Source organism: Elgaria multicarinata, chromosome 16, assembly GCF_023053635.1.
Source record: "Elgaria multicarinata webbii isolate HBS135686 ecotype San Diego chromosome 16, rElgMul1.1.pri, whole genome shotgun sequence".
NCBI classification, from domain to species: Eukaryota; Metazoa; Chordata; class Lepidosauria; order Squamata; family Anguidae; genus Elgaria; species Elgaria multicarinata.
Window position 1 is genome coordinate 27,341,865 of NC_086186.1, and position 130,550 is coordinate 27,472,414.

The following is a 130,550-nucleotide window of genomic DNA, read 5'->3' on the forward strand; positions in this document are numbered from 1 at the left end:
AGATCCGGCCTAGGCTTAACTGCTTTAAAGCGCTATAAAACTGTTATAAAGCGCTTTAAAGCAACCCAGCTCTTGGTCCAGGTGTGGTGCTTGTCCTTTGAGGACTGGGAACCAAGAAGCAGAGGATGAAGTCTGCCAGGAGAAGGACAGAAAATTCTCCACCTCAAGAGACGGGCGAGGGTTGGGGGGGAGCTCGTAAATGAGCTGGACGTTTCCTTTTTATGCCTGCCAGCCTTGATTCACCACCACCACCAAATTCCCTCTTATTCTCCCCTTACTTGCAGAAAGGAGTTTCTTCGGCTGGAGGCAGGGGGGTCATTTGAAAGAGAATGGAAAGTGGCTTAGGGAGGCTTTGCATTCTGGATGGACCCGCGTCTCCCTTTTGTCCTGCTCTTGCAGGAGTGTTGGATCTCTTTCGGGTTGAGGGCTGAGTTCAATTGTGGAGAAGCTCTTAAGGGCCACATTCCAGTGACTCCATGGGCCAAGGGAGTGCGACCAAAATTACGAGCATATTTAAATTTAAAGCAGAGCCCGGGGTGAGGTGGAGAGGCAAGTGGGGGAGTGACCCTCCACCTGTCCCCAGCGAACTTGCAGAAGATAGATTCCCCCTCCCCACAACCAGGTCCATGTGCAGCTGCCAAGTACCCTGCCAGAACTTCTGCAGAATATAGAACATCTTCCCCGTCCTCTGCTCTACCAACCCCAGTCCTCTTTCAAACCGCATGTCACCTTTCTGCAGAAACGGTTGCCTTCTTTGAATGTGCTCCTGTGCTGGATTTAGGAACAAGCCAAGCAAGTCATGGCTTGGGGCCTCATATTATGAGGGGCCTCTAAATACGTTGGAGAGAACTAAGACGAAATTGCTCGGGCTTAAATATGTTGGAAAGTCTGGTGTGACTTAGAGCAGAGTTGTCTTATATAGGGAAAGCGTGGCAACGCAGCATTTAGAATTGGAGGCAGTAAGTGCAAACTGGGGTCTGTTTAAAAGAAGTTCAAATCAACTTCATCTCTTTATACACATCTTCAGAGAAGGGTATCTAACACTGTTTAACTGCAAGCAGCCCCTAATTCTATGTGGTACTTGCATGGCCCTTCCTATTATAATGTAATATACTTCTCCCCTCTATTTTTATGGTATGAGACCTCTGAATCTTAATATGGCTTAGGGTCTCAGCATGCCTTAATCCAGCCCTAGCGTGCCCATCAGGGTCTTTCGTAGGCGTGAACAGCTGAGTACGTTCATGATATCAGGGGGAAATAGCGGTGCCGTAGCAACAGTTAATCACGCAATCGTATCCACCCAGTCAGTGAAAAATCCTTGTGTTTATGGCAATGAGCTGCCTTATCATGTGGCCATTTCTATTGCTGACATTTTATGGTTTTAATCAGTGTTTCTCTGGCTGCCGTTTGCCCCTGTCCTGAGGGGACGGGTTGGAAACGAAAGGAAGAGAGGCATGACTAATGATGAATCCTGTTCCCAAGACTGTTTCTTGTTTACCTAGTTGGAGGATGTCGTCCATGTTTGGCAAACCTCGATCTGCCCCCGGGGCAAATGAGCGCCATCCCCACGGCCTTCTCCAAGAATGCAACGTGGCCATCTTGGGATGCCCAGGATCTGGGAAATCCGGTGAGGAGGAATAGTTGTGACCTATGGAGGGGAGGGTTCAGCCCAGCCCCTGACTTTTCTCTCCAAAGGCCGTTTCTCAACATGGTCCCCTCAGCCCAACTATGATGCGCCCCCCTGGCCTTACTCATGAATAGAACTGCTCCCAGGCAAACACCAAAGTCTACCACTTCCAGGCTGGGGTGGGGGATTACTTGTGAGTAGGCCTGCTTACGGACGATGCACTTATACATGAGCATACGTCTACTCAGAGAATGGTCTGAGAACACAAACGGACAGGACTTGTATCAGCCTGCTGCTTGAATCAATAGTAGGGTGACCATATTTGGGAAACCAAAAAAGAGGACACTAGTGTGTGTGTGGGGAAGCATCTTTCTGAGTCCTGCAGAAAGTACGTTATTCCCCCACCACCTTAAAGAACCCGATTGGAGTGGAGGAGGGGAAAGGATTTCATTCTGCACCACCACCATCCACTCCAATGGGGGCCTTTTCTATAATGTCCACGAATGACCCACTTTCCCCTTTAAGACCTCAATTGGAGCTCAGGGTGGGGGATTGATGTGCCTCAAGAAAGCATGTCATTCCCTCCTGCCATGCTAATGGCAGCCTTAAAGAGGAAGGTGTGTCATTCCAGGACATTATTGAAAATTATAGAAAATCCCCCGACACCATGGAAAGAACAAAAACCAGGACAAATCCAGGGAAATCCTGACAGTTGGTCACCCTAATCAATAGGCTTGGGCACTTCCTCGTGATGACATCTGTTCGCTAATTCTCTGGGCACCAACAGACGACTTTACTTAGGGTGACCCTATGAAAAGGAGGACGGGGCTCCTGTATCCTTAACAGGGGTGGGGTGGAGAACCTGGGCCCTTGAGGCCAAATCTGTCTCTCTAGGTTTCCCCAAGTGGCCATTCCTTTCCCCTGGTCGAGGGTGACCATATGGAACAGAGGACAGGGCTCCTGTATCCTTAACAGTTGTATTGAAAGGGGAGTTTCAGCAGGTGTCATTTGTATACATGGAGAACCTGGTGAAATTCCCTCTTCATTACAATAGTTAAAGCTGCAGGCGCTATGCTAGTGTGACCAGATTTAAAAGAGGGCACGGCACCTGCAGCTTTAATTGTTGTGATGAAGAGGGAATTTCACCAGGTTCTCCATATATACAAATGACACCTGTAGAAATGCCCTTTTCAATGCAACTGCTAAAGATACAGGAGCCCTGTCCTCCTTTCCATATGGTCACTCTAACGTTACTGGAGGTTATTATTGCAAGGAGCAGTTGCGACTGCAGTGTTCTTGCAAAGTTGCACGTGTAGCTTCATCCCACTTAACTGTTTCCTTCGAATTATCCCCTACAGCACTAAGCTATCGGCGTTGTTGTTGTTGCTACCGGGCGGCAAGGTCCTTTGGATACCAGGAAATCGGTTTAAGGGGGGAAATGTAAAAAAATCATAAAAAATCAACGGATGACCCAATCCAATTCAAATTTGGTATGCCTAAAGCTCTCCTTAATACCTATTACTGTGCCAATTTTGATGTCTTTATCTTTAAAGCTTACGCAGATGTAAGCGTTCGTTTAATTTTTCTTCAAATCCTGCTCCTGTGCCCCAGTGGCCGCTCGGATGAGATGCTTGAAAACTAGTATCAAAATACGGCGAGTCTTTTGCTTTTACAGCACAATTAAAGCAGGCTGCATGGGAGTACTTCACAATAAAAGCAGATTATAAGCTGGAAAACTTCGGAGTCCTTTGCATGCAATTCGCAGTGATTGCACAGTATAACGCCGGTGTGATAAAGCTCATATTCTGCCTAAAACGCGGTGCAACGTTGCACAGATTCTGAATGCATTCTTGTGCTTCCCATCTAATGACATTGAACCCACCAATCTCCATTGGGCATTGGTGCATCAGGAGCCTTGATCCTGTAGCACCAGCCAAAAGTTCTCCTTTATGCTGTTGGGTTTGCTGGGGCTGCTGCAGCGACCCAGGCCGACTCCAGAGTCAGGGAGCCCCTTTAGAAAGTGCCATCTGGTTGGGCCTTCCTCCTGCATAAGAACATCAGAAGAGCCCTGATGCTGGATCAGACCAAGGGTCCATCTAGTCCAGCACTCTGTTCACACAGGGGCCAACCAGCTATCAGCCAGGGACCAACAAGCAGGACATGGTGCAACAGCACCTTCCCACCCATGTTCCCCAGCAACTGGTGTACACAGGCTTTCTGCCTTGAATACTGGAGATAGCACTCAACCATCAGGGCTAGTAGCCATGGAGAGCCTTCGCCTCCAGGAATTTATCCAACCCCCTTTTAAAGCCATCCAAATGGGTGCCCATCACTACATCCTGTGTTAGTGAGTTCCATAATTTAACTATGCGCTGTGTGAAGAAGTCCTTCCTCGTATTTGTCCTGGGTCTCCCACCAATCAGTTTCATGGGATGACCCCAAGTTCTAGTATTTTGAGAGAGGGAGAAAAATGCCTCCCTATCCACACTTTCCATGCCACGCATAATTTTGTACCCCTCTATCATGTCTCCCCTTAGCCTCCTTAGAGTGAGCATATCCTGACTGTTAGAGCAGTATGACAATGGAACCAGTTACCTAGGAAGGCTCTGGGCTCTCCCACACTAGAGTCCTTCAAGAGGCAGCTGGACAACCATCTCTCAGGGATGCTTTAGGGTGGATTCCTGCATTGAGCAGGGGGTTGGACTCAATGGCCTTGTAGGCCCCTTCCAACTCTGCTATTCTATGACTCTATATGGAAAGGAGGACAGGGCTCCTGCATCTCTTTAACAGTTGCATAGAAAAGGGAATTTCAGCAGGTGTCATTTGTATGCATGCAGCACCTGCTGGAATTCCCTCTTCATCACAACAGTTAAAGCTTCAGGAGATAAATTAGTCTAACCAGATATAAAAGAGGGCAGGGCTCCTGCAGTTTTAACTGTTGTGATGAAGAGGAAATTTCACCAGGTGTGGCATGCATACAAATGATACCTGCTGAAATTCCCTTTTCTATGCAACTGTTAAAGAGATGCAGGAGCCCTGTCCTCCTTTCCATATGGTCACCCTAAATTAGATGAATTCATTGAGAACAAACTCATCCAAGGGCATAGAAGACGTACAGATGACCAAACTAACCTGGGGTGAACCTCTTCATTCTGGGGTCTCTTGATCATCGTGAAATCACGTGAGGTACTGGTTCCTCTCTATTCGGCCCTGGTTAGGCCTCATCTAGAGTATTGTGTCTAGTTCTGGGCTCCACAATTCAAGAAGGATGCAGACAAGCTGGAGCGTGTTCAGAGGAGGGCAACCAGGATGATCAGGGGTCTGGAAACAAAGCCCTATGAAGAGAGACTGAAAGAATTGGGCATGTTTAGCCTGGAGAAGAGAAGATTGAGGGGAGACGTGATAGCAGTCTTCAAATACTTAAAACGTTGTCATACAGAGGAGGGCCAGGATCTCTTCTCGATCCTCCCAGAGTGCAGGACACGGAATAACGGGCTCAAGTTAAAGGAAGCCAGATTCCAGCTGGACATCAGGAAAAACTTCCTGACTGTTAGAGCAGTACGACAATGGAACCAGTTACCTAGGGAGGTTGTGGGCTCTCCCACCCTAGAGGCCTTCAAGAGGCAGCTGGACAACCCTCTGTCAGGGATGCTTTAGGGTGGATTCCTGCATGGAGCAGGGGGTTGGACTCGATGGCCTTGTAGGCCCCTTCCAACTCTGCTATTCTATGATTCTATCTGTATTGTCCTGCCTAATGCAAAAAAAGGGGAGATTTTTCTATGTGTCAGATAAGACAGAGCTGTAAAGCAGCCTCCTCCCATGTGGCTTCCTCCAGGGAATGATGGAAATTACAGTCTAAGCCATCTGGAGGAAGCCACATAGGGGGAGGCTGTTGTAGTAGTAGGACTGGGGATGTCGACAGACAGGGCCGACGTCCCCAAGGTGTGGATGGACTTGCAGCAACCAGCCCCATAGAGTTTTTGCAGGATGAGGTCCCAAGCAGGCTGAAAGTTTATTCCACGTGTGCAAAACTGGGGTCTTTTGGATCAGCCCTAGAAAGAACCTCTCATAGGTACTAAGCAACGCTCTCTTGCTTCTTGCAGCACTGACGGTGAAGTTTCTAACCAAGAGGTTTATAAGCGAATATGATCCGAACCTAGGTAAGGCATCATTGCTCTACTGCGCTTTGTCTTCCTTCAAAATAAGCCATCCTTCTCTGGGACATGGACCAGTCTTGAGGCTTGGAACTAGCCTAGTGTTCTACTGTGGACAGTGGGTGTTCAGACCCCGGGTGTCCTGTCTGGGAATTATGGCAGTTGTAGGGTGACTCTATGGAAAGGAGGACTGGGCTCCTGTATCTTTAACAATTGGATGGAAAGGGGGATTTCAGCAGGTGTCGTTTGTATGCGTGTAGCACCTGGTGGAATTCCCTCTTCATCACAACAGTTAAAGCTGCAGGAGCCCTGCCCTCTTTTGTATTTGGTAAAGCAGGCAGGTCTCTTGCAGCTTTAACTGTTATGATGATGAGGGAATTTCACCAGGTGCTGTATGCATACAAACGACACCTCCTGAAATTACCCTTTTCAGTACAACTGTTAAAGATGCAGGAGACCAGTCCTCCTTTTCATATGGTCACCGAAGGCAGTGGCTGTCCAACACATCTGGAGAGTACTAGCTTGGGGAAGGGTGCTCTGCATTAGCCAGGCCTGGTGGAAATAATAACCCTTTCCATAGAACAGGATCTCTTGACTGCTGCACTGTAGGTCCCCATCTGAGAGCCCCTGAATTGGGGGAGGGGGCACCCAGAGTCCCAACATCATCCCGATAGTACTTTTATGCAATTCTGAGGATAACTCAGAGCTCAAATACGCACTGGGAGGTTTTCAACATGAGGCTGTTAATCTGCTGTATCTCCTTTTGGGTGTGTCGCAGAATTGAGATCCAAGCACTAGATGAGGAGTGTTTCTTTTCCAGCTTTTCCGCTACATAACCTCTAGGTGGCACTGCAGTATAGAGAAATAGCTCAAATACACAAGGGAAATTGCACTTTCTTTCGCCTTTACAATTAAATGCTGTATTTGCCCTATTCTTAAAAAAAAAAAAAAAACTTACTGAGAACACTGGTTAGACACAGAAGTGAACTTGGAGGGTCACAATATCATCTGAAGAACTCATAAACAACCATGAATTGGGAGTAATGAGCACCTGTTTAATGCCTCCTGTAGAAAAGTCCTAGGTTACATGTATAGGCTGCAGCTGAGCCTCATTTTCTTTCTTTAACTCCAGCTAAGCACCCAGGGACCCTGATCCAAACCTTACTTGTCACTAAAAAGGAAAAGAAAATAAAGGCTCCTCTGGCTCTTGCACATGGCATGTAGTTTAGCCCAATAAACAGAAACTGGAGTTTGGAACACCCTAGCAAAGCTCCTCAATTAGCAGCATGCAATTAACACCCGAGGCCGAAGGGCCAGGAGGGGAGGCGTTGTGTGCAACCATCTTAAAGGAGTTTGGTAAGAAGGGGGCGGGGAAGGTGGGCCCAATCTTTGGGCCTCTGGTGGACATTAGCAAGCGTCCCGACTGCCTTCTAGGGAAGAGGCAGGGTTCGTCCGGAAATGTTCCAGAGTATTTTAAGTTGCTGGAGTTCTGCTTGCAGTGTTGTTTTGCCGCTGTTTCAAAACAAACTGCCAAATTTAGAGCACATACCAAGGAAAGCAGAGATGGAAAATGCAGATTGTATTGAAGGGAAAGGGGAGCCTGTTGGGATTTTAAAACCCTCCAGACTTTTCATTTACAGTGCTCTCTTTTAACTTTTGTGGGCTGTGAGATTGCTGCATTTTGAACCAATGCAGATATGTTTAAAAGAAGCACAGCCAATGAGGTGGTGTCCCGGTTTGGATGCAACGGCCGCACCGTATTTTGGCTCTTGGATCTCAGCCTCTCCTTCCCTCTCTCGTGTCATGGCCTTATTTTTTCCCTGATTTACTGGTTCATGGAAAACTAAAGTTTGCCGTTGCATCTGAACTGGGACAGCCATGGTTTGCACAAGCCAAAATTGGAAACCATGTTCAACCATCCTTCTCAATTCTGGTTTTGCACGACCAGGTTCCCCTCTTCCCTTGCAATGGCAAACTATGCAAGAAAGAAAGCTGGCTTGCTTCAGGTTGTACCATCTAGTCCAACGTTGATGATACGACTGGCAACAACCTCCCAGGGCTTCTTCCCAGCCCTTCCTGGATATGTTGGGATTTGAAGCTGGGACCTTCCGTATGCAAATCATGTGCTCTACTATTGAGCTACGGTCCTACCCTGCTATTAACATCCTAATCCAGACCAGCAAAGATAAAATGTGGGGCAATCACAGTTTTAAAACAATTCCAGACCTGTATCTGCTATGGAAAGTGGAATGGAATTCGGAGGGTTTTAAGGTCTGTTTTGTTGTTTATTCGTTCAGTCGTTTCCGACTCTTCGTGACTTCATGGACCAGCCCACGCCAGAGCTTTCTGTCGGCCGTTGCCACCCCCAGCTCCCCCAAGGTCAAGTCTGTCACCTCCAGAATATCATCCATCCATCTTGCCCTTGGTCGGCCCCTCTTCCTTTTGCCTTCCACTTTTCCTAGCATCAGCCTCTTCTCCAGGGTATCCTGTCTTCTCATTATGTGGCCAAAGTACTTCAGTTTTGCCTTTAATACCATTCCCTCAAGCGAGCAGTCTGGCTTTATTTCCTGGAGTATGGACTGGTTTGATCTTCTTGCAGTCCAAGGCACTAAAGACCTGACCAAATGCAGATCCCGTGGGAAGGAGGTCCACAAAGATGGGGCCATCACCAAAAAGGCCCCGTCTCTTGTGCCCGCCAACCTAAGTGGCCTCAGGGACAGGCATCTCTGGAACCAACCTTAGGGCCCAGGCACGTTCATACAGGTAGGAAGTTTGAGAACCATTGTTCCAAGACAAACGTCCCCAACCTGGTGCCCTCCAGGTGAACAACAACTCCCATCATCCCCAACCTGCAGGGTCATTGGTACTGAAATACATCTGTGATGGGAGTTGTTGTCCAGCACATCTGTAAGGTGCCAGCTTGGGGGAAGGCTGGCCGAGGGCATCTGCCCATGGTGTCCAGTTCAATGGGTGAGGAATTAGGGCTATCTTGTGGTTTGTTTGTGAAGGGACAGTTCTCCCATCCCATCCCAATATGGAGGGAGGTCTTCTCCCTCCCTCCCACTCACACCCCATACCCTTTTACTAACCCTCCCCTCTCCTCCCAGCCTGAAGAACTTTTCCCAATAACCTTTGAGACTCTGTTCCTGGCATTCATGACACCTTTGACAAGATGGCTCCCTTCAGGGTCAATGGACTACCTGGCTACCTCCTGAGATCAACAGCAGCATGCCAACGGCTCAGCTTTATAACCCCCCTGTGCCTTTCACAGTTGGGTGAAGGAGTGAAGTTTGGCGAGTGCAGCTTCTCTGCCTGTTGCAGACATGCAGCGTGACAAGCTGCACCCATTCCCTCTTCTACGCAACTTTTAGAGATGCAAAGCAAGGCCTGTCTATCCATGAATTTTCATGGATTCCCTCCAGAAAGCAGCATAAATTTAGGGTGACCGTATGGAAAGGAGAACCGGGCTCCTGTACCTTTAACAGTTGTATTGAAAGGGGAATTTCAGCAGGTGTCATCTGTATGCATGCAGCACCTGGTGAAATTCCCTTTTTATCACATCAGTTACAGCTGCAGGAGCCCTGCCCTCTTTTGTACCTGGTCACTCTAGTATAGCTCCTGTAGCTTTAACTGTTGTGATGAAGAGAGAATTTCACCAGGTGCTGCATGCAGGGGGTTGGACTCAATGGCCTTGTAGACCCCTTCCAACTCTGCTATTCTATGATTCTAGGAAATGACACCTGCTGAAATTCCATTTTCAATACAACTGTTAAAGATACAGGAGCCCAGTCCTCCTTTCCATATGGTCACCCTTACACCTTCTGAACAAAGTCCATAGGATTTTATTTATTTATTTAATTTATTTATTGCATTTTTACACCGCCCAATAGCTGAAGCTCTTTGTCTCTTCTTCTTCTTCTTCTTCTTCTTCTTCTTCTTCTTCTTCTTCTTCTTCTTCTTCTTCTTCTTTTTCTCCTCCTCCTCTTCCTCCCAAAATGCCTTACACCATCTGGACGGTACACCGTTCCATTTAAACCCACAAACCTGCAATTTGTGAAATGTGTTAGCTTTGGCAAGGGTCTTTCTAAAATGGTTATTTTTTTAAAAAAAAAAGAACCAGGCTGGGACCAAACCTTCATGCTCACTTTATCTTGTGCTGCCAATGCTAAATATTCTCAGCATATTTTTCCACTGATTGTGTTCAAGAAGTTGGAACTATTTTTATAAGCCAACATAACAGGAGACAACAAAGATCCGTGAATGATTTGTCGCAAAAGCGAGACGAGATATGAACGGAAGCAACACATAAACTTGTCCAAAGGCATATTAATATTAAAGGGTGAAGTTCACAAATAATATCCTTCCTTCGGGCTCTCAGGTACTGGCTGCTTCCAGATGGAGGACTCTGAGATCCCAGTGATATAGGGTGGGATACAAATGTTTTAAATAAAGAAATAGTGCTAGTAATCCACAGGCATTGTGCAGTTGTTTTCTCTTTTTCTCTTTAATGGGTTTTCCGCATAAGGTAAAAAACAGAAACCACTTTAAGAGGGTCACAAGTAGAAGGGTTACATCTGGACGCCTTGTCGACTTCCAAGAACAAGGCCGGGCAATTGTACCGTAAAAGGCTTATCTGGAAGCACCCATTGTTTCTTCGGATCTTGGCCATGAAGTAGGAAGGCTTTTACCGCCCTGCTTCATTCACAAAAGTTTACAGTGGGTCCAGATGTTGTCGTCTTCCGTTTGCAGCCCTGGGGGGAACAATCCATTGAAGAAGAGAAGCAGGAATGGGTGTGCCACCATGCCTTTGGACTGGCAGTGCTAGGAGCCCTCCGCCTGGAATCCACCACCACCCCATTTTCAAAGAAAGGGAAAGAGTGCTGAAGGGGGGGGGGGCTTGTTTCTGAAGTCTCCGTGAAAAGATTGGCCTGAAAAATATCCCGTTGGGCTGAATCACAGAGCTGTCGCTTAGCAAACAGAAAAGGAAGGGAGGCCAGGAGATGTTCTCAGCTGGCCTGAGAGAGACCTCCCTCTGTTTTGAAGGTCGTCATTGTTACGGCGGCCTCCTGCAGTCCAGACAGGGGGCGGGTGGGGTGGAATTTCCAGCGCGAAGCATGTTGACAGTGGCATGTGTGTGTAGGTAGACCAGCGATTCTGCACTGTGGGGTGCTTCTCCCCCGGGAGGAGCAGGACTCCCTGGGAGGGCCTGGGGCAGGTGGAGCCTGGGGCTTCCTCCTCCTCCTCCTCCTCCTCCTCCTCCTCCTCCAGGCCAAAGAAGCTTCCGCGTTGCAGCTACAGAAATGGCTCTGCTAGGGTGACCCTATGAAAAGGAGGACAGGGCTCCTGTATCTTTAACAGTTGCAAAGAAAAGGGAATTTCACCAGGTGTCATTTGTATATATGGAGAACCTGTGAAAATTCCCTCTTCATCACAGCAGTTAAAGCTGCAGGTGCCACGCCCTCTTCTAAATCTGGTCACAGTATAGCTGCAGTATAGCTTTAACTGTGGTGAATTCCCTTTTCTATGCAACTGTTAAAGATACAGGAGCCCGGTCCTCCTTTTCATATGGTCACCCTAGGCTCTGCTTAACCATAGATGCAGAGGATGTGATGGCAGCTTCTGGGCCACTTGGTCCTGTCTCCTTTTCTAGCTCCCTAGTTTGGCCAATGCCTGAGATCCCCAGCTGTAGCCCCCTCCTAATGCCAGCATTGGATCACTCCTCACAGCCTCATGTGCAGAGCTGTAGGGTGCACATGCCTGGATGCTTATGGCCAGTGGGAGTAGAAAGCAAAGGGCCCGAGTTATGGAAGGATCGTAGCACAGTGGTAGAGCCCCTGCTTTGCACGTAGAAGGTCTCGGGTTCAATCCCCAGCACCTCCAGGTAGGGCTGGAAGTATTCTTGCCTGAAACCCTGGAGAGCCGTTGCTGCCAGTCAGTGTTAGAGAGACGAAGGACCACCTGATTTGGCCGCTCTCTTTGTTTTCTGTTTATCCATGCATCTGGGGAAAGCGATGAGCTGCCAGAGGCTCCATCCGTGTGTCAGGGACAAGAAAGCCGAGATATAATCTTGCAGAAATTCTTGGCAGGTGGCTATTTTGTGTCACGTCCAGAGCCTGAGGATGGGGAGAAGAGGGTTTTCGAGGAGGCAGGAGAGAAAGACTTTGGGAGGAGGCACAAAACTCTGAATTTGGCGTTTGCATTGAAAGGGGCAAGAGCTTAAACTACCTTGACCCAAGAGAAAACATGCAGGCAGTATGTCCAGCCACTTTCTGAATAAGAAGCAAGAGTCCAGTTTTGATGAAGGCCCTTAGAGTCCAGTGGTCTGGGGCCAATCCGTGCAAAGCGCTGGGGCGATCGGCAACCACGTTGCAGTTAGTTTTGCATTGCACTTTTAATGTGACAGAGCCAGTTTGACGTTCGGAGTAGAGCCGTTGGGCCAGTTCAGACAACACGCTAAGCCATGCTTAGGACGCTAACCCTTTTGCAGCGAATGGTTGGTGGATGTGTTTAAAGCGTGGTTATGTGGCCATCATGGTTAGGAATGGTTCACATGACACGCTCAGCCATAATGTTTAACTCCAAGTGCTTAACCACTGTGGCTTAGTGTGTCATCTGAACAGGGTCAGTGTGGTGTAGTGGCTAGAGTGTCAGACAGGGAGTTGGGAGATCCGGGTTCTAGTCCACACTCAGCCATAAACGTTCACTGGGTGACTTTGGGCCAGTCACAGGATCTCAGCCTAACCTACCTCACAAGATTGTTGCTGTGAGGATAAAATGGAGAGGGTGAAGTAGATTACAGCGGCCCCCAACCTTTTTGGCACAAGGGACCAGTTTCGTAGAAGACAATTTTTCCACGGACGGGGGTGGGGGTTTGAGGGGATGGTTTTGGGAAGCCCCCCCCCCCCCAGCATCCTGGCTTCGCTTCGGTTGGGTGGGCGCCTAGCCGAAGCGAAGCCAGGATGCTGGGGCGCGCGGCTTCGGAACGACGCGCCCGGAAGTCGCTCTCTTCTGGCCGGGCGCACCATTCCGAAGCCGCCCCATCCCACCCCAGCATCGTGGCTTCACTTTGGCTGGGCAGGCGAGATGGCGCCCCGCACCCAGGTACGCTGGGGTGGGGGTGTGTGTGAAGGCAGCTCACCTGCACGGCCCGGTTCCTAACAGGCTACGGACCGGGACCGGTCCATGGCCTGGGGGTTGGGGACCCCTGACATATGCCATCTTGGGTTCCTTGAAGGAAAAAAAGTGGGATATAAATGTAATAATAAATACATAATAGAGGAATGGGGCCAGTCAACTTTCTACCTCCACCCCACCAATGTGGGCTGAGTGTGATCTCCAGGGAAGCACTCTGCCTTTCCATGTGGCTGGAGACAACAGATGCTTCTGGCCGATGCTTTTATGGTGCCATTGCCCTGCCTTGTTCACAGGGGTGGGATGGGATCCAGAGAATGTCATCTTCTACTCGAAACCCTCGCGTGTTTCCCCACTGTCATTTTCTTAGCACGGAAAATCTGTTAAGAAGAAAAAAAGATGGAAGAGCTGCATGGTGCCTTCAAGCTGGTACCGCTGGAAGTCTTCCACCTGGAAGCACCCAGAGACATCTCAAGGGCTTCTGGTGGCCACTAAATGCCCTTTTAACTTTCTTTCCACCAGCTGGCTGGACAAAAGGCAGTTTGCAGGATTCCAGTCTGATTTAGCAAGAACCTTAGTCCCTGCTTGCATGTCCCATGAGGGAAACTGCTCAGACTCTGGGAGCATCATCAGGCGAGTGTTTTATCGCACGCTCGTCACTGGGCACTCACGGTTTTTCACAGGTCCTTTTGGCAATACTGTCCATCTCCCATGCGTTTCCCTCCCCTTCCACCCATTTTCCCATTGCAAAAAAAGGCACGGAAAATCCGATTCTTTTTGGCTGTAGCGAAACATACCGCCATTTCCCGCTGTGTGCAGGAAAAGCAGCGGGATAAAAATGCCCATGGAATGGGCCACGTGGTCATTGTTTACTTCCTCTTTCTTCCCTGTGTAAAGAAAGAGGAAGTATTGTGGGACAGAAGTGGGGGGAAAGTGACGGTAGGGAAACTTTCACTTTTCCACATTAATGCTTACCCACTTGAATTATTATTATTATTATTATTATTATTATTATTATTATTATTATTATTAAAATAATAATAATAACTTTTCTCTTGCAGAGGATACTTATGCTTCAGAAGAGGTTGTGGACCAGCAGCCAGTTCTGTTGAAGGTGATGGATACGGCTGACCAGGTAACGGAAGCTGGAGTTGCAGTCCCAAGAGAGATGCACTTTTCCCTTGGAAATAATGCAAAATACCATCGATCACGCACTGGGTTGCTGTGAAATTCATGCATTCCCAACTAGTTTCATACCGGCAATGGGCGTTGCATGCATATGCAAGTTTGCAAATCTCCCGAGAGACACTTGTACCTCAGATGGAGCAAACAAAACTCATTGAGGCCAATGGGACTACTTATGAGTAAATCTCTATCAGTGCATCTGTATTATAAAAGGTTAATGAAACAGCTCCCCCACCCCCCCACAAACACACCACACCAATTTGCTGCATAGGGTAAAAAGACCCCCATCAGTGATGGGACTTTTTATCACAGACATTGTGTACAGCACATAAGGCATCCTCTTCATAGAGAAGCACAAGCTCTAGGCCAACATGAAGACCCGGGATGAATGCATGAGCAGATTTGGACTAATACTGAATATTGGTATTCCACTTCTCACAGAAGTTGTATTTGGTGACATCCACTGAACCAGGGCCTTGCTAGACAAGGCTTTAGCCCGGTGCGAGCCCCTATGCAGGGTATCCCGGACTCAGGCAGGGGTGAACCCTCCCTGGGCCCGGGGTAACCGGCACGGCTTCTGGCCCGGTTTTTCCTGCAGTCTCAGGCTGAGCCCAAGACCACAAGCGTGTAGCCAGGTCTGCCGCTTTTCCCGGCTACCGCATTTACTCCCGAGTAGCTGGGAAAAGTGGTGGATGGGCCGCAGTGCTCCACAGGAGAGCTGCGGCCATCAGGGCTACGGTGGGGACATGGGGGGGGGGGGGCGGGAAACGGAGGCCAGGGGAGATAGGGGGGAATCGCGGCCCAGGGGCGATGGAGGGGATCGGACATGGTGGGCAGGCTGGCGGCAGGGGATCGGACATGGCGGGCAGGCAGGAAGGATCAGGCATAGTGGGTGGCGGGATCGGGGGCATGGGGAGCAGGGAACCCTTTTTTTTAAAAAAAGAACACCTACCTTTCTCGTTGATGCGCTCCTGCGCACATGGCCCCTTTAAACAAACAAAAAAGTGGCCAACACGATGGGGCTTTCCTTTACCCTGTCGGATGTTACGTCTAGCTAGGAGCGACAGCCCGTGCTACTTCTAGCATGGGCTGGCCCCTCTACAGGCCTGGATTCCCAGGTAGGTCTAGCAAAGCCCGCAGTGTAAAAGAACGTCTGCGTTCATCCCGGGTGTTCATTCTGGTAGATAGGTTATGCTTACTTTTGAAGGGGATCCATGTCCTCAATGCCATACATAATGCCCATGAAATGAATGCCATCAGTGACAGAATCTGTCAGGCCTGTGCAGCAATGGATTTGATGCAACTTTTACCTCTATGCAAATTTACTCATGAGCAGCCCCACTGGCCTCTGTGAGCTTACCTACTCCATCTGGGCTGAGTGTACAATTATCTCCCAGGTGATTTGCAATCTTCCATATTCATGCAATATGAAACTTGCAACACCCAGATGATAGGCAGAAATGCATGGTTTTGCATCCCAAATACATCTAGAGGTTCTCTACATGAGCTGTTTATTGCTCGCTTGTGACTGGCCACTCATGGAAGTTTGTAGGTCTTTTACATGGCACCATCAACCTCCAGCACGTCTCCCACACCTTCCCCAGGGATGTCTCCCACATTTCCCCCCAGTAATTTGACTTTTTTAAAAAAAATCAGAGATAATGCATTATTTAAAATGATCGTGGGATATTCCCCGTGTGTAAAGCCAGCATAGTACTATAATTCCACCAATAGATGGCACTGTTTCATTGAACGGCATTGCTGAGAGGGGAAGTTTCCAATTCAATTTCACATGATCACTGTCTAAAGAAGCCAGCCGTAAATGTGGAAAGACTCCAGAAGAAGAAACCCCGGTAAGGATGCAGGCTTTTCCTCTTAATGTAGAGATACCCATAGACTCCTACAAGGGACAGTGGGGAACGGAGAAGGGTGAGGTACTACGCCTCTGAGCTCTAGTATCTCCTAGTTTTGGCTTGCCCACGTGCACATAACATATAAAGCAAATGTATTCTACTTTGGACACTGGAGGTATTGTGCTTCTTTTTTCATGCATTTCTTGAAATATTTCTCTGTGTATCTTGAAGAAAAAAAAAGGTTTTATAATATAAGCTGCATGGGCCAGCCTGGTTTGCCAAATTTGGATGGACGTTTGCCATCCCTGTTATAGAAACAGTTCAGGTAAACAGATACAGAATAAGGTTTCTTTTAAAGTTGAAAACAGAGCTTCTTTTAATTAAAAAAAAATGGAGGGAATAAAAGCGGAGTTGCAGATTAAATGGATAAATGCCAGAGTCCGTTTGCAAGCCTACCTTATTGGAGGAACACAACGCGCTGATCTTGTACAGCTCTGAGAGTTTCTTGGCCCGAGGAAGGCCTCTTCACGTCCTCAGTCAAGCCATACAATGAGCTTTTTTTTTAATGTAGTGCCAACTACAGTGTCTGATTGCTTTTGGTCCACAATGGACAAAAGCTGGAGGAGGAGGCAGTGGCAGGCCGCTGAGATTGGGGCACTTTCCTTAGGAGGAAATGTTAAGGCAGTTTCCCAGAGGTCCTTCGATGGCCACGCTGAGAAACACAAGGCCCAACTAGACTTCAATTTAATCCAGAAGTGTTTTCCTTGTGTTCTTAGGGTGACCATATGACCGGATTTGCCCGGATTTGCCCGGGTTTTTGATGGCAAATCCGGGAGGGGGAGCGGAAATCCGGATTTTTTTTCAAAGAGCAGCTCTAATGGGAATGAACAAAAATGCTTATAACTCCGTCATTTTTTAAGATAAAGACATGAAACCTGGCACAATGGTAGCTCCTAGGAAGGGCTTTAGTCATACCAAATTTGAAACAGATCCGTTCATCCATTGATTTTATAGGAATTTTTTAAAAATTGAAGTTTTAAAATTATTATTTTTAAAATCATCATTTTTAAAGATAAAGAGCTGAAAGTTGGCACCATGATAGCTTTTAGGTAGAGCTTTAGCCATACCAAATTTGAAATAGATCTGGGGCCAGTAGCAAACCCTGTTAACAACAACAGCAGCTTGCAATGAGTGAAGACACAGTCAGAAAAGATATTTGCGGGAAGGGGAGAATGTAACACACAGAGTATAGCAAAAGCTTCAAAGTACAGCAAAACCTACAAAAGTAGGAGTGAGTGAAGTTAATTTCAGATACATTGAATCTCTCACTTGTTCTTTATTTCAGTGGTTTTAACATTAAGATGTTATGTAGAACAGATTTGTCTTAAATGTGTGCTGTAAAATCAGACATGTGACCAAGGCTATGTTCGGGTGGGCACGCCCCCTTGGTACTGGACACGCCCCCTTGGGAGGCGACCATGTTGTCCTCCTTTTTGGTTTCCAAAATATGGTCACCCTAGCATATCCAGCAGTGGCTGATGGCTCTGATGTCCATGGGGCAGTGAATCTGGTCTGGGTTTCAGTCAGAACTCTAAAGGAGCTATCCAAGGTAGCTCCTTTATTGCCTTGGCTGCTTCTGACTGAAACCCGGACCGGATTCACCGCCCCATGGTCATGGGAAGCCACCAGCCACCACCGGATATACGTTGTACGATTTTCTTTCACCTTCATCTCCTAACAAAAGTCAGACATGCCTTCCTCCCAGATAACTTTATTTATCTACTTATTACATTTTTATATTGCCCAATAGCCAAGGTTCTTTGGGCACTACATAATTAAAACATATAAAATTCAACAAGTATCCAAATAAATTTAAAATGTTAAAAGATTTTTTTTTTAAATGCAATATAAAATCAGGTAAGTTACAGTCCAGGGAAAGCCAGTGTGAAAAGGTATGTTTTCAGGAGGCATTTAAAGGATGTTACATTTTCTGCCTCTGGAGGTTTTTCTAGAGGGTTGGGTGGGGCCGCTACAGAGAAGGCCCCGCCGTCAAGGTTCTTCAAGGCGACATTCTGTTCACGAAGACATTCCATAAGCTGATAGGGACTCAAGCAAGCTAATTTGCTCTCCCCCCTTGGTTTCACTTTTTAAAGCATTTATTTTATTTGGCATCCCTGCCTTTATTTCCTCTTTCAAGTAACCCAAAGCACCTTACATGGTTCGTCTCTTCTCCAATTTATGCTCACAAAACCCCATGAGGTAGGTGAGGCTGAGAGTCAGTGATCTGGTTCCATTGTAACAACGACCCAGAGTACGGGCTGTTGTTGAATCGTGGGTTGTCGTTACATGAGAACCCTGCGCTATGGTTTATCTATGGATTTTTAACTACATGCAATCCAGGAAGAGAATCCATGGTTTGTTATTGGGTCATGAACTCTAGATTGTTCCTGGTTAACAATGCATAGTTAAACCCAAGCGCCGCGTTCACACATAATGACAACCCACAATTCAAAACAACCCATGATTCAGTGACAAACCATAATCAAGCCATACTCTGGATTGTTGTTGCATGCGAACCAGGTCAGTGACTGGCCTAAAGTCAACCAGTGAGCTTCATGACTCAATGGGGACTAAAACCCAGGTCTCTCCAGTACACTGTAACTACTGCACAACACTGGCACTGGCTTTCTTTTACAACAGGCTGTATTCTGTAGCTTGTTGGTGTCCACAGAACATGCTCAGTCCTCACTGAGCTGCCCCCACCTCGAAGGGTATTTGCTTTTTTGCTATTTGGTGTGTGTGTGTGTGTAGTATTTTGATCCTACTCTTCATCCAAAAAGGCTCCCACAGCAATTTACCAAAATCAGAAATAAGATTTACAGAAATAAGACTTACAGTCTAAAAGACACAGCACAAAAGGAAAAGGAACAGGGAGGGAGGAGGAAAAACAAAAACAAATTTGGGCACTAGATTCTTAGTTACAAAGTTTAGCAGGTTATGGAGCTTGATCTAAGCACAACGGAAGGGCTGATGCTTCCTCTCCCTCCAGGGACTCCATCAGTGGTACTTAGGAGCTGGAGGGAAAGAGGATCTCAGCCAGAGCTCTATCCAGGCACGATGAAGAGTGCTTCACTGCTGCTTCTGCTTCCTCTGATGGCCAGAGATTTTTAAAGATGTTGTTGTACTTCTGCCAAGACTGGGGGTCTCCCAGGGATGGTGATATAAGTTCCTCTTATTTCTCAGTGACCCTATTTTGGTTCCGTGTCTGCTGGCACAGGGGCACGGAATTTGCTCTCAGAGGGAGGCAGGGATGCTGGTGGCAGGCAACACCGACTGACCATCCCTGCATGGTTTTCTGCTAGGACGCACCTGTGAGCTGCGAGCGATACCTGAACTGGGCCAGCGCCTTCATGGTTGTCTACAGCATTGACAACCGAAAGAGCTTCGAGGGATGCCGGCAGTACTTGGACATCATTACGCTCCACTTGAAAAACGCACAGCACGACGCCCCAGTGCTTCTGGTGGGGAACAAACTGGACATGGAACAGTATAGGTAATTAGAAGCCAAAGAACTGGCTGGCTAGTTCAAATCAAGGGTGTGTAATGGAGCATCCCCTGACACTGCCTGCCTCTCTCTCTCTTGATAAAATAAGTCATCATAAAACCATTAAACGACGATAATCCACACTGCACTACACTCACCATCACTATCAAATCGGCATTACTAATCCAAGCAAATAAATCAAACTGAGCTACAGCCGGTGAGACCCAAAGGCTTGAGCCTTAACTTGGTGATGGAATAAGTTCAAAGATGGCGGCAGCCAGGCCTCCGACGGGTGGGCGTCCCCTCACCAGGGTGCCACAGGTAACAACTCCTTCTCACATCTCCGTGTAATAGACCGGAGCGGTTGCTGGGATGCAGAGACAGCACCTTTAGCAGATGGGTAAATACTTCTTCACACAGTGCATGGTGAAACTGTGGAATTTGCTACCACAAGATGTAGTGATGGCCTCCAAAATTCACCCTCCAATGGCACCGGTGGAGGCATTTTAAAAGCCTAATTGCAGAGTGGGGGGCATTTATTTTCAGGAGGGGTGTGTGTGTGTGTGTGTGTGTGTGTGTGTGTGTGTGTGTGTGAGAGAGAGAGAGAGAGAGAGAGAGAGAGAGAGAGAAAACACATTGCCACAGAACATTGGGGAGGTGTCATTGTATGACACAGAGAGTGTCTTGACGCCGCTTTGCCGCTTGTTCCCTCAAAACCCTGCGGCATCGCAGCTGCGGGGTGGGAATGTCGGATTTCAACGACGGGAAGAAGTCCAGGCTTTCCGGCTGAAAAAGCCACGGCACCAGCAGCCTTTTGACTTGTCAAGACCGCCCTCTGCCCGGCCTTCCTGCACCTCCCACGACCTACTCCGGGCCTACTCCACAGCGAGGTCACCACTGACAGATGGAGCAAAGAAGGCAGTGGCCTCGGAGCGTAGAGAGAAGGTCGCGGTAAATCAGCGACTTTTAAAAAACACCGTTTCAGCGGTGGTGGTGGTGGTGAGACGGTGGTGGATGCAAGTTGGCAGCTGCGTCATGTAAACAACGCCGCACCGACTTGCAGCCACCGTGGGCTAAACAGGGCACATAGACAAGCCCATAACGAGCCAGTGTGGTGTAGTGGCTAAAGTGTGGGACTGGGAGGCAGGAGATCCGGGTTCTAGTCCCCACTCAGGCATGGAAACCCACTGGGTGGCTTTGGGCCAGTCACAGACTCTCAGCCCAGCCTACCTCACAAGGTTGTTGTGAGGATAAAACAGAGAGGACGAGGAGGATTAAGTATGCCACCTTGGGTTCCTTGGAGGAAAATGGTGGGATATAAACGTAATAAATAAATAAATAAATGTTAACGGTAGAGGCTAGTGGCTCCGATGTCAGTGGGGTGGAGAATCGAATGATTAGGAAATAGAAACCAAAGGCACAGTTACAAGATGGGGGATACTTGGCTCAGCAATACTACAAACGAGAAGGATCTTGGAATTGTTGTAGATCGCAAGCTGAATATGAGCCAACAGTGCGATATGGCTGCACGAAAGGCAAATGCTATTTTGGGCTGCATTGATAGAAGTATAGCTTCCAAATAATGTGAGGTACTAGTTCCTCTCTATTCGGCCCTGGTTAGGCCTCATCTAGAGTATTGTGTCCAGCTCTGGGCTCCACAATTCAGGAAGGACGCAGACAAGCTGGAGCGTGTTCAGAGGGCAACCAGGATGATCAGGGGTCTGGAAACAAAGCCCTGTGAAGAGAGACTGAAAGAACTGGGCATGTTGAGCCTGGAGAAGAGAAGATTGAGGGAAGACATGATAGCACTCTTCAAAAACTTAAAAGGCTGTTACACAGAGGAGGGCCAGGATCTCTTCTCGATCCTCCCAGAGTGCAGGACACGGAATAACGGGCTCAAGTTAAAGGAAGCCAGATTCCAGCTGGACATCAGGAAAAACTTCCTGACTGTTAGAGCAGTACGACAATGGAATCAGTTACCTAGGGAGGTTGTGGGCTCTCCCACACTAGAGGCCTTCAAGAGGCAGCTGGACAACCACCTGTCAGGGATGCTTTAGGGTGGATTCCTGCATTGAGCAGGGGGTTGGACTCAATGGCCTTGTAGGCCCCTTCCAACTCTGCTATTCTATGATTCTATCTGCTCCAGGTTTCGGTCAGAACCAGAGACAACTCTAAAGGAGCTCTCCCACGTGTGGAGCTCCATTAGAGTTCTGGCTGAAACCCAGAGCAGATTCTCCACCCCACTGACATCGGAGCCACCAGCCGCTGAACACCAGTTTTCAGTGTTCCCAGCAAGGTTCCCAGCCCTGTGCAGCAGGGTCGAACTTTGGAGCTAGATTTAGGCAGGGACGATGAGCTTCATCCCACATACCTGCTTCCCTCGAATTATCCCCATAGCGCTAAGCTTTCACCGTTGTTGTTTTTGCTACCAGGCGACAGCGATCCTTTGCATACCAGGAAATGAGTTTAAGGGGGGGGATGTAAAAAAATCATTAAAAATCAACGGATGACCCAATTCAATTCAAATTTGGTATGCTTAAAGCTCTCCCTAATATCTATTACTGTGCCAATTTTGGTGTCTTTATCTTTAAAGCTTACACAGATGTAAGCATTTCTTTAAAATCCTGCTCCTGCACCCCAGCGGCGGCTCGGAAGATACGCTCAAAAAGTAGGGGCTAAATACGGCGAATCTTTTGGCTTTATAGCACAATTAAGGCAGGCTGCATGGGCGTACTTCACAATCAAAGCAGATTATAAGGTGGAGAACTTCTGAGTCCTTCGCATGCAATTCGCAGTGATTGCACAGTATAACGCTGGTGTGATGAATCTGTAGAGTAAGGATTTTTTTAAAGTCTTGCCCCTAGCCTAGGGGGTACGGCGGCACCATTTGGTGCTCTGCATCCGATGGCAAAAGGTCTGCACTGCTTTCAGAACTGTTAGGACTACAACCCGAATATATCAGACATGCGTTACAGCACATCAGTTATGCGCTGAACCTGCGCAGTCCTGTAGGCAAGGAGCTAGGCTTATGTATGTGTCACAGTATGGGAGAGTGCATTAATTTCTGGCTACCTTTCCCAGACAGGTCACCAAAGCCGAGGGCATTTCTCTCGCCACCAAGTACGGCTCCTTCTTCTACGAAGTCTCGGCCTGCCTGGACTTCGCATCTGTGCAGCACATTTTCCACGAGGCCGTCCGGGAAGTGAGGCGCGAGACGGAGAGGCACATGGCGGTGCGCCCCTTGTTCATCATTGAGGAGAAGCCCTCCTTGCACCTCATCCCGCCGTCTGCCGTAGCCTCCAAGCACGGCCTGGCCAGCTGTACCTATAACACCCTCTCTACCGTGAACTACAAAGAAATCCCTTCCGTAGCCCAAGCCAAGCTGGTCACGGTGAAATCCTCCCGGGCTCAGAGCAAGAGGAAGGCCCCCACGTTGACTTTGCTGAAGGGCTTTAAGATATTTTAAGGGGCAGCGGCAAGAGGAAACGACCCACTGCCGGACTGCGTTGAACCCCTCGGCCGCCATTTTAAATACCGATGCTCCAGCCTTCTTGGCAGTCCACATGGCCCCTCGTATCACAGCAAAGCATGCTGGGAGAAACAGTAAACGAGGGGGCCAGCAGAGACCCTCTGTGACAAACCATCCAACTGTCCGTTTTCTCGTATCTCTCCACTGGAGCGGCATTTCTACGGTTTTGTTCCTGTGGGTGGCACCACCTGGATGTTGCAGCAGCAGGGCAAAAACCACACACACAGCTGGCTTTGTTCACTGGGGCTAAGTGTTTGGGGGTGCAGTTGTCCCAGGTGCATAGAGGAACGGTGCTGTGGCGTGTACTCTTAGTATACTTTCCTGCTGCCTAGATGAACGATGTTCACCCAAGACAGAAGGTGCCAAAGCTAACACTGGGTATCTTGGAGAAGGAAGACATTAGAGAACAATTTTAAATACCGATGCTCCAGCCTTCTTGGCAGTCCGCATGGCCCCTCGTATCACAGCAAAGCATGCTGGGAGAACAATTTGCAGTTCCACGCTGCGCTTAATAGAGCATCCTCTCTTCATGGGCATCCTGTAACGCAGGGCCCCACAGCAGAGGCAGAAGCAGGTGGTCCTCCTAACCCACCATTTGTCAACATGGTGCCCTCCGGAGGGGTTGCACCACAACCTCCAGCATCCCCAGCCAGCCCGGCCAATTCTGGCTGGATGCGGTAGGGCTTGTAGCGCAACCCACCTGGAGAGCGCCAGGTTGGGGGAAGGCTGTGCTCAGCTGAATTTACAGCCCTGCTCTGAGATCGTAACAACGTCTTTCAGAGATGAGTCTCCACTCAATGGGACAAACTCCGGGGAAAGTGTGCTTAGGGGTTGCTGCTTTTTCTTGCCGCTGGTTTGCAGCTGCAGAGGACAAGTGCTGTTGGAGACCCGTGGCTGCCACACACACCCCATCTCCCATGGCTGGACTGGCCACCGAGCCTAGGAGAAGCACTGGGAGAAAGCAAAAGAGGGTGAAGAGCTTCTGGCGTGCATTCCTGCTCTACTTCCCCCTCCTCAGAAGGGCTGAGGCTGGAGGGAGGGAGGCAGGGAAGGAGGGGGACCTCACTCTGCTCTGATCTCACACTCCCATAAGGGGCCTCACAGTCCCTGGCTCTGCTAGGTCCGGATTGCAGATCGCAGGTCCAGGACCAGCTATCTAGGAGGGGCCCCAAATGGCTCCCTAACAGGTACCTGTCGGCAGAGCAAGGAAGGGCAACGAGTCCCAGGCCGTTGCTAGGCTTACCTGGTGATCCGTGTGGGAAGAGGGGAGAGCCCGCGGTATAAGTAGCGCCAGTCTGCACGTCAGACGCGACGGGCTACAGGAAAGCCCCATCGCGTCCGCCATTTTTTTTTTTACTTAAAGGGCCGGGTGCGCAGGAGCGCACCAGTGACAAAGGTAAGTGTTGTTTTTTTAAAAAAATTAAGGGTTCCTCGCTCCCCCCACGCCCGATTCCCCCCGATTTCCAATCCCCCCAATCTCCCCCCCCCACGATCTCTCCCCCTGCCCTGATGGGCCCAGCGCTCCACCGCTTTTCCCAGCTATTCGCGAGTAATTGCGGTAGCCGGGAAAAGCGGCGGACCGGTCTACATGCCCACGGTCTCAGGCGGCTGAGCTCTCCGACCTGGGTGGCTCTTAGCCCGTCAGCAGGAGGCCGGCAGGGAGGCGGCGGCAAGGACGCGGCCAGTTCCCCAGCCTCCTCCTCCTCCGCCTCTTCCTCCGCCTCTTCTTTCTCGGTCTACACAGTCGTTGTGGGGGCGCACTGGGGGCGCATGTAAGCACCCTCACAACGACGTGTAGATACCCTCTGGCTCAATACTTCACTACACTGGCTGGCTGCAGCTCTTCTGGGTCTCAGGCCTAGCAAAGGTCTTTCCCCAGCTAGCCAAGCCCTGGAGGAGCTGGGAACTGGGCTTGGGATCTTTTGCATGCAAAGCAGGTGCTACCTACATCTCTGGGAAGGATCTGAGAGAGTTCTTGGTTTGCACCAGGGTAAGCGGAGCCACTGAGGGTGCTTTGCTTGGAGGCCTCCCAAATTCTGGAGCTGGTACTGATGATTTCACATGTTCTAGCCCGCTAGGCTTTCCACATGTACAGTTAAACATTCGTCAATTCAGCCTTCTTTGGTGTTGATTCAGGGGGATCCAAATGAGGCTTTTATTGTGCAACCGCCCTGCCTCGTTCACAGAATTTTACAGACAGTCCAATGATGATGTCTTCCATTTTGCAACCCTCCCCATGCTTTCCCAGTGCTTCTTCCACCTTTTCCTTTCCACGAAATTTCTGTTAAGGAGGAGAAGATAGAACAGCTCTTTTGACGGATTGCGCTAAGAGCTGTCTGCCTGGAAATACCCTTGCTCTTCAGGATGTCTGTCTGAATTTTCCCCACGGCCCAAGTTTCCCTATGCAAAGATGGAGAAACAGCCTTTTTGCCCTTTTTCTAGGGCATAAATATGTGTTCGACTGTGCCATTAAATAATGGGAGAGGGCTTTGGGTTGTGTCCAGCGGTGTCATTCCAATGACAGAACTGGTTCCGTCAACGGAACTGGGAGGAGTGGGGTGATTCCCCCTCTCAAATGCAGCCCCCCCACCTCAAAATCTGTTCCAGAGGCCTGGGGAACCCTTCCGATTTTCAGATGACATGGAGGGTTGCGGGAGGGGGGCGGGAGAGAAGGAGAACATCCCATTGCATTAGCGGGATGTTGGATTTTACCCTTAGTCTGTACTCTGCTTTAGAAAAGATATATCTGCACCTAAAATCAGAATAAAATGTGTGTAACTGCAGAATGTCTCTACAGTGACGAGGGGCGTTTTGTAATAACTAGGCAGGGGGGTGGAAGGAATGAAAGGCAGCAGATGGGAACAGAGGGAATGTGTCAGGGTGCGTGGGCATGAACGCATGGGGCGTTCAGAAGGAACAGAAAGGTCTTCCTGCTTTGGGGGTTCACCATGCCTCCATCCCACCCGATGGAAGGGACACAGAGCCCCCTGGTGGTAGAAGAATGGCACCTGCATTTGTCATCTGTGTTCCTGGAGAGATGCCATTTGCCCTTTTGCGCGACGCTTGTGCAATCTCGCAGCAACATGCCATCCCTATCAGGGCCGGCCCTGCCATTAGGCAGAAAGAGGAAAACTGCCTCAGGAAGCGGATTTTGGTGTCATGAAGGTGTTCGTTATTTAACTAACTGTTGTTTTTGATGCCAGGGAGTGGGGGAGAGTGTCACTTGTGCAATATTCTGCTTCAGGTGCCCAAACAATTTGGGCCGGCCTTTAGTATTATTCAGCTTGACTTGAGGATGTGTAGTTGCTAACTGCTCTGGCACAAGCAACGGAATACCTTAAGCTAGCCCCAGTCCTTATGTTAATGAAAGGGACAGTAGCCATGTTGCAGAGTAGCTAGCCTTGCTTTAAGGCATGGGTACAGAAGCATAGGCGTGTGCAAGGGGTGTGCCTGGTGTGTCCAGGCACACTCTAAAGTCTCAAGAAATAAGCACCAAATTGGAGCATTGAGTGGGGATCCGGAGGGGGATCCAGATGCAGTGGGAATGGTCTTCTGACTGCTCCACCACCACGCCGAAGTGTCACCACGAAGTCCCACCAATGCTGGGGTTTAAGGAGCGTCTCTGCATTCCCACACCAACACCTGTAATGGCCCTCCCATGGTCAGGGAACCCGAACACGGAGAAGGGCATCAGCGTCTACGGTGTTTAATAAATAAATGAATAAAAATGATGTCCTTTATGACTGAGTATTCATTAAATGTTCACCTTTAAAAATAATCCTTGGGTGCAGACCCTAAGAAAATGTGCCGTGCATGCTTATGTAACAGAAGTATATTTGCATTGCCCGTCATTATGAATAAAAACAATTGATTTATTTTCATTTCCCATTTTTGGCAGGCCAGACAGTGGGTGAAATAGGGGTGGGTGGCCTTATCTTCTATCTTCAGTTGCACTTCTTCTTAAGAAATTATCTTTAGATACAGTGTTGTGGTTTTGCTCAACTGTTGTGGGAAATATTTTAATAAAGGAAACTTTGGGAAAGCCAAGCGTGGGATCGTCTCTTGCGTTCTGCTTATTGGCACCATAGTCAATTTTCCTTCATTGTTAAGGGTTTGATTTATTCAACCCCTAGGATCCTGAAATAACTTAACACCATATACACAGGCTCATAGTCTCGTACATTCGTTGGGATAACTACCATTTTGGGTTTCATTCTCACAATTACTTGCACAGACTGGAACTCCCAGTTTAACTGAGATATGAACTTTAAGAAAAGATCCACCTTTGAATCAACCAGATTGTAAGTATGCCAAGGTGGTTAAAAGGTGTTAAAGGGTTGCTAATCTGCCTTAACTAATTTGGGTAAGTGCAGGACTTCTGACTTCTGAGGTTGCTTTCACACAAGCCGGCTAACCTAACAGGAAGTACCTCCTTAGTATCTCATAGGAAGCAGTTTTTCCCTGCAGGCTTCAGGTGGGCTGGCATTGGACAATGACCTGGGGGGAATCCGCACGTCGTTCTGAGATTGCTTCTAAGCGACCCCAGTGCGGCGTGAAAGCAATCGTGTACCTGGCCTTTGGAAGAGCCGACGAAGAGACGTCCTTCCCGCCACCGCCGCCGCCACCCGCAGACCTCCTCGCCGGCTGGGACGGAGAGCTCGGGGGAAGAAGGCGGGGTGGAGAGCTTCTGCACCTGCACCCCTTTTTTTAAATTTAAAGATCCTAATCTGCGGAGCTCTGCATATTCAGATGGTGGCTGACCGGTCCCTACCATTTATATTTTATATTTGTTTCTGCAGAGCTCCGCAGATTTAGATGATAAAAATAAAAAGGGAGGGAGACGGACGACACTTTTTTTTAGTTTTTAAGAGCCTAAGATCTGCCTCCGCTGCAAAAAAGTTGGGGAAATGCCCAAATTCTTTGGAGCAGATTTTCCAGGGTTTGTCCCTGGATGGCTTCGCATTTGCGGCTGCGTCATCTGTCCGAAAATGGAAATATGCGCATTTACGGCGGTGTAAACAGCCGTACGGACAAGCCCCTGATTTCCAAACATGTAAACACTCCTGTAATTCTTACAGGTTTCCACTGAAACAAAAACTCTTGTGTGCGCTGCTATACATCCTCTTCAGACGCAGCTGCATACAGGGGCGTAACGTTCCCATCTTTCCACTGGATCATCACCTGTCCCGCATTCTGTGCATTTGGAAGCAGGTTTTCGGCAGGATTGTCTGAGTTGTTACTCTCCTTCAAAGCCATAAAACCTTGCTTCGTTTCTGTCTCATCAGGCTGTTTGTCTTCATACTCGTCCTTATGCAGACATGTGACCTTCCGGTTTCTAAATGGATGGGAAAGAAAGAAAGAAAGATTAGATTAGATTAGATTAGATTAGATTAATTTTGAGGCTGCAGAGATCAACTTGAAAATACATGGGCACTGCCTGGTGAAATTTTGGAAGCCAGTGTGGGCCTAAACAGGGCTTACATAAGCATATGTACACTTCAAGTCTTTCCCCAAAGAACACTGTAGTACAGTGAAGAACATATTGAGAATTCTAGCACTAAATAACTTTAGCCTGCTCCTCCTTCATTCAAAGGAATAGTTTAAGGTTTTGGTACTAGTGTACAAAGCGCTAAATAACTTGGGACCAGGATACCTGGGAGACCGCCTTCTCCCTTACCAACCTGCCCGGTCACTGAGGTCATCCGAGGGCCTGTTCCTGGTGGTCCACATGGACCTATCGCCCAGCTGGAGTCCACCAAGAGAAGAGGTGACCCCCTTTTCTTTGGAATTCCCTGCCCCTGGAGGTCAGGCAGGCGCCCACACTGTGCTGCTTCCAGCGCCTCCTGAAAACAATCTTATTCCAGGAAGCATTCCTTAACTGCTGGGATGCGACTTGGAGCCACTGTTTTACAGTGGCTCCATTCCTTCCTGGATGGATGGACCTAGAAGGTGGTACTGGGGAACTCCTGTTCGACTCCTTGGCCGTTGGCCTGTGGAGTCCCTCAGGGCTCTGTTTTGTCTCCCACGCTATTTAACATATACATGAAACCGTTGGGAGAGGTTATCTGGAGTTCTGGGGTGCGGTTCCACCAGTACACTGATGACAGCCAACTCCACTACTCCTTTCCACCCAATTCCAAGGAAGCGGTTTCTGTGCTAAACCGGTGTTTGTTGGCAATAATGGATTGGATGAGGGCGAACAAATTGAAGCTTAATCCAGATAAGACAGAGGTGCTCCTGGTCAGTCAAAAGGCAGATCAGGGAAAAGGGATTCAGCTTGTGCTGGATGGGGTTACACTCCCCCTGAAGACACAGGTCTGCATCTTGGGTGTACTTCTGGATTCAGCCCTGAGCCTGGATGCCCAGGTTTCAGCAGTGGCCAGGAGTGCATTTGCACAGTCAAAGCTGTGCCCGTTCCTAGAGATGTTGGACCTGGCCACGGTGACACATGCCTTAGTTACATCCCGATTGGATTACTGTAACGTGCTCTACGTGGGGCTGCCTTTGAAGAGTGTTCGGAAACGCCAGCTGGTTCAAAGAGCTGCAGCCTGATTGTTGACCGGGGCTGGTTACAGGGAGCACACAACTCCCCTGTTAAAACACCTCCACTGGCTTCCATTCTGTTTCCGGGCACAATTCAAAGTAATGGTTATGACCTATAAAGCCCTATATGGCTCGGGTCCAGGTTATTTGAAAGACCGTATTCTCCCTTATGAGCCTGCCCGTGCTTTGAGATCTTCTGGAGAAGCCCTTCTTTCAGTCCCACCATCTTCACAGGCACGCTTGGTGGGAACATGGGAGAGGGCCTTCTCGGTGGCTGCTCCGGTGCTCTGGAACTCTCTTCCTGGGGAAGCTAGGCTGGCTCCCTCATTGATGGGCTTACGGAAACAGGCTAAAACTTTTTTGTTCCAGCAGGCCTTTGGAGAATAATCTGGCCCTCCATCTATGTTAATGTCTTATAATTTTGTTGTGTATTTTAAACGTTTATGGTTTTGTTCCCCCCCCCCCCAATGTATGTTTTAAACTTTGTAAGACCGCCTTGAGGCCCAGCATTGGGCAAAAGGCGGGATACTAATAATAATAATAATAATAATAATAATAATAATAATAATAATAATAAGAAGCCAGTTACGATCTTTATTGGTATTGTGTTTTAAAATGAACAATTATAATATGCTGTTTTAATCCCTTTTTTATATTTTTAGTGTTTGGTTTCTTATGTTCACCATTCTGGAATCTATTTTAGATATGGAACAATATATACATATTGTAAATAAATAAGTAAATAAATAAATAGTTCTTGGTGATCTTGGGGAGAGAGAATGGCTTAGAGCTTTATCACACCAGGGTTATACTGTGCAATCACTGCGAATTGTGTGCAAAGGACTCTGAAGTTTTCCAGTTTATAGTCTGCTTTGACTGTGAAGCACTCCCATGCATCCTGCTTTAATTGTGCTATAAAGCCAAAAGACCTGCACTATTTTGCTACTAGTTTTGGAGCGAATCATTTGTTGTTTTCCGAGCGGCCACTGGGGGTGCAGGAGCAGGATTTGATATGTTTAAAGAAAAAATAATATAACGCTTACGTCTGCGTAAATTTTAAAGATAAAGACATCAAAATTGGCACAGTAATAGATATTAAGGAGAGCTTTAAGCATACCAAATTTGAATCAGATTGGGTTATCCGTTGTTTTTTAATGATTTTTTTTTACATTTCCCCCCTTAAACCCATTTCCTGGTATGCAAAGGATCTTAGGAGTGCTGCCGCCCGGGGTGTGATTTAGCTAGCAACAACAACGCCGACAGCTTAGCGCTGTAGGGGATAATTTGAGGGAAGCAGGTACATGGGATGAAGTTACCTAGTCTGTAGTGTAGATAGAGCCACAGAATTCAGGGGTGCTGGTGCACCTGCATAGTTCTAGCTATGTCCACTGATGTGTTGGAATGTACAGCCAAGCCGCCCCTTGCTGCAAAGACCCTCCCTCCCTCCCTGCCCTGAAGTCTGACCATTTCCTTACTTGTTTGCCTTGATACTGGTCCCCAAGAGAACGATGCCAATGAGCAGAACCATAACCGAAAGGGAAAGGATGCTGTAATTCCATGCAGGCACTGGGGAAAATGGCATCATTATTATTATTATTATTATTATTATTATTATTATTATTATTATTATTATTATTATCATCATCATTGCTATATCACCCAACTGCCGAAGCTCTCTGGGCGGTTCACAAAAGATGAAAAATGATAAAGAATCAGCTATACAGAATTTAAAAACATAAAAACAGACAGCATACATAGAGACAACTTACATCTAAAAACAACTTTGAGCTGCCAGCCAACGCTAAAAATAGATTTGGGATTGAATAAAAACTCAACGTATGCTGCTAAATGCCTGGGGAAAGAGGAAAGTCTTGACCAACGCCGGAAAAATAGCAATGCTGGCGCCAGGCGGGCCTCATTGGGGAGATTGTTCCAGAATTCGGGGGGCCACCACTAAGAAGGCCCTCTCCCTTGTTGCCATCCTCTGAGCTTCCCTTGGAGTAGGCACCCAGCAGAGGACCTTAGATGTTGAACATAGTATGGGTAAATACTGGCTGCCTGTATGTTTCCGAGCCCAATTCAAGGTGCTGGTTTTGACCTATAAAGCCTTACACGGCTTGGGACCACAATACCTGACGGAACGCCTCTCCCAACATGAATATACCCGGTCACTACGTTCAACATCTAAGGTCCTCCTCAAGGTGCCTACTCCGAGAGAGGCCAGAGTGTGGCAATGAGGGACAAGGCCTTTTCGGTGGTGGCCCCCAGACTATGGAACGATCTCCCTGACGAGGCTCGCCTGGTGCCAACGCTGCTATCTTTCCGACGCCAGGTTAAGACTTTCCTCTTTGCCCAGGCATATGGCGGCACATCTTAATCACCCACATGTTTAGTTTTTTAATGGTTTTTAATGCTTTCTGTGTTTTAGAATTTTAAATTTTGTATACTTGTTTTTATCTCAATTTTAGAATTTCTGTAAACCACCCAGAGAACTCTGGCTATGGGGGCGGTATATAAGTGTAATAAATAAATAAATAAATAAAATAAATAACTCAGGGAGGCCTTGCTCAGCCCTGCCTCCCACGCCTTAACAGCACATCTCATCCTTTTCTGCTCAGAAGGAGATGCACCTGTTGGATACCTGCCTGTCACACACTGAAGCTTTGTGGTCACCCTTGATTTGCCTGCATAGGAACCTCAGCAGCAGCCAATTTTCACAAAATCTTCCCCTCCCCTTTGTAATATCACAAGGAGTCTCCCCCAAGGTACATATAGTGTCACAGCTACAGACGTGCGTACAAGCAACACACGAAGTTTGCCAAATTCCACTCAAAGCTTCTTCTGCCTTGTGTCTATATTAGACAGTGAACGCGGGGTGTGTTTTTCTTTTTGCATGAAAATTCATGCATACTTTTGTGCACGTTTTCTCCAAGTGTAGGGATCAATTTTGCACATCTTTGAAACGTATGCACCTTCTCCCATTTTTTAATGTACGTCCGTGCTCATTTTCCAAAAGTACACCTTTTCTCACACACATTTTTTTTTCAAATGCATACATGCTGTGGATCACTTTTTGGTCTGCAAATCACATTGGACATATCTACAGACTTCAATCACAGATTGCGTTCTAGTCGGTGCTCAGTCTGGGCAGTGCAAAGTGGGTAAATCCTGATTAAAAAATGAACCGAATGTAATTTCTCATACATTCCAGGCCAGCTGTTCTGTTTCTGGCCTAGATGACGAAGGCCAGCAGCAAAGCTGTGCTCAGATACAAGCTCCAACGTGACGTGAGACACCCCCAAATTGTGATCCTCAGAGACTGCAACTCCTGAGCTAATGGCCACCTCCTCACCAGCAACCCCATCAGATCAGCTGGACAGCCATCTGTCAGGGATGCTTTAGGGTGGATTCCTGCACTGAGCAGGGGGTTGAACTTGATGGCCTTATGGGCCCCTTCCAATTCTACTATTCTGTGATTCTATCCCCAGTGTAGGCAACAAAGATGGAGAGGAGATGGTCCAGGCCAGCAGCCTGGCCCTCTAAATTCACTGTTCTCTAGAAAAAAACACAAAAACTGCTTTTCTACACAAGGCCGTCAATCGTCCATATCTACTTTTAGTTTCATCGCAGAACTTAGATCTGAGAATTCAGATCCAAACAAAGAGCATTTCCTTTCATGCTTTCCCACTACATAACCTCCAGGTGGTCAGGTGATAAAGCAGAATAGCACAAACACAGAAGAGGAAATCACGATTTCTTTCACTTCCATAATTAAATGCTACATTTCCTCTGCTGTAAAAAAAAGTTGCTGAAAGTGCTGGTTAGACGTAGGAGGATCATGTCATAGAGAACCTGCAAACAACCGTGAGGAGGGCAACGCTGAGCATGCCCTAAAGGCCTCGTGTAGAAAAGCCCAGAACCTTATTTGGATTGTAGACCTTTTCAGAGCAGGTTGTGGCTCCGTCAGAACTCTCCAAGGTTCTGCAACTCTGGGCTTACCTGCTAGGCTAGGCTATTGTTGAGCTCGCACTCAAGGCCAGGACAAAATAGATGGTGTAACCGGTGCTTAGGCCCTCACAGGCTACAACTTATGACTACCAGCAGGGGATGGCCAGGTGGTTCAGGGTCCACCTGAAGTGTTTGAATTCGAGCATCCTCCTTAGATAGTCCAGGGAAAGGAATTAAGGGGGAGGACCTAGAAGCAGGTGATGGTGCTATTTTCACGGGGTGCATTTCCAGCCTTTTTTCTAAAGTTTAAACCAAACCCTTCCCCTGGCAGGGTTGTTTCCCCCAGATTTAGTCAGCCTCCCCCCTCCCACCATTGAACCAATACAAGCATAATAAATCTATTTTAGGGAAGAGCCTTCGGCGTGGTGCCCCCCCCTCCTGTGGAACTCCCTGCCTCTGGAGGTCAGGCAGGCGCCAACTTTGTATTCCTTTCGGCGCCTCCCGAAAACATCATTATTCCAGAAAGCCTTTCCTTAATGACCAGCCACGGTTCACTTTACACTTTGCTGCTTTTAAAATCTATTTTAAAGTGTTTTATTCTCTTTTTATTTGATCCTCTACACCGCTCTGAAATTTTGAAAGGGGAGCGGTATATAAATATTGTAAATGGATAAATAAATAAATTTTGGAAACACAGAGGAAAAGAGGACCATTATTTAAGATCAGCTTGGAAAGAGACCGGAGTCTTGTATAATATCTTTTTAAAGCAACAAGAAGTTGCCTCTGAGCTCCGGGCCTGAGTCTCGGGGTCTGTGCCTTGTGAGAAACCGCAATGCTAAGGTCCATTTCCTGGCACTGCTGGGCGTCTCCTGGGGAGAACTTACTGTCATCTGTCCGAAAAAGCCACAGTAGCCCCTGCAGAGCCTCTGCAGGCATCGCAGCGCCTCCATCAAAGTTTGAGATACTTTCCGCGTCATCCTGTGCGGGTACGTTGGTCAGAGCCAGTACAGAGTGTCCGCCTAGGTCTGTGTTCACTGTTGGGATAGAAAATAGCAGAAATGGAGCTTCCCGATCCAGCTTTAACTTTGAGCTACAATGATTATCGGGCGCTAATAATCGGTTCTTTAGCTCCGCATTTAAGGCTGGATCCAGACTTAGTCATGCTTAGTGATTTTAGATTGTAAGCCATATGACAGATGGTCTTGTTTTGTTTTATTCTGTACAGAGCCATGAAAATTGATGGCGCTTTATAAATAAATGAATAAAATAAATAAATAATAATAATTAGAGCAGGCCCCTCTCTAAGCATGACTAAGTACCATTAATTTCAGGGGCCTACCCTAAGTGTGACTACATCCAGATCCAACCCATAGTCTTTAAAACAATTAACGGCGCAATCCTATGCAGCTTTAGACAGGGGGAAAAAGTCCTACAATTTCCAGCATGTGCCAGCCAGCGTTTGTATTTCATTCGTTCGTTCATGCATTCCCTGCCTATATCTACAGAAATACCCCAAGCGGCATACAAAGTTAAAACAATTTAAACAAGATAAAAATAATCAATCATATTTATACTGTTAGTTTTACCCTACCCAGTGCCTGTTTACCCTACCCTGTGCCTGTTTGCATTCTCTTCCCCTCCTTATTGTTTTATTATGATTTTATTAGAATGTAAGACTATGCGGCAGGGTCTTGCTATTTACTGTTTTACTCTGTACAGCACCATGTACACTGATGGTGCTATATAAATAAATTATCATCATCATCATCATCATCAAATACCGTAGGTAGCATAAAAAAAATGTTGAAAACAATTTAAAAAGTTAAAATAATCAATAAAGCCACCCAGCTGCCAGACTACTCTATGTGCAATACTGGAAAAATGCTAGGGTGACCATATGACCGGATTTGCCTGGGTTTTTGATGACAAATCCGGGAGTGGGGAGGGGAAATCCGGATTTTTCCCCCCCAAAGAGCAGCTCTAATGGGAATTAACAAAAATACTTATAACGCTGTCATTTTTTAAGATAAAGTTATGAAACTTGGCACGATGGTAGCTCTTAGGAAGGGCTTTAGTCATACCAAATTTGAAACAGATATGTTCTTCCATTGATTTTTTAGGAATTTTTAAAAATTATTTTTTAAAAATAAGTTTAACATGGCGACCATGTTGTCCTCCATTTTGGTTTCCAAAATATGGTCACCCTAAAAAACGCACAAGTACCATCAATGGAGGAATGGCTGCTGAAGGTTTTGGAGTTGGTGGAGATGGCCAAACTTTCGGCGCTGGTAAGAGAAAAATCGACAGCGTCGTTCGTATTGGACTGGAAACCTCTGATAGAATATTTGCAAGAGTTGCAAAAGAATGATTTATATGTTTGTGGTTTTTACATATAATCTGTGGTCTTAATACATAACACTGGGCTGTCTAAAGTGAAGTAACTGACAACCTGACATGAAGATTGCCTCAAATGGAACGTGACCTTACATGTTTTGCATATGTGTTTTTAGTAGATGTATTGTATTGTATTGTTAGTTAAGTGTGTGATGTTCTGTTATTCTTTCTTTCTTTGCTTGGCTTTTTTTCTATTCCTTTGTAGAAAACAATAAAATTGTTAAAATCCAAAAAAAAACACCACATCACACATCAAAAAACCATCCAGCATAACCACAATATATAACGGTCAGCACTAAGGTCTGAAAAGGGAAGGCCGGCCAAAATAACGCCTGTTTTAAAAACATTCAAAGGAGTCAGCGGGCACATTCCAACCAGCAGGCCATTCAACAGGACTTGTAGGACTTTTTTCTGATCTAATCACACCCAGGAGTGCACCCTAAGTACCTGGACGCCTGCCACTGCTGCCCTACTGCTTTATCTCCTGATAAATGGCTGGACAGTCCATCCTTTGCCTAGTTGGGAGCGCACGATGAGAACATATGAAGCTGCCCATTTCTTGTTCTGTACTGTTTGCTCTGACTTTGCAGCAACTCCCCAGAGTCTCGGGGTCTGTCTATATGTGCCCAAAGCCCCCGCGGTGGCTGAGAAACTGCGCTGCATTAGCTATATGACACAGCCTCAGATCTGCAGCCACCCCGAGGCATTCCCCCGAAGCTAGGCAGGGAAAAAAGTCGGGGACTTACCCCCAACTTTTTCAGTGGGAATGAGGCCACCCCGTCTCTTTCACCATCTGACCTCATTCTGGGGCTGATCAAGGGGGTGATCCTGACAGAAGGCAACCGGGAATTGGTTGCTGGAAACCAGGGATGGAGGGCAGGCACTGGGGGGGGGGGGGAAGGGGGTCTGTGGGAGGGGGGCAGGATCCATTCTGCGTTTGTTTGTTTTGTTCTACAGTAATAAAGGCAAAAAAGCAAAGCACAGCAGCAGGTGACGTTACAGAGCCTGGATCTAATGCAGGTTGCTGCCTCCTGCCTGGGCTTTAAATTTGTCTGCTAAACATCCTCTCAACCTGATCCTCAAAGCTGTGTAACCAGGAAGAGGGTGGGGGTGGCAGCTCCAGTTCCTGGATGACCGCTGGACAGCCCGCGCTCACTATCTGAAACTGCAGGGTTTAGGGAAAGTCAGTGCCAACTTGGCGCTGTGAAGACAGCCCTTCAGGAGGAGATGTGCCCTCTAACTGTACCTGAGGTCCTTTAGCCCCGAACTAAAGATCTGAACCCGGCTGGTGAATAACACCTGTTCTGCTACTGAGTTGTTGCCCATCCCTTCTGTCAGCCATGCCCACCCTGTGCCCTCCAGATGTGTTGGACTGCAAGTCCCATCATTCCATGCCAGCATGGCCATTGCCTGAAAATGCTTTTGCGCAGCTCCCATTTATTCCAATGGGTTTTTGCACCACAGAACTTCCCATCAGAGCGTGCCTGGATAGTACAATTCTATATATGTCAACTCGAAGGTTGCTCCTATTGAGTTCAGTGGTACTTACTCCCAGGGTATAGGATTGCTGCCTAAGTCACTCTGGGTAGTATCCAATGTACGTCCTATGTAGAGTAGACCCATTGGAATGAATGGGGTTTCAGCTAGTCATTACTAACTTCAGTCTCATTCATTCCAATGTGTCTACTCTATGTAGGACTAACATTGGAGTAACTATCCTCTGTGTCTTACAGGGTGCTAAGCTAAGAGTAAAAGAAGGCACTCTTTTAAGAGGGCATTGAGTATTTCACAGGGTCCCTCTATCATTATGCAGAGCAATGAACTTACCATACACCATGAAACACAGGATGGCCCAGACTGTCTTCATGGTGGCTGCAGGGACCCTTTAGACAAGGAGTATAGGCTTCTTTCCAAGGATCTTCAGAAAGAAACTACAGGAGGGAAACCAAGATGCTAACTGACAAATTCCTGATATTTTGAAGATAACCAAAATCATAAGAGGCTGTAGGCTCCTCTAAATGAGTGATTTATTTATTGCACATTCATCACTGGCTGTGCACAAAAGTTTGTGGGTCTTTTACACCATGCCATGAATGACCAGGACACCTCCTGCAGTATCCCTTGGAAATTCCGCCATGAAAAGAACCAATTTTAAAGTGGTAACATCCTGAAAAAGCAGGATCTTCTTCCACTAGATGGCGCAGTCTCAATAGAAGTGAACAGAACACACTTAGAGGGGACATATTCAATTCTAACCATGTGGTCATCCCTCTCTGCTCGTGTAATGCAGTCCATAACTATCATGCCCAAAAGCAGGAAGCACAAATGGCCCGGGTAAGCAACGTGATTTCCCCTTAATGTAAAGACACCCTATATTTGTGTTTTTAGACTATTGGTTGTTTTATTATGGTTTTAATTTCTGTGAACCGCCCAGAGAGCTTCGGCTATTGGGCGGTATAAAAATGTAATAAATAAATAAATGTATCATTCATTTCCCAGCCCCTTCCTCTCAAAACAGCCCAGAGCAACAATCTCCATAAAAAAAACAAAAAAACCCATAAAATTTGAACTAAATTCACAAATCACCTAGCAGCAGAACTAGATAACTACCACCAAGTTTCACTGTAGTCCAAAACGCCTGCCAAAACAGGTATGTTTTTAACTGATGTCAAACTGCAAATAGTATGGGAGCCAGTTGATTCTCTATAAGGAGGGAGTTCCATAAACGGGGAGGCGCCAGCAAGAAGACCCAGTGTGTTAAAAAAAAATACGTGGCTAAGATTGCGCAAACTAGAAATGCAATAGTGAAGGTACGCGTGATGACCAATGCTAGGCTCACCTGCCTAATTCTGTACATATATAAAATGACGTCTCTTTAAAAGATGGAAGAGCAGTGCTAATGTAATCCATAAATGCAGCGATTGCTGTTGTTCCATTCTTTAAAAAGTTAAGATTTTCTGCAGTCTAAAAAAGACACAGCAAAGAACGAGGAGGACTTGGGGGAATCCGCACGTCGTTCCGAGATCGCTTCTAAGCAACCCCAGTGCGGCGTGAAAGCGAGCGTGTAACTGGGCTTTGGAAGAGCCGATGAAGAGACATCCGTCCTGCCGCCGCCGCCGCCGCCACCCAACTCCCTCCTCGCCGGCTGGAACGGAGAGCTCGGGGGAAGAAGGCGGGGTGGAGAGCTTCTTCCGCTCTCAACCCCACCTTCTTCAGCCGAGCTCTCCTTGCCCGTCTGTGGGTGGCGGCGGCGGGAAGGACGTCTCTTCGTCGGCTCTTCCAAAGGCCAGTTACACGCTCGCTTTCACACCGCACTGGGGTCGCTTAGAAGCGATCTCGGAACGACGTGCGGATTCCCCCTTGATGATGATGTCACAGAGAAGCAGCGTGGGTATTCCACTAAATGTGTCCGGGTGAGGCTTTTACGGCAGCGTCTCCCTGTTTCATTCACATAAACTCCATGTTAGGCATTATAAGAAAAGGAATTGAGAATAAAATTGCCAGTATCATACTGCCTTTTTACAAATCTACGGTGCGGCCACACTTGCTGTGTGCAGTTCTGGTCACTACACCTAAAAAGGGATATTATAGAGCTGGAAAAAGGGCAGAAAAGGGCAACTAAAATGATCAAGGGGCTGGAGCATCTCCACTAGGAGGGAAGGTTACATCAACTGGGATCGTATAGGTTGTAAAAAAGGAGGCTAAGGGGAGACATGATAGAGGTGTCTGAAATTATGCATGGTGTGGAGAATGTGGATAGGGAGAACTTTTTCTCCATCTCTTATAATACTGGAACCCAGTGGGGACATCCCATGAAGCTGATGGTTGGGAGATTCGGGACAGATAAAAGGAAGGACTTCTTCACACAGCGCATAGTGAAAATATGGAATTCGCTACCACAAAAAGCACTGATGGCCACCAATTTGGATGGCTTTAAAAGGGGGTTGGATCAATTCCTAGAGGAGAAGGCTATCAAAGGCTACTGGCCCTGATGGTTGTGTGCTATCTCCAGTATTCGAGGCAGAAAGCCTGTATGCACCAGTTGCTAGGGAACATGGGTGGGAGGGTGCTGTTGCACCATGTCCTGCTTGTTCATCCCTGGCTGATGGCTGGTGGGCCACTGTGTGAACAGAGTGCTGGACTAGACGGATCCTTGGTCTGATCCAGCAGGGCTCTTCTTATGTTCTTACATTCTTACTTGTACAGGGGGGTCCAGACAAGGATGTCTTCCAACTGTCTCTCTCCCACATTTCCCCACCAATTCTTTCCATCTTTCTCCTTTCGACAGAAAATCCATTACGGGGGAAAAGATGGAATTGGCTGCACAATGCTTTCTGATTGTTAATGGACATCTGCCATTTGTGAGAACTGAAGGTAGTAATTTGGGGACTTTTGAAGCTGCTGTCAGTAAATGCTGTGCATACTTATCTGAGATAAGCATGAGTCATCATCAACATCAAATTTTGCTGCCAAAACCTCTCGGTTAGTGACCTTCTTAATCAGTTTCCCTCTTGCTACATTCTTCTGGCTTCAGTCTTGTAAGAATACAAAGTTCATGTTTCATAACCAAAAGAGATTGTCCCCGTGATCAGGACAGAAAGAGTTAAAGGCTGTGCATAACTTTACGCGTATGCATATGTGTGACTCCGTTTTCAGAATGCATTTCTGGAATTGGGCAACACTGACCATGCCAGTTCACCCTCAGTGCACAAGAAGACAAACTCAAAAGCTACCTGACTTAGAATCATAGAATAGCAGAGTTGGAAGGGGCCTACAAGGCCATCGAGTCCAACACCTTCCGCTCAATGCAGGAATCCACCCTAAAGCATCCCTGACAGATGGTTGTCCAGCTGCCTCTTGAAGGCCTCTAGTGTGAGAGAGCCCACAACCTCCCTCCTTATTTATTTATTGCATTTATATCCCACCTTTTTTCCTCCAAGAAACCCAAGGCGGCGTAGATAACCCGGATCTCCCGACTCCCAGTCTGACACCTTAGCTAAATATATACTACACCACACTTCCAACTTTTCCCTTTTTGACAGATCCCACTTTTGTATCTAAAACTGGTCTCTGTCTCTCATCAATGGTGAGCAGCAGTTGGCACAGATTGCTGTCTCATTCCTCATTCCCTTGCCTATCTATGCATACATGCATGCAGGGGCTAAATTTGGGACTGGGGAGAGGCAGAATTCCTAGGTCTCAGACCCAGGACCTTTCCACAATGACTCAGAACAGGTTAAGGAACAGTACACAGAAGTGCCTCTGAGCATTAGTAGAGTGCATGATTACCCCAAGGCTAGGGTGACCATATGGAAAGGAGGGTTCCTGTATCTCTAACTGTTGTATAGAAAAGGGAATTTCAGCAGGGGTCATTTGTATGCATGCAGCACCCAGTGAAATGCCCTCTTCATCACAACAGGCACCTCAAAGAGGCAGGATTGCTGCAGCTTTAACTGTTGTGATGAAGAGGGAATTTCACCAGGTGTAGGGTGACCATATGGAAAGGAGGGCAGGGCTCCTGTATCTTTAACATGCATAGAAAACATGCATAGAAAAGGGAATTTCAGCCGGTGCCATTTGTATATGTGGAGAACCTGGTGACATTCCCTCTTCATCACAACAGTTAAAGCTGTAGGAGCTATACTAGAGTGAGCAGATTTAAAAGAGGGCAGGGCACCTGCAGCTGTAACTGGTGTGATGAAGACGAAATTTCACCAGGTTCTCCATATATACAAATGACACCTGCTGAAATTCCCTTTTCAATACAACTGTTAAAGATGCAGGAGCCCTGTCCTCCTTTTCATACAGTCACCCTAACCAGGCGCTGCATGCCTACAAATGACCCCTGCTGAAATTTCCTTTTCTGTACAACTGTTAAAGATGCAGGAGCCCTTTCCATATGGTCACCCTACCCAAGGCACCACACCCATTTTTCACACACATGGGACTGGGGGCAAAAGTTCCAGGCTTGAGCTCCAGCACCTCTCCTTTTAGAAACCAGCCACTGATCCAAAGCACTGACAAACCTCCTCAGTTTCATCCCCCCCCCCACTTTCTAAATGTTTAAGAATTAACTTACCAGAAAGTCTGCCCTTTGTGCTCAGATGAATGGAAGACAGTGTTATGTCAATGTAGCTGTCAGGAGAGGGTGCCCTCAGGTTGTGAGAACCTGAGCACTTACTCTGTTGTTTGTAGCTGCTGGCTTGGCTCACATGCAGTCATTCATTTCCCCTCCCCTGCTGCTGAGAAAAGCTGTATTGTAGAGGGAGGGCATTTTTAAAGTCCTTGAACCTTCACACCCACAGCTCTCAAACAAAGATGAATGAACTCTTCCTCAGCCTGAACCCTGCAGCCTCATCGTTTATTGATTCTGAGAGTTCACAATGATACAAAAAGCCTCTCCTTCCCCTGGAATTAAAAGAGCGACATCTCCGTGGCCACGAAATGAAAACACACCACAAACTTCTCACCACGTAGGTGAGAAGTTAACTTTTCGTCACCGCCGATAACGGTTGTACTTATTTGTAGCACAATTTCCTTCACCGGGTGTGAACAGTTTTCAATGAATGAACAATTTATCTCTTTTGCCAATGGCCATGACGATAAGAAACTGTCAAAATAGAAGATCAGTCCGGTTAAACAACAGCAAAAACACATTAAAAGGGTGGGACTAGAATCTTTTGAAGACAAACGATCTTAAGAAAGATGCAACGATAGAGCAAACGTCTAGGGGGCTGTCTAAAAATGGGGAAAGCCCCTCGGTGGCTGTGGATCTGCGCTGCGTCAGTTAGACAACGCAGGTGCAGCTTCACAGCCACCACAGGGCTTTCTTGCAATGCTGTGTTTTAAAAATGGAGGGACGTCAACACAGCGCTCCTGCCATGTAATGTCACTCCTTGGCAAATCCAAGGTCAACCCGGGGGTGGAGCATGGTGGAAGGTGAACAGCAATTGGTCGCCTTCCACCACGAAGAGGGCAGGGTGGCTCCAGGACCCGGATGGCTGCCCAGAAATCCCATGCTCCCTCCTCGGTGTTGGGATTACCCCCTGCTGCCCCAGGAGAGGGAAAGCGTGGGGTTGAAGAGGGAGGTGAAGCCAATCCAGCACCACGAAGACAGCCCCTTGCACATAGCACATCTATGATTCAGACCTTGGCCTCTCCAGTTAAAAGGATCAAAAAGCAGGTGATAGGAAAGACTTAGAATAGACAATATTAAGAACGTAAGAAGTGCCATGCTGGATCAGACCCAGGGTCCATCTAGTCCAGCACTCTGTTCACACAGTGGCCAACCAGCCATTGGCCAGGGACCCACAAAGCAGGACATGGTGCAGCAACACCCTCCTACCCATGTTCCCCAGCAACTGGTGTACATAAACTTACTGCCTCAGATACTGGAGACAGCACACAACCATCAGGGCTAGTAGCCATGGATAGCCTTCTCCTCCAGGAATTTATCCAACCCCCATTTTAAAGCCATCACTACATCTTGTGGTAGTGAGTTCCATAATTTAACTCTACGTTGTGTGAAGAAGTACTTTTTTATTTATTTATTTTATATCCTGCCTTTTTTCCTCCAAGGAACCCGAGGCGGCGTACATAATCCTCCTCTCCATGTTATCCTCACAACAACAACCCTGTGAGGTAGGTTGGGCTGAGAGTCTGTGACTGGTCCAAAGTCACCCAGTGGGTTTCCATGGCCGAGTGGGGACTAGAACTCAGATCTCCCAACTCCCAGGCCAACACCTAAGCCACTACACCACACTTCCTCTTATTTGTCCTGGATCTCCCACCAATCAGCTTCGTGGGATGACCCCACTGGGTTCTAGTGTTATGGGAGAGGGAGAAAAATGTCTCCCTATCCACATTTTCCACCCCATGCCTAATTTTGTACCCCTCTATCATGTCCCCCCGAGCCTCCTTTTTTCGAAGCTAAACAATCCCAGTTGTTGTAACCTTCCCTCTTTGGGGTGATGCTCCAGCATAAGATTGTATAAGATGTGCTTATGGTCTCTTAATACAGGGGAGTCAAAGAGCTATGTGGGCCAGCCCTGCCCCGTGACAGGCCTAGCAGCCACTCCCCTGCTACACGCCTGTTTGGCACACATGTGAATTGGTGCATCGGAAGTGGAGCCCGCAGTACTCTGCAACTGCCTTCACACATTTCTTGAACACTTGATAGCTTCATCCCACATACCTGCATCCCTCGGATTATCCCCGTAGCGCTAAGCTTTCGCGATTGTTGTTGTTTTTGCTACCAAGCGACAGCGATCCTTTGCATACCAGGAAGTGAGTTTAAGGGGGGAAATGTAAAAAATGATTTAAAAAAATCAACAGATGTCCCAATTTAGTATGCTTAAAGCTCTCCCTAATATCTATTACTGTGCCAATTTTGGTGTCTTTATCTTTACATCTTACGCAGATTTAAGCATTTCTTTAAAATCCTGCTCCTGCGCCCCAGCGGCGGCTCGGAAGATACGCTCAAAAAGTAGGGGCTAAATACGGCAAATCTTTTTTGCTTTATTGCACAATTAAGGCAGGATGCCTGGGAGTACTTCACAATCAAAGCAGATTATAAGGCGGAAAACTTCTGTGTCCTTTGCATGCAATTCGCAGTGATTGCACAGTATAACGCTGGTGTGATAAAGCTCCGAGAGGCTTCATCTGAACTTTAGGCTAATCTGATCTCCAGAACAAGAGATTGAATTTGGTTGCACAAAATGATCTCCAGTTTTTGAGCTATAGACACTTACAAAACTACTCTATTTTCTCTGTACCTCATAAGAGATGACATTTTTTTTAACAGGAGAATAACAAATCTTCTCGGGATATATGAAATCTTTCCCCAACCTAGTTCTCCTCCATAGTGCATGGAAGCTGGGCCAGAGAACCTCCCTGCAGTGCCTCATGTGAATTTTTAGGAAGGGTCCCATTTGGATTTTCTTCTCCATGCACCCTCCTGTGTGTCTCCTGATCCATTTTCCAGTTTTAGTGCTAAAAAATAAATCTCAGAAAAATGGATATGTATCAATATTTGTCAGGTTTTCCTGCTGTGTGCAGGCAAAGTTGCGCTATAAAATGACCACTAGATGGCACTGTCCCATTCAACTGCATTGAGCTGTACAAGCCATGTGGTCAGTGCTCTCTTGCTCGTGTAATTACAGCTCTTTGTAAATGCAGAAGAGAAGCAGGAAGCAGAGCTACAGTAAGAGAACGCGATTTCCCGCCATCTAAAAAAGCTCCAAGACCATGAAACCTAGACACCTGAAACTTGGCATGGATACAAAGGAGCCTTAGTGGTGTGAACCTCAGAATTTTGTTTTTAAAACACATTAATTTTAATGCATTTGAAGCGTGTGATACCGTCTTTGGTCATTTAGGTGGCAGACCTCCCTGCCCAGTCCATAACTTTGCAGACAGCTGTGTATGTTTGCTTGAAGTCTTTACTGTATCAAACTAAGGGCTATTCCAACCCATGTGAAGCCAGGTCCATTCACTAATATGTAATAATGAAGTGTGCATGGGATCATTGGCACACGTTTCCCCAGTGACCATTTTGTTCTCTACTTGTGCTACCGAGCCTATTAAAAAGCCATAGGCAGAGGACCATTTCTAAAAATCAAGCTCTATAGATCCACTCCTCCTTCAAAAATCCCTTTCCCAGTCCAGTAGTTAGAATTTGGTGCAATCAAAGAGCCGTGTAGTCTTGCTTGAAGGATTAAGCCATAGGAATACAGCTAGGAATGCCATTGGTGATATTCTTTTTTCTACCCAGTTTCCGCCGCTCATACTTCTAGAAAGAAGCTGCAATCTGGATTTAGTATATTTATTCTTCTTTATCTGTTCTCATAACTGTTATCTTTACTCTTCAGTGTCTTTGACCTACACTGCCTAGTTACAGAATAACTAGGGCTGTAATCCTACACCCACTTACTTGGAAGTAAGCCCAACTGAACTCAATAAGGCTTACTTTTGAGTAGACATGTATAGGATTGTGATGCAAGCATTATTTAAAAATAACATTGATTTTAGTAGTTCCATCATACACTGTCAGCAAATATGTTTAAAACTTCTTGTAGAAAGCAGTACAAAGGGCAAGCTCTTAAAAAAAGAAAACTGAACTAAGAGTAACAGTGCAATCCTATCCATGTCTACTCAGAAGTAAACCCCACTGAATTCAGCGGAATTTAGTCCTAGGAAAGTGTGTACAGCATTGCAGTTTTAGCATAATTTCAAAATAATCTTGTCTTTGCCCTCTCCTGCGTGAGATCCTTTCAGGTATTTATTTATTTATTATTGCATTTATATCCTGCCTTTTTTTTCCTCCAAGAAGCCCAAGGCGGCATATATAATTCTCCTCCTCCTCTCCATTTTATCCTCACAACAACAACCCTGTGAGGTAGGCTGGGCTGAGAGTCTGTGAAAATCACCCAGTGAGCTTCCATGGCTGAGTGGAGACTAGAACCCAGATCTCCCAACTCCCAGTCCAACACTCTAGCCACTACACCACACTGGTAGTTGAAGAATGCATGCACCATGTCTCCACTCTGTCTTCTCTTCCCCAAGCTAAACATACCCAGTTCCTTCAGCTTTTCCTTATTGGACTTTGTTTCCAGACCCATGACCATCTTTGATGCCCTCATCTGAACCCATTCTTCTTAAAGTGCAGTGCCCAGAACTGGATAGAGTACACCACATGACTGACTCGTGTGGAATAAAGTGGAAAGATTAATTTAGGTGACTAGCAAACTATGGTTCTATTAATGCAGTGCTCTACGATTTCGCTCCTTATCTTCCTCTTACGATCTTAAGCTCTGCTCTGAAGCACCCACACATTCCCTTGGACACTGTCTGGATCTTGTCCTCACTCGGAACTGCTCTGTCCTGGACTTTTCTATTGCTGACTTTCCTCTGTCAGATCATCATCTAGTCTCTTTCAATATCACTCACAATCCCCCTCCTTCACGTCCCGCTTCACGCCCTTGTCGTGACCTGCATTCTATCAACTACGAGGCTTTTTCTCAGTCTTTAGCCTCCTCTCTTCCTTCTGTCTACACAGCCATCTCCTTGGACTCAGCCGTCTCCTCCTTTAACTCCTCCTTATCTTCAACTCTTGATAATCTTGCTCCATCTACAACTCGGATAGTTCGCCCCTCTCAACCCCAACCGTGGCTCACCTCTTTCCTCCGCTACCTTCGCTCTTGTTCCCGGGCAGCCGAACACCTGTGGCGTAAGACCAAGGACCGGGCGGACTTTGTCCACTACAAATTTGTTCTCTCCTCTTTCTCTTCTGCCATTTCACTGGCCAAACAGCAGCACTACTCAACGTTGATCCAGTCAAATGCTAAGCACCCTCAGCGGCTCTTCGCGTCCTTCAATTCTCTTCTGAAGCCTAATCCGCCATCTCTCCCCGCCTCTCTGTCTGCCAACGACTTTGCCTCTTTCTTCAATGCTAAAATCCAAACTATACGCTCAGATCTAGCCAACTCTGCTCCACTTCCAGCTCCTGTCCCTCACCTGTCAGTTCCTCCTTCAACTCTCTCGGCGTTCCCTTCGGTCTCAGCTGATGAATTGTCTAAAATACTGCGCTCATCGAAGCCTTCCACTTGTTCCCGTGATCCGATTCCCTCTCGCGTCTTTATTAATCTTATCCCCGCTATCCTCCCGTCCTTGCTTCACATCATTAATTCTTCTCTGTCCTCTGGTTCATTTCCTTCTGCTTTTAAACATGCTACAGTCTCTCCCATTCTCAAAAAACCCACTCTTGATCGACTATCCCTGTCTAACTACCGACCTGTCTCCCTCTTGCCCTTTGTCTCAAAGATCCTGGAACGTCTGGTCTACTCTCGTTGTCTTGACTTTCTCTCTAATAACTCTGCTCTGGATCCCTTTCAATCTGGCTTCCGTCCTTTGCATTCCACTGAAACAGCCCTTACCAAGATCACCAATGATCTTCTTACTGCCAAGTCTAAAGGCCATTATTCCGTTCTTATTCTCCTTGATCTAACCGCAGCCTTTGACACGGTTGATCACGATGTTCTCTTAGATTCCCTCCATGACCTTGGACTCTGTGGCTGTCTATAACTGGTTCGCCTCCTATCTAGAGGGTCGCTCTTTCAGCGTGTTGGCTAACGGCAGCTCGTCCTCCTCTTTTCCCCTTTCAGTTGGGGTTCCGCAAGGCTCGGTGCTTGGCCCGTTGTTGTTCTCTCTATACATGCTGCCCTTGGGCAAGCTTATTCAATCTCACGGCCTCCAATATCACCTGTATGCCGATGATACACAATTATATCTTTCATCTCCGGAACTTTCTCCAGATGTTCACGATCGTATCTCGGCATGTCTTTCAGATATCTCAGCCTGGCTGCTTCATCGTCGTTTGAAACTTAACATGGCAAAGACTGAATTGCTTGTTTTTCCTCCTAAACCTTCTCCTCACCTCTCATTCTCTCTTACTGTCAACGATGTCACGCTTACTCCGGTCAAGGAAGCTCGTAGTCTTGGCTTTATATTTGACTCCTCGCTCTCCTTTACTCCTCACATCGAGGCAGTAGCTAAATCCTGTCGTTTCTTCCAATATAATATTGCCAGGATTCGACCATTTTTGTCTGTCTCTTCTGCCAAGACTCTCGTTCACGCACTGGTTATCTCTCGGCTGGACTACTGCAACCTTCTTCTCTCTGGCCTTCCTTCGTCTCACTTCAGTCCGCTGGTCTCTGTCCACCACTCTGCCGCTAAGATCATCTTCCTGGCCCGCCGCTCTGACCATGTCACTCCACTTCTGAAATCTCTTCATTGGCTTCCAATTCACTCCAGAATCCAATATAAACTTCTCCTGCTGACCTTCAAAGCTCTTCACGGTCTAGCTCCTGCCTATCTCTCCTCTCTCATCTCACACTATCGCCCCGCTCGGGCTCTCCGCTCCTCTGATGCCATGCTTCTCGCCTGCCCAAGGACCTCCACTTCCCTTACTCGGCTTCGTCCTTTTTCTTCTGCTGCCCCTTACGCCTGGAACGCTCTTCCAGAGCACTTGAGAACTACAAACTCAATCACTGCTTTTAAAACTCAGCTAAAAACTTTTCTTTTCCCTATAGCCTTCAAATATTGAGTTTGTTCTGACTCTATACTGTTAGCTTCACCCTACCCGGTGCCTGTTTACACTTCCCTGTGCCTGTTTGCATTCTCCTTCCCTCTTTATTGTTTACTACAACTTATTAGATTGTAAGCCTATGCGGCAGGGTCTTGCTATTTACTGTGTTATCTGTACAGCACCATGTACATTGATGGTGCTATATAAATAAATAAATAATAATAATAATAATAAAACTCATTCACTTTTTTTGCAGCTGCATTACACTGCTGAATGTTCAGCCCATGACTGACTACAATGTTGAGATCCTTTCCACACGTACTACTACAAAGCCAGGTTGCCTCCATCCCAGCCTCACATGCATGGCAAAATGGTACAGTCCAAAACATCTGGAAGCTGTACATATACCTGTGCGTTTCCCCCTAAATGCAGAACTTTGCATTTGTCTCTGTTACATCATCAATGTTACATACATACAGGGTCTTGCTATTTACTGTGTTATCTGTACAGCACCATGTACATCGATGGTGCTATATAAATAAATAATAATAATAATAATAATCAAAAAACGAGGAAATGCAAGAGCACAAAAGAAGATACAAATCTGCAAAAGAATTGCAAAGGGTGATTTGTGTACATTTAGAAATAATAATTAATTTAAACATAAACACAATCCATCTCACCACAGTGGGGAAGGCTATGTCAAGCTGTCCAGTGTACTTTCCGTCCAGGTGCTCACTATTGATTGGGAACTTCAGGACCCTACTCTCTTTTCTTATGGTTATCTTTAAAACAGATGTGTACTGGTTTAAATACTGATCTTTGTAAACGGGCCAGGTGGCCACCCATCTTCTGGGATGTTAGTTATCCCACATAGTTTTAGTATCATCCACCTTCGGTTTCTTCCAACCCTTCATGTGAGTATGGTTTTCCCACCATCTCTAGATCCACCTGAGTATTGTCATTTAGCCCACAATCTATGAACCAGCCTGTGGACTGCGATAATAAATTGTTACTCTTTTAAGGTGCCACAAGACTGTTGCTTTTGCTGCAACAGATTGCTACCCTCTGCAAAATATCATGGGAGCCTTCCAAATGTTTGCTGAAATAAAAAATAAATCACATACACTAGGGTGACCATATGAAAAGGAGGACAGGGCTCCTGTATCTTTATTGCATAGAAAAAGGAATTTCAGCAGGTGTCGTTTGTATATATGGAGAACCTGGGGAAATCTCCTCTTCATCACAACAGTTAAAGGTGCAGGAGCTATATTAGAGTGACCAGATTTAAAAGAGGGCAGGGCTCCTGCAGCTCTAACTATTGTGATGAAGAGGAAATTCCACCAGGTTCTCCATATATACAAATGACACCTGCTGAAATTTTCTTTTCAGTACAACTTTTAAAGATACAGGAGCCACGTCCTCCTTTTCATAGGGTCACCCTAACATACACAGCAATGCCCACAACCCACTAAGCTGTGGCAATGATATTTTTCAAGAGCTGAGCCTCAAAAGCAGCCACTATTCCACCACCTGTCCGGGAAGGCCCTTTGGAGGAGCAGCAGTGCAGAGGTGCAACAGGTGACACTTCCCCTACCACTAGCATGCCAGTGCTGGGGAAAGCTCGACCTGTTGAACTTCAGCCTGCAGCATGGCTACTGACAGCACAGGAGCAGTGTGCGAGGAGGCGGTGATATAACCCTCCTCCTCCTCCTCCTCCTCCTCCTCCTGCAAATGGGGAGGGAAAACTCCAGGCCCAGGTGGCCTGAGTGGGCCCAGGTGGGTTGCCATGGATACGGCCGCCTGCTGGTTGCCAGGGTTTCTCGGCGAACACCGCCCAGCAATCCCAGAGCACCCCGCGGCGAGCCAAACTCCGCGGCCGCCTATTTAGGGCCCCGCCTCACTGAACCTTAGCTCCGCCCACAGCCGTGCGAGAGGGAGGCGTTGCCGCCACTGCGTCATCACGTCAAGGCGCTGACGCGTGAGAGAGAGAGAGAGGCTTCGTTCCCGGAAGCGGCGGGCCTGAGATGAGGGGAGGGATCCTGCGCGCTTGGCGGGGCGGCTGGAGCTGGGCCCGGTCTCGGTCCCACGCGACGGCCGCCGGGAAGGCTCCGAGGCGGGAGAAGCCCCCCTGGCGGGTCCTGTTCTTTGGCACCGACGGCTTCTCTGCCGAGACCCTCCGAGCGCTTCAGGCGGCCCGGTGGGTCCCTTTGTGGGGGGGGGGGGGAGAAGGAGGGCCTAGAGGTCAAAGGGCAAGCGGAAGTGGGGGGTTTCAAAGTTTTTTTCGTGGCTGGGATGGGAGGGGGGAAAAGACAAGGAGAAGTCAGGGTCCGTGGAAGGGGGTTGTTTGGGCGGTGGGGGGCTTGAGGGAGAAGCAGTGGGGAGAAGTTGGGCAGGCGAAGAGGCATCATAGAACAGCAGAGTTGGAAGGGGCCTACAAGGCCATCGAGTCCAACCCCCTGCTCCATGCAGGAATCCACCCTAAAGCATCCCTGACAGATGGTGGTGCAGCTGCCTCTTGAATGCATTGAGCAGGGGGTTGAACTAAATGGCCTTGTAGGCCCCTTCCAACTCTGCTATTCTATGATTATGAATGGAGGAGGAGGGTGAAAGAAAGAGCCCAGGAGCCTTCCCTCTGCCCTCGAAGGCCAGCATTTCCTGCTCTGACTGGCAGGGGCTGTTTGGCAGGAGCCCTTCCCTTCTCCCGCCACCCATCCTGGAGATGCCGGAGATTGAACCTGGGGCCTTCTGCATGCAAAGCCAGCTTTCAGCCCCAGAGAGAGTCCCCGTCCCCCACACCCCACGTGCCCAAGGAGCTTTCAACAGTGGCCTTGCAAGCACCATGTGCATTGATGGTGCTATATAAATAAATAATAATAATAATAATAATATGCACAGAAGGCAGAGCTGCTGAGGGCCGGCAGGAACATGGGAGGCTGTGGAGAGTCAAGGGCGGTAGAGAGGGGCTGTAGGACAGCACAGCGGCGTGTCTGCTCTGCATCCCAGGTTCAATTCCTGACGTCTCTTGTTCTACGGATCTGGTAATAGCTGATGGGGAAAGACCGCTTCTTGCCTGCGACACCTGGAGAGCTGCTGCGAGTCAGAGTAGGCAATTAGGGTGGCCGGGCCTCTATTTGAAGGGCTGTCAAGTCCAAGGCCAGCCAAAAGATAGCCTTAAAAAGGGGGAGTTGATGGTCCTTGAAGTTACTTATCAACAGCGCTTTGAGAACAGGCCAAGCAAGCACACAGGTCACCTGAACACACACTGCCCGACTATAGATTCCTTCTCAAATTATAGCCATTAGCACATGTAAAATTTATGTGCCTATAAAACACTGGACACCCCCTATGAAACCATCTAGCAAATCTGGTATAAGGCGGCTTCTTGTGTTTCTATGGCAGTGCAGGCATTGGGGGTGATGGCAGCTTGGCAGTGTCCTCAGACTTTCTCTATGGATTCTTTTTTAATTATTATTTCTTGCTGTGGCAGAGAGCCCAGACCAGGTCTGCTTGTAGACCACCTGGAGGTGGTGACTCTGCAGTCCCAGCTGCCGAAGGGACTCCCTGTCAAGAACTGTGCAGAGCAGCTTCACCTGCCTATCCACCTCTGGCCAGATGTAGGTCCATGTGAGCACTTTGATGTTGGTGTGGTGGCATCGTTTGGGCGTCTCCTCAGTGAGGACCTCATCTTGAAGTTCCCATAGTAAGGCTGTGATCACAGAAAGCATTGAGTGTGATATAAAAAGTTAAACCAATCTGAGTTGTATGTTATAGGAAAACCACCTTTTCTCAGTAAGTGTGTGCAGCCTTAGTGTCTGAAACAGGGTCATGTGAGATCCGAAAGCTTACATACTGTCACTCAACAATATCATCAAGTATTTCCAAAGGGGGTAAAATCTTAACAAAATCCTTTCTGGTACTATCTTAACTTCCAGTGCAGGGCTTTCAACATAGAGTGATGCCACTGTACATCCATAGAGAATAGTGGCCTTTTACCAGAAATTTGGGTTATATGTAACTCTTAATCTCTTTCTATCTCTATGGTATTGGCTTCTCCACTTTCAGTAACTGTACTGTACTCAAACCGTTTTGTACAATGTGGTTAAATACAGCTAAGGCTCCAATCTTTTTTAAAAACACTTGTTTGTAAGCTCCATTATATTTGGTTGGATTTGCTTCTGAGTAAGTATGTATGGGACTGTACTGGAAGTTAGATTAAAATGCAGTCAAAACACAATCCAAGCTATTGCAGCATGCTACATCATTGTACTTGTACAGGTTGGAAAACAGCATTTATAAAAAGGCTTGTATTTATTATTCTAAGTACATGGCAGATGATGGAGCAGGCAGCTGCCATGGTTATTCTCTATAAAATGTCTCTGGAGGGCAGATCTGTTCAGATTTTGTTAGATTTGTGGAGGGGTGGCTGACTAGATTAGCCAAACTTCACATTTAAAATTAATTGTTGGAACAAAATTGGAGTTCTTTATTCTCCTTTCAAAGCATTTTCATCATAAACCTAGTTCCAAATAACAATACAAGTCACTAAAAAGGCTACATGAAAGACTTCCTTCTCCCGTACAAGCCTTCCTGGGCCTTAGGATCTTCGGGAGATGCCCCACTTTCAATATCGCTGCCTTCAGCGATATTGTCTTTTAGTGATGACATGAGAGTCTCCTTGGTGGCCACTCCCAGGCTGTGGAACTCCCTGCCAAGGGAAGCTGGCTTTGCTCCCTCCCTCCCTCTCTGGCAGGCAAAGAGCTTTTTATTCAAGCAGGCCTTTGGCATGTCATCAGATGCTATTTTTATTATGTTACTGTTGTGTATTTATTTGTGTTTTAATGCATTTTATTGTTTTTATCAAGTTTTATGATTGTAATTAGCCTTGGCTGCCATTTTTCTTGGTGGAAAGAGGCTACATATCAAATAAAACCATATTGCCACACGCTCCCACATTTTTTCCTTTATCCTCCACGCCTATTTCTGTGACCCTACATTTCCGACTGTTTATTATTAGGTAAATTAACTTATGGAAAAGAGCAAAACACTAGTATAACATGTTTATGCATAAGAAATTATATAGTAGATTAGGTGTTCCTGTTCCATTTTCGTACTGTTTGGCAGTTCTCCTGCATGTTAAGATACCATTTAAATAATAATTTCTGAAATGGTCACTATCCACTTATGTATGTTACAGAGTTACTGGTCCTATTCTAATTTCCAAATGTTCTGATTCAGTGGTGTGCTGAATGTCCATCCCAGCTATCTTCCGAGGTGGCGTGGCCCTGCACCGATAATCCACACAGTGCTTCACGGAGATACAGTTACTGGTGTGACAATTATGCAGATTAGGCCCAAGAGGTACAACACCTATTTCACACAACAGAGTATTAGCGCGAATATCTCCTTTCTAGAAACTCTAATTACATGGATGCTGGGTAATCTTCCCAGTGTTTTAAGTTGCATTGTGTTTCTATTAATGCACATTCAGAGTTTAGGATGATTTCATTTTAAAATCTGGGGTTCTCCAAAACTTGAGACAAACTTTGCTAAGGAGCTACAAACAGTTGCCAAGTAATCATATATAGTCATATATGATTATCTGAGCGCCAGTGCTTTTGTAGCCAAAATAGAACCATCCAGAGCGTGATAAAAGCAAGCGTAGAGGCTTACAGAAGTGCAAAACATCTTTCGGGGGGGGGGGGGGAGAACTGAAGTGGGGAGAAGGACCCAAAACAGCCCAGTAAGTAGTGTGCATGGTCTGGGTACAGAATGCTGGCTGAAGAGAAGCGCTCGACCCTGGTCCCACTTTTTCCTCTTTTAAATCCGTTCAGCAATATGCTTCCCACCCCCAAACCATTATAGCGGTCTTTAGCCTCAACTGTCTTAGTTTAGTAAAACACATGCTTGCAATGATATGTCTGTGTTGCCTTTTTTAAACAACTAGATAAGGTATTTGTTATGTTGCAAAAAGTTCAGTAATACAGCTGTTGTCTACTGCCTCTTAAATAACATGTGTAGCACTCTTGACTGATGGTGGATCTGCAAAACTTCAGATCTAACTCTGAAAGTCTGTTGTCCTCTAGTGTGTAAATATACTTCAACTCTCCTCTGCTCTGTGCTCTCCCATCCCCTCCTCTCATTGATTTGTGAACCCTGCTAGCTTTTCGCATTCTGTTTTTTAACCATGTTTAGGTCCAGGATAAAAAGAGAAGCTTACTGTTATCTATTATGTTCCTAGATTTGATGTAGGTCCAATTATTAAACAGGAAACGTTTGCTGTCCCTGGCCATTGCTCAGCGAAAGAATTGGAGTCACTGTTATCCAAACTGGGTGCAAATATGGTACGTTAATATAGCCTTTTTTTTCTGCGGGGTTTTTGCAGTGGGAATTGTTGAAGATTTTTAAGTTGGTAAACCAAGTGATAGAAAACATATCAACTTTGCGGTACTAGGTCACTGTTAGGCAAAAATATGACAATAGAGAAATAGAGTTCCCTGTACCAGGAATGTGAATGCGGGCTATTGCATTGGTGAGAGTCTCTCTTTCATTTTGTATAGTGTGTGTTTTGGGTTTTCTTCTCTCTCAGCTCATTGATGTTCTGCAAAATTTGCCTGAAAGCTTAAAGAACAAGAGAGAGCAACAAAAGGAAGGAATAACGTTTGGTATGTACTGGGTGTTTTGTGCATGATGGAGTTATTGGTAGTTTGCCTAATATTTCCTGCAGTTTCATTTTACAAATGGGCGAGGGTCTGCTTCTTTTTCCCTCTCATTCTTGGAAATTCCAGGAGCAGCGGCTGATTTTCTTCTGATGGCCCACCTTATGGCCTCAACATTTGGTTGGGGAGGGTACCAAGAGGTAACTCTGTAGTAAAAATGCCTTCATTTGTTGTGGGGGGCAGGGGAGCTACAGTGCACTGCAGTGAATGAATATTAGTTGTGCAGTTGGGTTTAGGTACAAAAAGAAGTTAGAAAGTTTCAAGATGCAAGGCACAACCGTGGACTTTTTCTCTTTATCTGAAAGCTCCAAAAGTCACCGTTGCAATGAGCTGCATCAATTGGGAAGAGCAGCACCCAGAGCAGATACTGAGGATGCACCGTGCCTTGGGATCAATGGTGAGGCCAGTCTTGCAAATAAATTCACAAAAGTTACTAGCCTACAAAATTGAGTGGCCTGCCTATCAACTATATATGCATAAATTTTAAAAACCAGTTTTTTTGGAGTGCAGGGCGGGGGGAACCCTCAGACCTTGGAATAGCAGCCTCAACCCGTCTTCAGGTGCAACAGTCCGTGACGTTATTCTGCTGATATATGAATCAGGGGGGGAAAGTGGGAATTAGCCCAGATTCTTGTCTATATTAGTATCTGAGCACGGAATTGAGAAGCAGGATTATTCTGGAATTATTTAGCTGAAATAAGTGTGAACTTCTCTGCTTATATATCCATTTATCTCGTATATTTATATATTTTGCTGCATTTTTCAGATGCCCCTGCAAACATTGTGGATGGATACGACTGTGAAACTATTAGATTTTGTGGAAGTGGAGACATTACCTGACCTTACTGGTATTTTACGTGAATCTCTTAACGTTCTTATTTGTAAAATGTTGCACAAAGCAACACTGAAAGAACTTCTGTGAAACTAGGGGTTATATTTCCTTCTTTGCCTATTTCTTGCAAATGCTGCAACCATTTCTTACTGCTGTGCAGCCATACAGCTTTGCTCCTCTCTAGTCGCACTGCTTTTGACCTTGAAAGCCTTTAATGACCAGGAGTGAACAAACCAACATACTTAAGAAATCACTATTTGTAATGTATCCCATCACGGGTACCTTGTCTGGGTCGCCCTCTGTCAGTGTAACTGTGAATTCCAAAATCTAAGCTTGAGTGCTTGGAAGCATTGTAAGAATTTATTTAATCTGATTTTAGGTGACTGGGGATAAATGAGGGCATCATGGAGGCAAGCATAACCTAACAATTGCCTGTTGTGGAAAAGCAAAGCGTAAAACATGTATTTTGTGTTCAGATAGGTTAGTGGCTGAAAGTTGGACCATCCCAGGATCGGTGTTCTATCATAAGCAGCGGCAGACACTCGTGATCCGTTGCAAGGTATGTTCCTGCGTGTGTCTTGTATGGCAATTCCCTTCATTTTTCTTAGGTGGATATAACCAGATCGTTCTTAAATTGCTGCGCTGTTTGAAGGGTCGAGAGGATGGTTTGAAAATCAAATTTATATTGAACTGACTTGCCAGTCACCAGGGCTTGGAAGCGCAGACTAGGCGGGGATTTCTTGCTGAAATCCCTGCCTACCCCAACTTCTGAGATTTCGCCAGGCACCACCCACATATTTTTGAGCTTACCTCTGCAGTCTAGAAACATTGTTTGTTTTTTAAACTGAAAATGGAGAATGACAGGCTGCTGAATTCTGTGTTGGAGCCCATCTGTGTGCAGTATGACTGCAGAGTTGCCAGATGTGCTGTTGAGCCCTCCAAGCCTTAAGCCACACCTGGGTATGTTCCCTTTCCCCTTCTAGGAAGGCTGCATTGGAGTCAAAGCCGTTCTGCTTAAGAAGAAGCTGACAGCTGCTGACTTCTACAATGGATACTTGCATCCTTGGTTTCAGCAAAATTCCAAAATGCCACCTGGGATGTGCAGGTTTCAAACGCTCAAGCTGGCCACAGCAAAGAAGACTCCTAGAGGAACAGTGTTGCAGGCGCACAATGCACAGTAGCAAGGAGGCCCAGCTGGACATCCAAAACAACCAGGTGCTTATATAAGCTTGGCTGGGTTGGAAACATCTCAGCATTGTATCAAATGCAGTCTTGATATCACCCTACACAGACATCATTCGGAAGGAGTGGAAATATGGCCAAGAGGGTATAGTTTGGTCACTGCTCCTGTATGAGTCTCCCAAAGGACTTCAGGCTACCTGGTAACCCTGAACGGCGTGCTCATCTTCAGTACTCGGAACTGTTGAAACAAGTTTTCAACCCTGCGAAAGGGATTTCCTGGCAACCTTATCCTGATGGCATGCTGTTCTGGACACAGTATGCATTTTTGTTTTTAAAGTCAGAGTTTGTGGAGTTAACCCAGACAACAGTGGCACTCTTACTGTATTATTGAACAATAAATTATTTTTGTACATATGTTTCTCTGAATGAAAAAGTGATGTGTAATCTGCAAATCCAAAGCATTGCTGTGGCCCACGCTATAGCTGTGACAGGTTAGCATAATGATATCCATGCAAAACCACGTCCCTCACACACTAGAATGGGGATGATTTTGTGGCTATCCAGATGGACGACTCCAGCTCCTGTTATCTCTAACCTACCCACCCCCAGATTGATGGGAGTGGTAGTCTACAACATCTAGAGGGTCACAGATTCCTTATCCCTTCTCTAGAATAACCAAGAAGAGGGTTATGTAGAGAGGAGCAGGCTTGATTTTTCCATGGCTGGGTTTGTAACAAGGAGTGCTTTGAGTTTCAACTCTAGTGGAATCCCAGAGTATACCCATTTATTTTCCTAAAAGTCAGTGGTAATTGCTATCTTATCTGGATGAAAGTAAAGTGCTGCTCTTGCAGACAATGCTGCAAAGAGGCAAAAGCTTCCCTCTGTCTCTGACACTGGCTGCCTTGGGCGTTACTGTCAGGACCCCCATGTGTGTTAAATAGGAATCTCCCATAGTCCAGGACAGACCGTTTGTCGGCCTAGCTCAGTGTTGTCTCTTACGTTCGGCACCAGCTCTTCGGGATCTTGGTCTTCCTCAACTGATCTTGGAGATCCCACATATCAGCCTTGGGTACATTCTGCATGCCATGCATGTGCTCCACAACTCCACTATGGCCTCTGCATGTTGTGCACACATAACATACGGTATACCCCTCCCAGGCTCTTACAATATACAAGTCTAGACACAACCAATCTGCCATAAAGATGAATCTTTTACGAGTTAGGGTTTATAAAATAAGAAGCCAACCCTCCAAATTGTTGGGTTATACCTCCCAGAATCCCCCAAGCAGCTATGTTAGCTAAGGGATTCTGGGAATGGTAGTCCAACACATCTGAAAGGCATCAGGTTGAGGAGGGCTGTACTAGGTGTACTGTATCACCAATAAGCCAGCAGGTGGCACTCTGTGCTTCTGAACCTGACACATGGTTGGGCAGTATTATTTACTACTTGGGTACAATTTTGACTTTTCAGGGAAGTAAAGGACACAATTGAGCTACACTCAAGCTTTTTACAACAAATTTGGAATGATACTGGATGGTGAGCAGCCTTTGCTTATAAAACCATCTCACAATCAACTCCCCAGTCACAGGAGTGATGAATTGTGTGTCTATTTAAGGCCTCCCATTTGGGGGGGGGGGTGTATGGTGTGAGCCACTGCTGTTGTACCATTAAAACTGCATAGTCCCACCTTACAATTCTGCTTCAAAAGCCAGAGTTAAGGGATGCACATGGCCCTTCCGCTGTCCATTTCTAACTGTATGGTCCATGGGCCAAACTCAGCCGTGTCCTACGGAGTCAAACCGATGCTCCATCTAGTTACGGACAGTCTGCCATCAATGGCTCTCCAAGCAGCTGGAGTGAAGCCGGTTCAAACTCCTCATCCGCAAAGCTGAGTGATCTGGAGCTAGGGGGCTTCCACACACAGTCTTCGGGGCGCCCTGAAAGCACTTCAGGGCGCCCTGAAAGTCCTAGCGTAGCTACCTGGTCAGAAGAGACAGAGGAAGAGGCGGCGGTGGCGAAAAGTTCCCAGAAAAGTTCTCTTCCGCCGAGCTCTCCAACCCGGGTGGCTCTTTTGCCGGCAGCAGGAGGCCGGCGGGGAGTTGGGATCGGCGGCAAGGAAGCCGCTGAGCCCTGGGAACTTTTCGCCGCCGCTGCCGCCTCTTCCTCCGTCTCTTCTGACCAGGTAGCTACACTAGGACTTTCGGGGGGCCCTGAAGCGCTTTCAGGGTGCCCCGAAGACTGTGTGTGGAAGCCCCCCCAGTAACTGTCTCAGCTTAACTTTGTGGAGCTAAAACTGGGTGTCAAATAGCCATATAAGCTACCTTGAACTTCTCGGAGCAACAGTGAGATAAAAATGTAATTCATGCATAAATTTTTAAACGTGTTTCTGTGTGCTACAAATAAGTGAATAAATCTGCAATCAGTACTTTGGGAATGAACACACACCACAGTTGCACAGCAAATATGGAAATAAATATCATTGTTCACATTTCAAGTACAAATTCTTACAGTTAAACTCAGTACAAAGGAATCGCTTCCTTTTTATTGGTTACCCTTTACTAACAGGGCTCGCAAAGCCGGACTTATCAGAAAAAGAGTTTATGTACATTACTTTACATCTGATATTCCTTCTCCTGCCCCTTATATGCTAACTTTTTTTTTTTACAGTATTTAATGTTCTACAGAAATGCAAGCTCATAGTTATGTAGATAGGTGTTCGCTCTTTAACTGTATTTGGTCAACTCATATTTGAAACGTGGTCTTCAAAGAGGCAATGTGGGATGCCTGAGATTGGTTAAGAACTGCAGGTTTTAAAGGAGTGGTGGGCAAACTCATCCCACCCACGCTGTCACGAGCCCTGTTTCTTTGTGGGCGAACCCTCAGGGGCCTGCATGGCAGGCAAGACCAGAGCCAAGAGTGGATCGGTCACCCCTCTTCACTTTATGCCTACCTTCTTCATTCCCACCCACTGGGCTGCTGGCGAAGCTGCAGATCTCAGCAGGTGGATTGGGGCCAGCTTAGTGCACGCGCTAAGTAACTTCAAGCCTCGATTTCTGCAATGCGCTCTACATAGGCCTAGTCCAGAAACGTCAACTAGTTCAAAATATGCCAGCCCGGCTGGTCACCTAAGGGTGACCACATTACACCAGTTTTAAAGTCTCTTCACTGGCTGCCAATTAGTTTCTGAGCAAAGTATAAAGTGTTGGTTATCACCTTTAAAGCCCTCCATGGTTTGGGTCCAGGTTACCTGCCAGGTCACCTTCTCCCATACAATCCGCCCCGCACACTCCGCTCCTCTGGGAAAAATCTACTTCAGCTAGCAAAAACTAGATTAACAACTGTTACCCAGAGGACCTTCTCTTCTGCTGCTCCCAGACTGTGGAATGGCCTGCTGGAGGAGATTCGTCAACTTAGCGGTCTACTAGCATTCAAGAAAGCTATAAAGACTGATCTCTTCCGGCAGCCTATCCAGTGGAATTTTAAGATGTTTTTAAAATGTTTTTAGGATGTTTTTAACAATGTATATTATGTTTTAATTGAGTATTATGTATTTTATCGTTTACTGTTGTTCCCTGCCTCGATCAGAATGGAGAGGCGGGTAAGAAATAAAATTATTATTATTATTATTATTATTATTATTATTAGGTAGGTGTTCATTTTAATAGCGATGCATAGCAAGCCAGATTGAAGAAAGGAAGAAGAGGGAACTTGAGCACACATACTAGGGAGTCGGTCTTGTTTTTATTGGTGCGTTCTGGCCGTCTTCCCCACATACACTACCCTGTTCCGGCGTTCAGCCAGAACAGGTAAGCTAAACACACGAGTAAGGCGCAGGGCAGCTCAGACCTTGCTTGTGATGTGTAGCAAGGCCTGAATGCCAGTTCTATTGCATGTTTGCTTGACCTCACCAGTGCAATCAAGGACCCTGTTTTATTGGCGTCCTCAAATGCCTGTAGCAATCTGTTCCCATTCAGTTCTTGGCACGCAAGACAGCAAAGTCTGAACTGAGAGCGACGATGCACACTGGGACATAAAGGCAGGGCATACATACACAGCTCCATGCCCTGCCTGGGCATTTAACCTATTCTGTTCAAGCTGAATGCCTCAAGAGCCAAGCTGCTGTCTTCTTTTCTGGCAGGACTTCACTGAGAGGTGCCACTCCTTAAATTTACCCAGAAATCACAGCCTTCAGCAACCCAGGTTCAGTTTTTAAAGACACCATTGGGTGCCTGGTTTTTCACTGCTATCATTAAAGCTGTCGTGTCTAATCAAAGACGGCTGCTTACAAGTGTTCCATTACGTTCCCAGGATGAGATCTGAATGTCAGCAAAAGCCACTGAAGGACATAAGGAACATCACATGGATCGAGGCTTCCCATGCACATCAGTGCTGAGAAAGATCCTGCACATGGTTATGTGGAGCTATCCCCTGCATTGATGTGCATGCATTGGCACGGACTCTGGCATCCTTACAGAACCGCTGTGTGGGGAGGGGCCTATATAAGAGCTTATTGGGCTTTTTGCGGCGTTCTGACGAAGGGAACGCCCCTTCCCCTGATCAGACCCCCACGGCTTTCGCTTGGCCTTCTCACGCCTATTCTCTCCCTAAGAGGACTTCCCGGATACCGGCTAGGCGCGTTCCGCAGGGACTGGAATAAGCTTTGTTGTTGCGCGTCTCTCTCTTCGCAGTTAAAAGTTAACGCTATGCCCACATTGTTCTTCATAATCCTCGAGGAACCGTCTGATGTTCCATCGAAACATCTGCCCAGAGCGATTTCCTTGGCTGACCTAGGGTCCTGGTCTGTAACGGTGTAGATCCCGTAGTTGTGACCCAGAGGGTCGAGAGGAGCCAACATGGTATACTGGCTGGAGTCGTTATTAACTGCAACTGGAAGGTGGTTGATGAGATACTCGTGTAGCATGCTGTTGACACTCGCTCTGTAGCAGTTTCCCTGTGGGATAATTTTCACTAGCGTCCGGTCAACACGTTCTTGGTCATACAACATGCCGCTGCACTTGAATTCCAGGCATGCTGTTGACAGGTTGGGTTGGACCAGGTCACGGATGCTGCGCACGTCTCTGATGCCGTACAGCTTGCCAACGGTCCGCGGATGCGTGCCCCCTGTGTTGCGGGACCTCACATTCACCTCGAGGGGCCCGTTAATTTTCACCTTAACGTAACATGCCCTGAATTCCATCGGCTTAGGCCACCAGGCCAAGTAGTCTTCAGTCCAGTTGATGGGGTCGTCCTCGTTAAAAGGGACGGTGTTGTAGTCATACCTGTCTCCCTCGACCCTATAAAACCTGAAGTGAGCTGCAATATGTGGGGCTGCTTCACATTCTCGCTGCTTCTCGTAAGGGTATATGGGCCCGTTGCTCTCCTCCGCAGCGTTGGGGGTGGGTTTGGCCACACTGATCCTGAAAGCGGTCTTCTTCACATTCCGATCCTCATGGTCCGTCCGCCTGTACTTCAGCTTGTTGAGATAGGGCTGTGGGACTCCAACGGCAGCAGGGCTGAGCCTTGGAGAGGAGGGGACAGCTTCAAGTTCTTCCGCCCCGAGACTTGCCATGATGTAAGCGCTGTAGGCATCGGGGTTTTGGTCATCGCAGAACGCTGGCACACATGCTCCGTTGGAGGCCGTGACGGCACTGTCAAAGCGGCCCCAAGCTCTGGGATTGGACGAATAGCCTGGTGTTGGTTCCAAGTTGATCACCGAAACCACGACGCCTACGACTTGTTCGCTGGGCAGGTACCTCTCGCTCCTATAAGCACGCACCTTGATGTAGCATCGCCTGCTCTCCGGGACATCTAGGTTGAAGAGCCTCCGTTCTCTTATCTCCATGTTGCCCACCAGAAACGTCCTCTCCTCTCGCTTGCCGCGTCTGCTCTGGCCCACTTGGAAGTCCCCTTCTTCCTCCCACAAGCCTGTCTGTGGGTTGAGAGACCAAAGCTTCATCCCCTTCAGATGTTCCGGCATCCTGACCTGAGCAGAGTCGAGATGGACTTTCACTTTCCCCGCATTGAGGGACTCTGTGGCTGCTTCGTCGGTGAAATCCATAGAGAACATGCCGTACGTCCGAAGCGGGAGCATGTCGCCTTCATCATCGACGAAACTCAGGTCGCTTTGCGCTGTGGATGCGCTGGAGACATTCCTCGGGTCCAGGAAAGTCACACTGGCTTTTACTTTTCCCACATAGGGTTCTCCATTCTGTCTGTAAAAGGTATTGGGAGGGATTTCCAGTTCAGCTATTGGGTCCTCTCCCTCCATATCTCCCAAGGAAATCACATTGCTCTCCATCGATTCTAGCGTGACGGGCGGTTTCTTCCTTAACATCTTGATCTCGTGGAAGACGGCCCCGCCGTTTTTGTTGAAAGGAAGCACTTTGGTGGTGTTCACAAACTTCTGCAGGCGATCCACGAAGGTGAGAACCAGCCTCTCTGTGCTGGGTGGCACTTGAATGGAAAAGGTTCCCTTATAACCTGTCCTGCTGACCCGGTTGTTGCCCATATATATATGCCCAAATCTCATGGGCTCTTGGGTATCTGAAGCCAGGGCTCTTCCTCTAACCGTGACTTTGGCTTCCGTGCATTTCTGACAGCCACACTCGACCGTCACTTTGACGGGGAGCGTGTATCCAGCACACGTTATTTCTCGTGTTTCCAAACTGGAGACCCCACAGCAGTAAGCGACGGTGTCCTTGCACTGGAGCCCTTTGTGCGACATTCCAGGGCATGCGTTGGACGGGCACCTACCAACATCATAGTAGAAGGAGCTCGTTGAGTTTTGGAAGCAATCATGCGGCAGTCGGATGAGGTAGCTCTCAGGCCTTGGGTCGCAGGGAGCTTCGTTCTTGGCTGTTGGAGTAGATTTCATAGGTTAGTATCTAGCGTGGGCATTAGGCCTGTGCAAGCCTCGGGCCTCGGATTTGGAAATCTGAATCATGGAGGCCATTTTATGGCGGATCAGCTATTTTCTTGCACAGGACTAGGCCTCCATACAGCCTACAATTCCCAGCATGCAGTGCCTAGGAGGGCTGTACTTACCAGGGTTGAAGAATAGATGAATTTGCTGGCACCATCGCTGGCTCCTCCACGTCATCGCCAGCTTCCCAGGATGATCGGCCACTGCCCAGGATGATCAGCTGCTGCCGCCACAATCCAAAAGACTCCATTGACTCTGGATGAGTCCACGTGACTTCCACAGGCCACGGAAGTCACGTGGACCCCTCCAGACTCAATGGAGTCTTCCGGATTGCGGCGGCGGCAGCAGCTGATCAACTTGGGCAGCCGGCGATCGCATGGAGGAGCCGGCGATGGAGGCAGCGAATTCATCTTTTCCTTCTGTTCTTCAGCCCTGGTAAGTACAACCCTCCCAGGCACTGCATGTTGGGAGTTGTAGGCTGCATGGGGGCCTAGGCCTGTGCAAGACAATGGCGGATCCGCCATAAAACGGCCTCCGTGATTCGGATTTCCAAATCCCGAGGCTTGCACAGGCCTAGCGGGCATTTCCCTGCGAGAGCTCAGGCTTGTCGCTTGATGCAGGGCTCTTGTTCAAGGCAAAAAAAGTTTTGGACCAAGATCATTCACTCAGCTTTCCGCGGTGCAGAATGTGAATCCTATCAGCTATGCACTTTGAGCAATTCGATGGAGTATGCGGTAAAGTCTGTTTAAAACACTAAACTAGTTCCTGTAATACCGGGCTGGGCAACTTGTGACGCTCCAGATATTTTGGCTTCTATCTTCCATCATCCTGTGGCAAAGGGCTGATGGGAGTTCTACTACTACAGATGAAGACCCATCATGAAATCAAAAGAGTGCAGCACTGTGGCCAGAAGGGACCTCTCCTGATCTGGAAATGAGTGTTTTCGCTCATTGAGGGGTTATTTTTAGATGTGCGAAAGCCCCGTTGCATGAGAGGGTGATCCTGCGAGCACAATGGAACCAGCAGAGGTGGAGGTCAAAAGCGTGCCCCACCTGATAGCAGCGGCCAGAGAAGTCTGCAGAGAAAGGTGGGGCTGGGCTCACTGACCGGCATCTTCCACCAACAGTAGCCAATGCATGGTGGAGCACTGGCACCTTGGCTATGTGGTTGCCAAGAAGCAACCTCCAAAGCTTGGAGCTGGGGGCCAGGATCATTGGGCAATGCCAGGCGATCCTTGCCTTGCAATGCAGCTCCAAGTTAAGGGGGGGGGAAGCCTGTTGTTTGTCATACTCGCAAGCAGGTCATGGCCCCCTAGCCAGAGCCGGAGTGGTACAGTCTTCTCTGCCATCCCATTCCCATCTTGTTTGGCTCTATGCACACTTAAAAGGTTGTCACACAGAGGAGGGCCAGGATCTCTTCTCGATCCTCCCAGAGTGCAGGACACGGAATAACGGGCTGAAGTTACAGGAAGTCAGATTCCGCCTGGACATCAGGAAAAACTTCCTGATTGTTAGAGCAGTACGACAATGGAACCAGTTACTGAGGGAGGTTGTGGGCTCTCCCACACTAGAGGCCTTCAAGAGGCAGCTGGACAACCATCTGTCAGGGCTGCTTTAGGGTGGATCCCTGCATTGAGCAGGGGGTTGGACTCGATGGCCTTATGGGCCCCTTCCAACTCTACTATTCTATGATTCTATGTGCAGTGGGTCCACTCTAATTCCATGCCCTGTAGAAATGCATTGGAAAGCCCTGCAACTTCCCCTCCACCTGAGTCCATGGACCAAAGTTTCTCACCTTTTAGGGAAAGTGTGGCGGCTTGTGACTTCACTGAACCTGCATCGTTGCTGGTCTTGCAGGAATATTGCCCGGCCTGTTCCTTTTTCAAGTTCTTTAACACCAGGTTGCCTCTGTATTTATAGAGTGCGGGGTCCAGCAAAGTTTCATTGTGGAACCTGTAGGAATTTGGGAGAGATCAGTCACACAAGCTTCAGGATCAAACCCCTCTCGTTTTCTTCTACTCTCTTGTCTATCTGGCTTTTCCAGTTCTGTTCTACTGTCTCTGGTTTTAGTTTAGGGGGAATAAACCCACTAAAGATGTATAATATTGGTTTTCAACATTATAAACAGGGTGGAAAAATTGGATATAGAGAACATTTTCTTCCGCTCTCAATGCTAGTGTTTTGAGTTCCCTAATACAATTGAGTGACAATGGATGTAGGATGTGGAGGCCGATGGAGGGATACTTCATCATATAACACAAAAATAATGTATGGAATAGCCTTCCCAGAGAGGCCTGCCTGGCACCATTATGGTGTTTGTAGTAGGGATGTGCTCCGCTTCTAATCGGACCGGCGAATTAGAAGCGGAGCAGGGGGCTTCGCCTGCCCTTAAGGCGGAGGCAAAGAGGATTGGGGGGCCGGCGGAGCGTGGCGAAGAGGATCGAGGTGAAGGCGGATCCTTCGCCTCGATCCGGAACTCTGCCGGAAAGGTAAGTGGGGTTTACCGGGATGCAGAGACAGCGGCAGGGCCCGGTAACCCCCCCCTCCTCTCCCTTACCTGTGTCCATCCACGGTCCGTCAGCTTCTTCAATTGAGCCTGCGGTTCAACCAGGAAGTCTGGGCCATGCGGCCTAGACTTCCTGGTTGAACCGCGGGCTCAATTGAAGAAGCCGACGGACCGCGGACAGAGGCAGGTAAGGCCCCCCTCCCCCTTGGTCCCTTACCGGGCTCTGCCGCCGTCGCCGCACGGGCGGCGACGGCGACAGGGCCCGGTAACCCACCCCCCGCCCTCCTCTCATGGCCTTACCTGGCGCCACTCCCCTCCACTGCGGAGCTCCGATTCGGAGCCGGAGCTCCGCAGCGAAGAGGAGCGGAGTATGGGCGGAGCGGAGCAGGCCGATCCGAAATTTTCGGATCGGCCCGCATGGCGGAGCGGGGGGTCCGTGCACACCCCTAGTTTTTAGGCACTAGGGGAAGACCTTTTTATTCAGCCAAGCCTTTCAAATGACACATGTCTTTGAGAGCATCATCAGACGAGTGTTTTATCGCACGCTTGTTACCGCCCACTCACGGCTTTTCGTGGGTCCTTTTGATGACGCCGTCCACCTCCTGCCCCTTTTGTTCATATTTGCATCGCAAAAAAAGACCCGGAAAATTCGACTTTGTTCAGCTGTTGTGAAACATGCCGCCTTTTCCTGCTGTGCAGGAAAAGCAGCGGGATAAAAATGCCCACTGAATGGGCCATGTGGTCATTGTTTACTTCCTCTTTCTTCTCCATGTAAAGAAAGAGGAAATATTGTAGGACAGAAGCAGGGGGGAAGCAACAGTTAGGAAATGCAATGTCCGTCCGTCCGTCCATCCCCCCGTCTGATCATGCTCTGTCTGGGCCTTTCAGTTCAAAATTTGTTTTAATGTGTGTTTGAATTTGTGTTTTCACATTAATGGTTTTATAGTTCGATTGTGCATTTTATTGTCTTATCTGTTTGTGAGTTCTCCCAAACCATTTCTGATATGGAGCAGCTATACTAAAAAAGCAAATAAACAAACAGAATTTGCTCCCACAAGTTAAGGCCATGGCCGCTAGCTTCAGTGACTTTAAAAAGGGATTAGACAACATTCATGAAGGATAACACTCCAATCCTAGACAGGTCTACTCAGACATAGATCTCATTGAGTTCAATAGGACACTCACAGTGAAGCGAGGGTATAAGAATGCAGCCTAGTCTATAATGTTTAGATAGGAAAAGTCCAACAAATCCAAGCATTTTCCAGCAAGTATAATAGTGCTTTTGTGTGTGTGTGTTTAGCATTGTTAGTACGCAAAGTTGCGTTGCACAATTTATAACCCCTTAAGAGTCAAATAACACCCACGTCCTTTGTGATCCTGATGTCTTACCAAAGATAACGATCGGGATTGGGATCTCCAACAGCGTGGCAACAGAAAGACACACTCTGCCCTTCTCTTCTGGCTCTGTTCTCTGGATGCGTCACCATATATGGTTTTTCTGAAGGAAGGATAATATTCCTTGCTTTATTGAGTTAAATGGTTATTTCTATGTTGAATATCTACCAAATTAGAACATTGGCATGGTTTTAATGAATGGGCCATTATAATTGCTTGTTTGTACGTTATTTGTAAATTGCTTCAGGGCTCCTTTTGCTAGGCTGAAGCAATATATCAATTTAATAAACTAAACCACCCTTCCCCAACCTGGTGCCCTCCAGAGGTTTTGGATTTATTTATTTATTTATTACATTTATATACGTTAAATGCCTGGGAGAAGAGAAAAGTCTTGACCTGGTGCCGAAAACATAACAATGTTGGCGCCAGGCGAGCCTCATCGGGGAGATCATTCCATAATTGGGGGGCCACCACTGAAAAGGCCCTCTGGATGACAACTCCAAGCATTCTTGACCATTAGCCATACTGGCTGGGGCTGATGGGTGTTGAAGTCCAAAACACCCGGAGGGCACCAGGCTGGGGAAGACTGAAAATGAATCCAGCACTATCTCTGTTGGATTATACAAACTAATTAAGTATGAGTTCTGACTTCCTTCATAATAACATCAGAAGAGCCCTGCTGGATCAAACCAAGGCTCCATCTAGTCCAGCACTCTGTTCACACAGTGGCCAACCAGCTTTCGATCAGAAACTCACAAGCAGGACAAGATTGCAACACCACCCTCCCTCCCATGTTCCCCAGCAACTGGAGTATACAGGCTTACTGCCTCTGAGACTGGAGGTAGAACATAGCCGTCAGGACTAGTAGCCATTGAGAGTCGTCTCCTCCAGGAATTTATCCAACCCCCTTTTAAAGCCATCTAAATTGGGGGCCATCAGTACATCTTGTGGTAGTGAGTTCCATAGTTTAACCTCTGTGTGAAGAAGTCCTTTTTATCCATCCTGAAGCTCCAACCAATCAGCTTCACCAATCATGCACTGCAGACACGACTTGATCCAAAGAAAAGTTCCTGTCACACCTGCGGTGTGTTTTTGCATTAGGTGCACAGGACCAAAGTTACTAGTTTTAGCTAAATAGAGGGCCAAAGCTAGGGTGACCATATGGAAAGGAGGACAGGGATGCTGTATCTTTAACAGTTGTATTGAAAAGGGAGTTTCAGCAGGTGTCATTTGTATATATGGAGAACCTGGTGAAATTTCCTTTTCATCACAACAGTTAAAGCTGCCCTCTTTTAAATCTGTTCACAGTATAGCTCCTGCAGCTTTAACTGATGTGATGAAGAGGAAATTTCACCAGGTGCGACATGCATACAAATGACACCTGCTGAAATTCCCTTTTTTATGCAACTCTTAAAGATACAGGAGCCCTGTCCTCCTTTTCATAGGGTCACCCTAGCCAAAGCGCTTGACTGGAGTAGTTTACAATCTGTGAAGAAGAAAGGCAAATTCCACATCAGGCCAAATTCTGTAACTGCATATGGCACAGCTTACATCAGGGTGCAGAAGCTCAAGTCCAGAGGTCAAATCTAAGGTGACCATATGGAAAGAAAAACAGGGCTCCTGTATCTTTAACAGTTGTATAGAAAAGGGAGTTTCAGCAGGTGACATTTGTATGCATCCAGAGAAAGACCAGAGCTTATGGAAGGAGCAGAAAGAAGCAGCTAAGGTAGGGTGACCATATGAAAAGGAGGACAGGGCTCCTGTATAAAAATACAGGAGTTTCAGCAGGTGTTGTTTGTATGCATTTTCATCACCACAGTTAACACTGCAGGAGCCCTGTCTTCTCGACCAGATACAAAAGAGGGCAGGGCTCCTGCAGCTTTAATTGTTGTGATGAAGCAAGAATTTCACCAGGGGCTGCACACCTACAAATGACACCTGCTAAAATTCCCTTTTCTATACAACTGTTAAAGATACAGGGGCCCGGTCCTCCTTTCATGTGGCCATCTAAGTCAAATCCAGCCTGCCGAGGGTCCCCGCAAGGCCATCCCCTGGTTGTTTGATGGTTTTTCAGCTTTTGTGCAGTTTTCTCCCCATTCTAAAATGTTGAAATGCCTCTCCTAAGGATGAGGTACTGATGGTAAGAGCTTTAAGCTTAAAATATGCTGATATTTTTGGTTTTTTGCCCCGCCGCCTTTGCGGGCACCACTAGAATGAAGGCCCCAAGTGCTTCTTTTGCCCTCTGGCCAAAAGAGGTTCAACACCCCTGCCTTCCACCATTGTAGACCACCACATTATGCAATAGACCTTGACTGCTTTTCATGGCACCACAGACCACAGAACCAGGCTGCCCGTGTGGTGCATTGTGGGAGCTGTATTTCCAGCTACACTGCGTAGCGTAACGGACAGACTTCAAAAGACCCCCTGAATCCATCCATTGGGGGCAAAATACGCTGATTGACCCTTTACCTGCTCTTTTCAAGCGGACATGGACTGAGGATGGATTTTTGGAGCTCTCAGTCACAGCAACCAAAGCGGTCACGTATTTTGGCTGTTTGATCTGCAAAACGGTTTTTCCATCTGGGCACACGCCAGGAACCTGGAACACCCCATTGTTGTCTGACACCGTTAACAACTTTGTCGTCTCGTCTTGGAGGTAGATGGCGGCACCAGCGGCTGGGGCGCCATCCTGAAGGGAGACCTTGCCGCGGAGCAGATGTTCCTCACACATACATGCATCGCACTCTGCGTTCACACGGCCCATGGAGCAGGTCATGTTACACACTAAGGTGTGAAAGAAAGCAACACATTATTATTTTCTCTAGCAATGTTTTTTTTATTTAAAGAAACACTTTGATAATGGCTACTAAGTTTTCCCCTTAATTTTCCAGATACTAAAAATAAATAAATTTAAAGCAAAAGAAGGGTGGCAACGTTTAGAACAGCCTTCCTCAACTGATGCCCTCCAAATGTTTTGGACTACAGCTCCCACCATTCCCAACCAGCATGGTTGTTGGTCTCTAGGCTGGGGAGGAGGGAAGACCTGGTCCAACACATTTGAATGGCAACAGGTTAGGGAAAGCTCTGACCATGTAACTCCACTTCTGAAATCTCTTCATTGGCTTCCAATTCACTTCAGAATCCAATATAAACTTCTGTTGACCTACAAAGCTTTTCACTGTCTAGCTCCTTCCTATCTTTCCTCTCTCATCCCACACTATTGCCCCGCTCGTGCTCTTCGCTCCTCTGATGCCATGTTTCTCGCCTGCCCAAGGGTCTCTACTTCCCTTGCTCGGCTTCGTCCATTTTCTTCTGCTGCCCCTTACACCTGGAACGCTCTTCCAGAACATTTGAGAACTACAAGTTCAACCGCAGCTTTTAAAGCTCAGCTAAAAACTTTTCTTTTTCCTAAAGCTTTTAAAACTTGATTTTGTTCTGACTTTATACTGTTAGTTTTACCCTACCCAGTGCCTGTTTACCCTACCCTGTGCCTGTTTGCATTCTCTTCCCCTCCTTATTGTTTTATTATGATTTTATTAGAATGTAAGCCTATGCGGCAGGGTCTTGCTATTTACTGTTTTACTCTGTACAGCACCATGTACATAGATGGTGCTATATAAATAATAATAATAATAATAATAATAATAATAATAACAACAACTAGATAAATCAGTAAAAGGGGGGGACATTTTGACTAAGAAAAGGTATCCCTCACTAATCAAGCATCAGATTTTTTAAAAAAGATAAACTTTTAATATAAGTACTTCTAAAAAGCTTTGTCCTGCTGTGGCTCTTCTAAGAGGATGCCCACTGGGACGCTTCCATCAGACAAAACGAAAGTGTGCTTTTCTTCTATCCGAATATACGCAGTTTTGACTGATTAACTAATCAACTAAAATCCATACAATTAATCAACTAAGATTTCAACTTAATCAACCTAAGAGGGCGGCTGTCCTAATAAAAAAGACACCATCCATCATGCTGTACAGCCTAGAAGGAACAGAGAGCTTCCCAAAGTATCTTTGGGAACATTACTTAGCAGCTTCGAGGTGCATACAGTGGCTTGGAAAATCAAAGAGGATTTTGCCTGCTGCTGAAAAGACATCCGTGTAAATGCTGGCTGGTGAACCTCCCTGGCGAGAAGACTTCGAGGGAATCTACACGTCGTTGTGAGGGCGCTTACATGCGCCCCCAGTGCACCCCCACAACGACTGTGTAGACCGATAAAGAAGAGACGGAGGAAGAGGAGGAGGAGGAGGAGGAGGCTGGGGAACCGGCCGTGTCCTTGCCGCTGCCGCCTCCCCGCCGGCCTCCTGCTGCCAGGCTAAGAGCCACCTGGGTTGGAGAGCTCGGCTTCTGCTTCTGCCGAGCTCTCCAGCCTGGGTGGCTCTTAGCCCGGCAGCAGGAGGCCGGCGGGGAGGCAGCGGCGGCAAGGACACAGCTGGTTCCCCAGCTGCCGCCTCCTCCACCTCTTCTTTCTCGGTCTACACAGTCGTTGTGGGGGCGCACTGGGGGCGCATGTAAGCGCCCTCACAATGATGTGTAGATTCCCTCTTCATAAGTTGGGCATCACAGCTGAAAGCCCCCTCTCCCTAGTTGACACTAGCTAGCCTTAATTCAGAAGCCACGGTCCCCGGATGTGGCGTCATCACTCAGCATTGTTGGGTAAACGCCTGGGCCCACAGGCTCCAGAGGGCCCAACAGGCTCCAGAGGGCCAATTTCTAAAATAATTTATTTAATTTCAAGGATCCAGCACTGAAAGGAGATGCACTGGGCCAAGTGACTCTAGTCTGCAGCAGCCTCCTTGCTGTTGATTTCTGTTTCTGCTTCTGGTGGAAAGCTTGCAGGGAGGGCGGGGGCTAGATTGCCCACCCAGGAAGCGGGGGCTGAATTGCTCGTCCAGGAGGCGCCCTGGTCGAGGGATGGAGGGCCCCTTGACCTGGTCTTCCTCAAGGCTAGAGCTGCACCTGCAGTGGCAGCTGGAGAAAGACATCCATTGAAGATCTTTGTGGATGGGCGGGAAGATTTCAAATAAATCCTTAGTCTTCACAGTAGACTAAGGCAGTAGACTAAGGCTCCTTTAAGGCATCCAGGATTCTCAGATATCTAGCTGAGAAGGGATCCTGTATATTTCTAATTATTTTCAACCAGTAAGATTTTACATCCCACCATGCAGCCTAGCTCGTACTTTCAGTCACAGGCATCATTCAAACAACTGAGCATTAGCATTTTGAACTTAGTGCCCTTCTGTGAAAAGCAAAGAACACGTTTCCCCAGCTCTCTGGCTCTCCCGTTAACCATGAGTGTCATCAGACCGGGGTGGGGTGGGGATCGCGGTTCTCTACTGTCGCTTCTCCACCCCCGCTCCTGTCCCATGATACTTCGTCTTTCAACTGGGAGAAGGAAGAGGAAGTAAACAAAGAGGAAGTAAACTTGGCCCATTCAGGGGGCGTTTTTATCGCGCTGCGTTTCCTGCACACAGCAGGCAAAGGCGGCACATTCCATTAAAAAAAAAAAGTCAGATTAAAAGGGGTCCATTTTGTGATGGAAAACAGGCTAGAAGGAGGCGGGAAGTGGACTTCGTCTAAAGGACGCACGAACATCCGTAAGTGGGCAGTAGCGAGTGTGTGATAAAACACTCATCTGATGATGCTCATAGTCGTAAAACAATCTTGGATCTTCCTGTTGTGTAGCCTAACCAAAGAGCCCTGCTTGAGCAGTCCATCTTAGCCCAGTATCCTGTTCCCAACAGTGGCCAGATGCATGCCACTGAGAAGTCCACAAGCAGGACATGAAGTCCACAAGCAGGGACGGATCTACACTAGTCTTATAACGTTGCTAGTGTCCCTTCCTAACGTGGTTCTCTGTAGCTGTAACGTTACTGCAGGGCACACTGTTAAATCCTTTCTGTTGTTCTGGGTTGCTCTGAGCTGCTGGGTTTGCTCCGCCCACTGCCTGCCTCATTCCTAGCCAGCAGTGCAGGGCAATAGTCATAAGCACACACAAACTCCCTCCCTCCCAAAAACATCTTAATATAAGTCCCAGGGAATTGCCACATAGGAGCCAGCCACTTTGCTGAAGCTAAGCTGGGCTGGGTCTGGTCAGGGTTTGGATGGGAGACCAAATTGAAAAAGTTTTAGCAGCAGCCACATTTAAGCCCCACTGGTCATGAGTTTTGGACTGGGACCAAGAGGCCCTTGTTAATTTTCCTGCACGGAGCTACAGCGATCCTTTGAGCGCTCCTCAGCTCCTTTGCAAAGAGGGGGGAAATGTTAAAAAAAAAATCATAAAAAATCAACCGATGACCCAACTTGATTCAAATTTTAAGGCAGGATGCATGGGAGTACTTCACAATCAAAGCAGATTCTAAGGTGGAAAACTTCTGAGTTCTTTGCATGCAATTGTCAGTGATTGCACAGTATAACACTGGTGTGATTTATCTGCTGTAGCAGATAAGATAGCAAACGGGGCTAAGGAAGGAGAACAGGAAGTGGGCGGAGCAAACCCAGCAGCTCTGAGAAAGGGAGAGGAGAATTACCGGTAGGACGAGGCACATGAATCTGTAGCCACGCTGGAACTAAGAAATAGAACCTGTAAGTACGACTCATTTACAACGTTGGAGACCCAGGGTCACGTGACGCTATGCATCACAGTAACCCATTCAAAACGTTAGACTAACACCAGTGTAGATTCCCACCAGGACATAGTCTTTAGGTTCTATGAGGGTACCTGAGCAAGGGGGTCCAGAACAGCGCCTTCCTTCCTCGCTCACTTCTTTGCAGCGTGGATCCTGGAGGCTTTCTGCAAGGCAGGCTCTGGTCCGCATCTGGATGCCGGCTTGATCACATTTTGCAGAGCATTCACTCCACTTTGACCACGAAGACCATAGTGTTTTGGATCCTTGCAGTAGAGAGCCTAGAAATGACATTTCTGCATTAAGGAGGTCTACCCTCATGACTCCAGTAAGAATTAAAAATAAAGCCCTAGATGCCTGACTTCTCTGTGTTACAGCAAGATAATTTTTTTAACGGTGCTCTTGATGAATATTAGAAACAGTTTCCTCTTCCTCTTCATAATGAGTACATGTTTTATGTGAGGTTCCTACAGCGACCTCCAAGGTCTTTCATTCTGGATAGTTGCTGCCTACGTAGACCCCGTCAATGTAAATCTGATGTCAGGATTCATTTAGTTTGAAACCACTTAAATTGATTTTCAGCTGTCATTTTGTTATCCATCCATCAGGTTTAGAGCGATCGTTTTGTAGCAATTTGCACCCCTTTCATGGTTTAACCCTCGTGGAAAGTTTGGTGTCACCCACAAATCTGAACATTTCTTACTATATCATGTTTAATAGTTGAAGAGCTTCACTCCCACTAGGGAGGATCTACACTACTGCTTTAAAATGGTTTATTGCAGTAGTGACAACTGTTGGGGCCCAGGACACACACCATATACAGTTTTCAAACCGTTTTCAAAGTGTCATATCCTGCTTGGTGTACATCTGGCCTAGGAGGGGGCCGCCCTCTATTCCTCTCTTGCCTGCTCCTTCTGGAATCTAGTTTTTGATCCAACTTTGGCCGGATCTGCACTAGTCTAATATAGGGTGACCATATTTGGGAAACCAAAAAAGAGGACACCTAGTGTGTGTGTGGGGAAGCAGCTTTCTGAGTCCTGCAGAAAGTACGTTATTCCCCCGCCACCTTAAAGAACCCGATTGGAGTGGAGGAGGGGAAAGGATTTCATTCTGCACCACCACCATCCACTCCTTTTCTATAATGTCCACGAATGACCCACTTTCCCCTTTAAGACCTCAATTGGAGCGCGGGGTGGGGGAATGATGTGCCTCAAGAAAGCATGTCATTCCCTCCTGCCATGCTAATGGCATCCTTAAAGGGGAAGGTGTGTCATTCCAAGACATTATTGAAAATTATAGAAAATCCCCCCTGACACCATGGAAAGAACAAAAACCAGGACAAATCTGGGCAAATCCTGACAGTTGGTCACCCTAGTCTAATAACATGGTTATTGTCCATTTCTAACATTGCTGTCTGTGTCGGTTTTGATAATCACGGGGCACACTATGGGGATCCAGCGGTACTTATGTTTTCCCTTTACGTTATAAATTCATTAATCCAGAGCACACTGTTTGTTCTTCTGTTGTAGCTGTTCTCTGTCTCCTCTGTGTTTAGGCGAGCTTCTCAGTTTGCTCCGCCCACTTCCTTTTTTCTTCCCTTCCTGTCCCCCCTTTGCTAACTCATCTGCTCATGCTCATAATTTCAACATGTGGAAACCAGGGTAGCAATTGGCTGATCACTCAAATCAACGTTTTCGGAGAAGCGCTAACGTCGTTAGAACAGGGCACATGATTTCTAAATAAGCGCTAGTACTCAGCAACAACGAACTGGGACAACGAAATCAAGGAGGTAAGTACAACTGATTTCCAACTGAAGATACAGAGGGTCATGTGATGCTTTGCGTCACAGTTGCTGAATCATAACGTTATCGTAACAATAGTGTAGATTCCCACTTTGTTACATGATTACTCAGTTACCTTGGTGAGTAGGGTGACCATATTTGGGAAACCGAAAAAGAGGACACCTAGTGTGTGGGGGGGGAAGCAGCTTTCTGAGTCCTGCAGAAAGTACGTTATTCCCCCGCCGCCTTAAAGAACCCGATTGGAGTGGAGGAGGGGAAAGGATTTCATTCTGCACCACCACCATCCACTCCAATTGGGGCCTTTTCTATAATGTCCACGAATGACCCACTTTCCCCTTTAAGACATCAATTGGAGCTCGGGGTGGGAGAATGACATGCCTCAAGAAAGCATGTCATTCCCTCCTGCCATGCTAATGGCAGCCTTAAAGAGGAAGGTGTGTCATTCCAGGACATTATTGAAAATTATAGAAAATCCCCCCTGACACCATGGAAAGAACAAAAACCAGGACAAATCCGGGGAAACCCTGACAGTTGGTCACCCTATTGGTGAGGAACTTTTTAACAAACTTAACTCACATGCACACACTGAAGAAGTGACATGGATGATCTATTTGAATGTCATTTTTGTATGCCCAAGTACTTGGGAGGTGCACTCTGTCTTTTATGGAAGCCATCAGAATTGGTCCAGATGATTGGTCCATCAGTGCACCACATTTATACATCCTGGACACATAAAGAGGTAGCTTCTGCCCCACGATTATGGAATCCCCTACCTGGAGTGATTGGGAGCCTTTTCTACATGAGGCTTTTATTATGCACTTGTGATTCCTCACTCATGGTAGCTTGAGAGTCCTTTATACAGCATTGTCATCCTCCCTGGTCTCTCCCATGCTTTGGAACCATTCTAGAGTTGTTGTTTTCTAACCAGGAAAGTCCGGTATTGTTTGTATATGGCGGGATGAAGCCTAATATAATTGCGTAATTCCACTATACCACTGCGCCAACTAGTGTTTGTGTAATGAAACATAAGAAAGGAAGAGAAAAAAACTGGGGAGGGGGGAGCCTTGTAAAGGAGCCAATCTTAATCCTGCAAAGACTCTGGAAACAGAAGCCTTGGTAAAGTGGTGGGTTAAAAGCCTCATATAGAAACGCCCTTGCTAAAGTTTGAGGTACAGCTCTTTCTGCAAGTGCTGTAACGAGAGTAGGCGAAGGAGTGCTTCGGGCATCCTGAAGACTTGGGGTCAGCACTTGGCCAAAACCTTTTATAAATAAGGATACTTTTTACTAAGCCTTATTTGGGTAGAACTTGCAATTCAAAGGCCCATACTAGGAAACCTAAACTTACCTACGGGGCACAGAAAACGCACGGCATAATTCAAGCACGCTTGCCCTGCAGGCTGCTCCTTATTCAGACACCAGAATCCCTCTTGGGCATCGGAGTGGACCACCTGGCCCGTGGTGGCAGCAGAGATCCAGTCTGTCGTTCGAGCTTCGATGAGGATGGGCCTCGCACACACCCTCTCCCGGTAGTAAAAACGGATGGCGTCCATGCGCTCGTAATCCCCGTTGCCTCCGGGATGGTCAATATTAAACCAAGTGGTCCACATTCCATGATCTGAATAACAGAGAAGGATGCAGGAGCCCTAGAACTCCTCGTGTCTGGAAACCCTTCTTTCTATAGCTACATTCACTTAAACTAGAGTAAAGCCCATGTCGCCATGGGCACTAGTAATTCTGCTCCTATCCCCTCTATCGCCTCACCACAGAGGGGCTCATGAATAATAAAATTGTGGCTCATACATAGTGAATCCCCCCTCCAAACTTTGCATGCAGAATGGCCCCGCCCCCTCCCTCAAGCACCAAGATTGGCTGCCTCCGTCCCCTTCCTCTTCCCTGCTGGCACCAACGGCCTATCCATGTGACCGCACCCAGGGCCTGCCTTTGCGCCACACTGATTGGTTGAGCAGGGCTGTGCATCATCTCCCGGGCTGCCCTGCCTGTTTGGCTTGGAAGAAATGAATTGCTTTTAAAGCTTGAGCTTTGAACTTTTTCAAATGTTCAGAATTTTCTGCGTGTCTGCGCTCCTCAAGCTTCAGTTGTTGTTTTTTAAAAAAGCTAAATCGGTCTGATAGATCTTGAGTATTAAACCTTACATTGCCATATTCTTATATAGATCCCTAGTTTTCCTTATCTTTTAAGGTTCAGGATGGGTATTAAGATGGAAAACGTAACTATAAAAAGGACCTATTATCTTGAAAAGCTTGCATTCATGTTAATGGGGCTTGTGTAGGAGAACTAGAGTGTAGTGGTTAGAGTGTTGGACTGGGAAGACCCGGGTTCAAGTCTCCACATGGCCATGAAGCTTTGGTGAGATTGGGCCAGTCACTGAGTCACAGTTTAACCTACCTCACAGGGTTGTTGTGAGGATAAAATGGAGAGAAGGAGGAGGATCATTTACACCACCTTGGGCTCCTTGGAGGAGAAGGCAGGATAGAAATGTAACAAAGAAACAAATTTAACTTCCCAGCAGATTACTGGTGAGATTTGAACACTCAACTTCTTGGTTCACAGCTCAGCCATTCTACTTGCTCTCATAAATATTCTGAAGCGCTTTGTGCATATTAAAAAAAACGTGAGCTGGTGTGGTGTCCTGGCTAAGAGACTGAGCTATGAAAAAAGAAATCATAGAACCATAGAGTTGGAAGGGACCCATGAGTGCATCAAGTCCTACCCCCTGCTCCATGCAGGAATTCACCTTAAAGCTTCCCTGATTGGGAATGGCCCCCAATTTGGATGGCTTTAAAAGGGGGTTGGATAAATTCCTGGAGGAGAAGGCTGTCAATGGCTATGTGCTACCTCCAATATCCAAGGCAGTCCAGCTGCCTCTTGAAAGCCTCTAGGGTGGGAATGCTGATTTGAATCTTGCCTCTGCTATAAAACTCAGTAAGTGGTCTTAGGTGAGCCACACCTGCTCATCCTCAGTCTCCCTTCTACAATATGGAGGGAATAACACCAACTTATCTTGCTGGATCATTACAAGGATTACAATTAGATAACGCATAGGAAGCACTTTCAACACCTGATAGCGCTATAGAAATGTTGCGCATTGTTATTAAAATGCCAGCTTCTAGGGAGTTCACACAGTTTGGTTCACCTGCCCTTCTTGAGTCTTTCCTGAGACAAAAGGAACTGAGCAGGCCCAGCTGAAGACATTTTGCTGAAGGCCAGGAAGCTCCCACACAATCCACAGATGGAAGCCACTCTGACCGGTGTCATCACTGGCAACAGGACAGCAACCTGTGCCACACCTGAAGACAGCAGGTTAGCTTAGAGGGCACAGGGCACTCCACGTGGCACACACAGCCTTGTCCTCCGACAGAAGGAAACAACCAAGAGGGCTCAGGAAAAAGAGGACAATTATGCATGGGGTGGAGAAGGTGGACAGGGAGACATTTTTCTCCCTCTCCCAAAATACTAGAACCCAATGGGGTCATCCCATGAAGCTGATGGGTGGGAGATCCAGGACAAATAAAAGGAAGGACTTTTCACACAGCACATAGTTAAATTATGGGATTCACTTCTACAAGAGGTAGTGATGGCCCCCAATTTGGATGGCTTTAAAAGGGGGTTGGATAAATTCCTGGAGGAGAAGGCTGTCAATGGCTATGTGCTACCTCCAATATCCAAGGCAGTAAGCCTGTGTGCACCAGCTTCCGGGGAACATGGGTGGGAGGGTGCTGTTGCACCATGTCCTGCTTTGTTGGTCCCTGGTTGACAGCTGGTTGGCCACCATGTGGACAGAATGCTGGACTAGATGGACCCTCAGTCTGATCCAGCATGGCGCACGTTCTTATGTTCTTAACCAGGCTGGCTACTGCTGTGCCTGTCCACACGGCGCCCCAGCATCTACCGCCTGAGATGGCCACCTCACCCTGCTTAATAGGAGGGCCAGGTTCGTGTTGTGCTCTCAACGTAGACATAGACTGGAGTTCAATGTTTGATTTTCAGTGTTCCAGCAAGAGCTGCCAGCTGTCTTCCTTTTGGTGATAGCCAAAATCTCTTAGGCAGTGGCAAGAATGAGCTTGTTTTCCATTACTGAAGAAGGTCATGGAGGCAAACGGGTTGCATCTGCCATGAATTAAGTCGTTTTTATTTGTTTATTTTAAACATGGAACAGCCACCATAATACATCCTCCTTCTTTCCTAAAGCAAAACTACCGGAGATGGAAAATGACTTACTGTCTGGACCGCGCTTGATTGAAAGGCTGTAGAGTTTCTGTCCAGGCTGGATCCTGCCGACCGACTGCTTTAAAACCCGTTCACCTGAGGAAGGGACAAACCAGAAAAATGTACTCAAACTAGCTAGAGAAAATAACAAATTGGAGTTACAACAGTAGCGTCAACTCTATTTTATGTAGTGATTCATTTCTGAAACTGAGGTACTGGGTCTTAAACCTGCCTACGAGGTAGACATGCTGGTCTATTGGAAACTCTGCTCCCTACATTCCAGATGCGTGGACACAGCTTTGGCCATTCAGGGGGTGATTCCATATGTTTGAAGGACATCTCATATTAGCAAACATCTTCCAGAACATTCAGAACATTCAGAACATTCAGAATTGGACTCAGCCTTGGTTCAAACTGAGACAGAGGCCACCAAACAGGATATAACACTATGAAAGCGGTTTGCAAACGGCATATGGAATGCGTCCTGGGCCCCAACACTTGTCAGTGCACTTCAATGCCGTTATAAAGCAGTAGTGTAGATTCTGCCTTAATCATGCTTTCTTTGTAATGGCTTTTGCTACACAAATAAAATTTGTATTTGTATTTGCCTGAAGTAGTTCACAATCTAAATCAGAAATGGGGGGTTTCTGACCCACAGGGTTCCCCATCCGGGCTGTGAGCTTCTTCCACAGGCCCCACCTCTTAGACCTCCAGCCCAGTGCAGGAAACCTTGCTCTTATCTCCAACTCTAAATTGTAGGCTCTTGGGGGCAGAATTCTGCATTCCCATTACTTTCAAAGGCGGGACAGTAGAGAGGATGGAGGATGCTATTTGAACTTTCCTAGGTTGCATCCAGAGGAGGCTTTTATTGCACCATTGCTCTGCTCTGCTCCATTTATGGAATTGTACAGGGGGGTCTGGATCCCATTTGTAACCCTCCTGTGTTTTCCAGCTGCTTTTCCTTTACCGGAGAAAATCCACTAAGCAGGAAAAAGACGGAATAACTGCACAATGCCTTCTAACTGGTAGTGGTAGGAACCCTCCACCTGGGAAGCACCCCTAGACTCAAGATGCATTTATTTATTTATTTATTTATTTATTTATTTATTTATTAATTACATTTCTATACCGCCCAATAGCCAGAGCTCTCCAGGCAGTTCACAAAAATTAAAAACATTCAAAGTATAAAACAACAGTATAAAACCATAATATAAAATACAATATAAAAGCTCAACCAGATCAAAACAGCAGCAATGCAAAATTACAAATTTAAAACACCAAGTTAAAATTTATTTTTAGACTGTTAAAATGCTAGGAGAATAAAAAGGTCTTCACCTGGCGTCTAAAAGCATATAATGTAGGTGCCAAGCGAACCTCCTTAGGGAGCTCATTCCACAGCCGGGGTGCCACAGCAGAGAAGGCCCTCCTCCTGGTAGCCGCCTGCCTCACTTCCTTTGGCAGGGACTCACGGAGAAGGACCCCTGAGGATGACCTTAGGGTCCAGGCAGGTACATACGGGAGGAGGCGTTCCTTCAGATAGCCTGGCCCCAAGCCGTTTAGGGCTTTAAATGTTAATACCAGCACTTTGAAACGGGCCCGGACCTGGACTGGCAGCCAATGAAGCTGGAAAAGGACTGGCGTGATGTGGTCTCATGTAGGGGGATTCCACACGTCGTACTGAGGGCGCTTCCATGCGCCCCCAGTGCGCCCCCAAAGCGATCGTGTAGCTTGCCTTTCGAAGAGACAAGGAAGAGGCGTCCTTGCCGCCGCCACCCACCTTCCTCCTCGCCGGCCAGGTCGGAGAGCTCGGCGGAAGAAGGCTCTCTCCACCCCGCCTTCTTCCACCGAGCTCTCCGACCCGGCCGGCGAGGAGGTAGGTGGGTGGCGGCGGCAAGGACACCTCTTCCTCGTGTTAAGTATATGAAAAGAAATACTTGCTTAGTCATTAAAATTGTGTGTGTATGGCTATCTCAGGGTTAAACAGAGAAAGACTATATCTGGGCAATTACCTTGAGATAGAGGCTGTTCTGGGAACCTTGCCAAGATTCTAAGTTAGCCTCATCACAGCTGTATGTAATGTAGATAAGAATTGTGTAAGATGTGTATATAGTTTCTCACTTTGTAAAAATGGAACTGATCACTGCTTACTGATCACTGCTCTCTGATCACTGCTCTCTGTGTATGCCTCAGTGTGCTGATCTGAACTGATCTGAATTGAACTGCACAGAAGCCTGAAGGAAATAAACCAGCTCTGCTGTGTAAGACCTGCATGATGTGTGTTTGTTTCTGAGCACAAACAGAGTTCCAGAGAGAGAAAAGTTCTGGCACAATAACCCAACAAAGGTTATGGGCCCAGTCCAGTCCAGTCCAGTCCAGTCCAGCCTAGACCAGCCTAACCCAGGCAGAAGAACCAGAACTTGATGGGAACGGTGCAGTATCAGAACCAGGAGTCTGCTAAAACAGAAAACTGTTGATGAAGGAAGACATCAAGCTAAAGCCAGTGCTGCAAAGTGAGGAAAAATCTCAGTCGGCTGACTTTGAGGAGGACTCTGAGCAGGAGGACGGTGAGATACCAATTCCTAAAGCAGAGGAAATGGCAGGAGCTAATATGTCTGGTTTGCATCAATTGTTAGAAAAGCTGAATGACTCTAACTATGCATTATGGTCTTACAAAATGCAAATGTATCTGATTCAGGCTGAACTGTGGTATGTAGTCACAGAGGATCCACCAGATAGAGCAGATCCACAGAATGCTAAATGGTTTAAGGACGATGCAAAAGCAATGGCAGTTATTGCATTAGCTGTGGAAGACTCTCAAATTTCCTTCATTCAGTTTTTGAATACATCAAAAGAGTGCTGGAATGCGCTACAAGCTGTATATCAAAGAGAAACAGCGGGCAGTAAAATAATTCTAACCCGGAAGCTGTATGGAATGAAGCTGAAACCAGGGGAGTCTATGTCAAACCATTTGAAAAGCATGAGAGAAATCTTCAATCAACTCAGGGCACGAGGGATGGAGTTTACAACTATACACCAAGTCTATGTGATTTTGTCAAGTCTTGATTCATCGTACGACGCGGTTGTCACCATGATGGAAAGTCAAGAGGAGAAAAATTTAACCCTCGAGTATGTAGCTGGAAAACTACTGGAAACCTATGAAAGAAGACAAGCTTCAAAACAACAGAGCCTTAAACTTCCTGTGGCTGAATTTCAACAAAGCCATAAATCTTCTGATGTGGTGGCTGCATTAAAGGCAAGGAAATGCTTTAATTGTGGTTCCACAGAACATTTACGGCGGGATTGCAACAACAAGAAAAAGAAAAAGCAGTCGACAGCAAAGTGGAGAGAAGAAAACAAAATGAATGAAGCTGAATCAACAAAGAAGTGTCTTCTAGCAAGAGTCAAAGAGACAATGAATCCTTGGTTTTTGGACTCTGGGGCTTCAATAAGTATGGCAAAAGACAAACTTTCATTTGTTACCTTGGAAACTTCTACTTCAGAGCAAAAGTGTGTTACCCTTGCAAATGGAATAAAAATCCAGATTTGTGGTGTGGGTAATGTATATTTTGATTGTCTGGGAGTTGAACTACAAAGTGTTTTATATGTACCAGAATTAGAAACAAACCTTCTAAGTGTGTTTCAGTTAACAGAAATGGGGTATGAGGTTTGTTTTACTGAAGAAAATTGTACTATAAAACAGGGAAACAAGGTGTGTGTGCAGGGAATAATGAAATAATCTTTGTATGTGATTAATACTTGTACAAAAAATGAAGTTGTAGCCAGCAAAGTCACAACAAAAACAATAGCCAATTGCAAACCACACCAAGAGTGTATCCATTTAACTCATAAAAGGTTTGGTCATGCTAACTATAAAACAATTTCTAAGATTCCAGAATTGTGTGAAGGGGTGAAAATCAAACCATGTTCTAACTATGTAGAATGTAATGTATGCAGTGAAACCAAGTGTCATAAGTCAAACATTCCAAAACATAGTGAGAGAACAACAAAAAGAATTTTTGAATTAATTCATGCAGATCTTGCAGGTCCTTTTGAGACAAGTCAAGGAGGAAACAGATTTTTCTTGTCTATTGTTGATGATTACAGTAGATTTGGATTTGTGTATGTGTTAAAACAGAAGAGTGAAACTTTTGGAAAGTTCAAAGCCTTTGTTAAGTGGAGTAAAAATAGATTTAAAGAACCTATAGCTAATCTAAGAACGGACCGGGGAGGTGAATTTCTCAGCAACCAATTTAAAAAATTCCTCAGTGATGAGGGTATACAACATGACCTTACTGCTCCATATTCACCATTTCAAAATGGAGTTGCAGAAAGGAAAAACAGAACCTTGCAGAACATGTTAAGAGCTCTATTGAAAGAGTCAGGATTGTCTAATCTGTTCTGGGCAGAAGCTTTGTCCACCTCAAATTATTTGTTAAACAGGCTTTACCACTCTGTACATGAAAAAACCCCATATGAAATGTTTTACAAAAGAAAACCTAGAGTGTCACATATACGGGTTTTTGGAAGTAAATGTTTTGCTCATATTCAGAAAGAAAACAGACCAGGAAAGCTAGCTCAAAGAGGTTTGGAATGTAAACTGTTGGGATATGATACACAAACAAAAGGCTATCGTTTGTGGTCTCCATATCACAAAAGTGTAATTGTGAGCAGAGATGTAGTTTTTCATGAACAAATGCAGGAAACAAAACAGTATGTAAGTTTGCCTGTAGAACAGAAAGCTGTAGAAACAGAAGAAATTCCTGAACAATCTCAGCAAGAGAGGGAGGGGGAAGAAACTGTAAAGGAGGAAACTATGCCTGTAACTATGCCAAAGCGACCAGAAAGGGAACGCAAAGCTCCAATTCGTTATTCAGATGAATACCAAAGCAAACAGGTTTCTCATAGAGCTTTACTAATAGCCTATGAACCTACTTCATTTGAGGAAATTCAGGAAATGGAACCTACAGAAGCTCAGGGCTGGCATGAAGCAATGTCAGAGGAAATCAGAGCAATGGAAAAAAATGAAACGTGGGAGCTAGTACCTTTACCTGAAGGTCGTAAAGCCATTACCTGTAAATGGGTATTCAAAGTAAAACAAAATGAGAAAGGACAGGTGGAACGTTACAGAGCAAGATTGGTAGCAAGAGGATTTGCTCAAAAATATCTAATAGATTTTGAAGAAGTTTATGCACCTACAACAAAATACTCAAGTGTAAAACTTTTGTTAAAAATTGCAGCAGAAAAACAATTGAATGTATTTCATTTTGACATCAAAACAGCTTTCTTATATGGAGATTTAACTGAGGAAATTTACATGACTCAACCAAAAGGTTTTGTTAAAAATCCAGGGTTAGTTTGTAAATTGAAAAAATCCATATATGGTTTGAGGCAAGCAGCAAGGTGTTGGAATAAGAAACTGGACAATGTATTGATCAAAATGGGTTTTAAACAAAGCAAAGCTGATCATTGTTTGTACACAAAACAGGATGGTTCAAATGTAGTGTATTTGCTGATTTATGTAGATGATTTGTTACTGGTTTTTAATGAAGAAGAACAGAAAAACACATTTGTAAACCAGCTGCAAAGACATTTTGAGTTAAAAGACCTTGGTTCAGTGAAAAGTTATTTGGGAATGCAAATTTCAAAAGATTCTAACACAGGGTCATTTCTGATTGAACAAAGTGGCAAAATTAAAAAATTGCTGGAAGAACACAGCATGGAGAATTGTAAAATTGTTGCCACTCCTATGGTCACTGATTTTCAAAATCAGACAGACAGTACTGAAATGGAAGACATACAGAAATATCAGAGTGTGATTGGAAGTTTACTTTATCTAGCAAACCTAAGTAGACCAGATATTACATTTGCTGTAAATCTTTTAAGCAGAAAAATGACAAAACCTTCTGTAACTGATTGGACAGCTGTAAAACGTGTATTGAGATATCTAAAAGGTACAATCAATCACAAATTGGAAATATCTACACACAAAGATGGAAATTTCTGTGTTTATGCAGATGCTGACTGGGCTAACGCAATTGATAGAAAGTCTACCAGTGGAGCAGCATTCTTTTACAATCAATCTTTGATTGATTGGTATACAAGAAAACAAAATTGTGTAGCAACCTCTAGTGCAGAAGCAGAATATATCAGTTTATCTCTGGCTTGTAATGAGATTGAGTGGTATAAACAATTATTTGCTGATCTAAGGTTGGAAATTGAGACACCAGTAACCATATTTGAGGATAATCAGGCATGTATTAGTATGGCTACATCTGAAAAGTGTAAACCAAGAACTAAACATGTGGATGTTCGTTATTCTCATGTGAAAGATATAATTCAGAAGGGCTGGATTAAGCTTGAATATTGTCCATCTGAAATTATGTTGGCTGATTTATTCACAAAGCCAGTATCAATGGTAAAACACAAAGAGATGCTTTTAAAGCTGGGTCTCAGATTGTAACACAATTTAAACAACATGCGCAAGAGGAGGACTGTTAAGTATATGAAAAGAAATACTTGCTTAGTCATTAAAATTGTGTGTGTATGGCTATCTCAGGGTTAAACAGAGAAAGACTATATCTGGGCAATTACCTTGAGATAGAGGCTGTTCTGGGAACCTTGCCAAGATTCTAAGTTAGCCTCATCACAGCTGTATGTAATGTAGATAAGAATTGTGTAAGATGTGTATATAGTTTCTCACTTTGTAAAAATGGAACTGATCACTGCTTACTGATCACTGCTCTCTGATCACTGCTCTCTGTGTATGCCTCAGTGTGCTGATCTGAACTGATCTGAATTGAACTGCACAGAAGCCTGAAGGAAATAAACCAGCTCTGCTGTGTAAGACCTGCATGATGTGTGTTTGTTTCTGAGCACAAACAGAGTTCCAGAGAGAGAAAAGTTCTGGCACAATAACCCAACACCTCGTCTCTTTGAAAGGCAAGCTACACGATCGCTTTGGGGGCGCACTGGGGGCGCATGGAAGCGCCCTCAGTATGACGTGTGGAATCCCCCGTAGATAGCACTACATGAATGCTGGGGTCAGGGATTTCTGCCCCCTGAAAAATGACTCCCTCCCCCGTCTATTGCCACCCCACTTGGCAGAAGCTTCACTGGCAGCACTGCTGGGCAGCCCCACCGCTGTAACAACAGCTGCCAAGTAAACTTTCTGCAGTCCTCGACCCCCTGCCCCTGAAACAGGGTGTGTGCAAAACAGAGATGCGTGGGTGCCTGTTAGCATTTAGCAAAGTGATGAGAAAGCAAGATTTTATAGCGTTTTCACATCCTTTTGTGCTAAACAAGACATTATGCAATTTTTAAAAGCCAGACTTCAAAGGAAGCCAATTTTCAATACAAACAAAAACACAAGAACCCAGAAGGTAGAAGAGGAAATTAGTTGATTCAATCCTCACTGTCAGTTCTGCTTGCTTGGGACTGCACGGAGCTGGCTTCCTTTCGGCTTTCTGCCTCTGAAGATGAACATGGCTTTATAGCAGAGTCCTGGCACAGCTCTTGACATTGATCCTACGCGCTATTCAGAGTGGTCCCCCCCTCCCATGAATGCAAAGCAATGGAAACTCTAAAAGCAGCTGGACGTACAGCTTTCAGCATTTCAGCAAAACTCCCAACTGTCTCAACACAGTTATGAGCTTTGTCCTAGAAATCTTTTTGCCCTTTCCTAGAATTAGAAGACCTAAAAATGGCAGTGCACGCGCTGGAAACGTCAAGGCTCGACTTCTGCAATGCGTTCTACATTAGGGTGACCATATGAAAAGGAGGACAAGGCTCCTGTATCTTTAACAGTTGCATAGAAAAGGGAATTTCAGCAGGTGTCATTTGTATGCATGCAGCACCTGGCAAAAGCCCCTCTTCATCACAACAGTTAAAGCTGCAGGAGCCCTGCCCCTCTTTTGTATCTGATCACTCTAGTATAGCTGCTGCAGCTTTAACTGTTATAATGAAGAGGGAATTTCACCAGGTGCAGCATGCATACAAAGGGCACCTGCTTGTTAAAGATACAGGAGCCCTGTCCTCCTTTCCATATGGTCACCCTGTTCTACATAGGGCTACCTTTGATCTTAGTCTGGAAACTTCAACTAGTTCAAAATATGGCAGCCATATTACACCAACTTTAAAATCACTTCCCTGGTTCCCAATAAGTTTCTGGGTGAAGTATAAAGTGTTGGTTATTACCTTTAAAGCCCTACATGTTTTGGGCCCAACTTACCTGCGGGATCGCCTCACGCACTCAGTCCTCTGGGAAGAATTTACTCCAGTCAACAAAAACAAGGCTGACAACTGTTACGCAGAGGACCTTTTTTTTTGCCACCCCCAGACTGTGGAATGGCCTGCCGGGGGAGATTTGTTAGCTTAATGTTTTTAAAATGTTTTTAGGATTTTTAAGGATGTTTTTAATAATGTATATTATGTTTTAATTGAGTATTATGTATTTTATCGTTTATTGTTCTTCCCCGCCTCAATCAAAATGGAGAGGCAGGCAAGAAATATTATTATTATTATTATTATTATTATTATTATTATTATTATTATTATTATCTCTGAGTTTAAGACAGCCGCAAAGACTAGTCTCTTCTGGCAGACTTACCCAGATGAATTTTAAACCTAAGAATTTAAGATGTTGTGATTGTTATTTTAACATTGTATTGATTTTGTATGCTCTTTTAACTAGTTTTATGTATTATATTGCATTTAATATTCCCTGCCTCAGTCCAGAGGGAGAGGCGGGTAAGAAATATATTATTATTATTATTATTATTATTATTATTATTATTATTATTATTATTATTATCATCTTTCTCTGGATTTCTTTTGTTCCTGTCACAACAGACCCCATATTCTTGGGCCACAGCTAGACCTAAGGTTTATCCTGGGATCATCCAGGGTTCACCCCTTGCCTGAGCACTGGATCCCCTGTGTGTCACCTAGGTGAACAGGTTTGACCCCCGGACGATCCAGGGATAAACCTTAGGTCTAGCTATGGCCTAAGTTTCACCTCTCTTTGTGCTAATCTCTGTCAGGAAAGAGTAATACCTGGCACCTGAAGTTTCATCATGGACCTACTTAAGAACTTCAGAAGAGCCCTGCTGGATCAGACCAAGGGTCCATCTAGTCCACCACTCTGTTTACACAGTGGCCAACCAGTTGTCAACCAGGGACCCACAAGTAGGACATGAGTGTGACAGCACCCTCCCACCCATGTTCCCCAGCATCTGGTGCACACAGGCTTACTGCCTCTGATACTGGTGGTGGCACATAGCTATCAGCACTAGCAGCCATAAATTCTCTTCCAGGAATTTATCCAACCCCCTTTTTAAGCCATCCAAGTTGGGTGAGGGTGAGTGTATTTGGGGAGGTTACCCATCCTACCATTCTGTTTCCTAGCGGCCAGCAATCACAAACACCATGAAGGGGGGTGGCATGTTTGTGTCAGATGTGTTTACACAAAATAATAATTTTGTTAATTTCATGGCAGGCAAAGCAGCCTGTAGGGCAATAGAGCAGCTGGTTCTGAGAAGCTGGAACAAAAGGTTTTTGTGTCTGCTCTGTGTCAAATTCTGTTTCCAGCGATGCGTTCCAACCAGCAGCTGTCTGTGCAGCCTGCGGAGCAGAACTCTCCACAGAGTGGGAAACGTGGCCGTAATTGAATGCCTCCTGCCTTTGGGCAAGCTCAGCTTCCGGAGAAGGAAACGCACAACCCGACGTATGGCAAATGGCTCTCTGTGCTGTTGTGAGTCCGCTGCTCAGGCTCCCCTGTCTGCCTTGGCCCAACCTGCTTTTGCCTCTGGGCTGTGAGAAACTGCTGCAAGTGAATCCCTTATGAAACGGCACCCTCTTCCAAGGCCTGGCTCTCACTGAGCTGGTTACAGAGGGCAAATGGGGGTTCCTGTGATTGAATCCTCGTAGCAAAAATCTCCCTCCATGTAGAAAATAGTCTTGCTATTTACTGTTTTACTCTGTACAGCACCATGTACATTGATGGTGATATATAAATTAATTAATTAATATTAATATTAATAATAATAATAATAATAATAATAATAATAATAATAATACCTAGGATGTCAGGGACAGAGCTCAGATGGGCACCTGTATGTTTTCCCTGCAGGGCAAATAGTTTCAGGGAAGCAATTTGCATCAGGAAAGCATGGCACGGGAGAAGAGTTAACAGCCTCCCTATTGCAAAACTGCAGCCCCAACCTGATTCATGGCCCTCCGCAGATGTTTTGTAGCTTAACAACAGCAGCAAGAGGAGATACAATCAAGATATTTCTTCTTGTGCACCTCTGAGATGTACGCTAGCTCCACTGTGCCTCTCCAAACTAGATGCGACCAGCCCTACCATTAGGTAGAGTGAGGCATCTGCCTCAGGGAGCTGGTTTTGACTTTATGAAAGGGCAGGAAATGGTTAGTTATTTAACTGATTGTTATATTTTTACTGCCAGGAAACTGGAGAGATGCTTGTGGGATTTTCTGCCTAGGGTGCCAAAACTGACTTGACTGGCCCTGGGTGCTATAATGCACCATGACTTGGAAGGAGCTGTGAACCTAGGCACCTCAGTTGGTAGTCCTTTCTGGTTCCTATGTTGCCAAGATGGCAACAAGGGAGAGGGCCTTTTCAGTGGTGGCCCCCCAATTATGGAATGATCTCCCCAATGAGGCTCGCCTGGCACCAACATTGTTATCTTTTCGGCGCCAGGTCAAGACTTTTCTCTTCTCCCAGGCATTTAACGGCATTTAACAACATACGCTAAGGTTTGTTTGTTTTTTAATGGACCTCAGAACTGTTGTAGTTTAAATGGATTCTGTTGTTTATACTCTTGTTTTTATATTTTTGATGGTTTTAAATTTTGTATACTTTTTTAATGTTCACTGTTTTTAACCCAGAGAGTTTTTTTAATCCAGAGAGCTTCAGCTATGGGGCAGTATATACATTTAATTAATAATAATAATAATAATAATAATAATAATAATAATAACAAGTTCTCATTGGCTCAGTTTGGACAACACAATAAGCAACAGTGGTTTAAGTCGTCAACCGTTAGTTGAGCTGACAACGGTCGGTTATTGTGTCATCTGTCAGGCAAAAAACCACCCCAGAGTTGACTATTTCCCCAAAATAACCAGCTGAGAAACACAATGCACTGCAGAGTTGAAATTCCCAACCCTATTTGTCGGCAGAGAAATTGTGGGGATAATTTTACCGAATTCCTCCAAGGGGAGGAGAAATTCTCCAACAATTTCTTACAAGTAGAGTTCACCATGGGCAAAGGGTTGTAGCGCAGTTTCTTCCTCTTTCTTTCTTTTTCATAGAATCATAGAATAGCAGAGTTGGGAGGGGCCTACAAGGCCATCGAGTCCAACCCCCTGCTCAATGCAGGAATCCACCCTAAAGCATCCCCGACAGATGCTTGTCCAGCTGCCTCTTGAAGGCCTCTAGTGTGGGAGAGCCCACAACCTCCCTAGGTAATTGGTTCCATTGTCGTACTGCTCTAACAGGATTTTTTCCTGATGTCCAGCTGGAATCTGGCTTCCTTTAACTTGAGCCCGTTATTCCGTGTCCTGCACTCTGGGAGGATTGAGAAGAGATCCTGGCCCTCCTCTGTGTGACCACCTTTTAAGTATTTGAAGAGTGCTATCATGTCTCCCCTCAATCTTCTCTTCTCCAGGCTAAACATGCCCAGTTCTTTCAGTCTCTCTTCATAGGGCTTTGTTTCCAGACCCCTGATCATCCTGGTTGCCCTCCTCCGAACATGCTCCAGCTTGTCTGCGTCCTTCTTGAACTGTGGAGCCCAGAACTGGACACAATACTCTAGATGAGGCCTAACCAGGGCCGAATAGAGAGGAACCAGTACCTCACGTGATTTGGAAGCTATACTTCTATTAATGCAGCCCAAAATAGCATTTGCCTTTCTTGCAGCCATATCACACTGTTGGCTCATATTCAGCTTGCGATCTACAACAATTCCAAGATCCTTCTTGTTTGTAGTATTGCTGAGCCAAGTATCTCCCATCTTGTAACTGTGCATTTGGTTTCTATTTCCTAAATGTAGAACTTGGCATTTATCCCTATTAAATTTCATTCCGTTGTTTTCAGCCCAGCTCTCCAGCCTATGAAGATCACTTTGAAGTTTGTTTCTGTCTTCCAGGGTATTAGCTATCCCACCCAATTTTGTGTCATCTGCAAATTTGATCTGCGTTCCCTGCACCTCCTCGTCCAAATCATGAATAAAAATGTTGAAGAGCACTGGGCCCAGGACTGAGCCCTGCGGCACCCCACTCGTTGCCTCTCCCCAGTTTGAGAAGGTTCCATTGATAAGTACTCTTTGAGTCCGATTCTGTAGCCAACTGTGAATTGGTTTGTTTGTTTGTTGCATTGCCCCTGCAAGTGGCAACCCCATCAGCTGTGTTGGCAGCTCCTGCCCCCACCCCCCCATTTTACATCCTCCATATACCTCAAATGGCATCATTCCATGGCATGGGATGGGGGAAGGGAATGCTGCCACCATAAAAAATAATGGTGAAGGAAAATGTGGACAAAATCCTGCAAATTGGTCTCTTATTTCTAGGGCAGTTTGAAACCAAAAGTCTCCGTTTTTTCCTGAGAAAAGAAATTTTGGCTCAGCCCTAGCTGTCGTTCTTAAGGGTTCATCACCTACCCCAGGATCTTCCAAATGTTACATTTATGACAGTTGATTGTGGATACATTTTGTCTCTAACGCAAATGCTTATAATATTAGTGGATGTGAGAGATTGGAGCAGCGTTGCGTTCAGCTCCAGGGAACAGGTGGAGCTGGTGCTGTGCCAAATTCTGACCTCCAATTTCCTGAAAGTTTTCTTCCCCCATGAAAAAGTCTTCCATTTTCCTTCCTCGTCCTCAGAGTGTTTTATAATTTATTTTCAATTTCTTTTGGTGGGGTTTTTGACCTTACCTAATCACTGTGAGGTGGCCAGAGGTACTCTCTGTGTTTGTGTGTGTGTGTAGGGTGACCAACTGTCAGGATTTGCCCGGATTTGTCCTGGTTTTTGTTCTTTCCATGGTGTCAGGGGGGATTTCCTATAATTTTCAATAATGTCCTGGAATGACACACCTTCCTCTTTAAGGCTGCCATTAGCATGGCAGGAGGGAGTGACATGCTTTCTTGAGGCACGTCATTCCCCCACCCCGAGCTCCAATTGAGGTCTTAAAGGGGAAAGTGGGTCATTCGTGGACATTATAGAAAAGGCCCCCATTGGAGTGGATGGTGGTGGTGCAGAATGAAATCCTTTCCCCTCTCCACTCCAATCGGGTTCTTTAAGGTGGCGGGGGAATAACGTACTTTCTGCAGGACTCAGAAAGCTGCTTCCCCCACACACACACTAGGTGTCCTCTTTTTTGGTTTCCCAAATATGGTCACCCTAGAAAAGGCCCTATGATGTCTTCCCCTGGGCCGGAAGTGGGGGAAGCCAAGGGAGCTGCCAGAGAGATGACTGTACAATGAAAGGCACTTGTGCCCACTCCTCAGCCTGGCCATAAGTAAAGTAAGTACAAGAACCCTGAACCAAACCCATGAGAATTGCTCTAAAATTCCTTCTCCTTTGAATTTCTTTTCAAAAGCAATTTCTTTTCTAGCAGTTGAATGAGAATGGCTGGAAAATATGTGGGGGAAATCTTTTGGCATGTGACTAGTCTAAACCTTGTAGGAAGAAGCTCTTTCTTAGGCCTGGAATCCAGCTAACACAAATGTCTCCTTAGGATAGCGTTTTGAAAACACTTGCCGCAGCTGACTGTACAGCCTTCAGATCAGCTGGCCACTTTGAAATCCTTGTCTTCATCATAAATAGTCAGTCATGCTCACCGAAAATGCACGTCACTTCAAGAAGGAGTAAGAAAGGGAAAAGCCGGCACTGTTTTCCATCCATCTTTTTCTCCAGGAATAGGATTGGTTGCTCAGGCACGGAGTCCTAATCGGATCAAATGTGTTTAGGTGTTCTCTCTCCGATTTTAGAGTCTGTTTAGTCCCCCTGCATGGAACAAAAACCTGGGAAGAAAACACATTTCCTTCAACATGGGGCCCTGATCTGAAATGAAAATACCCAAGTGGCCCTCTCTGTTCTCTCGGGAGCAAGTGAACTGAGCTACAATGTCATGAGTAAGGTGACCGTATGAAAAGGAGGACAGGGCTCCTTTATCTTTAACAGTTGCATAGAAAAGGCAGCAGGTGTCACTTGCATGCATGCAGCACCTGGTGAAATTCCCTCTTCATCACAACAGTTAAAGTTGTGATGAAGAGGGAATTTCTCCAGGTGCTGCATGCATACAAATGGCACCTGCTAAAATTCCCTTTTCTATACAACTGTTAAAGATACAGGAGCCCTGTCCTCCTTTCCATATAGTCACCCTTGACCAGGGAGGTCCCATTCCCTGAGCATCTTGGCTTGAGAGGCTGCAGGTCACAAACGCAGGAATTTGCTGTGCTTCATTTTATTGGAAAATCATGTCGATGTTTCCCACCACCACCACCTACTCCTGGCATCCCTCCTCTAGTATAACAACGGAGAAGCACACAGCAGACACAATCTCCTTGTATTTCTATCTGCCTATCCACTTAAGCTTCAACCCTAAATCTGTTCTGCAGATGATAATTTTCTGAAAATCGATTGGAGGCCTCTTTTCAGAAGGATTAAACGCCTCCAGCACTAGAATGATTCAAGAATGCTGAAATAACTGAGCTTGACCATTTCACATCCATCCTGTAACTTAATCCTTCCTCCTAAAATCGGATATTCTCTGGGACATATGCTAAGAAAAATAAAGAGCTTTCCCATAGCCAATATTGTTCGCAATCAAATAGGAATGTAGCCAGAAATTATGATGTTGTAGTGAAATCTTCCAAAGTGTAAATTCTCCAGCCCCAGTATGTCTACACACACACACACACACACACACACACACACACACACTATATATATAACATGGGTGGAATGTCAGAAATACTTTAAAAGTAAGTTTCTAGACCTCATGGTGACTAGAATTAATTCGTGGGCTTTTTTCATTTGTTTTTTAAAGGTATTTGCTATCCTGTGGGGGAAGGTCAGCTACAATTCTACCCCCAGGGAAGGCAGAATGTGAGCCAGTCAAAGAAGGAGATATTCAGGAGGTGAAGTCCTGTCTTCCAAACACTGGAATTCCTCTTGAGGTCTTCTGTGGCTGTGAAGGTTTCATGACGTATCGCCGATATGTCTTCATAGCCACAACGGCTAGAATTTTTATTTTATTTTAAAACTGAAAATTGAGTTTCCTCAATAGTTGGATTCCCAAATTCCATTTGAGCAGTTGTTTTGTGTGTGTGTGTGTGTGTTTATGTGCAATTACTAACACGGCTGTCAGTCTCCTTGGAAGAGATGACACACCAAGGCTCAAGTTGTAATGAAACTTCGGTCAAATTTTCAGTTTTTCAAAATTAAAATCCAGATTTTGAAATACTATTTTGAGGGGCATTTTTGGAAATTCTGTTTCTTAAATCTCATGTTGTTCTCCCATTGAAATCAATGTGACTTGCACTTACATGTTTTTCGCTTTGGCTGGATCACAATGTTGGTTCTTTATAAAGGCTCTTTGAACCCTAAACCTAAACTTAAACCTTGCACTTTTTGCATTGTATGTACTGTGAATGATGTATAATAACTGGGGGGGAGGGGGAATGGGAGAAATTTAGAGAATTGTGCGAATTTGCATTGGGGCGAATTCGTACCTGTGTAATTGTGCACTTTAGACTATGGGGAAAATGCACATTTTTCAACCATTTTCTTTATTTTTACTTATTTTTCAAAGGTTTATTTGCACTACCCCCCGTTTGGTGCACCCGGGATTTTCCCTCCCCTGGGTGAAATTACACAGGATTTTGAAGATGGATTGGATACCTCCTGATTAGGGGAGACTTCCTATGACGTGTGGTCCCAATCCTGCCTTGCCATGTGTGACTCTATATGTCAGCAAATTAACCCACAGTGCCTGACAGATTTCTGTAAACCGCCCAGAGAGCCCTGGCTATGGGAGCGGTATATAAGTGTAATAAATAAATAATCCACAGTGGGTTAAATAAACCCGACTGCAGACTGTGGGTTATCAGAGTGGGTTATTATGGGCATCGTGGGTTAAACCATCATGGGTTAAAAAATCCTGACAGAAGACACCATAACCCATTGTGAGTTATTGTGTCGTCCAAACTCAGTCAGTGTGAAAATATTAGAAACAACTGTTCTGGGCTGGCTGATGACCACTTTCCCCTCACTGCATCTGGATGGATCTACCTTGAGGTTTCTGAAGTTTTGGGATTGCAAAACAATTACTCCTCCTGTCCCTTGACATGCTCTCAATTGCTTGACACCTACAAGTTTCTAATCATAACTTACTACTCAACTCACAGAGCACTATGTGAGGATTTCATAGTTTCTTTATATAAAGATAAATAAAGTTTTCCATTCCCAGTAACAAAACTATGGCAACATCTATACAAAGTGAAGGGCAGTCGAACTTCCGTTTCTTCCCTCTACCATCAGTTTCTTTACGTTGCGTATGACTGTCGCGTGTGCAGACAGCGATCACCCAAACATAGGCATTGCACCATTTAAATATATTTTAAATATTGAGTTAATGATGGCGAAGCTCAGATTTTGTTCCATTCAGTCATGCTCGAGGAAGTTTATCATGCTAAGAGAAATGAGAGTTGCGCTTACCTAAGGCTCCTGTCCTTTGTGTCTCCTGTGCAGAGGCATCCGTTCGTTCTGAGTGTTTCCCGACTGCTGGGGTCTCTTATATAGCCTCGCTTATGTAGCTCAGGGGGTGGCATTGAGCCACACAGATGGAAAACCTGCTCTGACAGCAAGGAAACCAGAGCCTTCATAAATCCCTTTAAAGGAGGGGATGTAAATTCAAATGTTTTGGTGCGATCAGGAAAAATTGTAACAGCCGCTAGGGATGTAGCCAGAAGGCGAAGCATCGTGAGAACACAGAGAAACACCCAGGTATTTGGTGTTCATTTGTGGTAGCTTATTTCTGAACCACTGGGATCAGCAAGCCCAGCTCCAAAGCGTGGAGCCCACCCACCCCAAGACGGCTATCACCACTGGGCTTGCCCCCAATGTTTTGTTCAAGGGAGTTTGCAGTAGGCGAGGAAAGAGTTAATTCTTCCCATGCCCCTTGCTACAACCCAAACCCACTCATGGAAGGGGGAGATTTTTTAGAGGGGGAAAGACCCCTTCTCTATTGGGATGGCCTGGGTGGAGCAGGGTGCAAACTAATTGAAGAATTTATTTTATGATACAGATGAGAACTTAATTTGCCAGCTGTGGTTCCTCTGGAATTTAAATATTCATGGATCTCTGGATCGCAATAAAGAAGTATGGTATGGTATGGAATTTAAATAAATCCTCATTATTTTTAAATGTGCATATTTATTTATTTATTTATTTATTTATTATTTAAAACATTTGTAGCCTGACCTATATCATTAAGATCTCAGGGCGGCGTAATGTATATAGAAATTAGCACGTGCATTTTGATGCAGATTTGTGCCCTGAGGACCTGGGTCCCAAAACTTCCAAGTGCCTTAGTTGTCATTGTCACGTTGTACAGAGCACCCAAGGATGTCAGCAGCAGCGAGGACGGTTCTTGGTTTGTAGATGCTCTTGCTCTGACTCTTTCAAGTTAAGGGGGCCTTGCTGTAGGGTCCCTCAATATCCTGGAGCCAATACTAAGGGTTTGGAAGGCATCTGCCTGCAAAGCCTTAGAGAAGACCGTTGCCACCACTATCACTACCCCTTGTGGCAATCAGAGCTCTTATAACTACAAATGGAGGACAGGGCCTAGAATGTCCTAGCAGCTGTCTGTACGCAGGTGGAGTGGCTGCAGATCTGCGCTGGGTCAGTTAGACGACGCAGGCACAATATCGAAGCCACTGCGGGACCTTCCCACAAAGCTGCGGATTGAAAATGTCATGGACTTACCCCGACTTTATAATTGGAAGTGACATCAGTACAGCACTTCTGCTGAGTGACGTTGCTCCGGGGCCAAACCAGGGTCAAAATGGGGGTGGTACCTGTTGGAAGGAGACCAGCAATTGGTCACCTTCCATCAGGAAGAGGGCAGGGGGTGGTTCTGGTACCCAGATGGCTGCCCAGAAATTCTGCGCTCCCTCCTCAGCGTCGGGATTACCCAATGTCGCCTCGGGTGAAGGAAGGCATGGGGTTTCAGAGGAAGCCAGCACCATGAAGACAATCCCCTAATAGTGTTTTGGACTCTCTTTTTTCATCTTTGAATAGCAAACCATCAAAGAATGCCACCTCAGAAGTTGCTTTCAATAGTCCCCTCCAGTTCCAAACTGGTTTGCCGTGCGCCATTTGCAGCAGGGGAGGATAGACGCTCTTTAAGAAACACAGGCCCAATATCTCGATAGATTTGTGTAGACACCCTCTCAAAGTTGCTCCTAAGGCATGGCGAAAAAAATACTTTCACAAACGGAAAATGCATCCCAGAAGCCTTTGCTACGTTTCCCATCCATGGCTGCAGTCATATGTTTTTAAATCAGACGTCATTCTAATGACAAAACTCTTTTCGATTTCAAGGCATCTGTAATTGTCCACAGCTCATAATTTAGTATCCCTGACTTCCGTCCCCCTTCCCCGGAGTGCCCTATCACCTGCGGCTGCCAATTATTTTAACTGGGGTCATTGCAGATAAAGTTGATTTTATGTCCACAGAAAGCGATAGCAGGCCGGTATAACTCCCTGGTCTGTGTTTGAATTCGAGTAGGAGGCAGGAAAGGGGAAACTTGGAAGGCTTCCTGGTTTCAGGGCTACCCCTGCTTTGAGCTTTCCCATCTCTTCTGCGGAATCGGCCAAGGCAAAGAGAAACATGTTTGCAAAGTTGTCACAGAAATAATAACTGGCCTCTGATTGCATTGAGTTCAATTTATATGTGCACAGTAAAAGAACAAAAACAGATGAGATCACTGAAAGTTACTGCAATAACAAAAAAAAGGAGCCGTTTTGCCTCCTTTGCATTAAAGTGGACTTCTCTTGCCAGAGAGCAGTTTGTTCACTGGCAGGAAATTACAGGAAGACAAATCCACATTATACAAGTTCCTAACTCAAGTTGCCTTCTCCATACAGTGGTAGAGGAGGTGAATGTAAAACGTTCTGCCAAGACTGTATTGCTGAAATATTTTGAGCTCTCCACTCCTCCACTATCTGCTTCTATATTTATTCTACCTTACAGCGTCCACCATTAGGTACCAACCATCTGAATGTCCCTGTTTGAAAAGTTCTGTACGCTTGTGTTTTTCAAACAAGTTTGCACATTGAAATACTGGAACTACTAGTTCTCGCTAATGCTGGCAAGTTTAAGGGATGCTTGATAACGGCTCCTGTCTTATTAATTTATGTGAACATTTTTATTTTATTTGTTTGATATTGGCTAGATAGAGGATGATATCCCATGGTGTCCTTCTCCCTGAAAGCTAGTTGCATGTGCGGCCTGAAGGGGAGCCAATTGGCTTTGGCTTTGGACCGCCTCGGCCTTCACCCGAACTGCCTTGGATCCGGTTCGGAAGGGTCCAAACTACCCCGATCCGCTTCGGATTTGGGATTCGGATCCGAGGCGGTGCACAGCTCTATTGAAGACAGTTCAGCCCTTCCATTTTCCTGGAAGGAGAAGTGATCCAGGCTGTTTCTCTATGGCCCACGTATACCAGTCTTTGCAAATATTGTTAAGCCAGTTTGGTGTAGTGGCTAAAGTGTCGGACAGGGAGTCGGAAGATCCGGGTTCTAGTCACCACTTGGTCATGGAAACTACTGGGTGAAAAAAGGAGGCTCGGGGGGCGGGGGGACATGATAGAAGGGTACAAAATTAGGCATGGGGTGGAGAAGGTGGACAGGGAGACATTTTTCTCCCTCTCCCATAACACTAGAACCCAGTGGGGTCATCCCATGAAGGTGATTGGTGGGAGATCCAGGACAAATAAGAGGAAGTGTGGTGTAGTGGCTTAGGTGTTGGACTGGAAGTTGGGAGATCTGAGTTCTAGTCCCCACTCGGCCATGGAAACCCACTGGGTGACTTTGGGCCAGTCACAGACTCTCAGCCCAACCTACCTCACAGGGTTGTTGTTGTGAGGATAAAATGGAGAGGAGGAGGAGGATTATGTATGCCGCCTGGGGTTCCATGGAGGAAAAAAGGCGGGATATAAATGCAATAATAAAATAAATCTGTTCCACAGCAATACCTGAATCTTTTACCCAGTAGGGAGATATAGATAGATAGATATAGATTTAACATGCTTGCTTCAAGCACTGCTCTTCCTTTGGAGGGATGTTTATCGCTACCCCCCTTAAATGCAATGAGTTGCTAGAGGAACTATCCATCACACTGTAAAAGTGTGTGTTTTCCAGTAGACAGTCAACTGTTCTCCACTATAATGACTGCCATTTTTAATGTCAGCAGTTATTCTGAATTTCCCCCAAATTCAAAAAGCACCTCACAATAAGGCTTTCTGGGGCAGGGGCGGGGGCGGGAATTAATGGCAATCATGCCAATTCTCCTCCCCATGAAATAATTTCACTTCGCCCACGAAATAAACCCAGCTGAGAGACAGACCTTGTCAATTTGATACGGCCCTATAAGGAAACCTCTTGACCAGATACAAAAGAGGGGCAGGGCTCCTGCAGCTTTAACTGTTGTGATGAAGAGGGAATTTCACCAAAGGCTGCATGCATACACAGGACACCTGCTGAACTCCCTTTTTCTATACAACTGTTAAAAGATGCAGGAGCCTTGCCCTCCTTTCCATAGGGTCACCCTATCAAAGGCAAGCATCCATCATCTGACCAATTCTTCCCAAGAATGCACACTCCAGTTTCTACAGTGGGACCTGCCTCCCTGTGCTGCTTAGGCGCCTGAAGCCGCATCTCCAGACCCTGGCCAGGTAGGGGAGAGCCATCCCTGCCGGCCACAATGTGAATCACTTCTCCGCCACCTCCGTAAAAGAAAATCAGACACAGGCAGATTTGTGCAGGCAGCATCCAAACCTGGGACGTTTGGCACTGCGCTCCTGAGTAATCAGGTTTCTCAAATTATCTCTGCACGTGCTCACACATCCCTGCTGCACTCTTTGGCTCCTTCCACAGCAGAGCGAAGCAACCTTAATTCAATTTTGTTCAGGAAGAAACGTTCTTTCCCCGGGGGCAAGTGCTCATCTGGCACACTCCTGCTTGAGGGAACTGTTTACGTTCAGGTTGCAAAGTGGTGAACATCACGGATTGTTCTGGGTGGAACAAGAGGGACGTGGAGGGGCTTCCAAAGCAGATGACCTAAGGGATGCTGCGCTCGCTCCCTTCACGGGGCAGGGCAGGTGGGTTGACTGGAGACAATTCTTCCCCAAAGCAGCCAGAACCAATTACAGACACACACAAACAGTTTGCCAAGAAAATATGACATACCGATGGAAGAGTTTTGTAGCTCTTGCTCAAATGAGCGACCATTGGATCCTATTTGGCCACCCCCCCAGTCCCTATCAATTATTTCAGGAAGTTGCTTTATACTGAGTCAGAAGCCGAGTTGCGCCCCCCCTTAATGGGAGCAATGAATTATGGGGGCAAGCAGGCCGGGACTGAAAGAGAAAGGCTGGTAAAGAGCAGCTGCACAGTCCCAGCAGCTGCACAGTTCCAGCAGCAGTGTCTCCTTCCCAGGAAGAGACTGCTGAGCCAATCAGCACGATGATGGGGTGGGTCAAAAGAGTGAGATCTGTTCTTTGTTCTGCCTCCAGTTTGATCTGAGGCTCCCAAAGGCAGACCTCCCATACGGCTCCGGGACTGCAGCTACTGACTTACCCACCCACCGACCCACTCCCAGTAATAAGATGTCTTGCAGTGGCAGAAGAAGTCGCCAGTTAATGGGGCTGGGAAGGAATTTGGCAAAGACTGTGCAGGGTTTTCGCCTTCCCCGTTGCAAGGTTAATTCCATTGTAAATAAATTGATCTGGACTATCAGTAAATTCACCCTAGAGGCCTTCAAGAGGCAGCCCTGATCATCCTGGTTGCCCTTCTCTGAACACGTTCCAGCTTGTCTGCGTCTTTCTTGAAGTGTGGTGCCCAGAACTGGACGCAATACTCAGGATGAGGCCTCACCAGTGCTGAATAAAGAGAAACCAGTACCTGATTTTAAAAGGAAATGATTAATAGCTTTTTATAACACTTCAGTTGGTTAGCATATCTACTTTGTACATAAGTCACCAGCAGAATAATACAGGAGGCAATCTTTTTGCTGTGAAAACTCTGCAGACTTCTCCCTACCCCGTGAAGAAGCCTTCAAAACAGGGCACAGACCGAAACACACTGGATTTTTTGTTAATAAATTTATTCTTGCATCCTCAGAATTTGTTACTCTTCTTCGTGTACCTACTTTGGATGCTCACCAACCTCTGCTTGTACATGACCATGGAATCTGGCTGGTCATCTTTTTCTGCTGATGAGTGCAGATGTTGCTTGTGTGATTGGAACGTTCCCTTCATAATCTGGAAGCCAAATCTCCAGGCCTTTGTTCTGTGTGATTCCTTTCCCTCCTCCTTTTTCTCCGTAGAAGTGAGGTTGAACTAGGATATGGAGATGAAATATGACACATTCACGACACCCTTGCATTCAAAATATGATGTGCCAGTTTTCAGTCCAATAACCCCAGACAATTTCCTCCAGTGCAAAAGTTCAGGAGAGCAGCAGACAGGATTAAGCCAAGAGCAATGTCAGAAATGAGATGACAGCAAATCCCCCAAAAGTGAGCTCCAAACAGCGAGAGGAGCTGAATAGTGTTCTTGCCTTGTTAACATGAAGACTCTTCGGTTGTCAAAGATAATTCCATTGACACTCTAAACTGTTTGCTGGAAAACAAGCAATTCATCACCATGCCTCTATTCCCTTAAGAAATTAAGAGTTTATGACCTGTACTGGTTAGGTTTTGGGGGTCCATGGGCATATTTGGAATTTTGAGATAGTTTTGTGGGCACTCTCACAAAATGGCTGCCATGCGGTATTGGGCATTCATACAATCGCTGCCATGGGAGGCGCGGCTGATCACAAATCACTCATTTCCCAGAAGGCAAATAGTGAGGTTAAAAGAAAAGTAACTCGCCCAAGAACCTCAGGAAGTGGTGGTGGATGAACATTAAAATGCAAAAACACTTTTTTCAACCCCTATAAAGATGGCGCTTGAGGAAAGCACTTTGGTTTTGCTTAATTTAAATGATTTGCTTATTTTAAATTATTAATTAAACATTTTAAGAAATAAAATAAAAGTCTGGAGAGATAAGGAGCCCGGTGGATGTATTGAAAAGAATATTTCAGCAGGTGTCGTTTGTATGCATGCAGCACCTGGTGAAATTCCCTCTTCATCAAAATAGTTAAAGCCTGCAGTAGCCCTGCCCTCTTTTGTATCGGGTCATGCTAGGCAGGGTTCCTGCAGCTTTAACTGTTGTGATGAAGAGGGAATTTCACCAGGTGCTGCATGCATACACATGACAGCTGCTGAAATTCCCTTTTCAATACAGCTGTTAAAGATTCAGGAGCCCTGTCCTCCTCTCCATATGGCCACCCTATTGCTTTCTCAAGAACAGAGGGCAGGACATAACGTTGAGCTAAGCTAATGGAAAGAACAGCCCTTCAGATTTGATGTTTTTATTTGGGACAATGAGTGCCCCAGTCCAGAGACCCTAGGAGACCACCTGAAAGCTGTGTCCTGATTGCAGCACTCTTGGATCTCGGAGAAAAGGAACCAAGGGGCACATCCACACGTCGTTCTCAGGGCGCTTCCATCCGCCCCCAGTGCACCCCGAAAACGATCGTGTAACTTGCCTGTAAAAGAGGCGAGGAAGAAGCGTCCTTGCCGGCGCCGCCACCCAACTCCCTCCTCGCCAGCCGGTTCGGAGAGCTCGGCAGAAGAAGGCGGGGTGGAGAGCGGAAGAAGCCTTCTTCCCCCGAGCTCTCCATCCCAGCCGGCGAGGAGGTCTGTGGGTGGCGGCAGTGGCAAGGACGCCTCTTCCTCGGCTCTTCCAAAGGCAAGTTACACGATCGTTTTCACGTCGCACTGGGGTCGCTTAGAAGCGGTCTCGGTACGACGTGCGGATTCCCCCCAGAATCTAGTATTAGAGCCCATTTTAAACAGTGGAGAAGGAGGAGGAGTATAGCTCAGTGGTAGAACGCCTACGTTGCATGCAAATCCCCCGCATCTCCTGGTAGGGCTGGAACCCTGGAGAGACGCTGTCAGCCAATAAAGGCAATCCTGAGCTAGAGGGACCCTTGCCCTGACTGAATATAAAGCAGCTTCCTAGCGTTGGCTCCAGTTATTTTAGGGCCCTTGTATAGGGTGGCCATATGAAAACAAGGATAGGGCTCCTGAATCTTTTAACAGTTGTACAGAAAAGGGAATTTCAGCAGGTGTCATTTGTAAGCCTGCAGCACCTGGTGAAATTCCCTCTTCATCACAGCAGTTAAAGCTGCAGGAGCTGTACTAGAGAGACCAGATACAAAAGAGGGTAGGGCTCCTGCAGCTTTAACTGTTGTGATGAAGAGGGCATCTCACCAGGGGCTGCATGCATACAAATGACCCCTGCTGAAATTCCCTTTTCAATGCAACTGTTTAAGATACAGGAGCCCTGTCCTCCTTTCCGTATGGTCACCCTACCCTTGGGCAATGCTCTCTTAATGGCCCCCCTCCCTCAGTGAGTCTACGTTCTCAGCACCGTGGTCACCAGCTGTTCTTGCTCCTCATACTCTCTCTCATTATTGCTACCACTGGCTTGCTTGGCAGGCAGAGAGTCAGGGAGCAAAGAGGGCCGTGGCGTTTCCTGGTCCTCCTTCTTACCACCCCCATTATCTGGGCCAGAGCGAGAGGCCAGCAAATAAACAGGTTGTTAGTGGACCCCTGCTTCGGTATGGGCCCTTGGCAAGTGCCCACCCACGCCGACCCTTGATGCCATGAACCACAGCCAACGGGTTCTTTTCAGACCTTGCTTCCCTTTTCATCTTTGGCAGGGCCAGCCTTCTCCCCCAAAATCAGATTCCGTCCACGCCCACACCAATTTCAGCAACCCATTTGTGACGTTGCCATCTGGGCCAGTCTAGCTCCGGCTTCTGACGTCCTCCATCACATGTTCTTTCCTCATTGGTCCTGCAGCAAGCACAAATGGGTTGCTGAAATCAGGGTGGGTGGGGGTGAAATCTGAGTTTTTTGAATGGCTGTGTGTAAACGCTGATGATGAATGTGGAAGCTAACATCTGTCAAACACATACAGCACGGCTGGAAAATGCATCTGCAGATGTGAGTATTGGTGGAGGGAGGGTGGGGGTGGATACCAGAACCCCGTGTCCTCTTTTCATATAGCACAAAGGAAGACATCGGGTTCTATCGTGTCTTTTTTTATGCCTGATGTTAAACAAATAAAATGTTGCCCAAATGGAACTGTAACAGGCCAATAAATAAATGCATACATACCGCTTTTCTCTCCAACTACACACACAGCTGGGATGTATTTAATTCCTTTTGCCCCAAATCTAGAGCAGCCCAGATGTGCCGGCATGCTATGGTTTGGTCTTCTCCACCCTGGTGCCCTCCAGATATGTCAGACTACAAGTCCCATCGGACATGCTGTCTGGGGATGATGGGGTTGTAATGCAACACATCTGTTGGGCACCAGGCTGTGGAAGGTTGCTGAAAGGGTGAGCATTTGGGCTTTAAACGGGGAAGACATTGGTTCAAATCTCTACTCTGCCCCAAAGGCTTACTGGGTGACTGGCAGGCTGTTGGTGGGTTGGCTGATTGACTGGGAAACAGGAGCGTGAGGAAAGTCCCATTTCTTTATTATTAATTTGTTTTCAACGTTTTTATCCCACTTTTCGGTGAAACAGTTCTCAAGGTGGCGTACAGACTATGGCCAATAGTACAATGCCCCCCCCCAAACCCACAAAATTGCATGTACAAACATACACACGCACACACACACCGCACAGCAGCCCTGTACCCTCTGGCTGAAAGATGGATGGAAGCCTGTTTCCCTTTGGCTCTGCAGTCCTAAGGCAACTAGCAGATGCTCTTTCTGTCTGGTGGAACTTCTCTACTAGAGCGATATTGCACACTCATGAATGGCCGGTAGTTTGCGAGTCATTTACATGATGTCGCTAGCTGCCAGACACCTCGCACACTTTCCCCCTCTAATCTCGCTCTTAAAAAAATACAGAGATAATGAGGTATTTAAAATAATCACAGGATTAATTCTGCCACTAGATGGCGTTCGTTCATTGAACTTTATGGAACATTGCCCAGAGGGGGAGTTTTCAATTGCAAATCATGTGATTGCTGTTGCTTGTCATCTAGAGGAGCCCATATCGAGTGTGGAAAGACCCAAGGGAAAAAAACCTTGGTAAGGGTGCAGTTTTTTTGCCTTAATGTAGAGACACCGGTGGGAAGAATTAAATTCCCTGAAACTGCTCTTTTTCTGGCCTGTGGATGAGCTGGACCAACCCCTTAAGAGGATGTTCTGGGGCTTTTAAGCTTAAAAAAAAAGGCAAGTAAGTGTTGAACATAATAGAGGTTTATAAAGCATCTGGTGTATATACCCAAATCTAGAGCAGCCCAGATGTGCCAGCATGCCATGGTTTGGTCGTCTCCACCCTGGTGTCCCCCAGATATGTCAGACTACAAAGTCCAACATATTACAGTTGCTGGGGAACATGGATGGGAGGTACCCAAAGATGTCTTCCTGAACTGCTTGTGTGCTTCGCAAAGACATCTAGATGATCACTGTTGTTGGAACAAAATGCTGGATTAGTCAGACCTTTGTTCTGACACATCAGGGCTCTTCTTATAGGGCCGGGATATTCTATTTTCTCACATAGCCACCAAATATCCCTTTTCACCTCCAGGGTTAAGCTCTGCCACTCAGCTGCAGAACCTGCATGTGTTGGTGTTGATTGGCTGGTACCTGTGCCGTCACCAAGTCATCTCTTCCTGCACCTCCGCAATCCACAGGGCTCTTTTGAAAATATACGTGTGTTCTTTTTAAAAGAATGAAAGATAACTGTGTGAACAGATAAATCATATGGTGGCCACTTACGATTTGCCAAAAAAAGAAGAGGAAACACGTCACTCAACAACAACAGCAAAAACAGGACAGAAGCTGATGATGCCAACATATTATCTTTGAACTAGAACTGGACTAAGCATCCCTTCAAAACAGGGGATGCATTCAAATAGTGGACTCTCCTCTGTAAAAGAGGATACATGACCACCTTAGGTAAATGGGCACTTAACACCATCATTTATTTATTTGTTAAGGTGGGCAGCCTACCTGAAACTTCGCAGGTAGGACTTGACTGACTGAGGCCTAATCTACACCTGGAGGCCTTCCGGGAGCGGGGAAGGACGATCATGGAGATGTGCTCTTCTGGGATCGTCGTTCAGGGGCCACACGCCAGTGAGTTTTCCCAGAAGTAAAGGAGGGCGGTTCCGGGGTGCCTCTTGTTTCTTTGCAAGCAGAGGTATTTGCGCTACAGCGCAGACGCAATCCTGCGCAAAGGTACGATTTAAAAACACACACACACACAACAAACTCAGCATGGAAGGCGCTGAGAGCCATCGCAAACATGGCGAAAATGCTCTCGCCCTTACCCCTGATGCCTACAGAGTCTCCCCATAGAGCGCCTTGCCCGTTTCCTGAGCCCTGCTACTCGCGGAGAAGAGGGAGGACTCTGGGAGGGAGAGCCCCACCTCCTGCAGACCTTGGGATTGTCCCAAGACCAGAGAGAGAGAAAAGGGACAAAAACAGTCCCAGATATCCCAGGAGAACTGAGTGTTCGCCCCGGGATCAGCTGTGCGTCATTTGGACCTGCAGGGACGACCCTGCGTCCACCCTGGGATAAATGGCAGGTGTAGATTAGGCCTGAGTCTACGTTTGATTCACGCCTTGCAAATTGTGAAACCAGTCAAAAAACGGACTTTCTTTTTCAAACGTTTAAACCCAGCCTTCCTCCAAGGGACTCAGGATGGTTACTTAGACTGTGGAGCCTGCTGCATTTCCTCTTATTTTATTGCATCTGTCTTCACCAGCCATAATGTCATGTCTATGACAATTCCATATTTTTTAACGTTGGGTGAATCACTCAAAAGTATAGCGTAGATGTTCAGCTATCTGGCACAAAGGCCAGGCTAGAAACAGATGGCTAGCGAGGAGGAGGAGGAAGAGGAGGAGGAGGGGAAGCGAACGCTACGCTGAGCGAATCTACGCAGCTGTGCCAGTCAGGAAAGCATAAATCTGAGGAGACCATTTTGCCTTTTGGAAGGAAGGTTCTTTGACAGTGAAAGCCCTGATGCCACACAAAGAGGCAATTCATTGATGGAAAACCAGCAAGAAAACATCAGCCACTTGTCAAAAGACTTGTTGGAAGTAACCGAAGCACAAATAATAAAACTCAAGGGCAGTGTTCGACAAATAGCTTTGGAGAGGCTCACACGTCTTTTCAAAATGAGGTCCAGTTATTTATTTACTGGTTTGTTTCTTTAAAGCAGTTCTATCCCTCTCTTCAGCCAAAGCAGCTCACAGAGGAGATGACAGATAATAAAAGAGAAAACTGTTCTTGCCCTCGGGCTTCCAGTCTAAAATGCATGACACACAAGGAAAAGGTGATGGGGTGGGAAGAGGAAAACCAGCAAATGCAGGCACCATGCCTGGTTCATACATAACGACAACCCAGTTTAAAAAAACGAACCAAAAATCATTCTTGTTTATTGTGAATGATGCCCGATCACTCCCATTGCATTGCAGTTAGCGATATGTGTGAACCAGAAACGTATGTGTGAATGCCTCCTCCCATATGTACGTGCCCGGACCTTAAGATCATCCACAGGGGTCCTTCTCCGTGAGCCCCTGCCAAAGGAAGTGAGGCAGGAGGCTACTAGGAGGAGGGCCTTCTCCGCTGTGGCACCCCGGCTGTGGAACGAGCTCCCCAGAGAGGTCTGCCTGGCGCCTACACTGTACTCCTTTCGTTGCCAGCTGAAGACCTTTTTATTCTCTCAGTATTTTAACACTTAATTTTAACTTAAATTTAAATTTTACTCTTCTAACTCTATATTTTAATCTTATATCAATTTTGCTGCGTGGTTTTATCCTGGTTGTGCTTTTTATACTATATTTTTTATTTGTGCTTTTAACCTGTTGGTTGTTTTATTATGGTTTTAATTTTTGTGAACCGCCCAGAGAGCTTTGGCTATTGGGCGGTATAGAAATGTAATAAATAAATAAATAAATAAATAAACAAACAAACTCTGCCTTGTCTCTCCCCTAACAAACCAGAGTACATCACAGTTTTTCTTGGGTTATTTCCCTACCTTCTTGTGGCAGAGTCAAGCCAGAGCTCCAGGTTTACATATAACCACAGAAGGTCTGTCATTCGTTTAGCAGCACGCTGCCTTATTCACGATGATACAGAATTTGGGGGATCTGGGCTATTGTTATATGTGAACTAGGCCACACTGTTTGCAACATAACTTGTTTACAAAACTGCAAAGTGGGTAAGGAGAGCAGTAAAACAAAATTGTATTGCAATCCACTGAAAGTCAAGTGCACCCCATTAGCTTAGTTTAGTGTAGCTAAGTGTGTCCATCCTATTGAAAAATACGGGAGCGTTACAAGTGGAAGATGTAGTCTTCTGGGTTCCCCCGTAAAATTCCGCAAACGAGGCAGGGTGATAGCACAATAAAAGCCTCACGTGGAATCTTTAAGGGGGGGAAAAAACCTCATCCTTCCTGGGATTTCTTCCTCTGGAGCCTTTACATGTTCACTATGTGTGCCTTTAGATAGCAATCGTGTGATTTTGAATTGAAAACTTCCCCTCTTGCCACTTCTAGTAAGTTCAATGAAACACCGCCATCTAGTGGTGGTGTCATAGCGCTACCCCAGCTTTCCATGCTGAGTACATCCCACAATTATTTAAATACTACGTTATCTCCATTAAGAAAAAAAAAGATTACCAAGGAAAAGCATGAGAGTCGTCCTGGAGGTTGATAGTGTCAATGCTATTTTGGGCTGCATTAATAAAAGTATAGCTTCCAAATCTCGTACTGGCTCCCCTTGAGCATATACAAAGTGCCTTTCCCTCACCACCCTTGAACTGCAGCTCATAGCCACACACTTAGGATTAAGTTCTAATGTTTGAAACCTTACTTATCTTTTGTTTTTTGTTTTTTATATTTTAGCACGCTGAGCCTTCAAAGTAGAGTATGCAACAACAACAACAAAAATACAATTAACACCACCATTACTCCCAACTGGCAGAAGTTGGCTTTCCTTGTTGCCAAAACCAGGCTTTTATTGGTACACAACGTGTAGGACTGTGGTTACATCAAAATGAACGATGTTATTAAAAATACTTACTTGCTTTATGGATCGACGCTCAACTTCTCCTTCAAAATGGAGGTTTTTTTTTATTGAAGTAGCCTGGTGAGTTTGGAGCCTAAGACCAAATAATGATTAAGAAAATAAAAAACAGATACTTGGCGAGCACATTTTTTAAACTCATGACCTTTCTGGCTGCTACGAAGGACCCGGTGTACCTCTGGCTCTTGTTTCTCTCCAGCCCAGTCCCAAGGAAATGACTTAATGGTTATTGATATTTACTCATATAGCACAAAGTCCCCTGGACTAGACATCCAAATCACGTGTGGTCCTGGTTCCTCTCTATTCGGCCCTGGTTAGGCCTCATCTAGAGTATTGCGTCCAGTTCTGGGCTCCACAATTCAAGAAGGACGCAGACAAACTGGAGCATGTTCAGAGGAGGGCAACCAGGATGATCAGGGGTCTAGAAACAAAGCCCTATGAAGAGAGACTGAAAGAACTGGGCCTGTTTAGCCTGGAGAAGAGAAGATTGAGGGGAGACAGGATAGCACTCTGCAAATACTTAAAAAGGTTGTCACACAGAGGAGGGCCAGGATCTCTTCTCGATCCTCCCAGAGTGCAGGACACGGAATAACAGGCTCAAGTTAAAGGAAGCCAGATTCCAGCTGGACATCAGGAAAAAATTCCTGACTGTTAGAGCAGTACGACAATGGAATCAGTTACCTAGGGAGGTGGTGGGCTCTCCCACACTAGAGGCCTTCAAGAGGCAGCTGGACAGCCCTCTGTCAGGGATGCTTTAGGGCGGATTCCTGCATTGAGCAGGGGGTTGGACACGATGGCCTTGTAGGCCCCTTCCAACTCTGCTATTCTATGATTCTATGATTCTACCATGTTGGAACCAGCATGAGGCAGCCTTCCTCAACGTGCTGCCCTCCAAAGGTGTTGGACTACAACTCCCAATATCCCCAGCCAGCACAGGATGATGGTCAGGCATCATCACAAATAATGTACAGCACACATTATTTGCATCTCGTGGTGCTTAGGGTGACCATATTTTGGAAACCAAAAAGGAGGACAACATGGTCGCCCACAAGAGGGCGTGTCCAGTACCAAGGGGGCATGCCCACCTGAACATAGCCTTGGTCACATGTCTGATTTTACAGCACACATTTAAGACAAATCTGTTCTACATAACATCTTAATGTTAAAATCACTGAAATAAAGAACAAGTGAGAGATTCAATGTATCTGAAACTAACTTCACTCACTCCTACTTTTGTAGGTTTTGTTGTACTTTGAAGCTTTTGCTCTACTCTGTGTGTTACATTCTCCCCTTCCCTCAAATATCTTTTCTGACTGTATGTTCACTCATTGCAAGCTGCTGTTGTTGTTAACAGGGTTTGCTACTGGCCCCAGATCTGTTTCAAATTTGGTATCGCTAAAGCTCTACCTAAAAGCTATCATGGTGCCAACTTTCAGCTCTTTATCTTTAAAAATGACAATTTTAAAAATAGTAATTTTAAAACTTCAATTTTTAAAAAAATCCTAAAAAATCAATGGATGAACGGATCAGTTTCAAATTTGGATTGACTAAAGCCCTTCCTAAGAGCTACCATTGTGCCAAGTTTCATGTCTTTATCTTAAAAAATGACGGAGTTATAAGCATTTTTGTTAATTCCCATTAGAGCTGCTCTTTGGGGGGAAAATCCGGATTTCCCCTCTCCCTCCCGGATTTGCCATCAAAAACCCGGACAAATCCAGGCAAATCCAGTTATATGGTCACCCTACCTTAGGTCTAGCTGTGGCCAAAGACTCACACATTTATCACAGCATAAGCTTTTATGGATTACAGTTCATTTCATCAGATGCATCTTCACGAAAGCTTATGCCATAATAAATGTGCTAGTCTTTGGGTGCTCCCAGATCTTACGGACCACTTTTCAGCCTTAAATCCGGTCTTCTAGGGAAATTATTGTGAAACTGTTGATACGAAGTTGAATGTGTTGGCAACAGACAAGGTTGTGTGGGCTTTCTTTTTCTTTTTTTCTCCTTCTCAGCGTCGGCCGGCTGTCCTGCATCCTCTGGGACAAAAGAGGTATTATAACAAGGCCTAATCTAGAAACCAGGACCATGGTAACCTAGCGGGGGAAATAACCATTGGAATTTCAACGGTTCTAGTTCCAAGAGGCAACGCAGGAGGGGGGAAAGGGTTGTGGCTTTTTCACCGGCCCCTCAAAAGTCCACACCTCCAGTTTTTATAGGAAGTTCACACCTAGCACATTTTATATCTGGCACGCTGTCAGCATTTGGGGTGGGGTGAGGGCATAATGGTGGTTAAAATAAGGTTTGGGGGGCCCTTTGACTTCAGACCTTGTTTTCATTTTCAGGACACACAATTTAATTTGCAGCGAGTTTGCGGCTCCTTGGTGATGACAGCTGCCATTAGAAGTGGTGTGATTGCTACCTAGAGGCGCCTACTCTCCATGCAACAGACAAAACATGCAGTCTACGTGATCAAGTTGATCCAGGAAGGTAAGGCCCATAGAATGAACGGATGTTAGGGGGGTTGCAGGGAAACCTTCCCGCAACGGGAGAAATCCTCACAATTCTGCTACCATTCCTAACTAGGGTAGGCTTGTATCAGCTTTCCCCAACCTTGTGCCCTACATATAAGAACACAAGAAGAGCCCTGAAACCGGATCAGACCAGGGGCCCATCTACTCCAGCATTCACACAATGGACAACCAGCTGTCGACCAGGAACCCACAAGCAGGACATGGGTGCAACAGCACCCTCCCTCCCATGTTCCCCAGCAGCTGGTGTACACAGGCATACTGCTTATGATCCTGGAGGTAGCATAGGACTAGTAGCCATGGATAGCCTTCTCCTCCAGGAATTTATCCAACCCCCCTTTTAAAGCCATCCAAATGGGTGGCCATCACTACATCTTGTGGGAGTGAGTTCCATAATTGAGCTATGCGCTGTGTGAAGAAGTCCTTCCTTTTATCTGCCCTGAATCTCCCACTCATCAGCTTCATGGGATGACCCCACTGGGTTCAAGTGTTATGGGAGGGGGGCGGAATGATGCCCTATCAACATTTTTGGTGGACTGCAACTCCTGCATGTTGGACTGCAAGTCCTATTAGTCTCCTTGCTCATTGGCATTGCTGGCTAGGAATGATGGGAGTTGCAGTCGCACACATCTGGAGGGCTTCTGGTTGGGGAAGCCTGCCCTATATCAACGGTGGGGAAAATGTGGCCCCAGAGATCTTCACTGAAATTGAGTAGAGCTCTGGGGCTGAAAGAGGTTTGCTGCCATTGTTTTATTGGACCAATCTCCTGCATATTTATTTGGAAGCAAATCCCACTGTGTTCAATAGATCTTATTCTCCGGCAAGTCTCTATAGGATTTCAGCCTAAGGGCAGGTTGCTTATATCCATCCCTTCAAAAACCCTTCTCTCTCTCTCTCTCTCTGTGCTTTCTTCCCATTGGCAAGCTCCTTTCGGCTGGGACCTGTCTCTATAAATATATTCAATAAATAAATAAAATTGTTTTGGGAGCCAGACAGGATGACTCTGCCCATAGCATCATCCTGCAACGCAGCCCCTGTGCACGGCTCTAGCTTTGATTTATTTACGGAGCCCTCTAACTGAACAGCGACATTGAATATATGCACTTTGTACGGAGCCTGTTTTCTGCAGAGAACATCTTGGCTGGCTGCAGCATGCCTTAAAAGAGTCTCCCGCAGATCTGCGCTTCGCATCTTCTGCACAGCCGTGGTACTCTCTGCTTTGAAAAAAACCACTTCCCTTTTTTTGCACTTTACCTTCTGAGTCAAGTTGTAGCAGCAGCAGCAGCAGCAGCTACACAGGCAGGCATTCTCGGGATGGCATCTCTCTGGCCTGCAGACAAAGTCCTGGCACAGTGCAGCTAGCCCTCCAACTCACCTCTCTCCTCTCGGGTGCCGCTGAAGAGCGCAGCGATGCAATGCTGAGAGCTGCAGAGAACCGGTCAGAAGTATTTGGCATCAGCTAGGGAAGAAAACCAAACCCGCGTCCTCTCCCGGTTGTTCCTTTCAAGGGCATGTGGAATGCAGGTACAGTAGGGATCCTTCAGCTGAGAATGGGTTCTTGAGTCTCTTTTTAACGTCTTCCTTTTATCAAACAGTCAAGGATCTGAGAAGCCAGCTAGCTTGAGCAGCTTATGCACGTTCACTTGGGCATGAAACCCCATGAACGCCGTCAGGCTGGCTTCTTAGTAAACATGCGGAGGATCAGGCTGCAAGGCAGCTTGTTCCTTTCCGTGGGGCTGATTTTTTAAAACAGGTTTTGCTTCCAACATCTTTATGTTTTTCTTTAAAGCTCACTCGTGGTTTTTAAGATGGAACAATTACAAGTGAAACTGAAATTTCTTACGACTTTAGGGTGGATTCCTGCATTGAGCAGGGGGGTGGACTCGATGGCCTTGTAGGCCCCTTCCAACTCTGCTATTCTATGATTCTATGACTTTGCTAGTCACTATTTATAGAATTGCACTCTGTTTTTAGTGTTCATTTACCCTGGCCTATTTTATTTATACTTCACATTTTAATAGCTGATGGACGGAGCTGTCTGTATCGGAATTTTAAGTTGTACTCTGCACTTTATGTTATTGATTCGTGAATATCTGCCAACTACGGAAATTGCATTGTTTTTAAGGCTGCAATCCTGTACCCATTTACCTGGGAGTAAGTCCCACTGAACTCCATTGGACTCCTAACTGAGAGCCAGTGTCATGTAGCAGTCAGGGACCCTGCTCAGAAGACACACTCAGCCATGGTGGTTAAGCCTACTCCCATCAGGGCCGGCACTTCCATAGAGGCCACTCAGGCAGCCGCCTAGGGAGCCAAGGTAAGGGGGGCGCCGAACGCCACACCCAGAAGCCGCTCTCCCACAGTGGCTCTGAGAGGGCGGCTTCCGGGCGTGCCGTTCCGAAGCCGCCTGCCCGCCCCAGCGTCCTGGCTTCGCTTCGGCTGGGCGCCCACCCAGCCAAAGTGAAGGCCCCCCCGCCCCCCGCCCCAGCATCCTGGCTTCACTTCGGCTGGGCGTCCACCCAGCCGAAGTGAAGCCCCCCCCCCGCCTCCCCGCCCCAGCATCCTGGCTTCGCTTCGGCTGGGCGCCCACCCAGCCAAAGTGAAGCCCCCCCCGCCCCCCCGCCCCAGCATCCTGGCTTTGCTTCGGCTGGGTAGGCGCCCAGCCGAAGCGAAGATAGAAAGCTGGGGTGGGGGCGTGGGCGGGTGGCTTCGGAACGGCGCACCCAGAAGTCAGTCTCCCAGAGCAGCTTCCGACTGGGCGCGCCATTCCAAAGCCCCCCCCCGCACCGCCCCCCCCCCCCCAGCGTCCTGGCTTCACTTCGGCTGGGCGGGCGAGATAGCGCCCCACGTCCAGGGGTGAGTGGGTGAAAGCAGCTCACCTGCCTAGGGCGCAAAATAGTCTGACACCGGCCCTGACTCCCATATCCACCTGTCCAAACTCTGGGGTCATCTGCTCATGATGATGCCCTTCTGCAAGGCCTTCCCCATCATGGGTGAAGCCAATGTCAACTTTGGGGGCGTGGGGGGGGGCTTTCTCAACTCTGGGCCCCCTTGGATGATGATGATGATATTTTGCATCCTGCCTTTCCCCCAAAAAAACTGAGACTCAAGACGGCTTTACAAAATTAAAAGATAGACAATTAGAACATAGAAACATACTAAAGTTTTTTTAAAAAATCATTAAACCATCTATAGTGTTAAAAGATTAAAAAGATTAAAAAGCAAATGACAATTTTTTTAAAAAAAAATATATCCAGCACATTAATCAAGTTCAGACTATTCCCAAAGGCCTGCTGGAACAAGAAAGTTTTGCCTGCCTTCAGAAGTATAGTAAGGAGGTAGCCAGTCTAGCTTTCCTGGGAAATAGGAACCATCACCACCCCTGCTATACTATGGTGGATGTACAGGGCCGTGGCTCCGTGGCAGAGCACATGCCTGCCATGCTGAAGGTCCCAAGTTTGATCCCTATCAACTCTAGGTTTGGATGTTGGAAAAATCTGCAATGGATTCCAATGGGTTGTGATTTCTATGACTCCCCTCTGATGATTTTGCAGTGGACCTGGGCTTTTCCAAGTCATGCATATTCCGCAACCTTGAGGAGGACCTTTTTTTTTTTTTTTTACTTTGGGGGTGGTGGTAGTTTGTTGTGCAAATTTGCATTACGAAAAGTGCATTTGCGCACTTGCACAAGTAAAATGAAATTCTGGTAAAAAAAACACCAAACAAACCGATTCCATCGATGAGCGGATGATGGAATAAAAGATACCTGATGAGACGCGAACCTCAGATGGCGTGGAGAGCGTGGAGAGGGAGGCATTGGTCTCCCTCCTCCCCAAATACTAGAACCCAACAGGGTCGTATCCCATGAAGGTGATTGGTGGGAGATTCAAGACAGATCAAAGGAAGGACTTCTTCACACAGCGCAGAGTTAAAACGCTGGAATTCACTACCACAAAATGCAGCGACGGCCACCAATTTGGATGACTTTAAAAAGGGGGGAAGGGGTTGGATAAATTCCTGGAGGAGAATTTGGCTACTAGTCCTGATGGTTGTGTGCTACCTCCAGTATCAGAGGCAGTAAGCCTGTGTGCACATCGGTTGCTGGGGAACACGGGTTGGAGGGTCCCGGTGCACCTGTGTCCTGATTGTGAGTTTCTGCCTGTCGACAGCTGGTTGTCCACTGTGTGAACAGACCTCTGGACTAGATGGACCAGCACGGCTGTTCTTGCGTTCTTATGTTCTAATAGATTGAACAAAATTGGTACATTTGTAGGGCTAGAAAAGAACCCTACCTGAATCCCTGTAAAGCCATTGCTGCCAGTCAACGTCGACAATATTGGGATAGATGGACTCATGGCCTGACTCAGTATAAGGCAGCTTCCAATCTTCCTATGCTGTTTCGTGCAAATTGTAGGGCTACCCGTTCGAGATATGGGCCTGATCTAGCTTTATGAGCTGCAGATGACCATCCTAAATGCCCCAGATGCTTCCAACAAATCCAGAGGGGAGCTGAAGGGTATCAGGATGCTAGACCTGTATGTCTCTCTCTCCCTTGCTGGATTGGGGCGCCTTGATTTAAGGAACTATTTCTTTCCAATACAAGAAGGGAATGCGTGTCTATATGCACTTGCCCACCCACATAGCAGCTGTTGGTCCCATCTGCAAATGACTATGGAGCATGTGTGTGTGTGTGTGTAGTTATAGATGTGATTGTTCTGAACAGAAAGGAAGACGAAATTGGTGAAATCGTGGTTTAGAAAAAGAAATTCAGCGCATATCGATATATATTCTGAATTCAGATATGCAGGTGGCTCTCACATTTGTCCTGTAGCATCCCAGTTCAGATCCCCACTCCTAAATGCACCACCTGACTGAAGTACAGTCGGTTATTGGTTTGTATCCCATATTGATTGATTGATTGATTGATTGATTGCATTTACATCCCACCTTTTTAGCTACTGCATGATTCTCTCTGCCTACAGTCTCTTCACAAAAAACCCAACTGGAGTGTCCAACATCTTGCTCCAGCCAACATGGGCGATACTTCAACGTGACTGAACCGTAATTGTCACCCTTAGAATCATAGAATTATAGAATAGCAGAGCTGCAAGGGCCTACAAGGCCATCGAGTCCAACCCCCTGCTCAATGCAGGAATCCACCCTAAAGCATCCCTGACAGAGGGTTGTCCAGCTGCCTCTTGAAGGCCTCTAGTGTGAGAGAGCCCACAATTTCACCAGGCAACTGATTCCATTGTCGTACTGCTCTAACAGTCAGGTAGTTTTTCCTGATGTCCAGCTGGAATCTGGCTTCCTTTAACTTGAGCCCGTATCAATCAATCACTAAGAAGCATTGGAAACTAGCAATTTTTAAAGGAATATTTTCACAACTATCCCAACCAACCCAACATTCAATCCATCTAACATTCCTGATGAGTTTCCAGCTTCAGTGCATTACTGGTCTGTCTCTGGGATTTTTGTTATTTTTAAGTTCTTAGTGCCAGTGGGTAGGCTGGTGGCAACAATGTCAGTGGGGCAGTGAGTCCTCTCTGGGTTTCAGTCAGAACCAGTCAGAACTCATGAAGGAGCTTTGGTTGATAGCAATTTTAGAGTTCTGACAGGTTCTGACTGAGAGGACTCACCAGTAAGTGTGTACTTACAAGTAACACTTTGGATCCCAGTGAAGGTAGGATTCCTCCACCACCCCACTCCTCATGCACACCGAAATCACTGCTGCATGTTAAAAAATAACCCCTCCTTGGTTTTCTTCAGGGTAATGACTGAAGGAGAAGCCCTGATGCATCATCCACAAAGATGCGGTGCCACAGATGAGAACAGTTCGGTTTCCGTTTGCCCCAAAGCCTGGGTTGAACCCACCTTCACCCTCGCTGCCAAGACCCGGGTTGTCATCACCAGTTGCCTTTTCGTGGTAGCAGCCTGCAACAACTCCGCAGTCTTATACAGCGTCATGAGGAAGAGGCGGAAATCTCACGTCCAGCGGCTCATCCAGAGCTTAGCCGTGGCAGACTTGCTGGTCACCCTGACCGTCATGCCGCTGGACGCCGCGTGGAACATCACCGTGCAGTGGTACGCCGGAGATGCGCTCTGCAAATTCCTCAACTTCCTCAAGCTCTTTGCCATGTACTCCGCTGCGCTGGTGCTGGTGGTAATCAGCTTGGATCGGCACGCCGCCATCCTTCACCCCTTCTCTTTCGCTAATTCCAGCCACCGCAACCGGGTCATGCTCTGCGTCGCCTGGATTCTCAGTGTGCTGCTGGCCTCCCCCCAGGTAGGACTCCAGTAAGGTGGGAAGGGCACCTCGTGAGAAAAAGAGCCAGTCTACATGGCCAATTTAGTGCGGAGGGAGAGCACAGTTATTTATTTATTTATTTATTTATTTTTGCATTTATATATCCCACCTTTTTTCCTCCAAGGGAACCAAGGCGGCGTACATAATCCTCCTCCTCTCCACTTTATCCTCACAACAACAACCCTGTGAGGTGGGTTAGGCTGAGAGTCTATGACTGGCCCAAAGTAACCCAGTAGTTTCCATGGCCAAGTGTGGACTAGAACGCGGATCTCCCGACTCCCAGTCCAACACTTTAGCCACTACACCACACTGGCTAAACCATATTTGCAAAGACGGGTATACAGTGGCCATATAGAGACACAGCCTGGATCACTTCTCCTTCCAGGAAAATGGAAGGGCTGAACTGTCTTCTAGCACATGTAACTAGCTTTCAGGGAGAAGGACACCATGGGATAGCATCCTCTATCTAACCAATGTCAAAAAAATATATATGTTCATATAAATTAATAAGACAGTAGCCATTATCAAGCATCTCTTAAACTCGGATCTCCCGACTCCCAGACCAACACTCTAGCCACTACACCACACTGCCTCTCTAGCCACTGGCATCACACATCAGGGTCGTTCATGACAGATGCTGCTGCCGCCTCCCCGCCGGCCTCCTGCTGCCTGGGTAAGAGCGACCCAGGTCAGAGAGCTCCGCGGAGGCGGAAGCCGAGCTCTCCAACCCGGGTCGCTCTTACCCCGGCAGCAGGAGGCCGGCGGGGAGGCGGCGGCGGCAAGGACGCGCCCGGATTCCCCAGCCGCCTCCTCCTCCGTCTCTTCTGGCTGTAGTCCACACTATCGTTTTGGGGTCGTACTTGGGGCGCATGCATGCGCCTTCAGTACGGCATGTGGAAGGGCCCTTAGTATGTTTTTTCTCCTTAAACGCAGCTCCCGAATGGTTCCGCTGCAGGATGCCCCATACCCCCTGCATGAAATCCTGGGCCTGCTTGTTTCCGTCAAGGGCTGGGACGCCCCACTGAGATCAAGGGGTGTCTGTTTCCCATTCAGAACATCCCAGCAGTGATCTTTTAATCTTTTACAATATCCCAATGCTGGACGAGAGGTGTGGGGGTAAGCTACAAGGGCTTAATTCAGCACTTGCAGTGACCTTCCCGGAGCAGGGGAGCATGGACCAGGGCAGGGAATAACTCTGGGGTTGACGGGATTCAGTTCTATTCGCGGGACTCCGCTCCAACCCCAAACAATGGCCCTTTCACATTCAAGTGCTGGGTGGGCCGTGAAAGCAGGTTTTTAGGTAGTGTATACTCTGCTTTTCTTGCTTCATGTGATGTTGATGGACCAAAGCCAATGTCATTAAAATCCGGATAAAGCCAGAAAATGCTTCTGATTCCTGCTGATCAGACCAAGGAGGATCCTCTGGGAGGAACTTCTCGATCCTCCCAGAGTGCAGGACATGAAATAACGGGCTCAAGTTAAAGGAAGCCAGATTCCAGCCGGACATCAGGAAAAACATCCTGACTGTTAGAGCAGTATGACAATGGAATCAGTTACCTAGGGAGGTGGTGGGCTCTCCCACACTAGAGGCCTTCAAGAGGCAGCTGGACAACCCTCTGTCGGGGATGCTTTAGGGTGGATTCCTGCATGGAGCAGGGGGTTGGACTCGATGGCCTTGTAGGCCCCTTCCAACTCTGCTATTCTATGAGTCTATGATCCATCTAGGCCAGCGTTTCACACAGGGGCCATCCAGCTGCCAAGCAGGACACAGTGCAACAGCACCCTCCCACCCATGTTCCCCAGCAACTGGTGTACATAGGCATACTGCCTCTGATACGTCTGTGTAGATTGGTTCAAGGCCTCCCTTGCATGTTTTCTGAGACCCTCGCCTTTTCAAAATGAAGGTTGAAAGAACAAATGATGCCAATTAGAATTTCAAAATGCTTTATCTCAACTTTTCCTCTTATGCCCTATATAGAGGGGTGGGGAGGGGAAATCTGAACTGAGCTGTGCATTTTTCAAGCAGTAGATCTTTTTACATGAGTAAATATGCAACGTCTTAGTATTTGGGATGCTGTTTGAAAGTGCTGAGTAATTCAGTCCTGCTTACATCTGAGTAGACACGCAGAAACCTTGTCCCGCTTGCTTCTGAGTGGATTTAAAATGGGATTAATCACATCACCATAGATGTAATCTCCCCCACACACACACACACACCAAGAAAAAGAGTTCCCCACCCCTGATTTAAGGTTGGGGAGTGGACAGCTTCCGCCATCCTCCCGCAGTCTAATATAGCAATAAACGAAAAGCTGACACAGAAGTGAAGAGTACATAGAGGAATAAAGAAAAGAGATACTTTTCAGAAGGAATGGCGAAAATACATAGACTATGAAAGAAGATTCGAACAGAATAACTTTGGCAGAAGCATATAGAAATTTGTGGGACTCCTGAAAAGAAGAAAATTATAAAAGAATGAAAGAGGATAAATTAATATACCACCCTGGAATAGAATCAGAAAATAAAATAGATGGAAGAAGAATTTTGGAATTGACCAAGCTTGGGGAGTGGAGTGGAGGGATAGTGAATTAATGTGTGTGTGTGTGTGTTTAATTGTCTCCTGTATTTTTTGAAAACTCAATAAAAAATATTGGGGAAGGAGGAGGAGGAGGAGAGCCTTTCCAATCTGGTGCCCTCCAAATGTTTTGGATTACAACTCCCAGGATTCCTGGCCGTTAGCCATGTTGGTTGGGGTTGATGGGAGCTGCAGTCAATGCATCTAGACTGCACCAGGTTGGAGAAGTCCAGAATAGAAGAACTACATCAGAAATTACATCAGTAGCAAAACCACAGCGTAATAATCTGAAGGTGTCCATAGACTCTTGGGACATTGCTGCCAAGATCTCACCGAAAGCTGGTTAGATGACGAGTGTCCTCCATTGAGATAAATCTGAACTTCTTTCCTCATGTCAATTCCAGCTCTTCCTTTTCCACCTGTACACCATCCCAGGGGTCAATTTCACCCAATGTGTGACGCACGGAAGCTTCAGAGAACACTGGCAGGAAACTACCTACAACATGTTCACCTTCACCACCCTCTATATCACTCCACTGTGTGTGATGATTGTCTGCTACGTGCGCATCTTATTTGAGATTAGCAAGCAGCTGAAAATTAACAAAGGTGAGTTCGTGGTCCTTAATTTGCACGTGATGTGAATCAGGTACCTCCCCTGAAGATCTTAAGTTGTTAAAAACATCCTGAATTTTAAAGGAATAATACAATGCTTACGATATCTTGTGCCATGAAAAGAAAGCACAAATTTATCCCCCAAATGATTAAAAAAAGAGTTTATTCTGCCCACTTCCCCTTTGAACATTTCAGATTAAAGAAAATAGTAAGGTGCAGCCCTATGCATATTTAGACAGAAAGAAGTCCTACAACTTTCAGTATCTCCCAACCAGCCATGCTGGGAATAGTAGGAGGGTAGGTTTTTTTTCTGTCTAAACGTGTGTAGGATTGCACCCTAACAAATTAGGATCTCTAGTATATGAAAAACTCTAGTATATGAAAAACATCAGGAAAAACTTCCTGACTGTTAGAGCAGTACGACAATGGAATCAGTTACCTAGGGAGGTGGTGGGCTCTCCCACACTAGAGGCCTTCAAGAGGCAGCTGGACAACCATCTGTCAGGGATGCTTTAGGGTGGATTCCTGCATTGAGCGGGGGGTTGGACTAGATGGCCTTGCAGGTCCCTTCCAACTCTGCTATTCTATGATTCTAAGAAGAACCAACCAAATATTGGCCTCTCTTCTGGAAAATGTATCTCAATTAAATATGTTCTGGCTGTGATTTGTTCACTCACTTTTTCCCCTGAAGAACCCAAACAGCTTCGCACTTGCTGTACCGTGTCCTGACTTTTTAAAAAACCAACCAACCAACAAACCCTGATTTGTGGCCTTTTTATTATTATTTAAAGGCAGTTGCAGTATCAGCCTTTTCAGTATGGCACTATTAAGGCATCTCAGGGGTACTGTGTCTTTAATTGTATGTTTCTGCTGCGTAGCCTCTATCGCTAATTGTGTCCTGTTCAGCGTGGCTGATGAATTGCCCCTTCATTAGTCAGTTCCTGTTCCCCATGAGGGGAGGGGGCTTTAGGGCACAATCCTGTCAGGATTCCCACCAGCCTCTGAAATTTGCCCTCGTGCTGCCCATGCTCTGTATTTTAACTAGCTGAGGCATCAGGGAGGGGGAGGGGGAGCAGGAGGGGAGGAGTCTGGGGAAGCCTCTGGATAAAGCGTACGCCAGCCCCTCCACCCGTCTCCCCTCGTCTCCCCTTCCCACCCACTGGCCTGCCCCCATTCTCTTCCCTCTGATGTCTTGTTTGCAACCTCAGAAAGGCAGGTGGTGCAGTTCTCTTCCCGCTGGCTGTGAGGGGGCTGGGGTGGAAAGCGCGGACTCAGATCCAGGAATCAGAAATATCATATGTCCCCCCCTCCCGACACGGTCTAAGGGCCATAAGATTTCGCTCTTCATTGCCAATTTCATTGTTTTCTTTAATACAAAATGCGATTTATCTAGAACTCTTTGAAACGTAGAAATAAAAGAAGCTTTTATTTCTTTTATGAGTAATGAAAGGTGCAACTCGCAGGGCAGGGCAGCAGAGTTTGCAGAAGGTGCTCTGTCCGTGGTTCTTTCAGGAACTGCCAGCGTCTGTTGCTCTAGCGGTCCATTCCGCCTGTGCAAGAGAACCAGAGGAGGCACAGCGGCAGCTTGGGATACTGCCCAGTATGTTTTTATATTGCATGGTTTAAAGTTTTATTTTGTGAACCACCCAGAGAGTTCCACCTATTGCATAGCATATAATAACTACCGTATTTCTTCGATTCTAAGACGCACTTTTTCCCCTAAATTAACAGCTCTAAAAATGGGGTGCGCCTTAGAATCGATGGCGTCTTAGAATCGAAGCAATACGGTAAGAGGAAAAGAGGACGCTCCTGCAGCAGCTTCGAGTCATGCGAGCGAGGAGGAGCTGGTTGGGTAAGCGCCTGGTTTTTTGTTAGGCAAATTTATTCGTAAGTCCCATCGATTTCCATGGCACTTACTCGCGTGTCGTCGTCCCCTGGTGCAGAGACAAGTAAAGAGCGGGACTGGAGAGTTAAGTTTACTCTTTGTTTCAACGCCCCCCCTTATTCCCGCGCAAACGGCAGTTTCTTCTCTCACAGAGGGAAAAAAGAAAAGGACACGACCATTAGAAGAAAGCACGGCGGGGGGGGGAGGTTGGCTGGGCGGTGAGGGAAGTATTTCTTTGATTCTAAGATGCCCTTTTCCCCCCAAATTAACATCTCTAAAAATGGGGTGCGCCTTAGAATCGATGGCGTCTTAGAATCGAAGAAATATGGTAGCTCATTCACTCATTCTGGAGAGGTCCTTTTGGAATCCTTCACAATCCCTTGTTTCTATCACCTGAATAATTCAGTGTCATCCGAAAACGCGTCCACCTCAATGCTTGAGGTTATTTATGAATATTTTTAAAGCAGATCATTTTTTAAAAAAACCAGGTCATTTAAAAACACACACGTCCAAATACACCTCTGCATCTTACTTCCCTGCCTTGGGAGAACCCTCTACTTACTCTCAGTTTCTTGTTCTTTCACCAGTTATCAATCCATAAGAGAACTTCTCCTCTTATCTCGTGAGGACCTGTCTCCTTGTCCCATGATCGCTCTGTTTACTCAAGCGCCTTTCATGAGGGACTTTGTCAAAAGTTTTTTGAGAGTCTCAGGTACACAATGCCCACAGTTGTTGTCCCGGCAAGCATTTGCCCTGTTTGCCTGGGCTCTGCCCACCACCCCCAGCCCAGGACTGGTACTCTTGTTAGTTCTGATGTCAGTGACCCTTTGCTTCCCGTGTAACTGACCCGTTTGGGACTCCCCCCCCCCCACAGGTCTTGCCAGAGGCAAAGATGAGCACATCTCCAAGGCCCGAATGAAGACTCTCAAAATGACAGTTGCCATAGTGGCTTCGTTCATCATCTGCTGGACTCCTTATTACCTCCTGGGCTTGTGGTACTGGTTCCAGCCTGACATGATCCACAGAATGCCGGAATATGTCAGCCACTTCCTGTTCCTCTTCGGCTTGCTGCACACATGCACGGACCCCATCATCTACGGGCTGTACACGCCGTCGTTTCGAGAGGACATGAAGACGGGCCTCAGGACCCTTAAATTAACAGTGACCCGCCAGGAAAAGAAACTTGCATCCATCTCAGAGATGGACAATAAAGATTTGCACGACCAGGGCCACCGGGCAAGTATTTCCAATGGTGGGACTCTACATACCGCGTTGTAGAGGAAGAAGCTCCAACAGGCAAGAAGCTCAGGGCTGGTTCACACACGCGGGCAGAAGACTTGATTTGCAACATCTGCTGTCTATACATTTGAGAACTGGAGGCTGACATGTGAAGTGGCTTCATTAAATTGGGTATTCGTGTATCCAATTTCGCAGGGAAACAGGGCACAGGGAGAGATAGTAGCTTCCCCCCAAGGGAGAATTTCTGAGTCCGTGTGCAGTCCTGAAAAGGTTGCATGAGGCTGCCCTCCCACCTAGTTTTAGGTGATATGATAGTTTTTTTCTGTGGGGGCCCATTCACACATGCAAGTCATCAAGTGCTAAAGAAGCATGCGTGAACCTCAGTGAATACTGAGTGGGACAATTGGTTGCCCATCCCCTCGTTCAACCGGCATCTTGGTGGAAACAACCGTCCTTGGACTCCAAAGGGCCACCAGACATTGGAGGGGAGGGGGGGAATTCTGTCCCCAAACCATCCTGAATTAAACGTGGCTAGAGGAGACCAAATGTAATGTCATTGAGCAGGGGGGTTGGACTCGATGGCCTTTTAAGCCCCTTCCAACTCTACTGTTCTATGATTCTGTGATTCTCTTATAAATTATACTACCAATTGGATCCATTTTTAGAAATATATTTTATTTGGGTAGCATGTTTTTGTTCTGGTAGCAACAGGGAGGGGGGTTGCCATGTAGAACTTGCAGACAGGAAAATAAAAGGAAAATAAATGCTGGATTCATAGAGCAACTTGGGAGGAGGTGGCAGTTGGTGAGTAGACGCACCGGAGCAGCAGGCATCCAAGAGCCCAAAATCTATACAACGGGGCAAGCAAAGCCTTGGGGCATCCTCAAGACTTCTTTTTTACCCTGCTGTTGGGAAACACAGGCTAGAGGATTCATGAATGAGCCAGAAATAAAGACAGTCTTAACGTGTTTCTATATATATGTCACGAGGGTTGCTGAACTTACTGTGCTAGCAGGGCCAGAATTCCAAGAACGGAAATCCTCTGAGTTTAAGCAGAGCTTCTACGATCACTGTGCCATGCGCACGCGCGCACGCACACCTACCTCCACCTAAACGGCAGTTGTAAATACTTTAGGGTTAGGGTTTTGCTTATGTTACTCTGTAGAGCATCTAGGGTGGCCCCGTATGAATCGCCAAAAAGAGGAAATGCACCATTAAAAAAGGAGGGTGATTTCAGTAAGTTGCATGCGCATACACACACACACACACACAAATATGCATGCAAATTTAGAAATGTAATTTAATTAGAAATAAGAGTACATTTGAACAGTAACCAGGTGACCTCTGTGCCTATCTGTTCAGCCTTAAGATGGGCAGCAGTTCTTAAGGTATTTTTTAATCTTTGAACCGGAACTGGACAAGACAGCCCTTCAAAGAGAGGACACCTGGCCACCCTAAGAGCCCCAAGCTCACTGACAGCACCTTAGAGGCCCCTTAGAGGCCCCTTCCAACTCTACTATTCTATGATTTTCACAAGAAAATGTCTGGAAATGCCTCCCATCACTCCTTCAAAGCCAGTGGGTACATGTATATCTGCAGGGAGCCTTTGCATCAACTGTGCCCAGGCAGGGGAGATTTTGGCTCTGCTGCAACGTGGTCCCAGAGACATTTTTTATGTAAGCAAACGGTTTGCATTACAATGGCGAGAAATAAAGGGGTACGGATGAGGGAAGCTTCACGGTGGGAAGTAAACCTCTGCTCTGCCCATGTTGATACCCCAACCGTTGAGAAACAAACCAACTCGTACCTGAACAGCTCCACCTTTTCATGCACATCCCCCGGCTTCTCTCTCTCTTTCTCTCTGTCTTGGCAGTACACCAGGACCTTAGGAAACCGGCTGTTATATCAATTAGACTTTGTTACGGGAAGAAGAGCATCAAGCTTACGAAAGCCAAATTCTACAACGCAATCGGTTACAGTAAACTAGCTTCGCTGAATCTCGCTGCATTGGGCAAACTTCAAGGCTTTTAAGCACAATTTGTACTTATGGGTTTCTGCCACAACTACCCTGGAGGAAAAGTCCTTGTTTTGCCGCGGCATTGAGTGAGAAAACCGGAACCACCCCCAAGACTCTCATTCAACCCATTTCCACTTCTCCCAGAGCCTTTCCTAGCCACCTGGGGTGGGGTGGGGTCGGGTGGGGGAGTGAGACAGAAATGCATTTCTTCATTGCAGTTCTATACCGGCTTCCTAAAGGCAACCAAGGCGGTTTACAACGTTTTCAGAAAATAACATTAGAAATAAAACAAAACAAAGTATTCTAAACAACCTTTAAAAGTTGCAACAATTTTAAAAAGCCAATGGTAAAAAGATGTGCCTTGCTCTGCTTCCTGAGTGCAGAGAGAGCAGGGGGATCGATCAGGAATTGTGTTGCAATTTGGGAATGATGCAGGAGCGCGCCCTTACCTGCGCATCTGGCAAGCAGGTCTCTACAAGCAGGGTGGTGGTGGTGTTCCTCAGAAGGACCTCTTCTGCGGATCTGAATAACCCAGCAGGCTCATACTGAGATAGGCAGTTCCTCAGAGAGTTGACAGCGATGGGTTTTCAGACAGAGCTCTCTGCTTCCAGCTACAAACTGGTATATTCCCACCCAATTATCTTCACTACATTGGCCCGAAGACGACATTGGGAAGGTGATGGGGAACTGGTATTTTTAGGGCGGGGCGCTCATTGAGAGACAGGTGTTGTCCTGGAGTAAGCTAGCAAGCAGATGATACAGGGGCATCTTTAGATGTCTGCCCAGAAAGGCAGGGTGGGAGGATAAAAGAATAGGTCCAGAGAATTGGCTTCCCCCATATAGCAGCAAGCAAACGAAGGCCTGTGGGTGATGTTAGGTAGGGTGACCACATGAAAAGGAGGACAGGGTTCCTGTATTGGAAAGGGAATTTCAGCGTGTGTCATTGGTATGCATGCAGCACCTGGTGATATGCCCTCTTCATCACAACAGTTAAAGCTGCAGGAGCCCTGCCCCTCTTTTGTATCTGGTTACGATGCTAGGCAGGGCTCCTGCAGCTTTAACTGTTGTGGTGAAGAGGGGATTTCACCAGGGTCACCATGCCTACAAATGACACCTGCTGAAATTCGCCTTTCAATACAACTGTTAAAGATACAGGGGGCCAGTCCTCCTTTCCATATGGTCACCCTACGTTAGGAATTTCTGCCCCTTAACGTAAGTAAGCCCTGAACGATGGCAGCAATCTAAAGTGCTATTTTAGGTATTCCTAGGCCCACTAAAACTGGTTTTCTCCCTCTTGAAACTGCAAAAAAACTAACACCCACCTCTCCACACGCAGTATCACAAAGTGTTTTTATATTCACCTTGGTTTCAAACACGGTTTCTCACACAGCAAAGGGAAGACAGATGAGCAAGGGATTTAGTCGAACAATTCTTTCAGGCTTGCCCAGAGTGAAACAGAGACGCCGTCCCTTCGCATGGACATAGCAGTTTTAATGTGCAAAGTGCTCAACAGTCCTTATTTGCAATTGCCTTCACAACAAGCTTGCGAGGTAGGCCATCAACAGTCCCCATTTTATGAAAGGAGAACTGAAGTTTACAGTGATTTCGCCTGAAGACGGCCTGTGGCAGAAGGTGGGGCGCGAACCAAACTTCTTCCAGCATGTGGTTTTCAAAATGATCGTTCTGCTTCTTTCTCGTGTGTAGAA

At 46.5% G+C, this 130,550-nt stretch overlaps 5 protein-coding genes across 6 annotated transcripts; 3 read left to right on the forward strand and 2 right to left on the reverse strand.

Moving 5' to 3' along the window:
• Positions 1-1,509: 1,509 nt before the first annotated feature.
• On the forward strand, positions 1,510-23,071 carry RASL12 (RAS like family 12). The gene is made up of 5 exons (XM_063142340.1): positions 1,510-1,627; positions 5,731-5,787; positions 13,974-14,047; positions 19,313-19,503; positions 22,576-23,071. The coding sequence occupies exons 1-5, from the start codon at positions 1,510-1,512 to the stop codon at positions 22,958-22,960; spliced, it is 825 nt and encodes a 274-aa protein (XP_062998410.1). The 3' UTR covers positions 22,961-23,071.
• Positions 23,072-26,874: 3,803 nt separating this feature from the next.
• SLC51B (SLC51 subunit beta) lies at positions 26,875-47,173 on the reverse strand. Of its 2 annotated transcripts, none has more exons than XM_063142300.1 (5): positions 47,083-47,173; positions 37,736-37,839; positions 34,399-34,548; positions 31,042-31,132; positions 26,875-28,358 (listed from the first exon to the last, which is right to left on the reverse strand). In XM_063142300.1, the coding sequence occupies exons 2-5, from the start codon at positions 37,773-37,775 to the stop codon at positions 28,136-28,138; spliced, it is 504 nt and encodes a 167-aa protein (XP_062998370.1). In that variant the 5' UTR covers positions 37,776-37,839; positions 47,083-47,173; the 3' UTR covers positions 26,875-28,135. The 2 variants fall into 2 exon arrangements, with proteins under 2 accessions (XP_062998370.1, XP_062998369.1); XM_063142299.1 differs by lacking the exon at positions 47,083-47,173 and adding an exon at positions 41,988-42,160.
• Positions 47,174-51,019: 3,846 nt separating this feature from the next.
• Positions 51,020-58,139, forward strand: MTFMT (mitochondrial methionyl-tRNA formyltransferase). The gene is made up of 9 exons (XM_063142661.1): positions 51,020-51,192; positions 52,483-52,695; positions 54,231-54,353; positions 55,234-55,336; positions 55,582-55,657; positions 56,017-56,108; positions 56,478-56,559; positions 57,020-57,102; positions 57,527-58,139. The coding sequence occupies exons 1-9, from the start codon at positions 51,020-51,022 to the stop codon at positions 57,722-57,724; spliced, it is 1,143 nt and encodes a 380-aa protein (XP_062998731.1). The 3' UTR covers positions 57,725-58,139.
• Positions 58,140-62,161: 4,022 nt separating this feature from the next.
• On the reverse strand, positions 62,162-95,243 carry CILP (cartilage intermediate layer protein). Its single transcript, XM_063142406.1, has 8 exons — positions 95,069-95,243; positions 81,225-81,308; positions 78,331-78,600; positions 75,279-75,464; positions 71,018-71,332; positions 68,543-68,651; positions 66,443-66,600; positions 62,162-64,581 (listed from the first exon to the last, which is right to left on the reverse strand). The coding sequence occupies exons 1-8, from the start codon at positions 95,130-95,132 to the stop codon at positions 62,234-62,236; spliced, it is 3,534 nt and encodes a 1,177-aa protein (XP_062998476.1). The 5' UTR covers positions 95,133-95,243; the 3' UTR covers positions 62,162-62,233.
• Positions 95,244-119,985: 24,742 nt separating this feature from the next.
• LOC134409629 (gonadotropin-releasing hormone II receptor-like) lies at positions 119,986-127,032 on the forward strand. The gene is made up of 3 exons (XM_063142452.1): positions 119,986-120,498; positions 123,496-123,697; positions 126,463-127,032. The coding sequence occupies exons 1-3, from the start codon at positions 119,986-119,988 to the stop codon at positions 126,864-126,866; spliced, it is 1,119 nt and encodes a 372-aa protein (XP_062998522.1). The 3' UTR covers positions 126,867-127,032.
• The last annotated feature ends 3,518 nt before the right edge of the window (positions 127,033-130,550 follow it).

Coding starts and splice junctions, on each gene's coding strand:
- CILP (XM_063142406.1), bottom strand. CDS start 95,132: ATGGATGGAAAACAGTGCCGGCTTTTCCCTTTCTTACTCCTTCTTGAA. Junction 75,465..78,330: donor GCGTTTTCTGTGCCCCGTAG/GTAAGTTTAGGT, acceptor TGTCATTTCTAG/GCTCTCTACTGCAAGGATCC. Junction 68,652..71,017: donor TGTCCGCTTGAAAAGAGCAG/GTAAAGGGTCAA, acceptor TCCTTCCTTCAG/AAAAACCATATATGGTGACG.
- SLC51B (XM_063142300.1), bottom strand. CDS start 37,775: ATGAAGACAGTCTGGGCCATCCTGTGTTTCATGGTGTATG. Junction 31,133..34,398: donor GCTTTTTCGGACAGATGACA/GTAAGTTCTCCC, acceptor CATTTTCCCCAG/TGCCTGCATGGAATTACAGC. Junction 28,359..31,041: donor ACCAGTATCAAGGCAAACAA/GTAAGGAAATGG, acceptor CCATCCATTTAG/AAACCGGAAGGTCACATGTC.
- RASL12 (XM_063142340.1), top strand. CDS start 1,510: ATGTCGTCCATGTTTGGCAAACCTCGATCTGCCCCCGGGGCAAATGAG. Junction 5,788..13,973: donor CGAATATGATCCGAACCTAG/GTAAGGCATCAT, acceptor TTTCTCTTGCAG/AGGATACTTATGCTTCAGAA. Junction 14,048..19,312: donor TGATGGATACGGCTGACCAG/GTAACGGAAGCT, acceptor GTTTTCTGCTAG/GACGCACCTGTGAGCTGCGA.
- MTFMT (XM_063142661.1), top strand. CDS start 51,020: ATGAGGGGAGGGATCCTGCGCGCTTGGCGGGGCGGCTGGAGCTGGGCC. Junction 51,193..52,482: donor CGAGCGCTTCAGGCGGCCCG/GTGGGTCCCTTT, acceptor TTGCTGTGGCAG/AGAGCCCAGACCAGGTCTGC. Junction 52,696..54,230: donor CTCATCTTGAAGTTCCCATA/GTAAGGCTGTGA, acceptor GTTCTGATTCAG/TGGTGTGCTGAATGTCCATC.
- LOC134409629 (XM_063142452.1), top strand. CDS start 119,986: ATGACTGAAGGAGAAGCCCTGATGCATCATCCACAAAGATGCGGTGCC. Junction 120,499..123,495: donor TGCTGCTGGCCTCCCCCCAG/GTAGGACTCCAG, acceptor TGTCAATTCCAG/CTCTTCCTTTTCCACCTGTA. Junction 123,698..126,462: donor GCAGCTGAAAATTAACAAAG/GTGAGTTCGTGG, acceptor CCCCCCCCACAG/GTCTTGCCAGAGGCAAAGAT.